The 144,179-nt window shown below is 38.4% G+C and overlaps 3 protein-coding genes across 9 annotated transcripts in view; 1 reads left to right on the top strand and 2 right to left on the bottom strand.

Annotated features, from left to right (window-relative positions):
- Positions 1-34,068, bottom strand: part of LIN54 (lin-54 DREAM MuvB core complex component) — a 72,996-nt gene extending 38,928 nt beyond the window's left edge. The window contains exons 1-4 of one of the 6 annotated variants that reach the window (XM_043572301.1): positions 33,852-34,068; positions 20,158-20,210; positions 15,103-15,226; positions 8,274-8,416 (exon numbers count right to left, since the gene is read on the bottom strand). In XM_043572301.1, coding sequence (XP_043428236.1) covers positions 8,274-8,416; positions 15,103-15,226; positions 20,158-20,178 — 288 coding nt within the window. In that variant the 5' untranslated portion in view covers positions 20,179-20,210; positions 33,852-34,068. Of the gene's footprint in view, positions 1-8,273; positions 8,417-15,102; positions 15,227-19,494; positions 20,211-31,531; positions 31,884-33,851 lie in introns of those variants that run through there. The other 5 variants (XM_043572297.1, XM_043572296.1, XM_043572300.1 and 2 more) reach the window with 5 other exon arrangements.
- A 13,301-nt stretch (positions 34,069-47,369) lies between these two features.
- COPS4 (COP9 signalosome subunit 4) lies at positions 47,370-90,092 on the top strand. Of its 2 annotated transcripts, XM_043572294.1 has the most exons (10): positions 47,370-47,706; positions 62,433-62,512; positions 64,351-64,502; positions 65,460-65,563; positions 69,940-70,093; positions 70,257-70,407; positions 74,287-74,457; positions 81,047-81,162; positions 83,015-83,099; positions 89,572-90,092. In XM_043572294.1, the coding sequence occupies exons 1-10, from the start codon at positions 47,633-47,635 to the stop codon at positions 89,703-89,705; spliced, it is 1,221 nt and encodes a 406-aa protein (XP_043428229.1). In that variant the 5' UTR covers positions 47,370-47,632; the 3' UTR covers positions 89,706-90,092. The 2 variants fall into 2 exon arrangements, with proteins under 2 accessions (XP_043428229.1, XP_043428230.1); XM_043572295.1 differs by lacking the exon at positions 83,015-83,099 and having other exon boundaries at positions 47,396-47,706; positions 89,572-89,628.
- A 5,218-nt stretch (positions 90,093-95,310) lies between these two features.
- Positions 95,311-121,164, bottom strand: LOC122478711 (placenta-specific gene 8 protein). The gene is made up of 5 exons (XM_043572293.1): positions 121,037-121,164; positions 109,458-109,599; positions 107,001-107,125; positions 100,165-100,282; positions 95,311-95,592 (listed from the first exon to the last, which is right to left on the bottom strand). Exons 2-4 carry the CDS (start codon positions 109,567-109,569, stop codon positions 100,178-100,180), a joined length of 342 nt encoding a protein of 113 aa, XP_043428228.1. The 5' UTR covers positions 109,570-109,599; positions 121,037-121,164; the 3' UTR covers positions 95,311-95,592; positions 100,165-100,177.
- Positions 121,165-144,179: the final 23,015 nt, after the last annotated feature.

Genomic DNA, 144,179 nt, shown 5'->3' with positions numbered 1-144,179 from the left:
TATTCGCAAATGACATATCGGACAAAGGGCTAGTATCCAAAATCTATAAAGAGCTCACCAAACTCCACACCCGAAAAACAAATAACCCAGTGAAGAAATGGGCAGAAAACATGAATAGACACTTCTCTAAAGAAGACATCCGGATGGCCAACAGGCACATGAAAAGATGTTCAGCGTCGCTCCTTATCAGGGAAATACAAATCAAAACCACACTCAGGTATCACCTCACGCCAGTCAGAGTGGCCAAAATGAACAACTCAGGAGACTATAGATGCTGGAGAGGATGTGGAGAAACGGGAACCCTCTTGCACTGTTGGTGGGAATGCAAATTGGTGCAGCCGCTCTGGAAAGCAGTGTGGAGGTTCCTCAGAAAATTAAAAATAGACCTACCCTATGACCCAGCAATAGCACTGCTAGGAATTTATCCAAGGGATACAGGAGTACTGATGCATAGGGGCACTTGTACCCCAATGTTCATAGCAGCACTCTCAACAATAGCCAAATTATGGAAAGAGCCTAAATGTCCATCAACTGATGAATGGATAAAGAAATTGTGGTGTATATACACAATGGAATACTACGTGGCAATGAGAAAAAATGAAATATGGCCATTTGTGGCAACGTGGATGGAACTGGAGAGTGTGATGCTAAGTGAAATAAGCCATACAGAGAAAGACAGATACCATATGGTTTCACTCTTATGTGGATCCTGAGAAACTTAACAGAAACCCATGGGGGAGGGGAAGGAAAAAAAAAAAAAGAGGTTAGAGTGGGAGAGAGCCAAAGCATAAGAGACTCTTAAAAACTGAGAACAAACTGAGGGTTGATGGGGGGTAGGAGGGAGGGGAGGGTGGGTGATGGGTATTGAGGAGGGCACCTGTTGGGATGAGCACTGGGTGTTGTATGGAAACCAATTTGACAATAAATTTCATATATTAAAAAAAAAAAAAAAAGAATTGAACACGTGTTGGAAGTGGATATCCTTGTTCAACACTGCACCATAACATGAAGTCTGATGTATTTCCCCCTTTTCAAATTATGAAAGTATCCTTCTATTTTTATTGTTTCAAGTATTTTTAACCAAAATGGAGGCTGGCTACCATCAGCATTTTTCCACATGTATTGAGATGTATTGTATATTCATAAAATTATTCTCTTTTCTTATTAATTGTTGTGAATTCAATGGATAGATTTTTGAATGTTAAACCACACTGCATTTTTAAAAATGTTTTTACTTCTTTTTGAGAGAGAGAGAGCAAACATGCATGCTAGCAGGGGACGGGGGCAGAAGGAGAGGGAGAGGCAAAGGGAGAGAGGGAAAGAGGAGAGAGGGAGAGGGAGAGGGAGAGGGAGAGGGAGAGAGAGAGAGAGAGAGAGAGAGAGGGAGAGGGGGAGAGAGAGAGAGAGAGGGAGAGGGGGAGAGAGAGAGAGAGAGAGAGAGAGGGAGAGAGAGAGAGAGAGAATATCCCAAGCAGGCTCCATACTGTCAGTGCAAAGCCTGATGTGGGGCTCAAACTCACAAACCATAAGATCATAACCTGAGCCGAAATCAAGAGACGGACACTCAACTGACTCAGCCACCTAGGCGCCCCATAAATCATACTGCATTTCTAAAATAAATCCAAATATTCCATGAAAAAAAATAGTACTTAAGGTAAGAATAAAATTACAGGACAAAACACACATTAAATGTCAGAAAGTAGAGAACAGCTTTGCTAAAATCTAAAGCAAGAAGAAAGTAAACCATGCAGAATCACGTTTGCATTGGTATAGTGCTTATTTACATGTCTAATAAATACTTTGTAGAGAACTGAGGATTACTTTACAAAATAAATATAATGGAAGAAATACGTCCGATAATAATAGACAACTATAGTATCAAGTAAATTGAGAAAATATTAAGACTTGCCTGACTTCCCATAACAAACCTGGTTACATTAGTGTCAAAGATGGAGAAGAAAGTGAGAACAGTTTTCAGATAGTAATGAGAGGAAGGAAGGAAAACATGTAGTCCGACCCCTCCACTGCAGGATCAGTGGCCTAATGGCTGAAGGAGGAAAAAATGGCCATCATTTAAGAGATCTGCTGGGGAAGCAGTCTTGTAGGGGAGAGCTGGGTATCTGTTAGAGCAAGATAAAAAGAACATTCAGCGAAGAGATTGAAGATTTAGGGGATTATTTTGATACGAACTCCAGAGAGGGCACAATGGAAGTAGTTCAAGAGTTGGGGATAAGTGAGAACAAGGACAGAAGATACTGACAACCTTAAGGAGATTAGATATGGGAGATAAAAGGTGATGTAGGAGTCTGGGCCTTTGGATGGTACCCAATGTAAATAGGGATAAATAATGAGAGAAGTCCTGGCTATTCAAGGCAGATGGTGGTAAGATTGTTGAGTGTTGGCAGGTAGGCAAAGGTGGATACTTGGGAGTTTCCTTTTGACCACTTTTGACCAATGGGGGCAAAGCTTTACTTTTCAGTCTTTTTCTTAATTGACTTTCTTGGTATTTAAAATTATAGCCCAAGAGCATTCTTGAAGTCATCTCTCTTTCCAGTATTTTTATTTTTTGTTTTTGTTTTTGTTTTTGTTTTTTTTGGTTTCTCCTACTACCTCTTATCATTCCTTCTCTTTCATTGACTCCTTTTCTTTTAATAACTCTTTATATTTCTGTGGTTCAGTCCTGCTTTCTTCTATCTGTACACATAACCTCATGCTCCCTGGTTGATTTCATCTATATGCATAGTTTTAGTCACTGCCTATATTCAGCTTCCTAAAGGACATTTTACTTAAGATATCAATGAGTACTTCAATAACAAACATCTGCAAGAACTAAACAACATCTCTTTGCCCAAACCAATTATTCTCTCTATATTTCCTTTCTAGTTTAAGAGGATAATGGAATTTTTTCTATTATCTCAAAATTTGGGTGAAGTGAGGTCAAGGCTAAGAACTACAAATGATAAATCCTCACACTCTAAAAAGGAAGACAAAGGCATCCATGGCAGACTTACTGAGAGATAGCATCACTATCATCCATCTCCTGCCTGTTGAAAATGAAACCAAACAGACTTCAAGCTGTATTATAAAGCTGTAATCAAGACAGTATGGTACCAGCACAAAAAGAGACACTCAGATCAATGGAACAGAACAGAGAACCCAGAAATGGACCCACAAACGTATGGCCAACTAATCCTTGACAGAGCAGGAAAGAATATCCAATGGAATAAAGACTGTCTCTTCAAATGGTGCTGAGAGAGCTGGACCTTTCAGCTGGACCAGCTATGGGAAAGCTGCATAGCGACATGCAGAAAAATGAACCTGGACCTCTTTCTTACACCATACACAAAAATAAACTCAAAATGGATGAAAGACCTAAAGGTAAGGCAGGAAGCCATCAAAATCCTCTAGGAGAAAGCAAGCAAATACCTCTTTGACCCTGGCCTCAGCTACTTCTTACTCAACACATCTCCAGAGGCAAGGGAAACAAAAGCAAAAATGAACCACTGGGACCTCATCAAAACAAAAAGCTTCTGCACAGTGAAGGAAATAATCAGCAAAACTAAAAGGCAACCGACAGAATGGGGAAGGTATTTGCAAATGACATATCAGATAAAGGGTTAGTATCCAAAATCTACAAAGAACTTACCACACTCAACACCCAAAAAACAATCCAGTGAAGAAATGGGCCAAAGACATGAACAGACACTTCTCCAAAGCAGACATCCAGATGGCCAACCGACACATGAAAAAATGCTCAACATTACTCATCATCAGAGAAATACAAACCAGGGGCGCCTGGGTGGCTCAGTCGGTTAAGCGTCCGACTTCAGCTTAGGTCATGATCTCAGGGTCTGTGAGTTCGAGCCCTGCGTCAGGCTCTGTGCTGACAGCTCGAAGCCTGAAGCCTGTTTCAGATTCTGTGTCTCTCTCTCTCTCTCTGACCCTTCCCCATTCATGATCTGTCTCTCTCTGTCTCAAAAATAAATAAACGTTAAAAAAAAAAATACAAATCAAAACCACAATGAGATACCACTTTACACCTGTCAGAATGGCTAACATTAACAACTCAGGCAACAACAGATGTTGGCGAGGATGCAGAGAAAGAGGATCTCTTTTGCACTGCTGGTGGGAATGCAAACTGGTGCAGCCACTCTGGAAAACAGTATGGAGGTTCCTCACAAACTAAAAAACAGAACTACCCTACAAGCTAGCAATTGCACTAGTAGGTATCCAAGGGATACAGGTATGCTGTTTCAAAGGGGCACATGCACCCCAATGTTTATAGCAACACTATCAACAATAGCTGAAGTATGGAAAGAACCCAAATGTCCATCGATGGATGAATGGATAAAAAAGATGCGGTATATATATATACAATGGAGTACTACTCAGCAATCAAAAAGAATAAAATCTTGCCGTTTGCAACTACATGGATGGAACTGGAGGGTATTATGCTAAGTGAAATTAGTCAGCGAAAGACAAATATCATATGACTTTGCTTATATCAGAACTTTAAGATACAAAACAGATGAACAGAAGGGAAGGGAAGCAAAAAGAATATAAAAACAGGGAGGGAGACAAAACAGAAGAGACTCTTAAATATGGAGAACAAAGAGAGGGTTACTGTGGGGGGGAGTGGGCTAAATGGGTAAGGGGCATTAAGGAATCTACTCTTGAAATCACTGTTGCACCTATACGCTAACTAACTTGGATGTAAATTTAAAAACAAATAAATAAATGAAATTGAAAAAACAAAAAGAAAAGAAGAAGAAATGAAACCAAACAGATTAGAAATAGAAGTAGGGGCACCTGGGTGGCTCAGATGGTTAAGCATCTGACTTCAACTCAGGTCATTATCTCACAGTTCATGAGTTCAAGCCCTGTGTCAAGCTCTGTGCTGACACTTGGAGCCTAGAGCCTGCTTCAAATTCTGTGTCTCCCTCTCTCTCTCTGCCCCTCAACTGTCTGCACTCAGTCTCTCTCTCTCTCTCAAAAATTAAAAAAAAAAAAAAGAAGTGAATTTATAAATGTAGAGAAGACTATACCTCCATAAGAACAAAGGCAGGGGTTCTCCAAGAAAACCTCTGGGATGGACTAAGTAATAACTAGAAGAAGGAAAAACCTGACATCTCAATTTTGGCTGGCAACACACTAAAATAAACTTTTTGGTAGTGATAAGAATGCTTATCTTGGTCTAGCCACCAGAAATGGATGCAGGAAGAGATTTCTGGAGAGAACCTGACACATACCTGCAGGAGTTTAGGACATATGTGAACACAGAAACTGGTCCCAGCCTAGAGAATTCTGAATGCAAGAGGCTAGATGGAACTGTCAAAATTGTAGAGCAAGGAAAAGGAGGACAGTAGTTAGTCAAGCTGTACTTCTACCAGTGGGTTCTTCAATAGGTTTCCCATTAGGCAAACAGATGCTGCAGAAGGGCTAAAGCGTCTTAATGGGCCAAAGACACGTGCCTCTGCTACACTGTGCTACACGTGCCTGGTACACTGCAGTACCAGGTCGTAGGGCAGACTACAGGAGGTAAGAGACAGCCAGGAGAAAACTGCCAAAGATAGCCTGAGTGTGTACCACACTCTCAACAAAGAAGTGGGCAATGGGGACATATCCATGGGGATCTTCAAAAACGTTCCTAAATGTACAACTGTAAATGTCCACACTTGGACACCTGCTACACTGGCAGCTACATTACAACAGTCCTGGTCACAGAAGTCTTTGTCCTTTCTCTTCTAATCTTCCTTCCAATCAGAAGCCAAAAGCAAAAACGGGCAGGAGGTAGAAAAGTGAAGGAAACAGAGCACACTCCCCTTCTTGACTATATGGTCCCTGAGTCATGATTGGGTCTGAGTTCAGGGGAGAAGCTTTCAAACTAGATTTAAGTCTTTGACTAGACTTTTCATACTTGTGAATTTAATCACCAAAATAAGGCTTGTTCTTATAGTTAAAAATAACCTCTTGTCAAGATGTAGGGAAGGAAGATCCAAGATGGCATAGCTAAAGTCAAGGATGAGAGAAAAATAAAGCTAGTTCCTATCTGTATGCAAATCAGATATAGCCCATATACCAGACTTACCAGTCCACAGTGCCACCATCTACTCTGTTAATCAAGTCAGGAACCTAGGAGTCATCCTAGATTCTCCACCTCCCTAAGACCCTGACATCCAATATTATGTCTTAAACTTCTTTTAACACATCTCTTCTTCCCAAGCCCCTTAGCTACTAGTCTAGCTCAAACCTAAAGTACTGGAATAATCTAACTTAGTGATTTTCTACCCTGGCCCATACTTATGAATCTTAAAATATTAAAACTAAATTCAAACTGATACCTCGGCTCCATTTATGGGGATCCTCATTTATGGAGTCAGGTAGGACCCAGCCATAAGTTTTTCAAGGGGGTCTCCAGGGTGTTTCAAAAGTTCATACATGGTTGAGAATCACTAACCTAACTGGTCTCTCTTCCAGACTGTCTTTCATAATGCCACAAGAATCATCTTTTTAAAAATGCAAATCTTAGAGCATCTGGCTGGTTCAGTTGGTTCAGTGTCTGACTCTTGATCATCTCAATCACAGGATTGAGCCCTGAGTCAGGCTCTGTGCTAAGCATGGAGCCTACTTGAGATTCTTTCTCTTTCTCTCCCTCTGCCCCTCTCCCTCACTTGTGTGCTGCTCTCTCTCTCCCTCTCTAAAAAAAATTAAAAAAAAAAAAAACATGCAAATCTCATATTAACCTTGAGTAGTGGTTTTCAATCTAGGGTACCCATTAGAATCACTTAGAGAGCTTTTAAAAATCCTGATACCAGGCCAAACTCTAGACCGATTAAAACAGTCTCTAGGAATACAAACCAGGTATTCCCAGGTGATCCCAATATACAGACAAGGAAACCACTGCTCTAGAAGCAATGGGAAGCCACAGAAAGTCTTTTAGAACAATAAAATGCAAACTCCCCTGCAGATAATAAAACCTTCTCTCTAACCTTCGTACCCTCACCACTCACACTACCAGAGCAATATAGTTCCCTCAAAGGGCCACACTTTTCCCCTTTTGTGTAAAGTATTACCTCAATCGAGAAGTTACCTCAAAGCAAGTATTACCTCCACTGCTCACCCACAGCTAAGACCCAAACCACCTTTAAGGTTAAGATCTTTCAAGAACAGCCTTTGTATACAGTGTCCCCAACACACAGCTGAGCTCATCAACCCACCTGTAACTGTCTTGATTCTGTAGGGCAATTCTTAATGTTTACGTCTAACTTCCCTGTTGAACTGCTTGAAGTGAAAAACGTGTCTTATTCATGCTTTTATCCCCAGTGCCTATCACTAGGCATAGCACATAGTAAGCACTCAAATATCTACTGCATTCATTCCATTTAAGTAAATAATTATTTTCTATTATCATGCAGGTAGAATCCCATTATTAATAAAGTGAAAGAGACATCATATTTATATATTATATTCAAGTCTCATTATAACAGAAACCAACAGCTATACTTCTAAAAAATGTGAAACAAATATTTAATGTTTGTTCTATTTATGAATAGTAGTAAATAATGAAAAAGGCCATAAAAAGGGCAGTAAGTTAGCTTTACACCTGAAATGTCCTTAAAATATACCTTTTCAAAATGTTATGCTGGTATAATGACATCTGCGTGTTTTAGGAAGTGAACTAAGAGTAAAATGACAAGTACTTAGCTACCTTAAAATAAAAACAGATCATGAAAAGCTTTCAAATGCTTTGAATGAACTACACTTAAATCTAAAAACTCTGACAATCTGGTGACCAGCATTTGATGGCAATTTCTAGTACTCTGGGTAATCTGTCACCCAGCAAAAACTCAGGTCTCCACAAAACCCAGGACAGTTTAAGCAGAAAACAGAGTATTTTATCAAAATAACAATAAAGTTACATTCAACATTTTATATTCATATAGTCACTACATATGTGACTTCCCAAAGGTAATAATTTTGCACAAATATTAACTTGAGAACTATACACATTATGTACCTCATTCAAAAGATTTTTGTTGTACCCGCATTGATATGGGCCATGGAAATTATCTTAGCATGCAAAAAGATTACTAAGTTACTATGTGTTTAGAATAAGTTCTTTTTTCTTGATTACTAAATTAATCTAGTATTCGATGAAAGCCTATTACTTGTTTGGGAATATGTTAAAATTGAAGTATCTAAAGTGACTAGTAAGAACATAAAGGCATTAACCACAACACTTGAGCATTTGTGGCTAATTTTTTTTTTTTTACCTTATTTGGCGATTTCAAAGGTGAGATGGCTATTTTATTTGGTGTCTGTGTTGTAGAATTTAAAGTTGATCCAATAACACCACTTTCAGATATTGTTATGGTCTTTGATGGAGTCCCGGGAGTAGACTGTGAAAGAACCCTACCTGCAAATGAGAGGCAGCACATCAGTTTGACTTTTTTCAATAATGATATAAAATGTATGTGATGATGATCTACACCCACAAAGACTGTAGTCTGTATGTTCACTATTTCATATGTATCCAGGTAGGAACTTAAACACTCAAGTGAGGCCCTAATGAACTAAGGTGAAACTAGTCAGAAGGAAACAAAACAATGCTTCTTAGTAACACCTAGTATCTTAATACCACTTTATGTAAAGTCCATGAAAACACTTCTCACTGTTCTCATCAATCCTGTTAAGTTATATTTATCAGAAAATAGGCTCAGGACAACTGTGCAACATGCCCTGTGTAACACAGTTCCTGAAAGTCAGGCCTTGAATCCAAGTCTCAAAACTTAATCTCTGTACTATACTACAGCTGTTTTACTCTGAACTTAAATCATTCAGGATACAATTTCAACACACATCTATAAAACAGACATTGGACCAACCTGAAGACTATCTGATTTAATACTATCTGATTTTAGACTGCCAAAAGGAAAACAAAAAGTTCTTCTCGGACAGATTCCAACAGGAGTACAGGAATACTGTGAACCCTTCTGGACACTACCCTTCAGGAAAAACACAGAAAACTATAGGGTGTCTGGATGGGTTAGGAAATTGGGAATCATCTCACAATGAATTGAAATACTAGGAATTTTTATCCTAGTCAAGAAAGGAATACAAAGACATGACACATCTCCAAATTCTTGAAAGACTGTGTGACAGTCATTAGTGCTAGTCACCAAGTATTCTGGTTCTCTCCCATTCTGGGCACATGGTAGAACTGTGTACTCCCTGCACCCCCCGCCCCCACCCCATTCCTGGTGATTAGGTTAGGGTCACATGACAAGTTCTAACCGATGAACTATGAGTAGAGGTATTGCATTTCTGGGCCAGAACATTTCTGCCAATGCAAGACCTTCCAAAGCTCTACTTTTCCTCTGCCACATCTGAGATGTCGGTTCCTCTGTCAGCTTGAGTCCTTGTGAGACTGTAAGAAGAGCCCCCTTTCTAATCCACAATGGATATGTGATCTTATCAAGTATGAATAAAAAGTGAAAAAATTTTTTTAAACTTCTGAGATTTAGAGATTTTTATTATGGCAGGAAAGCCAAGATTATCCCGACTCATCTCTAGGCTGTCAAGTTGAAGGATTAGAGCCACTCTCTATCACATCAGATGCATAGCACAAATGCACAGAAACAGAAGTTTCAGTTCAGCACTAGGAAAGAACTTCTAACAAAAATTTCCACTTGAAAAGACTGTTTCACCACAAGTGAGTTTTTAGTCACTGAAGGCATTCCAAGCAGACACTGTATAATCAAATTCACTGGCTGAAAAGGGAATTCAAGCACCCAAAGAAGAGAAAAGGTAGATAACTACATTATCTCTAAAATTCCTTCTTAGATGCTATGATTTAACTTATAAATATATCTGGAGATGAAAGAGAGAGGGAGAGAGGGGAGAAAAAGAGAAAAAAGAAAGGACTTTCTCTTTAGACAAAAATAAAAAACTAGCACTTAAGAGCTTCCGGATTATTTTTTTCTGACACAGTATAGAGTTTCTTTTTTAAAATCAAGTTGATCTGACATTTATGAATGTTTAAAATATTTTCAATTTATTTGTAGTACACACTTACATTTAATTTCATTGAAATAGTCATTAACAAATTTCAGTTGAGAGTTGATTTTTTTTTAACCTGAATAACATAACTAAGTCAATTCTATATAAACTAAATGAATCTGCATCAAATATTTTTAGACCACCCTAAAGTGCTAAACCTGCCTGAAGTAAAATGATTGCCTGTTCTAGTTTCTAAAACTAGTTATCTGTGGGATAAACCTGAAGCCCAAAAAATGATTATATTAAGAAAATAAATTATCGGAGCACCTAGGTGGCTCAGTCGGTCAAGCATCTGACTCGGTTTTGGCTCAGGTCATGATCTCGTGGTTCATGGGATGAATCCCCACATTCGGCTCTGCACTAACAGTGAAGAGCCTGCTTGAGATTCTCTATCTCTGCTCTTCCCCCAACCCCCCCCAAAATAAACAAACATTAAAAAAAAAGAAAAGAAATGACCAATAAAGACACAGTTTTATAAAATGCTCATCACTTACGGTTATTACTATAACTTCTTATTTGTTTGGCATTACATAAATTCAGAAAAAAGTGTCAGAAAAAGTTAATGCAGAAAATCCTCAATTCCTGAAAATAGCTGATCCAGAAAAGGCCACTTAAAGTGAATTCATTTAAGACAGGGACAAAAATTTCACTACAAATAAGAAAACTAAGAGTAAATCTTTCAGTTTTCTTTTCTTTTTCCTTTTTTTTTTTTTTGCTTATATTTAACAAAACTCGAGTTTATAATTAAAACTACAGTAACTCTTAGGATGAACTGTTAAGTCTAGGGGAAAGAGGATTCTTCTGAAAATTAGTGTGACAGCACAATGACAGATGCAGTTTGAATGGGCACAACTTGATCATACTGAAGGTCATCTCTGCCAGGCCAAAATATTTCAGGATTTCATCAATTTTCCCAAGAACCCTCTATACTTGTTAAAATTCAAGTTACTCTTAAAAAAATTGTTTTTTGAGAGAGAGCATGAGTGAGTGAGGGCAGACTGAGAGGGAGAGAGAGAATCCCACGAGGTGCAGACAGAGAGAGAGGGAGGGAGACACAGTGTGGAGCCTGGGGGGGGGGGGGGGTGTTGAGCTCACGAACCATGAGATCATGACCTGAGCCAAAGTCGGATGCTTAACTGACTGAGCCACCCAGGCACCCCTCAAGTTATTCTTTTTGAGGGGCTTGCTTGTTTTTCATCCAGATAGCATCCCTCCTGATTATCTAATCTCCAAATTCCTATTTATCCTTAGCTCCACAGACAGATTCAACAAGTATGCAAATTCTACAACCTCCCCTTGAAATCAATTTGCAAGGTATTTACACTCCACTGTCAGGTGTTCTCCAAGAATCAAGAAACATACTCCAAAAGATAGGGGATGGGGGACAGGCAGGGAGCTGGCTTATCTAAGCAAGGACTAATTCTTAAGAGATTAATTTATTAGTGAATATTTTCACATTGATAAAGCTTGCTCCACTGTAGAAACCTTGTACCTCGGGAGCTCTGATAACAAGGACCTCTGTATCTCATTAAACTGTCTCCAAAGCCTTCTGAAGTGTGTGGAATCAACATTTTATAGAAGAGGAATCGATAATTATTTACCCAAGATCACAGACAGAATCTATACAAGAGCTATGACTAAAACCCAAGTTTCCCAATAGCTCCTTCCACACCACCACATTGCTTCCATGATATACATATTCATTCAAAATACATATTCACTGAACCACATCTATGTGCCAGAAACTGTGCCAAGTCTGGAAAGAGAGATAAACAAGGTAAAAGAACTATCGTTAATGTGGCACATACACACAATGGAATATTATTCAGCCTAAAAAAAAATTCTTACATGCTACAACACAGATGAACTAGGAGGACATTGTGTGAGTGCAATAAGCCAATTACGAAAGGACACATACTGTGTGATTCCACTTATATGAGATATGTAGAGTAGTCAAATTGATAAGAGACAAAAAGTTTCTGTTAGGAGTTGGGACGGAGGGAAGAATGGGGAGTTATTGTTTAATAATGTAGAGATTCTGTTTTGCAAAATGAAAGAAGTTCTGAAGATGGATGGTGGTGACGCTGGTACAGCAGTGTAAATATACTTAATGCCACTGAATAGTCCACTTAAAAATGATTAAAATGTTATGTATGTTATGCCACAATTTATGTATTTTTATCAAAATTTTTAAAATATAAATTAATTTTTAAGAGAGTTTTGTTTTGTTGAGAGAGAAAGAGACAGAGAGAGGCTCAACCAACTGAGCCTCCCCAGTGCCCCAATATAAATTAATTTTTAAAAATTACATGACAAACAAAACAAAGCCAAAAAATTACCACTAAGAAAAATTATAAATGTAGTAGCGAAAACAGACAAGAAAACCAAGTATTATAATACAGTGTGACTAATGGAAATATTAAAAACCAGTATGAAATGTAATAGAAGTCTAATTAAAGTTAAGAATTTGGTAGGTATAATTAAGTTCTAAGGGAATACATAGGAGATGATCAGGGGAAGAGTATGGCAAACAAAGGCATCGTAAGTAAAAAGGAATGCCAAGATCCTAAATCCCGAGAGAACATGGTCTATTTGGTAATTTCTTAAAATAAGTTAAATTAGGTGAAAATGAAAAAGGTATGTATTCGATCATAAATGCCTTTAATGTTAAAAAAGCACTGGCATCTAAATTCAAATCTGACAGACTGAAGCCAAGAAACTGATAAGAAATGAATATGGCCAAGAAAATCTGAAGCAAGGGTGTGACAAGATCAGATCTGCATTTTTAAAAAAATCACTTACACACAAACTTAAGTTTATCTTGACTGTAAGACAGAAAAAGATTTCCATCTTCAATGAGAAGCCCAAAAGTCGTTAAAAAACAATCTAAATGTACTTTGAAAAGTCAATAGCTACAATATAAAGATGACAGAACCTCCTTGTGATAAGAGAATTCAACAGGAGAGGTACTTCAGTGTTTTAAAATTTAGTTCCTAAGAATTTAAAAGGCTATATAATGGAACTAGTTGACAGTGGAAATTCTCTCTCCAAACTGAACTTAATGCCAATGATTCTAATGAAATTTAATAGAAGTCTATCTATGCTTTTTGGTAGGGCCAAGAAGTCTGCCCGTAATTAAAAGGTGAAACTATGATTAATGTGCAAACACATTATATAAATGACCCAAAGACCCAGCAATGATATCATTATAGTCAAACGTCAAAGGTGAAATCTTGGCATTGACCAAATGTTCACTCAGGCACATGTACAAACACCACAATTGTTTAGCATATAATTTTCCCACACAATTAAAAAATGTAAGGGACTCTCTCAAGCTCAGAAATAGTAAAAACACTGCACTGAGAAATTCCTCTTGGTTAACCCCCTCCACCAAAAACTCCCAAAAACTTCCCAGGGGAATGTTGGGGTCCCTTTTTCATTGATACATCCAAAGCCTTCCTTACTTTCAGCCAACTGAAGCCCACTTCTGGAACCAGATCCAAATCCAAATGCTTTCCAATCTTCCCTCTGGGGCCATACTTGTCCCCATGACAGCCCTCAAGACAGCAGCCTCCTATAACATCACAAATCTCTGCTGAGGGCCAAAAGAGAAAAATACATTCACCCAACAATACTGCCCTCAAACTACAATCTTTCCATGCCTCCTCTCACTTGCTAAAACGAGAAGCCTCCCTAAACACAATGCAAAGCTTCAGGAAAATGACAGATCACTGCCACTGACTTCAGAGTTGCCTGTTGTTACACTGTCTATAAATTTATCAAAAATGGTGGACAGTGGTTTTCATATATATCCTCTCCCACCTACCCCTCACGGTTAGTTAACATTTAAAGTACCTGCCTCAAGAATACACATTCTAGGAATGGGTAATTAGCATTTGAAAGTATTTAGTCAAAGTTTACCATCCAGAGGTACTTCCATAAGCCCTTAAAACACAATGGAAATTAGAAATGAGCTCCTAAGTGGTGAAAACGTTCATGTTAGTACAGCTCTGAATTAAAGACCAGTCACCATGGCTGTATGTCTCTAGAAAGATCACACTGCTTGCCAGGCAGAGTAAGAAGAGTGCTGGACTTAAGCCATTATAGAAGGAGAAAGGGAAAGGAATATCAATGGTGTTGCAACGAAGTGATAATTATGGGTCTTGGACTCCATATTGACTAAGGAAGAATCTGAGGACAGGAAGTGAGTGATTCTTGAGAAAGAATGATTAACAGATCAGAGATCTCAAAGTCAAAGAACTGCCAGATTGGGAATACAATGGCAGATAAACTAATAAAGAAAACGAAATACTCAAAGTCAAGATTTGAGGTGTTACAGTAATTGGTGATGACAAATTATTAAAGTATATAATAAAGAGCATTCAGCCACACTGAAGAATTTGCTGGTAAATATAGCTAAAATTTTGTTATCACATAAGTAATTACTATCATTGTGACCATTTTCTGTTCATAGAAAACTGCATATAAAGCATTTTGAAACCAAAAACAAACAGAAACCATGAAATAGTATACTCTCACGTGTATTAATTTAAATCTATTAAACTTAGCTACGTGTGCTCTAGAGACAAACTGCCTGGGTTCAAATCCCAGTTCGGCCATTTACTGGCTGAGTGCCTCCATTTCTACACTGGTAAAATGGGGCTGTTATTAGTACCTACCTTCCAGGATTGCCCAAGGGCTATATAAGTGACTACATGTAAAGGGCTAAGAATAGTGCGAGGCATGTGGTAAACACTAGATGAATGTTAGCTAGTATTACTGAAGGTTAAGACTTTGCTACTTTCATGGTAAAATTCTACCAAAAACTAAGGAGACTAAAGTAATGGACTGATTTTGAGATAAGGCATTTGCTCAGAGCACACATTTAAATAAGTGTAAGAAATAACATTTCTTATTAACTAGTTTGGTTTATAATAATAACTCTACTTGTTGCACTAACACATTTCAAGATGGCAGAACAGCCTTTCTTAAACCTAAAAGGAAGGTAAATATATAGCTTAATAAACTATAAAGAAATATAACCTGCAATGACTGGTGGTGATACTTGAGTTGTCTGTCCTGTAACTGCTTTACTATTAATTGGTTTTGCAAAGATCAGCTTCGTGATTACTGGACCAGAGGTTGGTGTTCGAGGCTTCTTAGCAATCTGAAATATATAAATAACTATGAAGGCCATTTGTTTCTGTAAAACACCTATTCAGTCAAAATTAAACAGAAGATTGATATACAGAAGTACATATGAAACCGGCTCATTTAACAGAATATATCTAAATATTAATGTTAAAAACATCTAAAATGCAGCCATTCATCAAAATACTAATATGATCCCATCCTTAAGCCAATATATAGCAATACCTTTACATTTTATTATAAATCCTTACTTTAGTCTGTAGGATAATATGCATATGATGAAAACCAAAAGAGTATTTAAAAATAATTTTAATGCTTAATAATGCTTACTTAATAATAAACAATAATAAAACATGACAGCAATATTCTTTCTCAAAATAACAAATTATTCAGTAATAAAAAGATAGAGTCAGTTAAGAAAGCATAGTGCAAATGATGAAGCCACCTGCAAATGCAATTACATTGGCCCCTGGAAGCAAAATATGAATACACATTAAAGACAGGTTATGATTAGATCCTCAGCTTTAGATCTATATATTAGGGTAGATAAACAAACAACTGAGTAAGTTAATATCCTAGGATACAAAGAGACAAGTTTGGCAAAACAGACTATTCTGAAGACAAAGCCTCTAGAAATACCATTTGCTAAAATACTGTTTATTAGACTATCAATTCTTTGAAGGTAGGGTCTATATTTATTCATTCCTGATCTTAAATTATATTGGCATCCTGTTCACCTGAACTAAAATTCTCCACAAGTCAAAGAGGGTAGAGTTATCAATGTTTTAATATTGAAATTATCAATGTATGCAAAGACATAGCTTCTTCTAAAAGTTAAAAGCAGAAATTTAGTTGTGATAGGGGAGACATTAAATATTTTGTCAGATATGAAAACTAAGGCCCTGAAATTGCTATTATTGGAAATAAAGACTTAAAATGAATAAGCACAAGGGGCACCTGGGTGGCTCAGTCGGTTAAGCATCTGACTGCGGCTCAGGGCATGATCTCACGGTCCGTGAGTTCGAGCCCCGCGTCAGGCTCTGTGCTGACAGCTCAGAGCCTGGAGCCTGTTTCGGGTTCTGTGTCTCCCTCTCTCTGACCCTCCCCCGTTCATGCGCTGTCTCTCTCTGTCTCAAAAATAAATAAAAACATTACAAAAAAATTTTAAATGAATAAACACGACCAATTTGAATAACATAAGCATACCAGAAGCTGCAATGGATCACAGACCTAGAAAAATATCAGCGCTGTGCTCAAATTATAAACTAAATAATACATTACCTTATACTTAGAATATATTACTTTCTTACACTCAGAACATGTTACTGACAAAAAAATATATAAATGAAATACAAATCATTTTTTAAAAAAACAAAACAAGGAGATCCATTACTGTATAAAAAAATACCCGGCTTGGGGGCGCCTGGTGGCTCAATTGGTTAAGCATCTGACTTCGGCTCAGGTCATGATCTCACAGTTCATGAGTTCAAGCCCTGCATCGGGCTCTGTGCTGACAGCTCAGCTAGGAGCATGGAGCCTGCTTCGGATTGTGTGTGTGTCTCCCTCTGCCCCTCCCCTGCTCACGTTCTGTCTCTCTCTCTCTCAAAAATAAATAAACATTAAAAATTAAAAAAAAAAAAAAATCCAGCTTGCAAAACTGATATATCCAAATAAATGTATAACCATTGATGCAATTTGGGAGACATACAGGGGATATATTTCCCAAATGTATTTACAGGCCTAAATTCTAAAATAAGTCAGAATATGTCATCTATTGACTTATTAATAATCTCTAAAGATAAAAGTATTGATGTTCTTAGAAACCCATGTCTTATAATAAACATTCTTTTAGGAGCTTAGAGTATTTCTCCATTTTTAACTGATTTTCACAATCATATGACTATATGAATACTTACCAATCAGGAAAAAATGTAAACAATACAACCAAAGGCACATTAGTTATTCAAATGAATAATTCCAATTTGCCCCTGTGGCTACATTTCTTTAGTGGCTCATTGTTGAAAATAACAGTTTATAGTTCCTTCAAGGAACTATAATAATTTGTATTATAAATTCTAAACTACTCTAGAACAAAATTATTAAGTAAAACAAAACATAAAGTATCACTTTTAATAAATTTATCTAATCAACAAAGACAAAAATGAATCAAAAAAGGAAATTTACAAATATAGCCCAATATATAATCAAATAATACATGCAGGTAATAATTGGCATTGTATTATATAGACTCAGCAACTAATAAGGAGCTATATTGTTCCAAACTCTTAGTTACTAATTACTCTTACACACTACGCACAAGAAACATGGGAAAGTGTTTATATATCTGTAATTAAGTATAACTATACCTCTTTGTTACTGCCTCTGGCCTCAACTGTCACCTCTTTCCTTCATTTTTCAAGATGGGTCTCCTTCTTCCACCCTTACCTGCTGTCCATACCCTAACAGTTTCAATACTCTGATTAAACTTAAGACAACGCTGAGGATTGTCTAGGAAAAAAACCAGAGAATCATATACACCGTGTAATACTAAACCACATATTCTGGTGCCTAAAGAGGAAACATAGATGTGTAGCTTCTTGTTTTTTTTTTTTTCCTAGGCTTTAGAGCTTTGTAGCTTTTTACTTTTTAATTGGAAAGATCTGATTTGCCTAAAAATAACTGGACAAGTGGAACAATATTCTAATTGGGGTTTCTTCTGTTTTTGTTATTTTTTTAAAATAGAAGTTCTTTTTTTAATAAACAGAATCAGGTTTTATAAAATTAACAATAAATGCTTTCACTGTAAGTACTTAGGGGACTGTAGTAGAAACCTTGTAGATACAAGTAAACTGGTCATGAAACAGCATGCATACATTGCTCTAATAAATGAAAAAAAAATGACATTCTGATTTTCATTATCAGTTTATTGTGAATGTGGTTATGATCCACATCTCCAAAGCCAGATAAACTCTGGTAAACTAATAAAAACAAGTTTCAAAACTGATTTTAAAAAGACAACATACTTGACAACAAGATGCTTGATGGTATTAGTATATCTCATTCAAGAGATTCTCATCAAAAGAAGTAAAAGGAAGTAGAGATAAGTGACAGATGATAATGAACAAGAAAGAAAAGGGCACTAAATATTTAATAGTGGCAGGAGGAACATGGGCAAATTACAAGGTTTGAGAAATCATACAAAGTGCTTAAATAAAAAACCCAAGAAAAATAAGCTTCTAGTTATTTTGCCAACATAATAACCAAAACATTATTTCTAATATCAGCAGAGTGTGGATAGTTCCTCAAATCTTCCTACTGCTTTATATACCTGCGTGAGTTCTCTAACTCACACCTCCTTTTTTCTGGAAGATGAACCTTTCAAACAGGGAATGCATTTGTGTTTCCTGATATTAAGTGGATCATTTTATTTTAAGAGCAGTGGTGACCTCAAAAGGCCTATTTGAGCATAAAAAACTGGGAACCATTGAATGTATGCTCTGTTAACCTTCTATCTTAGGATCCTGTTCATACTAACAATAGGAACCATTCTGAAGGATCCTTGAAGTTTTGAGAACTACATCAGTACTATCTTTTACTATGTATTTCATCATGATCAAATAGCCATCTTCCAGCTAAAGCAAAAAACTCAGAGAAGTAACCGATCCAAAGTTCCACAGGTGATAGGGTAGCACAGAGGTCACTCAAATCCAGCTGGTCCAATTCTAAAGCCAATATGTTACCTTCCATCATGTGACACTGCCTCTTCCACACTGTAAACATGAGTGATGGCAATGGACAGTAAACTGCAAAGAGGCGGCACACGCTGGCTAGTATGTACCATTGCTGGCTCCAAGGGTTTCTCAGAGCAGCAAGTTTTCCTAGACTTTGGCCATCTGTTAACTGAAAAAAATTATGTCTGAATGATTTTTTGACAGCCTAGCAGCAACTCTGGTATCTTTATACCAGCAGAGCATACGTGCAATCAAACTACTACTGAGAATAAAATGCATTTAAAAATGAGGAAAAAGCTATAAATACACTAAATTAGAAATTTAACAAAAATTAAGTTTGCTCTAAGTCCTCTAGCAAACATTTTCAAAGCATTAGACATATCAAATTTTACAAAAAAAAACCCCACAAAATTACTAAAAGCAACATTCAAAAGAATTCAATAACAACTATGCAATTACCCTACAAACACAACTAAGAATCAATTTAATTTTTAACATGCAATTGAATTAATAAGCCCCCTTCTTTTTTTTTTTTTTTTTTTTTTTTTTTTACCTGTACTGTTTTTAACTGTTGGGTCTGTAACACAGAGGGCTGAGTTGTTGTATTAATCAGTTGACTTCCTGGGGTCAATGCTGAGACACCAATGACAGGTTTCACCTCTGGCCTCCCTCCAATGGTAACTACTTTAATTTGCTGCGGTGGTAACTTAGCATCTCCTGACTGGGCCTGAGTTGTAACTTTCTGAGCCTGGGGTAGTTGGCTATGGGGTAGTGCTAAAACAATTGGTGAACCAGACTTGCCCAAAGTTGTTAAAATTAACTTCTGTCCATCTGGTTTAAGGGTCTGATTGCCAAGTTTAAGATCTGATGTCTGTGATACTTTGTTTAAAATAATCTGATTGGCTGATATAGTCACAGGAGTCTGAGCACCAAGTTTTTGAAGGCCACTTGGAAAAGCTGGTTTCACTGTGGTATTAGAATCTGCTTTAGTAATTGTGGTATTCACTGCAACTTGGTTAGTGTGGTTACTGTACACTGTGATTGGTTCCGTGGAAATGGGCGTGGCTGTAGAGTCACCAGTAGAATTTATGTTGACAATTTCTTCCAGTTCTGTCTCCATGGGAATTGGGGATGAAACAATAACAGCCTCAATACTATCATCATCCACTAAAGTTATACCAGTGTCCATTATCTCCTCTGGAAGCAAACTATTCACCTCAGCTGGCACCACCTCCATGATCGTTCTCCAGCTAGAAAGTTGATCAGGCGCTGCAATAAAGTTGAAAATGAATAAATTACTAGTTTTCAAAACAGATTTAAGAAAAAAAATTATTTAAAAAATGCAAGTGACAAAATCATTATTTATTACTGATGTATAATTGAGCGACAAACTTGAAACTACTGACAAACTTGAAAACTGCCGATTCACACAAAGAAAGATTAAAATGTAAACAAATATTGGAAACTATCTTCAAATCTCTAGGGAGCTAGGTCCTAAAATGAGGGTAGTTTGCCATCTATAAAAATCCATTAAATACTCAAAATAATGTTAAAGGAGTTCCAGAGTAATCCATCTCAGCAAGTGCAGATTAAATGACTTATTTGGCTCAAGTCTGATCAATTAACTTCATACCAAAAACAACTTTATTTGGAAAAAAGATTCTCAAATCCTCCTTGGCCATTTAAAATGTCAAAAAAGAAAGCATTTAAAAGGCGTAAAAACCAGTCTCATTACAAAAAAAGTGGTAATAATAATAAAGCAGATTATGAACAAATCAGAACTATGATGCTTTTATTTATTACTTTTAATGTTTTTTAATGTTTATTTTTGAGAGACAGATGCGCGCAGAAGGGCAGAGAGAAAAGGGGACAGAGATCTAAAGCGGGCTCTGCGCTGACAGCAGTGAGCCTGTCAGCCCGATGTGGGGCTTGAACTCATGAACCATGAGATAATGACCTGAACTAAAGTCGGACACTCAACTGAGTCACCCAGGCACCCCGGTATTGTGATGCTTTTAGCCAAAGGTTATGTAGAACTTCCAATAAAGAAGTCAGTACCCTTATCTAAACATTACATCATGATCATGACTGACTAAATAGTAATGTTGCTTGCCCATATAACATTAAAGATCCACAGAAACCTAATCAGCATTCTTTCTCCCATTTTTTAAAATACAAAAATACAATACCCATTCTGAGATTAACAGACATGAGCAACAAATTATAATTAGCACTGACAGATACTAATAGGGCCAAAATTAATCATTATTGAGTGTTTGCCAATGATAGCACAATTTATCCTCACAACCATTCTGAGACAGTATCATTACCACTCCCATATTACAGATGAAGAAACTTAGATTATAAAATCCGTCCCAGGTCACATAACTAGTAAATGACAGAGACCAGACTCAAACTCAGGATATGTTTTATGATACCAAAGTCCATAATTTTAATCACAAAATTACATTGCCTTAAACTTTTACCACTGATATTTTTTAAATGAAGAAAAAAACAAGTCTACTCCTTTACAGTCAATCCCCTACCCCAAACATCCCATCCCACACAACCACTACTCTATAGATTAGTTTTGACTTTTGCCCATTCTAGGATTTCACATAAATGGAATCATACATTATGTACTTGTGACATAAAGGAACCATGCAATACGACTGAAATTTATCTTCATTCCTTCACTTACTACAAGTTCTGTTCCTTTTTATTGTTGAGTAATATTCTATCATATGAATCTACCACAATTTGTTTATCCATTCACCTGTGAATGGACATCTGTAGTGTTTCCAGTTTGGGATTCTTATAAATAACACTGCTAGTTTGTTATGGATATATATTTTCATATTTTTTGAATAAAGACAAAGAAGTAGACTTGCTGGGTCATAAGGTAAATTTATTTTTAACTTTCCATGAAACTGCCAAACTATTTCCCAACGTGGCTGTACCACTGTATACACCCACCAGCAATGTGCAAGAGTTCCAGCAGCTCCACATCCTCGCTAACAACTGGTATTATCAGTCTTTTTAATTTTAGTCATTCTAATGGGTGTGAAGTGATATCTCATTGTGGTTTTCACTTGCAATGTCCAAATGACTAATAACAATGAGCATCTTTTTATATATGCAGTGTATTGTGCATCTTCTTTCGTTTTTTTTTAAATTTTTTTTAACGTTTTTATTTATTTTTGAGACAGAGAGAGACAGAGCATGAATGGGGGAGGGGCAGAGAGAGAAGGAGACACAGAATCGGAAGCAGGCTCCAGGCTCTGAGCCATCAGCCCAGAGCCCGACGCGGGGCTCGAACCCACAGACCGTGAGATCGCGACCTGAGCTGAAGTCGGATGCTTAACTGACTGAGCCACCCAGGTGCCCTTTGTGCATCTTCTTTTGAAAAGTGCCTGTTAAAATCTTTTGCCTTTAAAAAAATATACTGGCTTTTTTTGTCTTCTTTTTTTTTTTTTTTAATTTTTTTTAACGTTTTATTTATTTTTGAGACAGGGAGAGACAGAGCATGAACAGGGTAGGGGCAGAGAGAGAGGGAGACACAGAATCTGAAACAGGCTCCAGGCTCTGAGCTGTCAGCACAGAGCCCCACGTGGGGCTCGAACTCACGGACCGCGAGGTCGTGACCTGAGCCGAGGTCGTGACCTGAGCCGAAGTCGGCCGCTCAACCGACTGAGCCACCCAGGCGCCCCGCTTTTTTTGTCTTCTTATTGAGTTGGATAAGCTCTTTATATATACTATAAAATCATCAGTCACAATAACTTGTAGCTCAAAGGAATGACTAGCATTTTGAGACTTCAAAGTACTAACATTTCTCTACATGCAACTCTTTCTGATCAGGAGAATCCCCTCAGATATTTATGGGAACTTAAAGTAGACATGTAAAAACATCAACACCAATTATGTCTTTAGCAATGGGAGTCACAATAGTACATAACAACAAAGGGCCCAACCCATCATGTCACATTAGCTTCCCTTACCTACTGCAAACGGTGCCCAAGCCCCATCAGTTGCATCTGCACACTCTATTCCCCACAGAATAAGGCAGGATGATGACTTGGGTGCCAGTATCCAACAGAGCCATAAAGTTTTGACTCCCTGCTCTGAATCTCCACCAGTATATTTAGACATGTGGGTATGGCCTTTGGTCCCCGCTTAAGGACAGGGAGATCTTTGCCCAATCTCTATTCATCCCTCTCCTTAAAGCACCTGAAAGTCAAGGTGTAGGAGGAGGGAGAAGTCACAGAAGGAGATATGGTTTGGCAATGAATTTACTTTCAGTTTCAAGTACCCACAGTTCCAACTCAACTAAACAAACTTCTAATTCACCCAAAATTCTATATCCTCTGACACCAATATCTCAGCTTTCGGGATCCTTAACTCAGTGACTACAGCCACACTGCCTTTCAGTTGGGGCTACGGAGTTGAGTGTACAACAATCAAAGCACCATTTGGGCTCTCCGTTCAGACCCTAACTATCCATTAAGAGACAGAACACTGGAATACTTCCCCTGCCCCTGCCACCCTTGGCCACCACTTGGGTGACAGCATTCACTACTAGATGCCAGAATCTTTTCATATCCCCTAACCTAGTCGACATGGCTCTCATCCTTCCTCTTTCATAAAGCTATGTCTCTGCCAACACTCCATTTTCATGGCCCAAACTGCCAAGACCTGTGAGCAATCTGAGATTTCAGACCCTCTTTGTAAGCTAAGTTTCCTGTTACCATTTCACAGATACTGGCAGACCACACAGTAGTCCTAGGTAGAGACACAGGACTTATTACAGTATAGTAGGAACATGAGAGAATCATGTTTGATTCTACAGTATAGTAGGAACATGAGAGAATCACAACTAAGAACCCTGAGCTCAGAGAATCTGATTCATTTGTAATGGGCTGAAGCACACCTGCCCTTTTGTCCACAAGAAGATATTATCTTTATTATACTGCACAATAAGCAAATCTGCCCTTGGCTACAGCACAAGTCACTATTTCTATCATTCAAGGCTGTTTGCTATACAAACATCCTAGAAATGATCATTTAAAAGGGCAGTTGCTGCCTCAGTTGCAGAGGTGCAGGAATGCAAAGAGCAATGGAAAACTGTCTCCCAACAGTATATCTCTCTACTTACTTATCTTAGTAATGTTTTATATTTCAAATGTACATGTCTTGCACATAAATTCATCCCTAAGCACTTCATGTTATTTGATGGATTGCAATTGGTTTTTCCATTTTCCAATTGTTGCTAGTATATACAACGATTTTTTTTTTTCATATTGTTCATGTAGCCTACAACCCAGGTAAACTCACTTATTAACTTTAGTTTTTTGATGTAGATTCTTTAGGATTTTCTACAAACACAATCCATGCTGTTTGAGAATAATGTCTGTATTTCTTCCTTTCCAGTCAGTGTGTCTTTTATTTCGTTTCCTTGCCTTACTACACTGAGTAGGACCGCCAGTAAAACGTTTAATAAAAGTGGTAAGAGCAGACATCTTTGCCTTATTACCAATCTCATTTGTTAGATGTGGGTTTTTCACAAATTCCCTTTATCAGGTTCAGGAAGCATATTTATATTCCAGTTTTTGGAGTTTGGTTGGTATCTTTTTCTTTCCCCAATCATAAATGGATATTTCTGTCATATGCTTTTTCTGCAAATATTGAGATAATCACACAGCTTTTCTCTTTTAGCCTTGAATTATATTGACTTTTTTATTAAGCCAATTTTGCATTCCCGAAATAAGCCCTATACTCAGTCATGATGTATTATACTTTGTATATATCCCTGAATTCTATTTCCTAATATTTTGTCTGCATTCATGAGGGACACTGGTGTGTAGTTCTTTTTCTTAGAGTGGCTGTCGGGGATAATGCTAGCCTAATAAAATGTGTTGGGGCATATTCTTTCCTCTTCAATTTTCAGGAAAAGTCAGCATAGAATTGTTACCATTTCTTCCTGAACTGTTTGTTAGAACTCAACAGTGAGTCCATCTAGACATAAATCTTTCTTGTTTTTTAAGTATAAATTCAATTTCTTTGGTAGATACAGGGTTATTCAGGTTACTCAGTGACCTTTGATATTTGGTAGTTTGTGTCCTTCAAGGAATTTATTTCTTCTAGGTTGTCAAATTTGTTAGCATTAAATTATACATAATATTCTTTCATCTTAATGTCTGTAGAAATGTCAACTCTTCATTCCTCATTTTGGTAATTTCTGTGTTTTTTTCTTTCTTTTTTTCCTTAATTAGTCTGGCTGAAGATGTATCAATTTTATTGATCTTTTCAAAGAACCATTTTGGCTTCACTGACTTTCTCAATTCTTTGTCCATTTATTATTTAATTGACTGTTACCTTTATCTCCTTCCTTCTACTTGCTTTATGTTTAATTTGTTCTTTTAGAAGCTTAAGATGGAAGCATAGATCAGGGTTCAGTAAAATATAGTCCACAGACCAAATCAGGCCCATAGTCTGTTTACTGCTCTCCAGCTAAGAATGGTTTTTATATTTTTAAATAGCTGGGGGGAAAAGTATATATAAATTATATAAAACAGATTTACATGGCCTCCAAAGCCTAAAATATTTCCTATCTGGCTCTTCCCAGAAAAAAGTATGTCTAAAATCCTTAGTTTCACGGATTAAACCTTTCTTCTTTCCTAAAATAAACACTTAATATTAAAAATTTGCCCCAAACCTCTAGCTGCATTCAGTATGTTTTTATTATTATTAGCTTCAAATATTTTCTAATATTCCTTGAGATTTTATCTTTGAACCATGGAAAAATAAAAACATGCTATTTAACTCCCAAATATTTGAGGATTTTCTATCTTATTGCTGATTTCTAATTTACTATTTATTGCCAAAGAATGTGATACTCTTTCCATTATTTCAAATTAGAGACTTATTTTATGGCTCAGTATGTGGTCTATCTTAGTGAACACTGCATGTGCACCTGAAAAGAACATGTATTCTACAGTTGCTGAGGGCAGTGTTCTACAAATGTCATTTATATCAAGTTGGCTGATAGTGTTGTTCATATCTTCTATTTTGTCACTTTTTCTTCTTCTATCAATTAGTGAGACTGTTAAAATCCCTAGATATGATTGTGGGTTTTTCTTTTTCTCCTTGTCTGTGCATCTTTGCTTCATATATTTTGAAGCTTGCTATTCAGATTGTCTTTTTATTTGTCCTGTTAAAAAAGACTAGGAATTACAGGATTAGAGTCTCCCTTGAACTAGGAGTAAAGTTCAAACTTCTAACAAGAAAAGGTCTGCTTGACTTGGCCAGTCTCTATGCAGTACAGGGCCTTGCAGAATTCTGGAGCCAGCACACCTCAAAGCCACTGAGCAGACTATGATAAATGCTTTATAGTTAGACATCTATATCTGTTTCAATCAGGGTCACATGCAAGGCATGGTGGCCTGTGCTAAAAGAAACTCTGAAAAGGAGCTGCGGGCATGGCAGGAAAGGGTTTGGCCATGTAGCTACATGAATCATCACTCTAATTTTATCCTTTAGGAATGGAAGATATGTACTAGCACATGCAACCTCATCACCACTGTGTTGAGGACCACTCCAAGAAAAGAGAGGGTTTTCACAAGCCAAGAGGACTGAGGGGCTTTACTTCACCTCATCTGTACAAAGGGTTACACGTCAAGGTAGAGTAGGAAAGAAGACAGAACATACAATGTATTCCTCATGCCTCCAATATTTTTTTTGCTCATAAAACAAAGTTCTAAAAGCAAGGTACAATTCTGGAAGCCATACATTGAGTTTTTCCTTCTCACAGTTGAACATGGTTGAATGGTTTAAGTCTAATGAGAGTTAAAAATTCACTGATTTCAGAAAACCTAATGATTTCTAATATGTCCAATTATATTACATTTTAAGTTCTACCTAAAAAAGCACCCTCACTCTCATCTCCACTGTCCTAGGCACTCTGTCACATTACCCTGGTATTTTGATCATAGCATTTACCACTAGAAAGTATCTGTTTATAGTCTGATTCTTCCTCCCCTACTTCTTTAGAATGCAAGCTTCATGAGGACTGGGACTTGTCTGTCGTCATCACTGGATCCCATATCTCCAATGCCTAGAAGAGAGCTGCCACATAATAACTTCTCAATACAAATTTGAAGAATAAATCATTTAATCATGGAGAAGAGGTATCATCTAAAATTCTAGCATTATTTACATTGGGGTCTGAAAGATAACTTTGGTTTGTCTATTTGAGTAAGACAGGTTTATATAATGCTCTAAGACTTCACAACACTTCAAATAAAATAACAAGTTCACAAGGCACAAACTGAGAAATTCCTTTTCAAATAAGTTTTTAAATACTCAGAATTAACTTTTAACTAATACCCTCTGCAATTATATTCATCTTAAAATTGATAAGGTTCTCTTAATTTTTAACCATTTTAAAATTTTTATCAGTCATTTAATTAACAAATACTTATTGCTTCCCAACTTTGTAAGGGCATTATGGATAATTAACCAAAGATCTTGCCCTGACAAAGCTTAGAAATCAATAGTATGGCATGATCACATCGCTTCTCGGCCTTTTGGCTAAGATCAAGTGTAGAATGGCATGATCACAGTTGTACTCTAGGAGGATTAACTTCATCTCAGTATTTTAGTGGACTGGAGGCAGAGAGACCAGTTAGAAGGCTATTACAGTAATTAGTTTGAGACAGAGATTTATGGAGGGTTTGACTTAGGATAGTGAATGATTACAATAAATAAATATAAAATAAAAAATAACGTAAGACAGAAATGGCAAATGCTCTATGCGTTTACATCTTTTAAGAGTTTCTCACGGAAGGGAACCTGGGTGGGTGGCTCAGTTGGTTGAGCATCTGACTCTTGATTTCAGCTCAGGTCATCATCCCAGGGTTTTGGAATTGAGCCCTGTGTCAAGCTCAGTGCTAAGCATGGAGCCTGCTTCGGATTCTCCCTCTCTCTCTCTCTCTTTCTGTCCCTCCCCTCCACTCATGCACTCAATAAAAAGTTTCTCATGGAATATTATCAGTGCTGAAACACTGTTACTTTCTTAATTATAGGTGAAGGACAACCTGGGTGAACAAATGTTTTCATCCTTGCATATAACATTATGAAGTGGTGAACTATCGTCATATTACAGGTGAATAATTTGTCAGATTAGACAAAAATATCTGAGTAATAAGAGCTGTACTTTTGTACCTAAATCTTACCACCAGCACTAACTGGTTAACTATAACATCTGGATTTTAGCCCGGATTTCTAAAATCAAACACTGACAGCTCAAAAAACGAAGTACATAACTACATTTCTCAAACTAAACTGGGAGGACTAGACTATTCCTGAGGAATATTTGAAAAGTCTGTATTTTCATTTTGATAATATGTGTTAAATAGTGTACTCTGGATCATCTGAATAACCACCTCATACTTACAATCAATGGTACTAGAATTAGGGTGGTCTAAAAAAAAAATGCACAGAAGGGTCTTACAAGGTAAATGATATATTTATGCTAAGTAAAAGCCAAACCATCTGTGATTTAAGGAGGAAAGCTTTACAGCATTCAAACAGAGAAAAGTGGTATATCACAGGATATACAGTATATAGAAAACTGCACACCTTGCCAAGGCGGGCAACAGTATATTCACTATGCAAAGAAAGAGTTTGTTTCAGCAAAACATCATCCAGGGGCACCTGGGTGGCTCAGTCAGTTAAGCGACTGACTTTGCCTCAGGTCATGATCTCATGGCTTGTGAGTTCGAGCCCTGCGTCAGGCTCTGTGCTGACAGCTCAGAGCCTGGAGCCTGCTTCAGATTCTGTGTCTCCTCCTCTCTCTGCACCTCCCCTGCTCGTGCGTGCTCTGTCTCTCAAAAAATAAATGTTAAAAAAAAAAAATCATCCATTACCCTAAATTTAATTTGTTTTACTGGCTTTGTAGTTTTGTTTCTATTTCATTTATAAATCTACTTGCATTTTACACTTACTAAAAGCAATAAACATAAAGAATTTATGCTTATATACATCTAAAAATTAAATATTTTAATAAAACTATTTAGGCCAATACTAAGGACCTATACACTTTCTTCCCTTTAAAGAAGAACTATATATATGTATATTATTCATGCTTAAGACTAACATGGTGGATAAAACATGGGGATTCAAATCAGAAAGATTCATTTCCGAATGCTGGCTCTCCTAGTTGTTTAACACGTAACCCCAAGCAGTAATCTCTCTAAGCCTCCATTTACTTGCAGGGTTACTATGATTTAGATGGAGCAAGAGGAAAAGAATTTTCATTTGAGTTAATAGTGTACCACATTTGATATTCTACCAAACAGTAAGGCTTAAGATCTTATCATCTTTGATGTCTCTTCATACAACTATTAATCTGTAATATACATGCATATTATACCTTTATTATGTCTCCTTCCCACTGCAACCAAGAATTGCTAAATCTTTGAAGTTTGGAACCTACTATGGTATCTTTACCTCCATCTCCTTTAACCTACAACACATTCTACAGAAAAGTTACAGAACGTATCTCTCTCAAGCGCATCTCTGAGGCTGTCACTCTCCTATTTAAAAATGTTCTGTAACTGTCAGCGTGCCTGGCTGGCTCATTTGGAGGAGCATATGACTCTTGATCTGAGGGTCATGAGTTCAAGCCCCACATGGGGTATAGAGATTACTTAAATAAAACTTTAAAAAAATTAAATTTTCTGTAACTCTCAAGGTCTTCTGCATTAAAGTTCTACCTAATCCATCCTTCCAACTTTATCTCCCATGGATTCCTAAACTGAAAGTTTCCTGAGACGATGATACTGAGGTATCCTCTATTCCTAGCACAGTATATGACATATAAAAGATATCCAATAGTAACACTTGAAATAAGCAATGAAAATCTATAATGCTCCTCTTCCCCCCCCAAAAAGACACTAGGCTATCTCCAGTAGCATAACTCTTCATCTCTTTCTAGCATACTTCTAACTAGTAATAGACAAATTGTTCTAACTGTAACAAGGTGAAAACTGGCCTTTAAAGACAATCACAAAGAATCAAAAAAGACAATGGTCCTCTGTGATTGAGAGAAAAGCCAATGAAAAAGCATTTTAATCTCCCTCTTTAATTACTTTTTAAATTCTGAGTTTTGCTACTAACTTAGCAGCTAACTGACATGTACCAAATAATTGCAACATAAAAGCTGTAAGAAAAAAACAGAACCAAATCCCGACTGGATAATACAAGAACATCAAATGATTAACAAAAAAATTCATTCACTAAAGCTTCTGAGTACCTCCACAGTTATTTCCTCTATAATTTTTTTGGTCCCTTATTCTTCTAATGAGTGAAAGCCAAATAATTGGCTAGACTACATACACACATGCACACGAAATATTTCTCCTCTGAACGAAACACATGATGTATGATATTGTATGTCATTCTATGACATCATCTCTTTGTAGGACACTTGGATAAGGAAAATTACTGCTAATCATAAACACTACCAGTGGGCATTTCTTAAATACTCACTTCTCTGTTCAGGCTCCTATATTCAACGTCACTGAACCCAACCTTCCACTACAAAAGCTGGGAAAACTAGAGGGCCCAAATTAATGTATAAAAATTTGATTCAAATATAACTTTTCAGTAACACTACTGGTATATGGAAGCAGAAACACTCCTGAGGGATCTGTAGCACAATCTAAAACATACCTGGATCTTTAGGTAACCAAACAAAATTAAACTTTGGCCATCATAAAGTCAATCACTCCAATGCTCCAGCCCTTTAAACAAAGAGCTAACAAGTCCAGTATTCAGAAAAAAGCAGAGGTCTCTATTCATCTCTACCAACTTAATGTCCTGCCATCACAACTTCCTTAACAACAAAGGTAAAACTTGTGAGTCAAAATAGAACTCCCACAACTGTATTTCCCTTGGATTATAAAATCTACATATTACAAAATATTCCATAACTTTAGTCTCCAAATTCATGAAATGGAGGGGGGGGGCAGGGAAAAACATGGATATAAAATATGACTGACAGTATCTCAATTGTTATTTGCCAAACGGCAGGGGCAAAGGGGTCACTCTATGGATGACAGAGCCATAAAAGAAAAAGACAACATTTTTAATTGTAACAAAACTGGTCCATATGTTTAAAAAATGTGAGCATCCACACCCCAACAAGTTACAGACTACGATCTAAGACACAGAGCTTAAATGCAGAATAAAATGCCTATGCTCTGCCTCCCTAAAGAAACATAGACCCCTATAAAACTGAACATCACCATACCAACACCCGTCACAGTGGATGTTTTAAATATTAAGTAAGGAAATCATGATAAGTGCTAGTGGTTCCTCTAGGCCTCAGCAGCAGCCTTAGGTATAAGAGCAAACTCGAGCCCTCTTAACACTCATAGAATAATGTTGATGTCATTACGAGGCTACTGATTCTTTGCACTCTGGACTAGTCATTCCTCGATCCACAACGCAATTCCTCCCTTACCCACCACCCCCCTAAATAATAGAGATCTCAGTGCAGAGAAGCCCTCGGATACCCCCTTCCCCTCTACCTCCAGCGGCTGCCGCTTTCTCCTCCCTCCGGCTCCGAGGTGGGGGCTCCAGAAGGTCCCGGGCAATTCCGAGCCCGGGCGGTGCTTGTTTTGCCTGTGCACGGTAGCTCCGGCCAGCCGCTTCCTTTCCCAGTCTGCCCGAACTCGAGCGCTACAGGGGACCCGGGGGCCGAGGAGGGAGCCCGGGTGGCGACGCCGCCGCCGCCGCCGCCTCTGGTATGTCAGGGGCCGGGATTGTATTTCGAAAGATCCGCCATTTTCACCTCGTCATCACCATCACAGCTCAGCAGCTTCCCCGACAGCCCGAGCCCGGGCCGCCGCCGCCGCCGCCGCCGCCAGTAACCTCCCCCTTCCTCCTCCTCCCCTCCTCAGCCCTCCCCTCCGGAGAGGCGCACACCCACATATCCGGGGAAACCTCCCGCCCGCCCCGCCAACCTTCAAATGCACAGGGAGATACAAGCGCTCACACAGCCCACGCCGAGACCTTTCACCCCACAGCGAAAAATGGTGCTTCTGCGGGCCCGGCAGCTACGCGAAAGGAAGTCGCTCTACCTGCTGAGTCCCAAGTCCGGCATATTTTCGTTTTGAAGAGCAAAAGCCACACGGAAGGTGGCATAAGGACAATAAAGAATCCAAACACTTTCATTTTCAGTAAAGCAACTTGAGACAGATGAAGCAATGCGTTTTATTCACTGTGCTCATTTCAGATACTAAAAACATGATTAAGACCTTTAATGTCATTCACCGACTGACGTTTTCCTCCACTTCAGCACTACTTTGACAGAGCGATCCATTTCCATATGCATGTCTTATCTCCCCGTCACATCTGTAAATTACAGGCACTGATCCTCCTGCTGATAATGTGGTCAAGACGACTAATTTTAAAAATAAAGTTTCAACTATTTCTCTCTTCACTTAATTTCATCTGATCATTTCTGTCCGTGAACATTGACTTCCAATTTGTCATTGGCTTAAGGCGTCAAAGCCCAAGTAGGTTTAAAATATATCGATCCTAATCATGAATGAACAATTTCTAAAATACAGGAAACACACCTCTAAACAAAAATTATTTGCCAAATATTAAGATCTAAGTCACTAAATTAAAAAAACAAATCTGCCGCAGATATATTTGTTCAATACAGAGAAAATAAACAGCTTACTTTAGAACAAGACCCCAGAGTTACCCATCTTTCCCACCAGCTACTCTCATTATGCGGATTAATAACTAAAAAAGAACGTAAGCAGTTTTTAATCATCCTAGAAATAACACAAAACCATAAGCTGCAAGGCTTGTGACAGAATTAAAAAGCAAAAACAAAAAACTAAATTGGTTACCTTTTTTATTTTCAGAAAGATTTGCTAATCGCCCATTCAAAAGCTGAATTCTAAACCCACTACTGAACTACAGTATATACTCTGAAAGATCTACCTGAAATGAGCAAACTGAATTTCAAGGTTGAGAACAGGGTCAGTCTACTGTCTTTTTTAAAAGTTAGTCTAAGTAAGGTGGAAGTTGAAAAAACCATTTCATTTCCTTACCTTTCTTGAATGACAACTCCATACAAAAGCCAGTAGATTCAGGCTTTAAACTAGTGCTATCTACCACCCAGCCCAATCGCTCTTTACCTATGCAGCCTGCTAGACTAGGATGAGAGTCTCAAGTGTTCCCAGTTTCTTCGTCTTTAAACTTTATTCCCACCCCCACCCCCCGCAAGCCCCGTCCATCCGCACTGTGCTTGGTGTTTACCGTTGCTTGGCCAAGCTAAGCCCCAGCCCGCTCCCTTTCCCCGTGCACCTCGGGGACATTATGACATTTAGATGGTGGGCTTCGCGAGGAAAACGGACACACACGAATAAGAGATCATACAAAGGGGCGCAGGAAGAACGGGGCGGCGGGCAGCAAGGAAAGGAGAGGCTGGTACAAAATGACACAGCAGCAAAACCGGTTCCCAGAAACCCAGGGCGGACACAGTCTGCTACTCTGGCCACGCAAGGTGCGTGTCAACAGCCGCCGGAACTCTTCCTCCAGACTGCCGGGAAGGGCGGGCGGCCGCCCCTGCGCCGGCCTTGCCGGGTGACAGCCGCCCTCCGGGGTGCAGGCGGGAAGAGGCCGAGCCGGGAGGGGTCTCCCGCCCCTTGAGGCCCGGGGATGAAGCGCGGCAGCCCCGGGCGCCAGGTTCCCGCTCTCCGCCCAGACCCACCAGCCCAGGCTCCCAGAAGGGGCGGTCCGGCGCCCTCCGCCCGCTCCACCACCCGCAGTGGGGGCCGGCGCCCCCTTCCCGCCCGCCCAGATGTCCCCACCCCCAGAGCTGACACTTACCAAAGCCGGCGGCGCCGCCGCCTGCTCCTCGCGCCGCGCTCCCTAGGCTCCCAGCAGCCGCGGCGGCGGCGGCGCCTCCGAGACACAGACCCGGGTTTGTTCAAAATCACGCGCCCAGCGCCATTCCACCGCCGCATCCCATAATACGCCGGGCCCTCCCCGCCCGCGCGCCCCTCTCTGCCCGCCCCTCTACTCTACCGGCCCCGCCTCCCCGGCTGGCTTCCTTCGCCCCGCCCCTTCCGCGGCGCCTTGCCCCTCCCCTTGGCAACGCGAGCCTCGCGTCATTCCGCAAGGCGCGGGAGTACGCGCCAGCTCCACGTGACTCCTAGCGGGCGTTCCGTCAAAGCTTTCGCAGGGAAAGTTCCATCTGGCAGAGCTGGGAGGGGGAAAGCCGGGTTGCGCCTGCAGTTGAGAGACTGCCGCATCTTCTAGCTTTCCTTGTTAGGAAGTCAGTGTTGTAGGTGTGATTTCCAGCAAACTGTCACTGTTTAATGTGCTTCGGTGATCAGTATTCATAAATGTCATCTCTCGTTTTTAGGCTTTAATTTTGCAGGGATCGCTAAAAAGTCCCTGGGAGACCACTCAGAGTTAAACTTATTTTGAAAGGGATTTTTGCAATGTGTAGCTAAGACTAACACAATCAAAATTATTGCATTTAGTCACCTTTTACTTCTTTTATTTTTCCCACTGTCCATTATTAAAAAATGAAAGACAGCCAAATGTGGAGCCAGATAAACAGTTAATAACTGTTGTGCGAGACAAGAACTACACAGATGAAACAAACAAACAATACAAAACAGGGTAATGTTAAATGGTATAGTACAGTCCATAATTGCTAATGGAGCACGGAAGACATACACAAATCAACGTGAGAGACTATGACCAGGAAACAAAATGAACGAGGTGAGATTTATGTTGTCCCAATTGCTTTGGAATTAAGCAGTCCTGGTTTTAAATTCTGGCACCTCATACGTTAGTGTATAGCAGTTTATCAAGTTCCTTTACCTAGCTACAAAATAAAAATAACAAAGCTTCCCAGGATTTTGAGGGTTAAGAAAGAGAGAGGTGTCAGGCAGCTACACAGTTCCCACCTCAAATGTTAGTTCAGTTCAGCAGAAATCAACACCACCCCTTATCTACCATGGCAAACTCAATGGTAAGGCAAGTGGCATGAAATTAGCAAAAGCTTGGAAGCCACAATGTCTGTGGCCTGTGCAAGGAAAGGGAGAAAATTAAATGGTAAACAGTCTTTGTTGGGGATCAGTAGGTGGTGAGTCCAGTTTATGAGGACCCTTGGGAGCTAGCCTGAGAAAACATTCTCAAACTTAAGTGACTGGTGGTACTATGTATGACAATTGTAGAAGGAAGAAGGAAGTTGAGACAGAGTACCCAAACCTGGCTGGATTCTGGGGAAATATTCCAAAAAAGAGAGAAAATTTCTCAGTTTATTTCACAAGGCTAGCATAACCCTAATATCAAAACCCAAAACAAACAGTACCCAAAGGGAGGAAGTTCTGTTCTCACCATGACTTTGTTGCAGACAGTTGAGTATTAAAGTATCAGAAACAGTGGTGTGATACTAAAAAGAATTCATTACATGACAAAATATGGTTTATTCTAAGAATGGTGGTTTAACACTAGAAAATCTACTCAGACAATTTATTAAAGGAGAAAAGCCAAATGGTATTCTTTAGGGATGCATTGTATAACATTCGACAGCCATTTCTGAATTTTAAAAATTCATAGTAAATTAGAAATAAAAGAACATTTCTTTAAGTGGATCGAGATAATCATCAGAAAATAGTAACATCATACCTTAGTGTGAAATGGGGGAAGCTTTCACCTTAAAGTCAGGGACCAGACAAGGATGCGGGGCTATAGCAGCTATTATGTAATGTTTTCTAGGGTGTCCTAGCTAAATGCAACTAAATGAGAAAAAAGAAAATAGACGTTTGAATACTGGAAAGAAGAGACTAAGTGGTCCTTATTAAAAACAATCACAGGGGGGCCTAGGTGGTTCAGTTGGTCAAGCATCAGACTCTTGATTTCATCTCAGGTCATGTTCTCATGGTTCGTGAGACCCAGCCCCTCATCAGGCTCTGTGCTGACAGTGCGCAGCCTGCTTGGGACGCTCTCTTCCTCTCTCAGCCCCTCCCCCACTCTCTCTCCCTCTCTCTCAAAATAAATACATAAACATTTTTTTTAAAAAATCACAAAGAGCTCAATGTTGGGGTTAATTGCTTAGCATCTGGAGCCAGACTGCCTGGGCCCAAATTCTGGCCCTGCTACTTAGTAGCTGCAAGATCTCAAGCAAGTTACTTTTCACACAGGTCTCAGTTTCCTTATCTGTAAATTGGAAATAATGTAGACATCCTATGGTTGTTGTAAAGAATACTGAGGAGTTATGCATGAAACACTTCCAACAGTGCCTGGAATGTAGTAAATACTCAATGACTGAAAACTATTAATAATCAAAGCTACAGTACAACCTAATATATAATCTAATATTTTTACTTTTTCAGAGAAAGCATTTTAGCTCCTGAGAGTGACTGCTATTCAAACATTTCTATTTCAAAAAAGAATCTTTGCTTTATATTTGCATGATGGCTTTTACAGATGAGCTAAAAAACATTTATTCAGCAAATATTTATTGATCATCTACTGGATCCCAAGCACCGTGAAAGGCACGGGGAACAAAGTGGCAAACAAGATGGAGCTCTGTCCAATAGAACTTTCCTCAATGGTGGAACTGTTCTATATCCACACTATCTAATACAGTACTCACTAGCTACATGTGGCTATCAGACCACTGAAGTGTGGCTCTACTGCAGCTAATTATTTATTTAATTATACTTAATTTAAATTTAAATGGCTATGTGTGGCTGATGACTATATATTGGACAGCACAGTTCTAGAGGAAATGACAGACAATAAACAGGTAGAAAAATTAGAGATTTTTAAATGAATAAGGGAGGGTTTTTTTCCCCTCAGATACCTTCTGAGGAAAATATCAATACAGGGAATGAAAAGAGTGATATAGGGGTGCCTGGCTGGCTCAATCAGTAGAGCATGTTACTCTTAATCTCAGAGTCATGAGTTCAAGCCCCATGTTGGGCTTGAAATATAACTCTTTTAAATCAGATCTGTAATCCCTTATCAACAGTTTCAAAATCCAAAACTTTTTAAATTGTTTAAATTTATTTATTTTTGAGAGAGGGAGAGAGAGAGAAGGAGCAGGAGAGAGTCAGATAGAGTGGGAGAGAGAGAGAGAATCCCAAGCAGGCTCCACACTGTCAACATGGAGCCCAGTGCAGGGCTCAAACTCATGAACTGTGAGATTATGACCTGAACTGAAACCAAGAATCAGACACTTAACTGACTGAACCACCCAGGTGCCCCTCAACATCCAAAATTTTTTAAAACTATTTTATAAAGCTTATGACAAACTCAGGAGAAAAACCTGCCCAATATGACATAAAGTATTAGTATTCTACACCATTTAGTGTAAGTATACATATATGCCAGTGCAGAAATATGAATGTGTTTGATTATGGGGTCTCATTATGGCCCAAGGGGTTGAAAGGAACTTTTCTGGAATGATGGGATGTTTTTGACCCTGGCTGTGGTGGTTGCATGAGGGTATACAACTGCCTAAACTCACTAAGTATTCTTAAAATGGATACAATTTATTGTATGTCAATTATACCCCTTAAAGTTGGTTTTAAAAGAAAAAGTTTTTAAAATTATGTATACATGTTCTTAAGTCCAAAATGTCCTCAGTTCCAAAATACGTTGATACTCAGTGATTTCTAATAAGGGAATATAGATCAGTATCACTTTGAACACACCCTAAGTTTTTTCACATATGATGCATGAAGTGATTGATAATGTCAAACCACCTAAAAGTTAAAAATGAACCAATAAAATCATCTGTTGGTGGTAGGCAGTATTCAATTATTTTTCTTCTGGCAACAAGATTGATTTGCCTCTATAATAGTTATTTTTTTATATAATTAAAAGGATAGAAGTAGAGGATTCTCTGTAACGCTGTGATCTTTAATATTGATAACAATGTCCCCCAAGTTATCTGTCGTTTCACATTCTGATTTTCAGTTACCTGAAGTCAACTTGGGTCCAGAAATAGACATCTTCCTTCTGACATGTCATCAGAAGGTCAGTAGCAGCCTAACCCTAATGCTAAATCACAATGCCTACATCACTCACCTCACTTTTATCTTATTATGTAGGCATTTTATCATCTCACATCATCACAAGTAGGTGAGTACAGTACAATACTTTGAGACTACATTCATATACATTTATATATGTATTACAGTATATTGCTATAATTTTTCTATTTTATTATTAGCTATTGTTAATCTCTTACTGTGACTATAAACTAAACTTTATATAGGTATGTATGTACAAGAAAAAGCATAGTATATGTAGGGTATAGTACTATCTGCAGTTTCAGGCATCTACCAGGAGGCTTAGAACATATCCCCTGCAGATATGCCAGCACTTGTCTTGCTAGGGGTGTAACCATCCCTAGTGTTACGAGTGGGCTTTACCCTTGAAGGAAGTATTTCCAGTGTTAGTCATCCTGAGAAAAGGCACATCTCAAGACAGGATATAGGAACTTGAAAGAAGGGCTCACACAGACAGCAAAGTGCTACCAGTCTCTTGGCCTTGCTCATTTGGATCTGGACCCAGAGTTTAATGTGTTTGAAGAAATGTGCTCATCTTCCACCTAATAGAGGAAGAAAAATTTTGCCATTAGAGAGACTAGAAACTTTTTCTTTTTTTAAATATTTATTTATTTTTGAAAGAGAGACAGAGAGAGACAGAGCGCGAGCAGGGGAGGGACCGAGAGAGAGGGAGACACAGAATCCGAAGCAGCTCTAGGCTCTGAGCTGTCAGCACAGAGCTTGACATGGGCTTGAAATCACAGACCACAAGATCATAACCTGAGCCAAAGTCAGACACTTAACCTACTGAGCCACCCAAGTGCTCCCAGATTTGTTTTTTAATTGGAGATGGGGCTTGGGAGACAAGAGATACCAAGTGTTGGTAAGGATGTGGAGAAAAAAGGAACCCTCATGCACTGTTGATGGGAATGCAAATTGGTACAGCCACTGTGGAAAACAGTACAGGGATTCCTCAAAAAATTAAAAATAGAATTACCATATGATCTAGTAATTCCACTACTGGGTATTTTCCAAAAGAAAACAAAAACACTAATTCAAAAAGATAAACGCACCTCTATGTTTATTGCAGCATTACTTACAATAGTCAACTAGTCAACATATGGAAGCCGCCCAGGTGTTCACTGATAGATGAGAGGATAAAGAAGATGTGGGAGATATATATATATAGATATATATAGATATATATAGATATATATATGCAATAGAATATATATATGCAATAGAATATTACTCAGCCATAAAAAAGAATGAGATCTTGCCATTTGCAACAACATGGATGGACCTAGAGGGTACAATGCTAAGTGAAAGAAGTCAGAGAAAAACAAATAGCATATCACTTCACTCTTATGTGGAATTTAAGAAAGAAAACAAATAAAGAAAATATAGATAAACAGAACAGACTCTTAAACACAGAGAACAACCTAGTGGTTGCTAGAGGGGAGAGGTGGGTGAGGGGGATGTGTGAAATAGATAATGGGGATTAAGAGCACACTCACTGTGATGAGTGCTGAGTAATATGTAGAACTGTGAATCACTGTATTATATACCTGAAAGTAATATAATGCCATGTTAATTATACTTCAATTAAAAATATAATAAAATGAGATAAATTTTCAAAAAAAAAAAAGGAAATAAAATGGACTTGCTGGGTCATTCTGACAAAGAGGAGCATTGAGGAAGCAGAATTGTTGCACTGAAACTTCTCTTCCTTTGAAGCTCATATAGCACTAGCTTTTGAAACTGCTGGAGAAGACCAAAGACATCTTAAACCATAAATAAATATATAAATACATAAATAAAAGCCCTCAAGAAGACTAAATTCAATACACACACAAGACTATTGAACAAAACCCATTTTATTCCCTTTTTAAATTGAGGTTCCACATTCAATAAAATGCATAGATCTTAAGTGTACAGTGTGATAAACTTTGATAAATCCATACCATACCACCCACATAACCCATACCTCTCTAAACATATAGAATATTTCCACCACCTCCTGCTACTTCCCCAGTAAATCACCATTTTTTTTTTATTTCCTCCTTCCTAGGTAATTTCTGAGTCTCTATCACCGCAGATTAGTTTTGTTTGACTTAGAACCTCAGGGGTGCCTCAGTGGCTCAGTCGGTTAAGTGTCTGACTTTGGCTCAGGTCATGATCTCATGGTTTGTGACTTCAAGCCCTGTGTTGGGCTCTTTGCTGACAGCTTGGAGCCTGGAGCCTGGTTTGGATTTAAAAAAAAAAAAAAAGAACTTCATGTAGAGGGACTCCTATTATATTCACTTTTTGAGGTTTGATTTCTTTCACTCGGTATAATGTTTTGAGATTCATTCATGTTCTTGCACATATCTGTAGTTTTTTCCTTTCTAATGCTGAGCGGTATTCCATTGAATGCATATGCCACAGTTTCTCCATCCACTTTCCTTGTGATGATCAATTGTGTTGTTTTCCCCTGAGGCTATTATAAATAAAGCAGCTATAACATTTTTACACAAGTAAACAAATGGAAATCATGATTTTAAAAACACAAAACTGATGATACACTGAAGAATGATTGAATCTTGCTAAGTGGCCTGAAAAGTGGAAAGGATATCTCAGAACACAGAGCAAAAAAATATAAAGAGAGAAATTATGATGTAAAAGGCACATTACTTTGAAGATACATCCTAAAGACCTGAAATATGACTGTTGGAATTGCAGAAGGAGAGAAAGGAACAGATAAAGAGAGGTAATAATTAAACAAATAATAATAGAAAATTTCCCTGACCTAAAGATACATGTGGGTCTGCAGATGAAAGGGGTCACTGAGTTCCAGGTAATGTCAATGAGATAAGACACATTTAGGCATATCTGAGGAAAATTCCTATAAAGAAAAGATCTTTTAAAACTTTTAGGTGGAAAGAACAAGTTACTTAGAACAAAGGAGACTGTGGGGCTGGGGGAGGAGGAGGAGGAGTGGGAAAAAAGAGAAAGAAGAGGAAGAAGAAGAGAAAAAAGAGGGAGAAGGAGAAGAAAGGTGCAGAAATAAAGCCAATTGAGAACAATCAAAGGCTATTAATTCAGAACTTCTATAGCAAGAGATTTGAGACACCATCACTTGTGTTTGACAGAGACTCAAAGGCAGGCAGAGGAATGGAAAGCTTTATAGTGGGAAAAGAGAATTCAGGTATGCCCTGATTGGAGGTTGTTGGCATGGGGGAGCTGTTGGAAGCTACCTAGAAGTGGGGTATCCTACATATTTGGTTAGGGGAGTGTATTTGGCTTTCCCTGGTTGGGGCAAAAATTAGGGAAGCTGTCAGTAATTAATCAAGTGGTGGCCATTGGGGGCTGATAACTACAGTTGTTTGGCTTCCTGGGATGGTGGCTGCAGATGGTGAGTTGCTTTCCTGGACTGGTTGCTGAAGACTACTTTGTCAGTTTTATTTATTTATTTATTTTTTAAAGTTTATTTATTTTATTTTGAGAGAGAGAGAGAGCGAACATAAGAGCATGAGCAGGAAAGGTGCAGGGAGAGAGGGAGAGAGAGAATCCCAAGCAGGCTCCACACTGTTAGCACAGAGCCTGATGTGGGGCTTGAATTCACAAACTGTGAGATCATGACCTGAGCCAAGATCAAGAGTCGGATGCTTAACCAATTGAACCACCCAGGCGCCCCAGGTCAGTTTTATTTTTACATATGGTCTTGTCATTGTCTGTTTGCATACTCAGTCTCTCAAAGAGAAGAAAGAGAATGAGAATGGAGAGAAGAGGGAGGGAGGAAGGAAGGAGGGAGAGGAAGAGAGGGAGAGAAATCACTAGCATTGGACTTCTCATGTGAAATCCTGGAAACTGAAAGACTGTGGAGTAACATTTCTAAGGTTGCTGAGGGAAAAGGACAGTAGCACAGCCCAAATCCCATTCAACCATCAAGATGATAGATATTTGTGAATATGCAAAGATTCACAAATATATTAACCATGCACAGCCTCTGAGGGATCAGTGAAGAGTGAGCACTACCAGGGGAACCTAGGTGTCTCAGTCAGTTAAGTGTCCGACTTCGGCTTACGTCATGATCTCATGGTTCGTGGGTTTGAGCCCAGCTCTGTGCTGACAGTTCAGAGCCTGGAGCCTGCTTTGGATTCTGTGTCTCCCTCTCTCTCTGCCCCTCCCCTGCTTGCATTCTGTCTCTCAAAAATGAAGAAACATAAAAAAACTTTAAAGAGGGAGCACTACCAAAAAACAGAACAATCAGAGCAGAAACCTCCTATCAAGACAGGGCAGATGAAGAGAAGGGGAATCTGTAATGATTAATTTAGTTTGAATTTATATAGTAATGTAAGAGAAAAATGACAATGAAACTGGGAATTAATAGCACAAGTGTTAAATTAGTGATTCCTAAAACAGGGGAGACATACTGCAAAGGAAAAGCAAGTACTTGCTGAAGTGGAACAAAGTGCCAACCTATCTCAGTGCAACTAAGGAATTCAGTAAGGGTGGAAGGGCCAGAAGTCAGTATATTCTCAAGGTCTCAACTAGAAGCAAAGGATGTGGAAATAAAAATATTCTATGCATCTCATTTACTGAGGTAAATGCCTTTACAGAGGCAATGGGGGACTAAAGCGTCCAGAAGCAAGGATAGGGCTAAAAACCTGTCCTCAGGGGCGCCTGGGTGGCGCAGTCAGTTAAGCGTCCGACTTCAGCCAGGTCACGATCTCGCGGTCCGTGAGTTCGAGCCCCGCGTCAGGCTCTGGGCTGATGGCTCGGAGCCTGGAGCCTGTTTCCGATTCTGTGTCTCCCTCTCTCTCTGCCCCAACCCCGTTCATGCTCTGTCTCTCTCTGTCCCAAAAATAAATAAACGTTAAAAAAAAAAAAAAAAAAAACCTGTCCTCATATATTGTTAAAGAAAAAGTGATAGTGATTGTCAGAAAAGGGAAGGTAATCACCAGTTAACTTGAAAAGAAGATGAGCTTTAATACACTTTTCACACTAGTTAAATTGAAAAGAAATGATGCAGGACATGACAGAACAGCATAATAAGAAATGGAACACCCAGAATGAGCGGCAGAACTCAGGTAAGAATTAGAAGTAAAAAACATCATTTTAGAAATGAAGACTCAATTCGTAGGAAACGAGGAGTAAATAGAAGTGACAGATAATGCTTTAAGAGAAATAGAATGAAAAGAAAAAATTAATCAAAAAATGTGAAAAAATAAATAAAAAGATTTTGATGAAAAGTGACTAACATTAAAAGAGGTAAAGATGATCTAACATAAAGACAATAGTAGTGCCCAAGAAAAGAAGCCAAAGGAATAGAACAAGTACAAAAAGTATAATTATAGATAATGTTATTGAAAAATTGAATACTGAAACTATCTACTGAAAGAGCACACTGTATACTGAAGAATATTGACCCAGAATGACTAACACCAAACCCTGGTCTCGTAAAATTACTTGATGTTAAAGGGGAAAAAATTGGAGGGCATCTAGGCAAAAATAGCAGGTGACTTACAAGGAAAAGAAAATTAAACTCTCATGAGATATTTTTCAGCAATGCTTTAGGTCATGAGAAAATGGAACACCACACTGCAGATTCTCAAGAAAAGTGAGTCAAGGATTATTATATCTAACAAAACTGATTTTTCAAACATGAAAGGCACAAGATGTTTCCAACATACAAGAACATTCAAAATTATGTTTTCCAGAAGCCCTTCCTGAGAAACCTATTAAAGAACTAGCTTCCATCAACTAAAACAACTAGAGAGGTTTCAATATAAGAGCCGACAGTGAGCATTACATGTGTATTACTTACAGAACTAAGACTAAATGAGGACTAAGAGGAAGAAAATATATTTTGTAATAGCTCTGGGGGCTCACAATATAGATATAGTCCAATTATGAAAAATGAGAGTAAATGGGAGAGAAATAGCAGGAAAATGCTGAATTCTTCAGCAATCATATTGGGGATAGTAATATTAGTATTGCTATGCCAAAGTTGTGTGTACAATCAGGAGGGAATGAAATGAATAATTTTGGAATATTCTGATTCTGTAATCTGTGTACTTGTGCACCAGGATTCTGGATGTGGAAGTAAGGAGATATAGATGTAATACAGAAGAGGTTAAGTAAAATCACCTAAATTGGAATTTAGTAAAATCACCTAAATTGGAAGTATCAGTATGAACTCCTGACTTATTTTATTCTTAAAATATGTATATATTTACTAGTTCTGTCCTATGAAAAGGTTCCAAATGTCCAAGACAGTAGCAATGAGCACCGTAGCACTCAGATTGTTATCTGTAAATATCATTCCTAAAAGGAACTAAAGGAACAAGGACTTCTTGGTGAAACAATTGATTCTGAGTCTAGACTAGGAAACACACAAGATGACTCTAGAATAATTTTGTCACACAGTGTTAGCAACATGTGGAATAAATGTAGAGTAAATATGGGTGCTCAGAAAACAGCAGAACATATGCAATCACCTATGCTTTTTTTTTTTTTTCTTCCTTCTATAGCAAGGCATATTTCAGCTGGGCACATGGGACAGAGTAGAAAAAGCACCAGGAATAGGATCCCAGGATGACTTCTTCTGCATATCTGTAGGGAAATTGTGAGGGGGTAGAGACCAACTAGTTGGTTATATAAAAATGGGAGTTTCCTGGCCAGGGAAATGGCTTTGATAGCCATTAATATGCAAGAGTTTAGTGAAAACAATTCATCTAGTGGTGTGGACATCTAAGCTAGAGCGCTGTTACCCAAACTTTCATGTGGAAGCATCACTAGATGATTTTGTTAATATTGACAGCTTTGATTCAGTAGGTGTTGGCTTGGACCTAAGGTTTTACATAGTGACATAAAACTAGGATTTGCTAATTCAGATGTGCCTAGCTAACTTCTTGCTAAGCAACTGAAAAGAGAGAATAAGTTTCCAGTGCCGTGCTTGTTTGTTTTTCCTCCCTGCTGTAAATAAAACCTAAAAACATGTAGATTCTCTTAGAGGTTGGGCAGTCTGGAAGGCAGACAACTTCCCTGCCTAGCTTGTAGCTCTAGGGGAGGTACATGGAAAGAACCAGTTTGTGTGTTTGGCTCCTTTTTGCTTTCAGCAAGGTATTACAAAGTTCGAAGTCAGGTTAAAAAGCAAATAGAACGTCTGGAAATTCTTGGGTTTCACTAAGTTGAAAAAGCCAACTGCTTAGGTACCCCTAAACACCAGAAGAGAAGACTTGGCTTAGAGATTTTCCATAGCCCATTAAGGCTTTTTCACAAACATAAATGAACAAGAAAACAACAGAAAACAAAGATAAACTGAAGCAAAAATCAAATTAATAGAGTTCTCTTTTCACTTAAGCCTGTTGCTTCAGATAATCTCAAGATTGTCATCATTAAAAAGATGTTAAGAATGGTTCGAGTGTAGAGGGAATACGCCACGTTTAACAACTGTTTCTAGAAACAACTGTGGGTGTGGTTCCTGGAACCTGAAACTGTCTGGAAGCAGTCAGAGTTTACTAAATATTCAATTTTAAATTACATTAAAAAAAGTAATACTGAAGGGGCGCCTGGGTGGCGCAGTCGGTTAAGCGTCCGACTTCAGCCAGGTCACGATCTCGCGGTCCGTGAGTTCGAGCCCCGCGTCGGGCTCTGGGCTGATGGCTCAGAGCCTGGAGCCTGTTTCCGATTCTGTGTCTCCCTCTCTCTCTGCCCCTCCCCCATTCATGCTCTGTCTCTCTCTGTCCCCCAAAAAATAAATAAACGTTGAAAAAAAAATTAAAAAAAAAAAAAAGTAATACTGAAAAGCCTGGCCTACAAAAGCTCTCGATCCAAGTCCAAAGGCATTCCCCCAAAGAGGGAATATTCTCCAACATCCAGTTAACTTGTATTCCTAGGGCAAAGCTGGGGCCCACAGAGTGTGATGGACAATGGAGCTCTTCTCAAAGAGCAGAACCAGGTTCTACCCAAGGAACTTACTCTACTACTAGGGTAATGAGTATTCATAATTCCTGCCGAAGATTCCACCATTGCTATGAACAAGTAACTGCTATGAGTTTCACATTCTTACTTTTTTTGAGTTTTAACTGTGGTTATCCTGTTCCTGTTCCACTGTTGTTTTGTATTATATGTATGGGGATGAGGCAGATAATTTGTTTTATAGTGCATATGGCTCTGGGCCATGAAAAGACATATCCCAATCTGATGGAGAGGGTTGTGCATCATCAGACATCCTGCTTTTTGGGTTGGTATTGAAACTGAATAGAGAATTGATCTCTCTTCTTCACAGGTAAGAGTGTTTTACTGTAAGAAAGATACACACAGATGTTTAGGTGATCAGAGAGACAGATTGTAGTAGAGGCCACTGATTGTCCCTTTAAACTCATCTTTTTCTTTTTCTTAGGCAAAAGGCTGCCCAACTGGAAATCAGATTTCCAGCCTCACTGTTGCCAAGCATGGTTATATGACTAAATTCTTGCCAACGGCCTGAGATCTCAATTGAGGTGGGCAATATCCACTTTCCTTAAATTTTTGCCAACAGCCTGAGATCTGAATTGAGGTGGGCAATATCTACTTTACTTTCTTAAAGGATTTCCATGTTCTGGTCTTCTTTTCTTTCCCATACTGAATAGAGGGAACATGCTATTTATCACATACCATGATGGCAAAAATTCAAAAGTTTGACATCCTTTGTAGGCAAGGCTGTAGAAAATTGCATTCCTACACATTGTTGGTAGGAAGTTACCACAGCACTGGCTGATTGATTAAAAACAACTTAAGTGTCTAGCTATAAAAATCAAACTATGACATCCCCTCATTATATGTAATACTCTCCGGTTCAAAAAAATAATGAGGAAGCTCTCTGGACATACATGGTAACATCTCCAAAAAAAGTGAAATAAATTAAGAGGAATAATGATAAACACATATTTATTTGCAGAAAGAAATTCTATAAGGATACATGGGTAATTAATACAATTACATATGAAGATAGGTGACCATATGATTTGACATCCAAATGGAACAGTTTCTACAGTGAAAGGGCGTGTTATTAATAATCACTCCAGGACAACAGATGAAAATGGCACCATCCTGGACAAACGGGGATGCATGATCAACCTATATAAAGGGTACAAAATAGGACAAGAAATATATACGTTTTTATTGTATTTTACAATAGTACCTCTCCGTGGTGAATTAGAAACAATTCGGTTTTTAGCACAAGTTTAGGACTGTCGCGAAGAACGAAAAACAGTAAACCACAAGTGAGACGCGGAACTCGATGACAACGCAGTAATTTTGGCTACCCGGCACTTACCGGAGTTGCACAGGCAACACACGCCTTTGAACTTCATCCGCCAATCCTAAGTGGGAGCGTGCGAGCCTGAGCCCGTGGGAGAATCCTGGGCGGGCCTCAGTCTTGAGTGGATCCTCGCGTCATTCAACTCTGGGGACGGATCTCGAGCCGGCTCTCATAGCGGACGCTCTGGCCCACACAGTCGCTACTCTGTGGCACCTCAGGTTCCCTCTAGCAGCACTCTGGAGGACTACGCTCGTTTTCTTTTTGGGGGTGAGAGGCCCGATAGCCTCTGCTGAGCTGGAAGAAAGATGGCGGCAGCCGTGCGGCAGGATTTGGCCCAGCTCATGAATTCGAGCGGCTCTCATAAAGATCTGGCGGGCAAGTGAGTATTTCCCAGGGGGCTGGGAGGTGGAGAGGGAACCCACAGACCTGTTCTCCTTGGGTTGATGGCGGCTTTGGGATGTGAGGCCAGGAGCCGGCCTGACGACCAAGGGGGCGGGCCTGAGGTCGTCTGCGGACGCAGATATTAGGAGCAGCAGAAAGCTGGTGCAGGGACCCCTTGGGGCAACAGACCTGGGGTGACTGTCAACATATTCTATCTTTGATAGCTTCCTTACCGGTTTCTTAAGAAGCACGGTATGAGAGACGACTGCTCTCACGGCCTTCTCAGCCTTCCTTGGTGCCTCTTTCCATTGCTGCTGGCCTATCACACCAAATTCTGGTCTCTCTTTAGAGCCCCCCCCCCCCTTTTTTTTCTTTTTTGATCGAGAGAAAATTATATTCTGGGATTTTGATGAAGAGTTTTCTAGGAGATGGCTTCTTGAGGCTGACAGGAGCTGAGGAGGTATGGCCGCTATCATGATCAGAACCACTTGGACCATCTTCTGTGAGTCCAAGGTTCTCTGCACCACCAACTCTGAACAGGGCCACATAGGAAAGTCCTCACTACGTCGGTCAGGATGTCTAGATTCATGATGTTTGCAGAAATCTGAATTACTTAGGAATTTCTTGGACTTTATGTTGAAGGTTTAGGTCCACTCCACGTTAAAATTTGTGACATGTGCCTGTCATGAAGCAGTTATTCAGTAGTGTTAATCTTAGGTAGGTAGGTAGATATTGCCCTTTTTCTCTTTAGATAGATAGATAGATAGATAGATAGATAGATAGATAGATAGGTATTGCCCCTTTTCTCTTTGTAGATTATGTAGCACCGTTCTTTTCTAATGAACTTGCATTCTGTTTAAAGTTTGAGTCTCAAGTTAATGGTAATATTTACATTCTGACAGCTGAGATCACATTGATCTATATTAACGGGATACACCTGCTCTAACCTGGCCGTTGAAACCTTGACTGTGCTTTATGTAGGCTCTGCTGTCTTTTCTCTGGTGGTATATGTAATCTAGTTTTATCAATGGGAAATTTAGCTATGTATCTTGGGTTTAACTACTGTGTACCGCAGTTTCCTCCTCATGAAAATGAGGATAATATGACTTATTCTTGTCTGAGGACAAAATGAGTGTGTATATGTATATACACTTATATCACACATACACTTAGAGCAGTATCTGATGCCTAGTGCCACAAGATTGTCATTGGTACTATTATTATTATAAAGCAGTTAGTCAATACATATATTGACTTATTCCATGAGTTGTAAATAAGTTGAATGTGTCTTCCTGGCTTAATCCTTTTCACTTGCAGTTTTCACAGATTTGAGTGAAAGTCAAATAAGCATGTATTTTTCACCATGCTCAGCTTATATTTCCCCCCATGCTTGCTTTCTTTTTTGTTATGTTGAAGAACACGAAGTACATTATTTATCGGAAGACATACTGTTTTTCAAGTATTCACAGGATTCTGAAACTTAACCTAAGAATCTACTTCCTCAGCTCTGAATTGGGGATAAACAGTAGTACCTATCTTATAGGGTACTTTAGTTGTTTATTACTATGTAACAAACCAAAAACTTAGTGGTGTGAAACAGTTCTTATTTTTCAGGATTCTTTGGGTTGACTGGATTGTTTTGCTGGTCCAGATCTAGGCTTACTCATGCAGGTGCAGAGTCAGCTGGCAGCTCAGTTGGGGCTGGTGGAATTAAAATATACTCATATATATCAGGCTGTTGGCTGACTGTTTCTCCGTGTGGTCTCTCATTCAGTGGTTCCTTACAGAGCCATGGGAGTGTTCCAAAAGGGTGAGAGTGGTAGTTGCTAGACTTCTTAAGGCGAGCCTTGGAAATCTCATAATGTCAGTTCTCTAAAACAGGTCAAAGTAAGTCACATGACCCTCCCAGATTCAAGGGAAAGAGAGATGGAGTCTACCTCTTTATGGGAGGAGTAGCCAAGTTACATTGCAAAGGGGCATGGGCAGATGGGAGTATGATTCATTATAGGCCATTACTCTAACCATCTACCAGATGAGGTTATTGTGAAGATAAAATAAATAATGTGCTTGATAACTCATAGCCAGTGCTTTCTGAGGAAAGTCTTGGCCTTGCCTGCAGGTATATCTGGTTCTTTATGGACAAGAACATGACAGGATAATTATTTTCATAACAAAACAGTTCTGCCAGCTACATGTCTATGAGGAAAACACTCTTGAAATCTGTCAGTAGTTTTAGGATTTATGTTAGGAATTGAATGACAGAGGAATACGTGTTAAGGAATGGCAGAGTACATTTGCTTCTAAAATACTGATACTGTGTATTTCCAGCAATTAGCAGAGTATCTGTAACAGAATAGTCCTTTAATAAGTATTGGGTTGAATCATTGAATAGCTAGAAAGGTGTAGAGCTTATATTTGAACCCAGGTTTGTCTACTCTAAAAAGCTTATTTTTAACCTACTTGCCTATACGTCTTTTCTTGTCCAATCTTCAGTAAGAAATGCCTTCTCAAGGGACGCCTGGGTGGCTCAGTCGGTTGAGCGTCCAGCTTCGGCTCAGGTCATGGTCTCATGGGTTCTGTGTCTCCCTCTGTCTCTGCCCCTCCTCCACTCATGCCTGTCTGTCTGTCTATCTGTCTGTCTCTCAGTCTCTCAAAAGTAAATAAACAACAACAACAAAAATGCTTTTTCATAACCATGAATTAACAGAACATTCTAAAGTCGATGCAAGAAATTGGCCGTACGAGATTTCATTTTTGCAGATTTTATAAACTGCTTCTCTACGTATTATACATTGTGTTCATTATCCTCATACAAAGCTTTAGAAGAGGAGAACCTTGAAGAGGGAGCATTTGAATAGGTAGCTGTTGTGATAGCCTGTCTTATTTACTTGGCTAAAACCTACTAGTTCTTTGAAACTCAGTTGCAATGTTATTTCTTCCAAAAAGCCTTCTCTAAACAGCCACCAACACACATTCATAACTACCCTCACAGAGTACCTGGTTAGTTTCTGTTAGCCCAGTGGCAGACAATTTTTACTTCTACCATAGCACTTGTTTGTTTACTTGTCTGCTTTTTCAGTTGGAATGTGATCTCTTTGAGGACAAGTATGGTCTTATAGATTGTAGGTCTTTGTTCAGTTAATTCTGTAGAATAGGGCCTTTTTTTTTCCTTCTTCTCAGAAGAGGATAGCAAGCCTTTGGAGTCTAAACATTTCATTTTACAAGAAGCTGTTAGCCTAGAGAAAAGAGAGTAACGGGAGACCTTTTAGCTTTCTTTGACTATTAGAAAGGCTATTTTGCAGAAAAGAAAATAGACTCCTCTATCTTATAGAGGTAGACTTTGGATTAGAACTTTCTAATAATAGAGTGGAATAGAAATGTCAAAAAATGGGGCACCTGGGTGGCTCAGTTAAGCATCTTAACTTCGGCTCAGGTCATGATCTCGCCTTTCATGAGTTCCAGCCCGCATCGGGCTCTCTGCTGACAGTGCAGAGCCCACGTCAGATCCTGTCTGTCCCCCTCTCTCTGCCCCTGTCCCTTTCGTCCTCTCACTCTCTCTCAAAAAATAAATAGACATTAAAAAAAAAATGGAGGACACACACACACATATTAGAGGATAGACTGTTTAATCTCCAGGGCCCCTTGTAACTCAGATTCTCTGGTTCTCTGTTATTCCCACATACAAGTTTTAGTGGTTCCCATCTCAAGAGTGAAGTTCCTTATCATATAGTGTTATGTTTGTTTACATCTTTGCTTACATATTTTAATCCTTAACAAGTAATATTTACATTACATATGAGAAAACTGAAGTACAGAGGTGAAGTATGCGTGAGGCCACATAGCTAGTGGCAAGGCCATGATATATCCTATCTGTTTGGCTCATAGCCCTAAACTCTAAACACATGTACCTTTTGGACTTATATTATTTTCCCCAAACTGGACTACATTTTAGGTAGTGATTTTTTTTGGGGGGGGGGGCTAGAATACCTGTCTGCCTCTACTCTTTCCCACTTGACACTATGTTGAAATATTTAGAATGCTTAAAGATCAACCTCATTTAGGAAATTATTCCTTCTAAGTATATTAGCACTTACCTGTTTTTGAGATTTTGTGTTTAATTTTCTGAAACATCTTTATGATATATCTGTGTGGATTTGTTTTATTTTTTATTTATTTAAGAAAATTTTTAATGTTTATTTTTGAGAGAGAGAGAGACAGAGCGCGAGCAGGGGAGGGGCAAAGAGAGAGGGAGACATAGAATCTGAAGCAGGCTCCAGGCTCTGAGCTGTCAGCACAGAGCCTGATGTGGGGCTCGAACTCACGAGCTGTGAGATCATGCATTACCTGAGCTGGAGTTGGCCACTCAACCGACTGAGCCACCCAGGCACCCCATGTGTGGATTTGTTTTAATATTTATCTGTCATTTGGCTTTTGCTGTGAAATAAACCACTCTAAAACTTAGTGGATTAAAACAACAGTCATTTACTTTCCTTATAATTAATTTGGTTGGCAGTTTGGGCTGGGCCCAGCTGGATGGTTCTCTGTTCCACATGGTCTGGGTTCCACATGAGCTCCTACATGTGTCTGTAGTCAGCTGCAGGGCAGGTAGGCAGTGCTGCTTTGGTCTGTTGGCTGGGGCAGTGGAGGTGACTGGGCTACATATTTCATTATCCAGTATGTTAGCCTGAGCTTGTTCATGTGGCCACAGCAGTGTTCCAAGAGAAAAGGATACATACAAGACCTCTTGAGGTTCAGAACAAGCACTTCACTTCTATCAAATTCTGTTAATCAAAACAAGCCAAGATCAAAGGGTGGGGAAAAAAACTCTACCTCTTGATGTGAAGAGCTACAAACTCACATTCCAAGAGGGCATAGATACAGGAAGTGAAAGGATTGTGTTTTGGGCTCCTGGGTGGCTCAGTTGGTTAAGCATCCTACCACCTCAGGTCATGATCTTGCCGTTTGTGAGTTCGAGCCCTGTGTCAGGTTCTGTGCTGACAGCTCAGCCCTCAGAGCCTGCTTCAGATTCTGTGTCTCCCTGTCTCTCTGCCCCTCCCCCGCTCACACTTTCTCTCGCTCTCTTTCAAAAATAAATAAAAATTAAAACATTTTTTAAAAAGAATTGTGGTGTTTTGTTTTGCTTTTGTTTGTAAATATTGCATTATCCTGGCTGTGCTTCATTGCAGTTGTTGAATCAGATAGATTAGATTCTTTCATGGTCCTGAGATGTTTCAGCTATATATCTTCAAATGTTGCCTGTGTCCCATTCTGTTTACTTCTCTAGGACTTCAGTGAAATCCCTATTAGTTAGGCCCTCTTACTAGGACCTTTACGTCTGTTACTCTGTCTTCTGTACTTACCATTTCAGTGCTTCATTCTGGGTAGATTTTTCTTTTATTTTTTTATTTTCTTTTATTTTTAAAATTTTTTTAAATGTTTTTTTTTTCAATATATGAAATTTATTGTCAAATTGGTGTCCATACAACACCCAGTGCTCAAAGGTGCCCTCCTCAATACCCATCATCCACCCCCCCTCCCTCCCACTCCCCATCCATGCTCAGTTTAAATGTTTATTTTTTGAAGGAGAGAGAGACAGAACATGTGGGTGGGGAAGAGACAGAGGGAGACACAGAATCTGAAGCAGGCTCTAGGCTCTGAGCTGTCAGCACAAAGCCCGACACGGGACTTGAACCCACAGACTGTGAGATCATGACCTGAGCCAAAGTTGGATGCTTAACCGACTGAGCCACCCAGGTGCTCCTAATTCTGGGTAGATTTTTCTGACCTGCTCCTAGTTTATCATTTCTTCAAAAGTGTCATCTGCTCTTCAGATCATCATTGAATATTTAAGCTTGGTTATAGTATTTTTTAATTCTATAGTTTTTGGTGGTTCCTTTTTCTTTTAAATATATTTTTAAAATTTTTAATGTTTATTTATTTATTTTTGAGAGAGAGAAAGAAAGAGTGCAAGTGGAGGGGTAGACAGAGAGAGGGAAATAGGATCTGAAGCCAGCCCTGCACTCACAGCAGAGAACCCAGTGCAGGGCTTGAACTCACAAACTGCAAGGTTGTGACCTGAGCCAAAGTCGGACACTTAACCGACCGAGCCACCCGGGCGTCCAGTTTTTAAAAGTTTTTGTTCTAAGTAGGCCCCACGCCCAACACAGGGCTTGAACTTACCACCCTGAGATTGAGAGTCTGAGCCAGCCAGGCATCCCAGTGGTTCTCTTTACAAATGACACTTTTTATGGTTTCCAGTTTCTTGCTGAAACTTTTTTTTTTTAATAGTTTATTGTCAAGTTAGCTAACATACAGTGTATACAATGTGTTCTTGGCTCAGGAATAGATTCCTGTGATTCATAACTTACAACCCCTGGCGCTCATCCCAACAAGTGCCCTTCTTAATGCCCATCACCCATTTTCCCCACCTCACCCACTCCCTATCAACCCTTAGTTTGTTCTATGTACTTAAGAGTCTCTTATGGTTGGCCTCCCTCTCTGTTTGTAATTATTTTTTTTCTTTCCCTTCCTCTATGGTCTTCTGTTGAGTTTCTCAACTTCCACACTTGCTGAAACTTTAAAGCTTGAGTTTATCTTTGTAAACATATAATTGTACTACAGTCTTTCTGATAGCTCCAGTACCTGGAGTCCCTGCTTGTTGCTATTGTCTATTGCTTTTGTTGATTCTACTTCATATTGTCATGTGCCTTGTAATCTTTGTTGGGCAAGTTATTTAAAAATATACTTTTAGAAACATTTGGAGGCTTAGAATGTAATCTTTCAGAGAGGATTTTCATTTTCTTCTGCCAGTCGCCTGAGGGTTACCTAGCTATGACAAAGGCTTCAGAATTTTTTGGTTTCCCTAGATGATCCTTAGTAATCTTATTAACAAAGTGCTAGTGTTTCCTCTTTTGACAAGCATGGGATTCTCTCTCTCCCTCTTCCTCTGCCCCTCTGCAACACACATACTCTCTTTCTCTCAAAATAAATAAAACTTAAAAAATATAAAAATAGGGGCGTCTGGGTGGCTCAGTCGGTTAAGCGTCTGACTTCGGCTCAGGTCATGATCTCACAGTTCGTGGGTTTAAGCTCCACATTGGGCTCTGCCTGCTTCGGATTCTGTGTCTCCCCCTCTCACTGCCCCTCCCCTGCTCACGCTTTGTCTCTCTCTCTCTCAAAAATAAATAAACGTTAGGGGCGCCTGGGTGGCTTGGTCGGTTATGCGTCCGACTTCAGCCCAGGCCATGATCTCACGGTCCATGAGTTCAAGCCCCGCGTCGGGCTCTGTGCTGACAGCTCAGAGCCTGGAGCCTGTTTCAGATTCTGTGTCTCCCTCTCTCTCTGCCCCTCCCCTGTTCATGCTCTGTCTCTCTCTGTCTCAAAAAATAAATAAACGTTAAAAAAAAATTTTTTTTTAAAATAAATAAACGTTAAAATTTTTTTAAATAAATAAATAAAAATATGTATGCGTGTATACAGATATGTATATATTTTAAAGTACATTGCATTAAGTACATTACTCTTAACAGTAGAGACCAATACGTTTTCTCACATACATACATATGTAACAACTTAATCCAGAACAAGCTGGGGAATATTTACAGCATGCCCAGTGGTTCCCTCATGTCCCTTCCCAGTCACTACCCAGTCACTAGGAATAGATGAGATTAGTTCTTCTATATCCCTACCAACACTCAGGTTTGTTAGTGTTGTTAAAATATTACTCATTCTAGTAGAAGTGTAACGGTATTTCCTGTGCTTATAATATGCATTAACATAATGAGTATTGAGGTTGAGTATCTTTTAGTATGCTTATTGGGCATTTGGATATTATCTCTAGTGAAGTGCCTATTTAAACATTTGGTCTGTTTTTTAATTGGGTTGTTTTTTACTGATTTACAGGCATTTTAAATATATTCTGGATAGGAGGGTTTTAGTTTTTTTGTTTTTTTGCCAAATAACACGGATTACAAATCCATGGATTACAAATATCTTTACTGGCTTTCATGTTTTACTTTTTTTTTTTTTTAAGAGTTCAGCTTTTTATTGAACAGATTACAGAAGAGGCATAGTGAAAGATACCAAAGCCCATCATTGGCTTCCACTTCCTTCACAGCAAGGGACTGCAGTAGTGGAAAAAGCGGGACCTCCTGTGGTGTAGCACTAGCTGCTGGGGCGGGTCCTCTAGCCCCTACCTTGCTGATGAGGCTCCTGATGCTGACATTGGCCAGGGCCTTTGCAAGCAAGCCGTGCCAGAAAGGTTCAACATTCACACGTGCTGCTTAACGAGGGCATTGATGTTTATCCATCACCATCACCTCATTGTTCTGCAGGATGAGAGTGGAGTTGCTCCTGGCCAGCTCCAAGACGGAGGCCATGGAGCGGGTAAGTGCTAAGCAAGTTCTGAGCGAAAGAGTCATGAGCCAGTGCTGAGCGCTGAGCACTGAGCGCTGAGCAAGCTGGTGCTGGGGCTCCCGGTGTGCTAGTGCTAGTCTCAGGATGAGATGAGGGCCTCACCCCAGCACGGCATTAGATTCCTCAGAAGGACTGAGCATCTTAGCAGGAACAGAGGAAACAATGCGTCACTTTTCTAATGGAATTTAATGGCTATTGATAGATATTCTTAATTTCAAAGAACCATCTGTTTTTTTATTCTTACAAAATTTTGTTTCTTGTGGTAAGAACTTTTAAGAATTACTCTTTTAACACCTTTCAAATATGCAATACACGGTATTATTATCACCAGGATGTACATTATATCCCCATGACTTATTTATATTGTAATTGGAAGTTTGTACATTTTGACCTCTTTCACCCATTTTGCCCATTCCCCTTTCCATGCCTCTGGCAACTACCAATCTGATCCCTGTATCTGTGAGCTTGGTTTTGTTTTGTTTTAGATTCCACTGTAAGAGAGGTCATTTGGTATTTGTCTTTCTCTGTCTAACTTATTTCCCTTAGCATAATGCCCTCACGATCCATTCATCTTGTTGCAAACAGCAAGATTTCCTTTTTTATGGCTGAATAATATTCCATTGTGTTTACATACCACATTTTCTTTATCCATGCATTCATTGATGGACACTTAAGTTGTTTCCATATCTAGGCTATTATAAATAATGCTGCAGTGAACATAGTAATTTACATGTCTTTTCAAACTAATATTTTCATTTTCTTTGGATCAATACCCAGAAGTAGAATTGCTGGATCACAGGGTGGACTTTTTATTTTTTATTTTTTTTATTTTTTAAGAGAGAGAGAGAGAGAAAAAGAGAACAAGTGGGAGAGGGGCAGAGGGAGAGAGAGAATCTCAAGCAGGCCTCACACTCAGAGAGGAGCCCGTCATGGGGCTGATCCCGTGATCCTGGGATCATGACCTGAGTTGAAATCAAGGAGTCATACACTTAACCAACTAAGGTACCCAGGGACACCTATTTTTTTTTTTTTTTTTTTTTAAGGAAACTTCATATTGTGGGTTTGTTTGTTTGTTTTTTTGAGAAACCTTCATACTGTTTTCTATAGTGGCTGTACTAATTTACATTCCCACCAACAGTGCATGAAAGTTCCCTTTTCTGCACCTCTTCACCAACACTTGTTAGTTCTTTTTGATAAAAGCCATTCTAACAGGTATGAGGTGATATGTTATTGTGGATTCGATTTGCACTTCTCTGATTATTAGTGATGTTGAACATTTTTTTTTCATGTGCCTTTTAGCCATCTGTATATCTTCTTTGGAAAAATGTCTATTCAGTCCCTCAGTCCCTCTGCCCATTTTTTAATCACATTTTTTTTTTTTGCTATTGATTTGTATGAGTTTTTAAAATATATTTTGAATACAAACCCCTTCTCAGATACATGATTTACAAGTATTTTTCTCCTATTCTGTAGGTTGCCTTTTTATTTTGTAGGTGGTTTCCTCCACTTGAAGCTTTTTAGTTTGATGTAACTCCATTTATTTATTTTTGCTTTTGTTGTCACTGCTTTTGGAGTCAGATCGAAAAAGATATTAATAAAACCAGTGTCAGGAGCTTACCACCTGTGTTTTATTGTAGGAGTTTTATGGTTTCAGGTCTTACATTGAAGTCTTTAATCCATTTTGAGTTTATTTTTGTGTATGGGGTAATATAGTGGTCCTGGTTCATTTTTTTGCATATGGTTGTCAAATTTTCCCAGCACCATTTATTGAAGATACTGTCCTTTCCCCATTGTATATTCTTGCTTCTTTTGTTGTAAATTAATTGACCATATGTGTGTGGGTTTATTTCTGGGCTCTCTATTCTGTTCCATTGATCTATATGTCTGTTTTTATGCTGATACCATACCATTTGATTAGTGTAGCTTTGTAATAACTTGAAATCAGGACTGTGATGCCTCCAACTTTGCTTTTTTTTCCTCAGGATTGCTTGGTTATTTGGGGTCTTTTATGGTTCCATACAGATCTTAGGACTATGTATTCTATTTCTGTGAAAAATGCCTTTGGAATTTTTTTTAATGTTTGTTTATTTTTGAGAGAGAGAACGCGTGAGCGCTCACGAGTGCACATGTGAGCTGGACAGGGGCAGACAGAGAGGAAGACAGACAATACTGAGCCGGCTGTCTCTGTGCTGTCAGGCACAAACCATGAGATCATGACCTAAGCTGAAACAAGAGTTGGGTACTTAACCAACTGAGCCACTTAGGCGCCCAGGAACTTTGATAAGGATTTCATTAAATCTGTAGATTGCTTTGGGTAATATGGGCATTTTAACAATAGTAATACTTTCAATCCGTGACCATGGAATATTTTTCCTTTTATTTATATCTTCAATCTCTTTAATCAGGGTCTTATAGTTTTCAGTGTACAAATCCTTCATCTTGATTAAATTTATTCCTAGTTATTTTATTCTTTTTGATGCAGTTGTAAAGAGGATGTTTTTTCTTTGTGATAATTTGTTATTAGCATATAGAAACACAGCAGATTTTTGAGTATTGATTTTGTACCCTGCAACTTTACTGAATTCATTTATTTTAACAGTTATATTTCTTATATTGTTTAGTTTTATTGCAACATTTGTTTTGTTTTATTATAATTTAATGTGTGATAATATTATTTGAATTGTAAATTTTTATTTGCCTAACTGTATTATAATATCTTCAAAGACTAAGGTTATTTAAAATTCCTTTAGTGTCATACACAGAATCTTGTATAGCATTTTAAAAACCCTAGGTGCTCAATTTTGGATGATTTTATATAGCAATATTAAATAATTATTTAAATCCTTGATTTAAATTAGGTTTGTTAGTCATTCCATATTATTGTGAAAAAGTAATTTCTTATTCTTAGATACTAGAATTTTAAAAAAGTTATTTTTAATGTTTATTTATTTTTGAGAGAGACAGAGTGCGAGCAGGGGAGGGGCAGAGAGAGAGGGAGACACAGAATCCGAAGCAGGCTCCAGGCTCCAAGCTGTCAGCCCAGAGCCTGATGCAGGGCTTGAACTCATGAACTACGTGATCATGACCTGAGCCAAAGTTGGATGCTCAACTGACTGAGCCACCCAGACGCCCCTTAGGTACTAGAATTTATATATTAGAGAAGGAGCAAGTTAACATCTAGCCTTAACTCTGCACCTCACTTTCTTAGTCCATAGAAGTTGAGAGTTTGAGTAGGCAGTTTGTAATTCTCTGGCAAGTTGTATGATGTGGTTAATATAAAACTTTTGTCACTTTTTAGGTTTTTTTTTGGGGGGGATGGTGTTTTTCTACATAGATGATAATTATGAAGTAATGATTTAAAACTTAGGTTAATCAGAAAATTTCTGTGAGGGGCGCCTGGGTGGCTCAGTCGGTTCTGTGTCCGACTTCAGCTCAGGTCACGATCTCGCAGTCCGTGAGTTCGAGCCCCACGTCGGGCTCTGGGCTGATGGCTCAGAGCCTGGAGCCTGCTTCCAATTCTGTGTCTCCCATTCTCTCTGCCCCTCCCCCGTTCATGCTCTCTTTCTGTCTCAAAAATAAATAAACGTTTAGAAAAAAATTTTTAAAAAAAGAAAATTTCTGTGAGACATTGTCATCTTTGAATGTAATGTTAGTATAAAATAATTTATGGGGATCTAAAATTAAGAGGGCTTAGCCATGACATGAATGTGAAGAATATGAATATGAAGAATAATCAAAAAAGAATAAACCATTGAATATATTAAATAAAAGCATACCCAGAGCAATAAAGTAGATATATAAATATAGATATGGGAAATCATATATGTGCACATCTCATGTTTATGTATAGAGAAAATGAGATATTCCGTAATGAATTTTCAGATGGCTGAATATTCTTCCTCAAATTTTAAAAACAATTTAAAAAATAATTTTTATTTTAAATCTTAATAATATTTCCTTGCTTTACTAGAGTAGTTTCTCTCTTCTTTTGGAGTTCACTGTCTTTTCTTTCTGTATATCTTTCTTACAAAGTCAGTTTGATTCATTGTGTTTTTGAGAAATCATATAACTAAGGTTGTGAGAATATTGTATGGGTTGAGAATCAGTAAATGTTGAATGGTAGCTTGAAGGTGTGCTTTAAAAATACAAATCAGGGGCGCCTGGGTGGCTTGGTCGGTTGAGCGTCGGACTTCGGCTCAGGTCATGATCTCACGGTCCGTGAGTTCAAGCCCCGCGTCGGGCTCCGTGCTGACAGCTCAGAGCCTGGAGCCTGTTTCAGATTCTGTGTCTCCCTCTCTCTCTGCCCCTCCCCTGTTCATGCTCTGTCTTTCTCTGTCTCAAAAATAAATAAACGTTAAAAAAAATTTTTTTTAAATACAAATCATAAATTTGAATGAGTTTGGACTCTTCATATACATATTTTTTCCTATTTGTATATTTTTTTCTTGAGTATATTCTGGGTGATTTTCTGAATAGTTGCAGTGCTATTAGGTTTGTAAAATGCATTAGCCAATGCTTTTAAAATTTTTTTTTTAACGTTTCTTTATTATTATTGAGAGACAGAGAGAGAGCATGAGCATGGGAGGGGCAGAGAGAGGAGGAGACACAGAATCCGAAGCAGGCTCCAGGCTCTGAGCTGTCAGCACAGAGCCCAAGGCGGGGTTCAAACTCACAAACCATGAGATCATGACCTGAGCCAAAGTCAGACGCTTAACTGACTGAGCCACCCAGGTGTCCTAGCCAATGCTTTTTAAAAAAATTTTAATGTTTATTTTTGAGAGAGAAGGAGAGCATGTACGAGTGCATGTGCAAGTGCACAAACGTGAGTGCATGTGTGAGTGGGGGGAGGGGCATAGAGGGAGGGAGACAGAATCCTAAACAGGCTCCGTGCTGTCAGCCCAAAGTCCAGCATGGGGCTAGAACCCATGAGCCGTGACATCATGACCTGGCCTGAAGTCAGATGATCAACCAACTGAGCCACTCAGGTGCCCCTAACTAATACTTTTAATAAATATTACCATAAAGACAAAAGGGATAAAATATAGTATAATACTTGTGTACCCACCACTCAGTTTAAGAAATAAAATACTGTTTTTTAAATTTACTAAAATGTTGAATATTTGAGTGCTTGTGATATGCTGCTCTAGGCATTGTGTATATAGCAGTCAACAAAACAAACAAAAATCCTTGTCCTCGTTGAGTTTACATTTTAGGAAGGAATTTGCCATTGCCTGATAATTGTCATTGTTCCTATTTTTAGCATTTCCCCCATCCTTTTTAGAGTGCTGATTTCTTTTTTTTTTTTTTTTTCCAACGCTTATTTATTTTTGGGACAGAGAGAGACAGAGCATGAACGGGGGAGGGGCAGAGAGAGAGGGAGACACAGAATCGGAAACAGGCTCCAGGCTCTGAGCCATCAGCCCAGAGCCTGACGCGGGGCTCGAACTCACGGACCGCGAGATCGTGACCTGGCTGAAGTCGGACGCTTAACCGACTGCGCCACCCAGGCGCCCCTAGAGTGCTGATTTCAATCTTATGTGCTCATGAATATTAGAATAGTTATTAGAAATGATTGCAAATAAAGAATATATAGGCACCATCTGACAACATAAAGGGTGTTCTGTCAGTACATTTGGCTTGGTGAAGTTTATTTGGTACATACGAAGACATTTAATCTCTAATATTTGGTTTCACTGCCTAATCAACACTATCCTATTGTTGGTGACCCTAGTTTCATTAGGTCCACAAGAGGAAAGCATTCTGGGTCACCTCATATAACATTCTTGTGTGTTTGTGTAATACACAGTTGAAGGAAGTATAGTTTATCTTTTAAGGCATTTGAAAGAAAGTTGACTTTTTAGTTTAAATTCCAAACTAAGACTTTTTCCAAAAAAAATGGCACCTTAGATCCAGTAACTGAGAGTTACAGATTCACTCTTTCTTGTGATGGGCTTGAAAACTTTTTTTTTTTTTTTTTTAAAGTAAGCTGTATCCCCAATGTGGGGCTTGAACTCACAATCCCTGAGGTCAGGAGTTGCATGCCTAACCAACTGAACTAGCCAGTACCCTGGGGTTTGAAAACTTTTAAAAAATTGTGGTATACTGTAGAGGAAATTAGAAGTGGCACCTTAGAATTTATAGACTGGGAACCTACAACAACAACAACAACAATCTGTGGTGTACTATAAATAAAAGCACAAACTAGGGCATTATGAAAGAAACCAGCAGAAATAGAAATGAATAAACATCAGATTAGCATTAGAATATATAGTGTCCTCTGAAGATTCTTTTTATTTGGTATTGTTTCAGGTATCGTCAGATCCTGGAAAAAGCCGTTCAGTTATCTGGGGCAGAACAACTAGAAGCTTTGAAAGCTTTTGTGGAAGCAAGTAAGTAGAACGAAAATTCCACGTCTGCCTTGTATTATTGAGTTAGGACTTCAAAGCTTGCTCAAGCTTGTTTTATATCAAATTATCAATATAATTTTCATTGAGATTAAATTAAATATGCATTGACATTGATTGATTTTAGAATTTAAACTATTTACAACTTGATTATTTTTCAGTAAGTTGTCTTCAGAGTTACATTACCAATTAAGGTTTTGTATAGTTATTCATACAGTCACTGATGGAAGGCAATATAGCATAATGATAAAGAGAATAGTCTAAATTCAACCTGGTCTGCTGCTTTATTGAGTAAGTTAGTTCCTTTGTGCCTCCTTTTCCTGGTCTCTAAAATGAGGGATTTGATAGCAACCCTGTAGAAGTGTTGGGAGTTTAAATGAGTTAATATACATATTAAAGTGCTTAGAATAGTACCTGGCATTTAATAAGTGCCATGTAATTGTTAACTGTTATTAACGTTAAGAACATTCCTTTTGAATGGGAACTAGAAATTTCCATTCTTCAAAACACTCTCTCCCACTTCCTGACTTTAAACATATCCAGTTATCTTGAAAATGACTCAAAATTCAGGCTTGAATTTATGCTCAGTTAACAGTGTTAATGATACTTGAGAGTGCTTTCATGCACATTATCATGAGAAGTGCTAGTGTGTGTGGTAATTTCTTTCTAACAGCTGAAAGTGCCTAATGGCACTTACAATGAAACTGTTTGCTCAGCTGCATTCAGTATTATCCAATAATGAATTCTAATTAATACATCATAAACTGATGACAAGCTTTGTTACAGGTTACTGTAAGTTACTGCCTCAAAAATTGTGGCCTGCTATGTGTGATGAACTGACAGTGCTGTTAGGAATGGTTTTATTGAGAACATTGCAATATGATAGCGAAAGAATAATGATTTTTATAAACTTTGATCTTTATATAAACTTTGAATCCACTGAACCACCAAGAAAAGCAGTCTACTGTTAAAATCCTTTATGTCGACTGAACAGTTTTTTCCCCAGTAACTGTTGTCTTGAGACTTAATTTATCTGAGTAGTGGTCACAAGCATGATGTATCTTTTAAACTATAATAATAATGATCATAATAGTGGACATTTGTTGAGTGCTTTGTGCCACATGTTGTTCATAGTGCTCTCTATATATTGCATTTGAGCTTCACAGCATCCTTATCCACATTTTACAGATGAGGAAACAGAAGCACAGAGAGGTCAAGTTTCTTGTGTGAGGGCATCTAATCATGCGTGGCCTCAGAGCTTTCTTCGTTAATCACATACAGTAATAAAATGTTTATAAATAGTGTCATTAAGTATGTCTGTACATCTGGTGCTCACCTCAGTTATTATTTGTTGTTTTTATTAGGAAAGTACAAGTGTCAGTAACTGTCACTACTTGCTTTATTTAAATTTCATGAAAATTATTTCACTGTTTCTTCTTTAACTCTTTTTTATAACGAGGTAGGATAAAAGTATAGGTGTTTCTGTACCTTCCCTTTGTAGAAGAATAAAGGAAGAGAAAGGAAGATATAAAATTCTTAAATGTAAAACGAAACTTTTCCCAGCCACTTGTTTCTTAGAAAACTTAAGGGACTTTTACTGCTGTAGTATTTAATGGTGTAGTCATTATATAATCAAATAATTCTGCATAAGGAAAACCGATTCTGTTATATAAGATGATATGGGTTTGGAAATCCCCGAATAATGCATTGAGGGTTGTACAAATATATATTGTTTTTAATAATAGATTTAGGTAAAAATTGATGGCTTAATGAAAATTTGTAAGTTATTCAATTTTTTTATCTCTCTCTCTCTTTTTGACAAGTGGTGAATGAGAATGTCAGTCTCGTGATCTCTCGACAGTTGCTGACTGATTTCTGTACACATCTCCCTAACCTGCCTGATAGCACAGCCAAAGAAATCTATCATTTCACCTTGGAAAAGATCCAGCCTAGAGTCATTTCATTTGAGGAGCAGGTAAAAATCTGTAACAGTGAGTTTTGAACATGAGATAGCAGTAATTATTTTGAGAGATATTATTACATTTTTAAAGGAGGTGATCATCCAATTTTATTTTTGACAAAACAGTGTGCCAAACAGCATGTTACAGTGTAAAAACTCCAGGATGTTGTAACTCCAGCTGACATTTGCTCAGATGTTACAATTTGATTTATGAATCAAATAGTATTCTTTAGACAATTTTTAAAAATCAGTAAAATTGCAGACTCTGAGTGGCAGAGCCAGGATTCAGTTCTAGGCCTTTGGTCTTTGGAACTTTAGGCTTAGTCACTAATTGCCTTCCAAGTTTAGAAATGAGCATATTAATTTCCACAGTGAGGAGACTAGCTTGCACAGCATGTAGGTTCTTTGTTTTTAAAGAGGAGGGATAGGGTGGTGAGTAGTCTGTAGTGTCCAGGCCAAGTCTGAACAGCTTAACTATATTCTTTGGTGAATAGGGTCTCAGGGCTCAATGGCCTTAAACAGATTAAAAACCCTGGGACCACAGTTCAAAGAAGAATAAGTTATTCTATCCTCATTTCTGTTGGGAATAAAAACAGATTGTAAAAGTAAAAACTAATAAAAGTTAAAAAAAGAAAAAGAGTCAGTAAAATTGTTAATAAGGCTGAAAACTTAGGAAAACACCGGTGTTATATATGCAGTTAACATAAACATGAAACTTAATATTTAAACTAAATTATTGCCATATTCCACATTGCAGAAATGTGTTAATTTCAGTTCAGTATTTTGATATTCCATGAATTCAGAATTCATTAAAAAAAATTTGGGGTGGTCTAGATAAATTTGCGCTGTTTACTTGCTATCTTAGAATGTTGAATGAAAACATTATCACAGTAGATAAACTTACCATCCATTTATTTTAATTAGTTACTAATGTCAGTTGAAATAATTTAAAATGTCTACCTACTATTTCAGGTTGCTTCCATAAGACAGCATCTTGCATCCATATATGAAAAAGAAGAAGATTGGAGAAATGCAGCCCAAGTGTTGGTGGGAATTCCTTTGGAAACAGGACAAAAGTATAGTAAATAGTGGATATTGGATGGAGATGTATATAGGATATGTATTGTTGTTCATTTGTGGGTTTTTGGTTTTTTTTTTTTTTTTTACATTCTAGTGCAAGAAACATCATAAACAAGTTAATAAGTAAATAAATTCTGTAGTATGTTAGGTGTTAAGTGCCAGGGAGAAGAGTAAAGGGAAAGTAGGGAGCAGGTTGTATCATTAAACAGGATGATTGGAGTAGTAGAGTGGTCCAGATATACCTTCTCAGACACTTGAAGGAAGTAGTCATGAGTTTAGGGAAGATTATAAGTAGATCCTCTTAGAGAGAAAGGCTAGTGTAAAGGCCCTAAGATGGGAGCATACCTGGAGTGTTTTCAGAAGATCAAGGAGACCAGTATGGGTGGAATGGAGTAAGCCAAGAGAAGGTGGGGGGCTGAGATCAGAGAGTACTGGGGACCAGATTATATAGGTTCTTGTAAGTCATTGTAAGGCCTTTGTCTTTTCTGTAAGTGAAATGAGGGGAAACCATTGGAGGATTTTGTGTGGAAGAGTGACATGATCTGACTTCTATTTTTAAAAATCATTCTGGGGGCACCTGGGTGGTTCAGTTGGTTAAGCGTCTGACTCTTGATCTCAGCTCAGTCTTAATCTCAAGGCTCAAGCCCCGCATTGGGCTCTGTGCTGGGCATGAAGCCTACTTAAAAAAAAATCATTCTGAGTACTTGGTTGAGAATAGCTGTAGGCAAGTAATGATAGAAGTAAGGACATGAGTGAAGAGGCGTATGTACTACTGCAGATAAGATGGAGATTGTGAGAAATGTTGGATCCTGGATATGTTTTTAAGGTAGAGCTAAGGATTTTCTGGTAGCTTACATATGGAGTATGAGAAAAGGAGCCATGATAAATCCTGGTTTTGGTCTGAACAACTAGAAAGATGGAGTTGTCGTCTCCTGCATAGTAAAGAATAGGTTTTGAGGGAAGAGCAGGAATTCCATTTTGGACATGTGATAACTAAGTGGAAATATCTAGTAGGGAGTTGAATATACTAAAAGAGAGATATGGGCTAGAGATACACATTTGGAAGTCACTGATATATAGAGAGAGATGGAATTTAAAGGCATTAGATTGGATGAGATCCCCAAGGGAGGGAATATAGATAGAGGAGAGGACTGAGTACTGAGGCCTGGAACACTCCAACACTAAGAGGTGAGGGGCAGGAAGAAGATAGATCAAATGAGGATTGAGAAGAAAACCAGAAGAATGTGGACTATGGCAGCCTAGAAGCCAAATGAGGAGAATGTATCAAGAAGGAGCAAGTGATCTGCTATGGTGTTGATAGGTCAATTAAGCTGAGGAGTGAAGGTTAACCATTGGAGTTAGTAAAGTGGAGGTCACTGGGGCCCTTGACAAAAGCTGTTTTGGTGAAATGGTAAGAATGAAGAAGCCTGACTGGAATGGTTTAAGAGAGAATGGGAAGAGAAGAGTTGGAAATGGTATGTATGGGCAGCTCTTTGCAGAAGTTTTCACAAAAAGAAAGAAATCTGGTAGAAGCAGCAGAGGTTAGGTTAAGAGATTATTTTTTCTTTAATGATTTTTCCTTTAATTTTTTGGAAAGCAAAAATATAATATGGGAGGGTAGAGAAGAGGATTCTTACAGGAGTGGACAGGAGGGGAAGGAATCTAGTGGAGAGATAGTTTTTAGACAGGGGCATGGATAGTTGATCTATGGCTGAGTTTCTCAGCCCAGGCACTGTTGGCATTTAGATGGAATAATTCTTTGTCATGGGTTGCAAGATGCTCAACAGCATCCCAGACCTGTACTCACTAGATGCCAGTAGCATCACCGCCCCTAGTTGTGATAGTCAAAATGTCTGTAGACATTGAGACATGTTCCCTGATGGGCAGAACAGTGCCCAGTGATCTACAGTAACAGCTAGGAATACAGAGTATGTGATATTGATATTAGCAATGTGGTGGTGGCATTTGTGCAGGTATTCTTTGATTGCTCTGGTATTCTTAAGGAAGTCAGAATCAGTCATCAGTGGGAAGTGTAGACCGGGTTGGGAGTGTTGAAGTTGAGGGAAGGCAGGAATATGAGAAAAAATTTTCTAGGAGAGTGAGACAGTGAATGGAGTAGGAATATATAATATACTTGGTAACATAAAGGGCTCATCTGAAGGTTGTAGTGATTGAAATGAGGTCATTAATATTGGTTAGGTGTTTTTCTCCATCAGAGTTCAGCTATATGGGTGCAGGAAAGGAGTAGGCAAACTTAGGTTTAACCAGAGTTAGGATTTTGGCCAAGTGTGACAGCAAAAGTGGGACAAGGGAGATGAATGCACATTCAAATCAATAATTACAATGATTCACCATAGGGCTTAAGCTAGTTAGGAGTTAAGTGAGGCCATCAAGGGGAAAAAGAGGTAACAATGTAATAAGATCAGTGGTTTGGAGGTCACAGTGAGTTCAGTGGGTTGTTGGGTTTGAGATGCTAGAAGAAGTGAGATGGAGAAACAATTAGAAAAAATTAAGATGATAGGTTGTAACTTTTATTCAGTTAATCTTAATTTTTTGTTAAGTATTTTTAAAAACATCTACAGTGCTTTATGAAACATTCCTCCCAAGTATATTGTACAAGGAAGAAGACAGATGTGAGATTCTTGGTTACACTTTTTAAACACACTTCCCCTCTCAGTACCAACTGTGAATGACTTAAAAATGTTTCATCTGTTTCTCTACTTCTTTACCAGGGAAATGAGGGATTCTTTTTTGGTCTTCATTAATATTTATGAAGGATGATAAGGCAGACACTACTTCAGGCATCTTGGCTTTTCTGCATTACTTATGAAATTATTAGGCAGTGATGCTCCTTGAAAAAGCAACCAGTTTATGAAAATGGTTTCGTTATGTAGATACTGAATTTTGCTTTCCAAGGCCTCTTGTTAATTTGGGTTTTTTTCTTTGATAGTTTGAAAAGGCTTGGCTTATTGGCTTTGGTCTTACTCTGTCTGGAGTATTTTCTTCCTAGTACAGGGCAATTGATTTATTTTCACTGGTAGTTGAAATAAATATAAAATTAGATACTGTTCTTTGCAGTGATGGGATTTATCATTTTGGTAGTCCTATAGCATTATCTTTGTGAGGATATCAGAGAACTGAAAATTTAGCCATTGTTTTTTTAATTTAGAAGTTTTCTAAACAAATTAAAAGTGATTAAAAGTAAAATCTGGATAAACGGTTGAGAACTCGTTTCTTTAAACTATGATTCATTCTGATAATTAAAGTAATACATTTAATAGATACACTTGGCATAAAATTGGAAAATTGAAAAAAGTATAGTGCTATGTATAGCAGTTTATGTAAATTTGAGTTGTGAAAGGAAACAGTGTAGTGCCAAATGTCGGTAATATATGACTTGTGGAAAAAATTCGAATTTGTATAAAAAAATTTAAAAAGTAAAGAATTAATTTCAGAGTTGGGCCATGTAAATTGTAAACTCAGTTCTTGCCACATGGTGGCATCACTTTGCTGGCAATAAAAAAGATTCATTTTTTCTCTAAGGCTTAATCGTGAATTATGTGAGTTTTGAATTAGGTGAGGTGTTCAGTTGTGCATTTCTTGCATAAAATGTGGCTACTGGGATAAAGAAGAAAATGAAAACCACCTGGAATCTCAGTGCCTAGAAATAATTGCTATTACCATCTTCATACATATGTATAGAAATACTTTCTAATGGTGTCTTCCATGCTGTCTTATCCTATTTTTTGACTTAGCAAAAACACACGATGACTATTTTCACATAGTAATGATTATAATAACTATATATTATTGTACCATCTTTATGTACCACAATTTAATTGATTATTAAAAATATCTTAATAGGTGATTTCTAATTTTTTTCTCTTACACGTATTTATGAGTAGCTTTACAAATGAATATTCCTTGTACATATGTGTGCACATCCCTTATTATTTTCTTGCGATTTGTTTTCTAGAAATAAAATATAGTAGATAAGGAATATATGCATTTTAAAAGATTCAAAGAATGATTGGAGAATATATTGCCAAATGGTTTTCCAGGATGGTTGTACTAATAGCCCCAGCACCAGTATATGGTATACCCCTAAACTGGGCATTTTTTCTTTTAAGTTCTTTGACTGTGAGATTATTTGAGGACTAAAGGAAAGTAAAATACAATGGAGCAATCATGATGATAAAATAAAAATTCAATAACATTTATTTTGGAAGTATTTTTTTAGATTGTTCTAATGCAGTAAAAATTTGATATGCTTATATTAACAGCATGTATGGAGGAAAAATACATTTTTTACCACTCCTAAAAATCTTCTTGATAAAATATTTAGTCATTGTATTTTTCTGTTATATCCTAGGCAGTACAATGTAGATTATAAGTTGGAGACTTACCTGAAGATTGCTAGGCTATATTTGGAGGATGATGACCCAGTCCAGGCAGAGGCTTACATAAATCGAGCATCATTGCTTCAGAATGAATCAACCAATGAACAGTTACAGATACATTATAAGGTAACAGATGAGTTGATTTGGAATTAAGTTTGTATTGGAGAGTCCTACTATACTGAGATATTCCAGATGTATGATAAATGGTGTTATGTATTAGAAATTCTCTTTTATTTTTTGCTTTGATTTTTAATTTTTCCCCCTAATTGAAACATTTTCCCCTCTGTAGGTATGCTATGCACGTGTTCTTGATTATAGAAGAAAATTCATTGAAGCTGCACAAAGGTACAATGAGCTCTCCTACAAGACAATAGTGCACGAAAGTGAAAGACTAGAGGCCTTAAAACATGCTTTGCACTGTACCATCTTAGCATCAGCAGGTAAACATGTAATTTGTGCTTTCATAAACAGTTATCTTTGCTTAATAATTTCAGGTTTGTTACTATTGGAGGATTTGGTAAGGAATTATTTATTCTTCAAGGGGAGGTCTTATTACTACCATTATGGTAAATTTAGTTTAAACACTTTAAACAGTTAAAAACAGCAATAAAATAGATTGTTAACTTCAAAATTTTTTAAATATGCATGTATCAGTCTATTACCTACATGTGTTAGGAGTAATTAAGAGAGATAATATGGAGTTTAGTTCGCCTAATAGATAACTTAAAAATGAATAACAAAATTATGTGAGAATTACATAAAGAGAAGTTAAAATCTAGAGATTGATGATAATTAACACACTGCTTTTGAGATCTTTTTTAACCTTCAAGCCTTAGTTTCAGATCTCACATTTATCCTTTTCGTTGGTAAATGTGAAAAATATTCTTTGTTCTCTTTTACTAAATTATAGCATGTACATCACTCAACTTATAAAGCAGAAAGGGCATTGAGGAGAAATGCTGGTAATTCTAAACTGGCTTTTCTAAATCATTTTTAGAATGTCTATTCTTGATCTGTGTTTGGTTGAGAGCCTAATGACATGTTCACACTACACATTTCATTCTTTATGAAGCAGTGATCTTATTTATTACATTTTTGTTACTGAAAAGGCAATACATAACATGGTACTGCTTCCAGTTCTAACGAGCTTTTACCAATTACTTGTATTTCCTTCAATGTAAAAGTGTCTGTGTCCCCCCGCCCACCTTTTTTTTATATAAACGGTAGCATGATATACACACTTTCGCCACCTGTTTTTTCCTGTACGTATATATCAGTGATTTTTATATGTCAATACATATCTCTCATTCTTTTTGATCTTCTATTGTTTGGCTTTATCATAATTTATTTAGTCAGTTACAAACAGTGCTATAGTGACTGTGCACATATATGAATATATATATAGGTTAAATTCTTGAGTCCCAGTGTATATACCCTTAAACTTTGGATAGAAATTATATACTGCCCTTTAGTGTTACCTTCCAGGCAACAGTGTCCATGCAGACCTAATTTCTCACACCTGTATTACCAAATGTTTTCATCTTTTATAATGGATGAAAAGGTAGTATTTCACTCCAGTTTTAATTTGCATTTCATTTACTAGGAATGCTCTTGAGCATCTTTTCATATGTTAAGAAAAATCATTATTGAAAAGCCTGTATTTTTTTGAATGAATTATCTGTTTATGTTTATTAGCCAGGCTTTGAGTTTTTATCTTGGTGACTTATGAAAGGGCCTCATGTATATAAGAAATTTAACAAATTTTTTCCCAATTTGTTTTCTCATTTTTGGTTTTGTCTATGAAATTTTTGCCATGCAGAAACTCTTTATTTTTATACGGTTAAATATATTAATCTCTTTTTTTTTTTTATGGACTTTGGGTTTTGTTTACTTGCTTAGAAAGGTCTTTCCTATTCTGAAATTAGGTATTTTAAATTCCCACATGTTTTCTTTCAGTACCTTAGTTTCCCACATCCTCAGATTCTGGTCTCAGAACCCCTTTACACTGAAAAATTGAGAACCCTTTTCTTTGCTTATGTAGGTTATATCTATTGATACTATATTAGCAATTGAGATAATAAATTTAAAAAATAATTCATTTAAAAGTAGCAATCACAAGTCCATTACATATAAATAAAAAGTGACATTTTTATCAAATAACTATATTTTCTAAAGTAAAAAAAGTTAAGAGAATGAAGTTGTTTTTACATCTTTTCAAATCCTATCAATGTCTATCTTAACAGACAAAAACTGAATTTTTTTTTAAGCTGAATTCTTAAAAGTACTTCTGTATTCAGCCTGCTTTGATATGTTGTTTTAAAGGAAGTATATGAAGAAAATCTAGCTCACAGTGTGTAATTGGAAAAAGGAGGCATGTTGATGACTTTTTCAGATAATTGTGATATTCTTTCATGCTACACTTAACTTGACCAGTGGTATAGTTTCTTATAGGTTAGTGGCAGTGTGGCATCTGAAACCGTATCAATGAACTTTTTGCACCTTGTTAATGTTAAAGTCTTGGTCTGTCTTGCGCTTGAATGGATCCTTTACTCCATTTTGTATCATTATGTTTGGTTGTTTGGATACTATTGGTTCACTGAGTTATGCAATCCAAATGTTGACATACTTTATTATACAACATATAAAAATTACATTTGAATATATTACACCTGATCTTATCAGAAGAACCTTTAACTATTGGAAAGCTGTCAAGCTCATGGTGGCAGATAGAAGTTCTCTAAAATTCTGATTGTTTCTTAAAAATTCTAATTTTATCAGCGACAACAAATACTGTTGGTTGGACTTGATAGGCTTGTTTTGTTGATTTTTTAAAAAATATCTACCAAATACCCAAGTCTGAAAACCCATCATTTTATCTGTTAGTCATTGTCTTACGTAAATGGTGTTCAGCTTGCAGGGTTTCCTTGGGACAACCATTGTTCTTCGGTTTGCAGCAGAAGTGCTTTACGTGCATTTCCCATTTTGTTGCACAGAATATTAAAAAGATGTGTTCTCATGTCGGTACTTAATAAAAATAACTCCATGGGGCGCCTGGGTGGCGCAGTCGGTTAAGCGTCCGACTTCAGCCAGGTCACGATCTCGCGGTCCGTGAGTTCGAGCCCCGCGTCAGGCTCTGGGCTGATGGCTCAGAGCCTGGAGCCTGTTTCCGATTCTGTGTCTCCCTCTCTCTCTGCCCCTCCCCCGTTCCTGCTCTGTCTCTCTCTGTCCCAAAAATAAATAAAAAACGTTGAAAAAAAAAATTAAAAAAAAATAAAAATAAAAATAAAAATAACTCCTTTCTGCTGCAAGCTGTCTTTTGTTTTGACTGTTGAGTGTGTGGCACAATACAGTTCGTTGCCAGTGCCACAGCCTTGATTTGTGCAGTGGTGCCAGCTGTTTTAGCCGCCATTGCTTTCGCACCAGCAGTGTAAGTGCCAACACAGTGAAAAACGTAAAGGATGTTTTTATACTATTATAAAATAGCATTGGCTCACCGCTGATCCCTTGAAGGGTCTTGGAGACCCCGTTTGAGAATTGCTGCTTTAGGCTTTCATATTTTACTTTGATGCTTCCTTCTAGGCACTATCTCCAACCGCCATCCCCCCACCCCCTGCCCCAGATTAATCACTAATTTAGATTAATGTTGCCTATTTCTCACTTCAATTTACCTGCAAGTCTTAATCCGTTTGGATTTATTTTGGTGTAGGGAATGAGATAGGGAATTACCCTTTTTTTTTTGTCTAAATGGCTATTTGACCTAGTATCTTTTATTAAGTAATCTTTTTTCCCCTATTGATTTAGCACATTACAGATTTCTAAATCTAGTATTCTGTTCCGTTAATTAACCTATTTATGGATGTACTAGTACTACGCTACTGGCATTATCATAGTATTATTGATTATTGTTTTATTATCTGGCAGGGCTATTCCCCCTTCATGACTTTTTTTTCCTAAATTTTCTTAGCTGTTTGTTATATTTGCTTTCTTTCGTTGTCAGCCATCGTGACACTCCCTCCTTATGTATCATCATGAACAATGATGAATTGACAATATATATTAAATAAAGTACCTTTAACAGAGTAACATAAAGCAAGGTTACATATTGATCAGTTGACAAAAACAGTGTGTCCAGAGGCTCATAGGAGCCTAATCCTGTATTTCCCCTAGAAGTAGGAATTGGCAACAACTTTGTAGAACATAACTGCCACAAATCCCGAGAATTGGCTGTATATTTTAGTAGGCAAGAATGAAGTCATAACATAGTTTTTTATTGGGGAAATAGTTTGTGAGAGTATTTGATGCTCATTTGTTTCCCTTAGGACAGCAGCGTTCTCGGATGCTAGCTACCCTTTTTAAGGATGAAAGATGCCAGCAACTTGCTGCTTATGGGATCCTAGAGAAAATGTACCTAGACAGAATCATCAGAGGAAATCAGCTTCAAGAATTTGCTGCCATGCTGATGCCTCACCAAAAAGCAACTACAGCTGATGGTAATGATCATGTCTTATAAATATGTGGGAGCAAATATTTAGGTACACTCTAGTGAAAAGTCTGTTAAATTTGAAGCATCTTGATATCTTTCTATAATATTTTTATCCAACATTTGATGACCAAAAAAGGAATATTACATTGACTGAAGATGAGTATAATATACAAATATGGGTTTGAATTATAAAAGTAGCCCTATTGGAAAACATATTGTAGAATAATGCATTTTTGGAAACTGTAAGGGCAGAATTATAGACCTGATTTTTTAAAAACTCAAACCCTTCGATAAGTACCTTAATTAATCTTAAGCATCAGTTTGTAACAGAGTATAATTATCCAGTCCTATTTTAGATAGAGCAAAATTTGGCACAGTAACTTGCCTAAGGTTAATCAGGGTGAACGTTTTGCCTGTAAGAATAGAACTTGGTGTCGTGTTTCCTAGTTCAAGGATGTATTTGCTTATGTCAGGCTACCTATTCCAGAAAAGAAGTTTTTAATAAGTTGTCTGCTTATAGCATCAGTTACTTTGTGTACATTTGTCTACAGAGGTTTTAAAGAAGCTTATAACAATAACATACATAATAATAAAAGTAAACACATAGACCATGAGAAACATGAAAAAGGTCAAGATAAACAAACATACAGATCTGTTAGACTCACTTCCTTGGATTCAGTGTCATCCTATACCAAAGAGAATTTATCTATAAAGAGTCATTTATGCAGGGGTTTGCTAAAAGGTATTCACTTCACTCAGTCTTACTGGCTGGAGTTAAACCAGACCGCTGAAGGGTTTATAGTGACTTCCTGTGGAATTTCTTTCATTTAATTTGTACTTTAAGAAGCAAACTAATTGAGGGGGGCCTGGGTGGCTCAGTTGGCTAAGCATCTGACTCTTAGTTTTGGCTCAGGTCGTGATCACACAGTTTGTGAGGTCGAGCCCCACATCAGGCTCTGTGTGACAGTGTGGAGCCTGCTTGGGATCCTCTGTCTCCCTCTCTCTGCCCCTTCCCCACTCACTCTTGTCCTTCTCTCTCTTAAAAGTAAATAAACATGAAAAAAATAAAAATAAAAAAATTAAGAAGCAAACTAGTTGATCTTCATCTTTCTTTCTAAAGGAGGTGTGTTTTTTTTTTTTTCTATAGGATATTTGTTATGCAGATCCTCAGGAAAAATTCCTTCACAATCTTAGAGTTAGTTGTGATTCTCCTGAACAGTTAGTTTTTATCTTATTAAACAAACTATAAACTGCTTTTTTTTTTATCTTGGCTGCTAGAAAACTTGTTAAATTTGTAACCCAACTGTAAATAGTGTGTGTGTATGTATGTTGATTGTTGCTACTTTTAAATTCTCTTATCTTCTGTATATTCTTCTGAGCAGCTTTAAATTCTTTTTGCAAGAAGGTGTCTGACAAACTAGATAAAAGATAGATAAAAAGAAAAAGTTTCCAGAATTGATATAGTCAAGCCTCAGATTTGACTTTGAGTTTCTGGCCATGAAAAAAAAAAATGTGAAAAGAATGCAATCACATAATTCTTTCCTAAAAAGAAAGAGACTCACTAGGACCTCTGAGGATGCAATTGATTCTCCGATTTCTCATGTGGGACTATATAGAGAGGACAGGTGTTTTGTTATCTTCTTGCATTTTAGACCTTATTGCTTTCCTTATTTTAGACCTTATTGCTTTCCTTATTTATTTCTTTTGGGCATTTTTGTTTAATATTTTTGTTTAATGTTTATTTTTGAGAGAGAGACAGTGTATGAGTGGGGGAGGGGCAGAGAGAGAGAGAGAGAGAGAGAGAGAGAGAGAGAGAGAGAGAGAGGGAGACACAGAATCTGAAGCAGGCTCCAGGCTCCAGGCTGTCGGCACAGAGCCTGATGTGGGGCTTGAACTCCCAAACTGTGAAATCATGACCTGAGCTGAAGTCAGACACTTAACTGACTGAACCACCCAAGCACCCATGGACATTTTTGTCTACTGGCATTACAACCATACATTAGCAATCTTGAGACGTATTTTTTTTTCATTACAATTAATTGTTTTTTGGCATATTCCTGGAGTTGTATAACATTACTACTAATCTCCTTTCTGCTCAATAGATTTGCCTGTGTTGGGCATTTTATGTAAATGGAATCACACAATATGTAGCCTTTTGTGATTGACTTTTCAGTTGGCAAAGTGTTTATCCATGTTGTAGCATTTATCAGTACTTTATTCCTTTTTATTGCCAAATAGTATTCTGTTATATGGATATACCACATTTTATTTCTTCATTAGTTGCTGGGAATTTAGGTTATTTTTACTTTGGGGCTATTAATAATGGTGCTATGAACATTCATGTATAAGTTTTTGTATGGACACAGGTTTTTAATTCTTCTGGTTATACACCTAGGAGTGGAATGACTGGGTTGTATGATAACTCTGTGTTTAGTCTTTTGAAAAGTTGCCAGACTGCTTTCAAAATAGCTGTTCCTTTTTATATTCCTGCCAGCTGTGTGTGAGGGTTCTAATTTCTCCTTATTTTGGCCCACATTTATTATCTGTCTTTTTGATTTAGGCATCCTAGTGTGTATGAAGTGGTATCTTGTCATTTTGATTTGCATTTCCCTTAGGTTTAATGATGTTGAAGAGTTTTTTTTGTGTACTTATTGGCTATTTTTATATCTTTAGAGAAAAGTCTACTCAGATCCTTTTCAGTTTTTAAATTGAGTTATTTGTCCTTTTATTACTAAATTGTAGGAATCTTTATATATTCTAGACCTGATCATTATCAGATGATTTGCCAATATTTTCTTCCATTCTGTGTGTTGTTTCTTCACTTTTTTGATGGTGTCCTTTGAAACATTAAAGTTTTTAATTTTTTTTTTTTAATTTTTTTTTCCAACGTTTATTTATTTTTGGGACAGAGAGAGACAGAGCATGAACGGGGGAGGGGCAGAGAGAGAGGGAGACACAGAATCGGAAACAGGCTCCAGGCTCTGAACCATCAGCCCAGAGCCTGACGCGGGGCTCGAACTCACGGACCGCGAGATCGTGACCTGGCTGAAGTCGGACGCTTAACCGACTGCACCACCCAGGCGCCCCAAAAGTTTTTAATTTTGATGAAGTCCAGTTTATCTGGGTTTTTTTTTTGTTGTTTTTGCTGTGCTTTCAGTATCCTATCTAGAAAACCATTGCCTTATCCAAGGTCGTGAAGATTTGCCGTGTTTTTTTCTGTAAGTTTTATAGTTGTAGCTCTTACATTCATTTGAGTTCATTTTTACATATGGTGTAAGATAGGGGTCTAATTTTTACTCTTTCCATGTAGGTATCCAGTTGTCCCAGCACCATTTGTTGAAAAGACTAGAAGTTTCCCATTGAATTATTTTGGCATCCTTGTTGGCAATCAGTTGACCATAAATGTGAGAGTTTATTTTTGGAATTTCAGTTCTTTTCCTTTATTCTGTATGCCTATCTTTATGCCAGTACCACACTATCTTGGTTGCTCTTTTTTTTTTTTTTTTAATTATTCATTTATTTTCAGAGAGGAAGAGAGAGCACGAGTGGGGGAAAGGCAAAGAAAGGGAGAGAGAGAATCCCAAGCTGACTCTGTACCATCAGCACAGAGCCTGACACAGGGCTCAAAGCCACGAACCATCAGATCATGCATGACCTGAGCCAGAATCAAGAGTCAGATGCTCAATCAACTGAGCCACCCATGTGCCCTTTGGTTGCTCTGTAGTAAGTTTTAAAATCAGGATGTGCAAGGGGCGCCTGGGTGGCGCAGTCGGTTAAGCGTCCGACTTCAGCCAGGTCACGATCTCGCGGTCCGTGAGTTCGAGCCCCGCGTCAGGCTCTGGGCTGATGGCTCGGAGCCTGGAGCCTGTTTCCGATTCTGAGTCTCCCTCTCTCTCTGCCCCTCCCCCGTTCATGCTCTGCCTCTCTCTGTCCCAAAATAAATAAACGTTGAAAAAAAAAAATCAGGATGTGCAAGTTTTTTTGTTTTTTTTTGTTTTTTGGTTTCTTTTTTTCCAATATTGTTTTGGCTTCTCTTTGAATTCTAAAATCAGTTGTCAGGACACCTGGGTGGCTCAGTCGGTTAAGTGCCTGACTCTTGATCTCAGCTCAGGTCTTGATCTCAAGGTCTTGAGTTCAAGCCCCATGCTGAGCATGGAGCCTACTTAACAAAATTGGCAGGGGAAGGGGGGGGGGGGGGGCGCCTGGTTGGCCTAGTTGGTTCAGCGTCTAACTCTTGATTTTGGTTCAGGTCATGAGCTCATAAACTGTGATGATCTCACAAACTGATCTCACAAGCCCCACATCAGCACAGAGCCTGCTTGGGATTGTCTTTCTCCGTCTCTCTCTGTCCCTCCCCGACTCTCAAAATAAATAAATAAACTTAAAAAAAAGTTTTTTTTAATTAAAATCAGTTTGTCAGTTTCTGCAAAGAAGCCAGCTGGAATTTTGATAGGGATTCCACTGACTCCGTAGACAAACCTGGGGACTGTTGCCATCTTAACAGTATTAGGTCTTTCTATTTTCCCATTTATTTAGGTCTTTATATTTGAAAGTTGCTAAGAGAGTAGATCTTAAAAGTTCTCACCACAAGAAAAAAATTGTTTGAGGTGATGGATGCTATATGAACTTATGGTGATAATCATTTCACAATGTGTACATATATCAAATCATTATGTTGTATACCTTAAACTAATACAGGTCACATCTGATAAAGGGTTAGTATCCAAAATATATAAAGAACTTAACAAAATTCAATACCCAAAAAACAAATAATTCAGTAAAAAAATGGGCAGGAGACATGAAGAGACATTTTTCCAAAGAAGACATACAGAAAACTAATAGGCACATGAAAAGATGCTCAACATTACTCATCATCAGGGGAATACAAATTAAAACCACAATAAGATATCACCTCATATCTGTCAGAATGACTAAAATTAACAACACAAGAACAACAGATGTTGATGAGAATGCGGAGGAAGGGGAACCCTCTTGCACTGCTGGTAAGAATGCAAACTGGTGCAGCTGCTCAGGAAAACAGTATGGAAGTTCCTCAGAAAGTTAAAAATAGCACTACCCTACAACCCAGCAATTGCACTACTCGGTATTTACCCAAAGAATATAAAAACTACTGGGGTGCCTGGGTGGCTCAGTCGGTTAAGCATCCGACTTCAGCTCAGGTCATGATTTTGCGGTCCGTGAATTCAAGCCCTGTGTCGGGCTCTGTGCTGACAGCTCAGAGCCTGGAGCCTGTTTCGGATTCTGTGTCTCCCTCTCTCTCTGACCCTCCCCCGTTCATGCTGTCTCTCCCTGTCTCAAAAATAAGTAAACGTTTAAAAAAATTAAAAAAAAAAAAAGAATATAAAACTACTGATTCAAAAGGAATACGTGTCCACTGATGTTTATGGCAGCACTGTCAACAATAGCCAAAGTATGGAAAGAGCCCAAATGTTCATCGACTGACGAATGGATACAGATGGTGTGTGTGTGTGTGTGTGTGTGTGTGTGTGTGTGTGTGTGTGTATTACTCATCCACCGGAGTGAAATCTTGCCATTTGCCATGACGTGGATGGAGTTAGAGAATATTATCCTAAGTAAAATAAGTCAGAGAAAGACAAATGCCATATGACTTAATTCATTTGGAATTTGAGAAACAAAACAGATGAACATGGGGTGAGGATGGGGGGAGAGAGGCAAACTAGAAAAACAGACTCTTAACTATAGAGAACAAACTGAGGGTTACTGCAGGGGAAGTGGGCGGGGTGGGGGATTGGTTAAATGGTGGTGGGGATTAAGGAGTGCACTTGTGATGCACACAGGGTGGTGTATGGAAATGAGGAATCCCTGGATTCTACACCTGAAACTAATGTTACGCTGTATGTTAACTAACTGGAATTTTTTTAAAAATTTGAAAAAAATCCTTGTAATTAAAAAAAACAACAATATTATATGTCAATTATATCTCCATAAAACTGGAAAGAAAAAAAGAATTGGGTGAGCCTAGCAAGTCAGGCACCTTCAGAATGGGGCCTTGTGTCCAGTACTTCATCAGGCCTTATATTACTTCACTTAAGGGAGGATGCTATGGCTGATTTCTCATGGTTAGCTGGCCCTACCTTCCAGACATTTCTCATCTTTGCATCATGGTAAGGTACTTACGGAGTGCCCAAAAGAAAACAGGTATTTCTACTGAGCTGTACATGCACTGACTTTATCAAGCTTGTAGAACAGGTTGCATGGGGGTTTTGCCCTTCTTGCTAACAAAAGTTTGTGCTCCTACCAAGAAAAATAAAGTTAATCAATCTGACAGCTACCATAAGGAAGTAAAACTTCAAACCTTAAGGGTTAAATCCATTCAGCCGGTTAGTAACTATTTGCTAGTCACTCATTTTCTAAATATGTTATTTGTATTTAATCGTATACTATTTAAACTCTACTAAATAAGGCATTTTCCTTACTTTTAAAATTTGGTAAGAGGAATAAAGACAATGATTATGGGTTGTTATGTGCCTAGAAGTTTTTAGAAAAAAAGGATGAGTATTTTAAAAGCGTAAGACAAGTCTCACTTAAAACTGTCTAATTTATATTTATTTAAGGTTCTAGCATCTTGGACAGAGCTGTTATTGAACACAATTTGTTGTCTGCAAGCAAATTATATAATAATATTACCTTTGAAGAACTTGGAGCTCTTTTAGAGATTCCTGCAGCTAAGGTATTTTCTTGTTTCTAATATATAAAAAAGAAGTTAAGAGACTAAACTATTGCTGTAGTAAGAAAATATGTAATTGATAAGTATTGGCAACTGCAATAAAAATACACATAAAAACCTCAGAAAAATGGAAATAAATTATTTGAATGTTACAATAGTACTGTAATGGAATTGTCTTTGTTTTTTGCTTCTTTTAAATTGTATTTTATGATAAAGTGAACCAGAATGAAAATCTTAAAGGGGTTTTGGGTTGTGATACCCATTTCGAGTGGTGTCTGTTTAAATCCAGTTCATTGTAGTTTCTGATTTCTGACAAACTTAAGATTTTGATACATGCCTTACTTTTTTCTGCTCTGGATTGACTCACAGGTTAAATATTTCATCTCTTTGAAAGAATGACTGTGGTAATTCTCCAGGCTATTCTCTTGTAACTTTTCTGCTTGATTTATCTTAATTTGACTGAGTTACTAGGAAATTAATTTCATTTTTAGTCACAATAAGAGTGTGATTGGCTGTGTACAAATACCAACGAAGTACCAATAGTACGTAGAGGGTATTTCAGGTATCATTTACAAAACATTCTCTTAATTTTAAATAAGAGTAAAAACAAGCAATCAACCTTACATTTACCTAACTTGCATACCTTACAGTCATGTAGTAATGATTACATCCCCTTTTATCTGTTGAGAAATTTTAATTTAGAATTCCTAACATGGTTCCTTTACTTGTGCATATTTAATACACAGTACAAGAAGTGGAACAATTTGGGAACCAAAGCTTAAGTTACCATTAAAAGATACTTTTTCTTAGGCTGACACTTAGGGAAGTGAATATATATTTAACAATAAATGCTAGTCACAGTCTGTTTAGGATTAATCATGAAGATGGTCAGAATTACTAAAATGACTAAGTCATAAGCCAGTTTTCTTACATATAATAAACATGAAACGTGTCTTTAGGAACTAGGTAGAAGACCTTTTGGTTCCCTTTAATTGTCTTTTAAATCCTCTTTTAATTCCTATTTATTTATAATTTTTTAATGAATGATTGCTTTTATTTTTTTAAGTAACCACTCTACACCCAATGTGGGGCTTGAACTCTTAACTGCAAGATCAAGAGTCGCATGGTCTACCTACTGAGCCAGCCGGACGCCCCTTAATCTCAAATCTCAAATTTGAAGATCATTCCTCCTTACAATTTTTTCTTCAAAAATATTACTTTCTTAAAGAATTTATTATTATTATTTTTTAAATGTTTGTTTATTTTTGAGAGAGAGACAGAGTGTGAGTGGGGGAGTGGCAGAGACAGAGCGAGACCCATAATCCGAAGCAAGCTCCAGACTCTGAGGTGTCAGCACAGAGCCCGATGCGGGGCTTGAACTCACAAACTGAGATCATGACCTGAGCCGAAGTTGGACACTTAACCGACTGAGTCACCCAGGCACCCCACTTTCTTAAAGAATTTTTTAGGTGATAAACACTGTGAAAATTTAGATGAAGTAAAAGGAAAAACTACTTTGGGTGTTCCTGTGTATGCATGTCAGTAAGAAGAAAAATTGTTAGTTTGATTTTAAGCAGAGGAAAAAGTTGTTAAGATCACTAGATTCTCATCCAAAATCTGACAACAAGAAAAACATCCCAGTTAACTTAAAATAATCGATTATACCCAGGGAGAATTGGGGAATAAAATAGGCAGCTTTACTAGATTCACTGTTGTAATGGACAGCAGATGAACGCATATGAAAAGCATGTGGGTAGCTAAACCAAGAGATTTCAGTTCTTTTATATGTGAGTAACTAACTGTTGGATATGATAATTAAAGTTTGTGAGAATTTTTTTTGGATTTTCTTTTACAGGCAGAAAAGATAGCATCACAAATGATAACAGAAGGACGTATGAATGGATTTATTGATCAGATTGATGGAATAGTTCATTTTGAAAGTAAGTTTTGCTTATTTCTGTCATAATGAAATGGCAGTAAACTGTTGTACATTTGTGATTAAGACACGTTGAACAATTTCCTTTAACCCAGCATATTATTACTAGAATGAGCTCATTTTCCAAAGAAATAATTTAGAATAATTTTTATGAGCTTATATTTAAGAATCTATTTAATACAGCATTTTTTTTTAATTTTTTTTTTCAACGTTTATTTATTTTTGGGACAGAGAGAGAGAGACAGAGCATGAACGGGGGAGGGGCAGAGAGAGAGGGAGACACAGAATCGGAAACAGGCTCCAGGCTCCGAGCCATCAGCCCAGAGCCTGACGCGGGGCTCGAACTCACGGACCGCGAGATCGTGACCTGGCTGAAGTCGGACGCTTAACCGACTGCGCCACCCAGGCGCTCCTAATACAGCATTTTTTATGCTGAAGAAAAATTGGAAGATGGAATCGTCTTACCAGTTTTTTCATTTACCCATCAAACATAGATTAACCACATACCATGTATCAGGCATGTGGGAATGCCAGTTGATTTCCTCTTCAGCAGCTCATTAAACTAGTAGAGGCAGACAGATAAGTTGATCTCTTGACTCATTGTGTATTACCTCCTCAGCCCCTATTCCTACCTCTTTACACCCTGGACCTTCCTATACCTGGAACTGTCCTACCTGTAAAGTTTCAATTTGAAATGCCCCATTCTCACAACGTTTTTCCTGTCTTTCTAGCAGTCTGTGTCAGTTACTTCCACTTTAGCTCTTCCTTGACTACCTTCGAGCCTCCAGTCCATTAACTTTTACTTTTTTCCAGTCAGCTCAGCCCTTTTTTGTCTTTACTACTCTTTCCTATCCATGGATTCCATGATTCATTATTCCAGTTACTGTTTCACAAATGCCCTAGATCACTTGCCTGTTAACTTTTTGTTCTGGCTGTCCAGCAAAACTTCAGCTGTGATGAACCCATTCTCCATCTTTTTCATTCCAGTACGTGAGTAGCTAACTAACATTGCTGGAGATTGGTACCACTGTAAAGTCAAGGTCTTGGGTTCTCAGCAGTACCTGGGATTCTTGATACATTTCTCTAGGCTACTCTTCTTTTCTACTCTGCAAGGGGTATTTCAGATTTCATTTTTCTTTTTTTAAAAAAAATTTTTTTTTTTTAACATTTATTCATTTTTGAGACAGAGAGAGACAGAGCATGAATGGGGGAAGGTCAGAGAGAGAGGGAGACACAGAATCCGAAACAGGCTCCAGGCTCTGAGCTGTCAGCACAGAGCCCGACGCGGGGCTCGAACTCACGGACCGCGAGATCATGGCCTGAGCCGAAGTCAGACATCCAACCGACTGAGCCACCCAGGCGCCCCTCAGATTTCATTTTTCTTAAATCTCTGACTTTTCTCCTTCATTCTCAGCAGCAAACCTTGTTTCATATTTCACAGAAAAAAAAATCTGTCAGGGTGAAATTAAATTAACTTTTTTATCTGATTTATAAAACTTCCGAATTTTACAGGCACCTGGGTGGGTCAGTCGGTTAAGTGTCTGACTTCAGCTCAGGTCACGATCTTCGGGTGTGTGAGTTTGAGCACTGTGACAAGCTCCATGCTTACAGCTCAGAGCCTGGAGCCTGCTTCGGATTCTGTGTGTCCCTCTCTCTCTCTGCCCCTCCCCTGTTTACACTCTATCTCTCTCTCAAAAATAAGTAGACATCAAAAAAAAAAAAAAAAACCTTCTGAATTTTAAATATCATCTAGTTCTACTTTTTCCTCCTTTGTGTTTTGCTGGAAGTGTGTTCTGTCTTCCTTTCCAGTTCTTCTCCTTGTGCTTTGGCTCCCTTCTTTGACTGTTGCCCCTATCCCTCAAAAACAGGTTTTTAGGAACCTAAAATTAGCCATTGTTTTGTCAGTTTTCACCCTTGCTTGCTCTGTTGGCTTCTTTCCATCAGTATTTAAACATACTTGGCTGTGCACCTGGTAGCTCAGTCAGTTCTAAGTATCCGACTCTGATCGCAGCTCAGGTCATGATCTTGCAGTTCATTAGTTCAAGCCCCACGTTGGGCTCTGCGCTGGTGATGCAGAAGCTGCTTGGGATTCTGTCTCTCCTCTCTGCCTCGCCCCTGCGTGTCTCTCTCTCTCTCTCTCTCTCTCAAAACATAAATAACTTAAAAAAAATTTTTTTTAATACTTAAACTTACTTGGGTCTCTCCCATTTTAACAAAAAGACTTTTATCTTTCAGACCTCATTTTAATTTTTTAGCATTATCAAATAGCATTGATCCTTTACTCCTTTTTGAACTGTCCCCACCACCCTGTGCCATCATGGCTTTTGTCGTCTCCTTCACCCCCTTCTCCTGCTTTCCCTCCTCCTCCAGGTATTCTTCCAGTCCTCTTCGTAGATTCTGTAGTGCCTTTAAGTGTAAATATTGGAGTTGCTTAGGGCTTATTCCCAAGGCCTTTTCCTCCTCACTCTACTAAATTTCCTTGGTAATCTCATCTGTTCCCATTGATTCAGTTGCTATCTTTGTGCAGACAATGCTCAGATTTGCCTTTCTAGTGTAAATTTCTCTTCTGAGTCCTAGACCTAGTGGTGCTGATTGCGTGCTAGGTATTTTCCACCTGACTGATTGTTGGACATCTCAGAATGGACATATCCAAAACTGAATTCACCATGTCTCCTTCCTGCCTCCATCCCACAACCTGCCAGCCAACCAACCAGCCAGCCAAAAGCAACATTATTCACTCTCTCCAGCATTTCTTATCCTTGACCCCTCTTCTTCACTGCCCAGAATCCTTTCAGTTTTACCTCCTGCGTGTATCTGGAATCCACATACTTGTCTTCATTTCTTACTGTCACTAGCCTATTGTGAAGCCTGTCCCACCTTCTGGGCTTTTTCCCTCACATCTACAATTGCTCCTTTCTAGTCCAGTTGCTGTAGTATAGCCAGAATGATTGTGATCTTTATTTTTTTTAAATGTAAACAAACAAAACAAATATAAAAAACAAATTGTTAGGTCATGTTACTCTCTTCTTTGACACTGTAATGAATGGCTTCTCCATGGCTTATAGAACAAAGTTCTGTGAAGTCAACAGGTGCTGCCTGATCTTTATAACTTTCTCTTTCTAATCCAACCACATAGGTCTTTTTGTTTCTTTCTAGCACTGTAAATTCCTTCCCACATCAGACATTCTGGAATACCCACTTCTCTCCACCAGCATCCTCTCAGCTATTTTTGTTCCCGTGTCTTAGTTTGAGCAACGTTAATTGGTAATGATTTTCCTGACTCTCCAGGTTAGGTATGGCTTATAGTTCTATATTCTTTGGTCACTCTGAATTTCTTCCTAGCATTAATCAGTTATTTTTATTTCTGTAACCATCTGTCTAAATGTCTGTTTTTGCTTCCCAGCTAAGCTTCCTGCTGGTAGATATTAAGTCTCTTTTGTTCTCACCACATATGGAACATGTGTTCCAGTGCCCCACACATTCTTAGTGGGAAGTAAATAAGTATTGGAAAAACAAACAGTACACAATGAATAGTTTAGCAGACGTGTCACCAAGTGAAAGGACAGCTTGATAGAGTAATATTCTTTCCAGTTTTCTTAGATTTAAAGAATTGCCATGAAAAATATGTTCATAATAACAAGTATTGCAACTATAAACAAAGATAAGAGTTCATCATATCTTTCCTCCCCCTTGCATAACTAGTACTAATCTAAAGCTTCTATATGCTTATATAGATATGTGAAAAACATAGTTTTTTTTAACTTAAAAATAATTTTAAGCACACAGTGTTCTACAGACTTTTTGAAATAGTCATGCACATATTTTCAAGTCAGTAGACATAAATCTAATTTATTTGTTTTAATAGCTATGTAGAATTTCATGGAGTTCAACTGTTTACCTATTGATGAACATTCAAGTGGTTTCCTTGTGCATATCTTTATATATGGTACACTTACTTCTATAGAGCAAGGTCTCAAAAGTGTAACATTCCATCAAAGGACATATGTATTTTGATCCTTAATGGATACTGCCAGTTTGCTTTCCAGAAAAGTGTAGCCATTTGCACTTTCACCAATATGAGGAAATGAATGTTCAACAGCTATATATTGTTCCTCTTTTTATCTTTTGCTAATTGTGGGGGGAAATACTACATTATTGTTTTAATGTGCATTTCCTTGGTACTGAGGAAGTTTAATATCTTTCCATGTATTACTGGCCATTAGCATTTCCTCTTCTGTGGAGTTGATGTTAGTTCTGGTCTGTTTCTTTCCTGGCCCCACACCTCTCCTTCAGATCTCTCAGCATCAATTTGCTATAGCTTTTGGCTTAATGATAATTTAAACTCTTTTTTGTTAATGTATACAAATATTTTTTACCATTCTGTCAGTCGTGTTTTTGAAGTAAGGCAATGCATACCATAAACACAGTTTAAAATTCTTATGCAGCCAGGGGCGCCTGGGTGGCTCAGTCGGTTAGGCGTCTGACTTCAGCTCAGGTCATGATCTCACAGCCCGTGGGTTCAAGCCCCGCGTCGGGCTCTGTGCTGACAGCTCAGAGCCTGGAGTCTGCTTCGGATTCTGTGTCTCCCTCTCTCTCTGCCCCTCCCCTGCTCATGCTCTGTCTCTCTCTGTCTCAAAAATAAATAAAAACATTAAAAAAAATTTTTTTAATAAAAAAAATAAAATTCTTATGTAGCCAAATATGTCACTTTTTAATTTTATGGCTTTTTAGTTTCCTGTATTAATTTAAAAGGTCTCGCTTACCTTGGGGTAAAACTAATATTTTTCTAAAATTTCTTCTAATATTTTTATTTACTGTTTTATATTTAGAAATTTAATCTGTCTATAGTTCATTTTTGTATATAATTTTAAGGTATGGGCTAGTTTGTCTTTTTTTAAAGATGTATGGTTAATTTGCAAGTGCTATTTATTAGGTAAAACTTACTTTCTGATCTTTGACATATATTAGCTTCCACATTGTATGTTTGGGTCTCTTTCTGTTATCAGTTTCTTTCCACTGATCTGTAACAATATGGTAATAAACAAATTTAGACTAAATCTTACTGTTGGAAAAGCATCTCCTACCCCTCTACTAATGTATTTTTGTTGAATTGAAGTTCATATAACATTAACCATTTTAAAGTGAACAATTCATTGGCACTTAGTATGTTCACAGTGTTTTGCAACCACCCACTCTACCTAGTTCCAAAACATTTTCATCTTCCCAAAAGGAAATCTTGTGCCCAGTAAGCAGTTACTCCTCATTTCTCCTCCCAGCCCCTGGCAGCCACAAGTCTGAATTTTATCTCTATGGATTTACCTATTCTGGATACTTCGTGTAAATGCAGTCATACACTAAGTGAGCTTTTGACTTCTCTCACTTAACATACTGCTTTTTTCCTTTTTAAGGCTGAATAACATTCCACGGTAGAGATATCCTACAATGTTGCCACTGTTCTTGATTTGCAAAATTCTCTTGACTGTTCTCAAACATCATTTCTTCTGTAGTTAATAACTTTATCCTGTGTAGAAAGCAAAACAGAGATCAGGGTGATTATCTTTGTAAGTTTTTAAAATGTATATATTGATAGGGAAGGACTGTTATTTTTATGATACTGCATCTTTCCATCTGGGACCATGGTTTGTATCTAAAGTTATTTTATGTCCTTTATTAAAATTTTTTTATTTTAGTTTTTTTCATTAATTCTGTGCCTATTTTTGTAAATTTGGGTGCTATTTTGAATTGATGTTCCCCAAGTCTATCATTTCTTTCTTTCTTTGTTTATTTATTTTTTGAGAGAGAGACAGAGTACGAGCAGGGAAGGGGCACAGAGAGAGGGACAGAATCTGAAGCAGGCTCCTGGTTCTGTCAGCGCAGAGCCTCACGCGGGGCTGGAACTCACGAACCGTGAGATCGTGACCTGAGCTGAAGTCGGATGCTTAACCAACTGAGCTACCCAGGCACCCCTGAGTTCATCATTTCTAACTGTATATTGCTGGTATAGAGAAAAACCTTGTGTTTTCATGATGAATTTTTTTGGTTTTTGTTTAATCAGTAAAATAGGTGTCCTTCAGAGTCAAGTAGAGACAGTTTTGACTATATAAATAGATTTGCTTTCTCCAGTAGGTGGCAGTGTCTTGTGAATCAAGAAAAACTGGTGATGAGGTGGCTCAGTGAGGCTTTTATTGTGGTGGTTTTTGTGACTGAGGTGCTTTGATTGGTTGGTTTTATTTTGTTTTCCTGAATAATAATATGTATCTACGTGTATGTGTTTTGGTTTTGTTTTATACCATGTGCCAGTAATTTGGGTACTTTCCTTAATTATTGCTTAATTAGCTTTAACTTTATTAGCCAAGATTTTCAGAAGAAACTTTTAAAATTAATACTGCTATAAATTATCTTTTAACTCACATTCCATATGAATATGTGGAGTAATGTATGGAGTAAACTCTGTACGTTTTTCTTTTTTTGTTTAGCACGAGAAGCCCTGCCAACGTGGGACAAACAGATCCAGTCACTTTGTTTCCAAGTGAATAACCTTTTGGAGAAAATTAGCCAGACAGCACCAGAATGGACAGCACAAGCCATGGAAGCCCAGATGGCTCAGTGAATCCTTACAAAACTTCTGTGCACACTACATCTTTTTCAATGTTGTACAGATTAATTTCACTGTCTCTCCAAAGCATTTGCATCATGACCTTACATATTTCAATCCCTTTTATGCTGGATTCCATTTAAAGAAGACATTAGAACAGAAAGTGCAAGCATTTAAAAATATGTAGTTACCATATATTCAGGGTCTCTATGTATCAAGCTAACTCAAATGTTTTGAAAGCTTTTTCTTTAAACAGAGTAAGTGAAATACCTGTGGCTAAAAAGTTTGGGATTTGTGATAACTTTGTAGTCATGTAAAACTCAAGTGCTTTGCGCCTCTCCAAATGTGGTAATTCTAATAAATGGAGAAGTGAGCCAAATAAAAGTAGTACTTTGTTTCTAATTAGTGAATGGTGTTTTGTTCATTTTTCCTTTCAATTCAACAGACATCGATTTATACCACATGCTAGAAATGCAAAGACAGACCGTAATGCCTGTTCTCCAGGCGTTCAGAGTCACAGAGCCGATAAATGATGGTATGCGTAACACTTGGAGTTGCACCAAGTACTGGATCACATGGGGAGGAGCTTTTTGGGTAGCAGAGAGATCAGGGAAGGCCTCTCAGGATTATTGCAGGCTAGCTTTGTAGGGAAAATGGGGAAAGGACTTCTTAAAAAAATTTGTGGGCAGGTTACAGTTTCAGCTCCAACATGTGAAGAGCTTGGAGGGCCTGACTCCGTTTTCACAGCAAGAAAAAGGCTGAACGGGCTGAAAATCAATGGCTTCTCTTATTTCCACCCGAGAATTGAGGTCACGGGACAGACCACCACAAAATGGAAAGACAGGCAGGTAGAATCGCAGTTGAGAGAACTTCTTGGGAGCAGAAGCTTCTGGAGCAGTAACTGATATGAACCGTGAAACGGTAACTGACAAGTTACTGGAGGCTGAGTGTAAACTAGCTGGAAGGTTAAAGCCCCCTGAGGGCCCACTCTTAGGAGAACCCCTACACTTTCTGGGATTCATCCCCAGGAACCCCATCAGAGTCTCAGGAGTATGATTGGGATCCCCTTGTTTTTCAGGCAGGGCAGGGGAGGGGAGGGGAAAGTAACTATTTTGAAATACACCTGGATGGTTTTCCATGACAAAGACCTGCCCTCTAAGGAAAAATACCATTACCAGAGCCTTGTCTGACATGGGGCAAGTGCAGTTATACAGTTCTAGCCCTCTTGAGTCTTCTTGTGTCATGTAAGAGAAGGTGGCGGGAGGTCTCTGAAGGTCACAGCCCAGGGACTCAGTTAGTAAAAAACAGAGCTAGAATCAAAGATTATAGATTGCTTCCGAAATCTGTTCCATCAAACGGGGCTCCAGTGTAATAATAGTGGAATTCATGAGCTGCAGGACACTCTTTAAGAAAGAAGTCTTAGGTAAACAATACAACAGGGAAGAATACAAACGAAAATAGAGGAAACAGAAGTCTCTGACACAGGTATAGCAAACATTAAATGCAACCCAGCTCCTACTCAGATTAATATAAAACCTTATACTAAAAGGCTAATTGCCTCAGTTCCTATTACCTGATACATTATGTCTGCCTTTCAACCAAAAAACTGCAAGGAGCATAATGAAAAAGCAAACAAACAAAAACAAAACACAATTTGAAGACACAAGTCCAGCATCAGAATCAGACAGGTGTGGCAGGGATGTTTTAATTAATTAGACCAAGAATTTAAAATAGCTATGATTAATTTGCTAAGGGTTTTTAATGGGAAAAGTAGGCAACGGGCAATGTAAGTAGAGAGATGGGTGATGTAAGTAGAGGGGTGAAAACTGTAAAAATTAAAAGGAAATGTTAGAAATAAAAAACAGAAATGGAGATGCCTTTGATGGACTAATCATCAGACTGAACACACCCTGAAGAAAGATCAGTGAGCTTAAAGATATGTAGGTAAAAACTTGCCAAACTGAAATGCAAATAGGAAAAAAAGAAAAAGAAAAAGAAACAATATCCAACAACTATGGGACAATTATATAAATGGTAACATAGTTATAATGGGGATACCAGGGAGAAAGGAACAGAAGAAATATTTGAAACAATACTGGCTAACAATTTTCCAAAATTAATGATGGGAACACCAAACCACGGACCCAGGAAGCTTAGAGAACAGCAAGCATGATAAATACCAAAAAAATCTACACCTAAGCATATCATATTTAAACTGCAAAAAAACAAAGACAAGAAAATCTTGAAAGATGCTGGGGGGGAAAAAACCTTTTTTGTAAAGGAACATGAATAAGAACTATACTGGATTTCTTGTCAGAAACCATGCAAGCAAGAAACTAGGTATTTAAGATGGTGAAAGAAAAAACTTACCAATGTAGGATATTAATCCAGCATAATTATCCTTTAAAAGTGAAAGAAAAATAAAGACTCTCTGAGGAAAAACTAAAGAAATTTGTTGCCAGGACACCTGCCTTACAAGAAACGCTAAAAGTTCTTCAGAGCAAAGGAAATGATACTTGGATAAAGGAAGAGCATCAGGGGACAAATAGATGAAGGTAAAATAAAATCTTTAAAAAAAATTTTTACTTGGTCTAATAGATAACTTTGTTCAAACTAACAATGGTAACCATTTTTGGATGTTTATACTATATGGTAAGTAAAATAATTGACAACAATGATGGGAGGCAGGAATTGGGAATATCCTAAGATTCCTGCACTACCCATGAAACAGTACAGCGTTATTTAAACATGAACTTAGATTACTTGAAATGTATATTGCAAGCTGGAAGGCAACTACTGTCAAATTTTTAAATATATATATATATATATATATTTGATATTCTAAAAGAATCTACAAGCTAAAGAAAAATCATATGATTGTATCAACAGGCACAGAAAAAAAAACAAGCATCTGACAAAATCCAACACCTATTCATGATAAAAACTCTCAGGCAACTAGGGATAGAGAGCTTCCTCAACTTGATAACATTTACAGAAAAACCTATTACTGACATCATATTAATGATGAGAAACTGTGGGCACCTGGGTGGCTCAGTAGGTTAAGCATCTGACTCTCAGTTTTGGCTCAGGTGCTCAGGTCATGATCTCACAGTTTGAGCCCCAGGTCGGACTCTGAGCTGACAGCTCAGATCCTAGAGCCTGCTTCGAATTCTGTATCTCCCTCTGTCTGCCCCTCTCCCACTCATGCTCTGTGTCTGTCTCTCTGTCTCTCTCTCAAAAATAAACATTTTTTAGTATATGTGCTGCCGAAGTGAGCACAAATAAGCATTTTTTAAAATGGTGAGAAAATAGATTGCTAGATTATTTATTCCTAAGATTGAGAATCTACAAAAAAATCCTGTGGCTAACATCATATTTAATAGAAAATAGATTACCAGTATCTTTCCCCCTAAGATCAGGAATAAGGCAAGGATGTCTACTCTCATCATTCCTACTCAACATCATACTGAAAGTCCTAAGAATGCAATAAGACCAAAAAAAGAAATTAAACTTACACAGATTGGGAAGGAGGAAAAAAACGGTCTTTGTTCACAGTTGACATGATTGTTTACACAGAAAATCCCAAGGAATCAGAAAAAAAAAAAATTCCTGGAACTAAAAAACAATTATAGTAAAGTTGTAGAATACAAAGTTAATATACAAAAGTCCATGGCTTTCCTATATATGTCAATGAACAGTGGAATTTGAAATTTGGAAATGTATGTGTGTTGAACGTAGCGAAAATAGGGAATTATATGAGTGAAGAAGTGGCAGGAGGATAGGCTAAAGAGGTAAACTGAGGCCATATTATGAAGGACCAGGGAAAATCTGGGGTCTTTTTTCAGAATGTTCATAGTTTAACTTGTGGCAGGCAGTTTATATGATGGAGTGGAAAGATGGTAATGGGAGCGGCAGTTACTAGAGGCAGGTAGACTAGTTCAGGAGCTATGTGCCTGATTTTCCAAAGAGATAATTAGGGTTTGAACTACATTCATGGCAGTGAAGATAAAGAGAAGAGGTCAGATTGATTCATTCAATAAATGATTTGAGTGGGTATCTAGCAGGTGTCAGGCATTGTTCTAGGCACTAGGGATATAGCAACAAACAAAATAGGTCATCCATTGGGGGTGTCAAGTGGAATTTAAGGGACAGAAGCCAGTGTCTGATTAGATGTGAGGATAAGGGAGAAGGGTGTGATCAGACAACTCAGGAATCATCGATGTTTGGATCTTGAACATTTGAGTAAGTGGTGGTATCGTTTGACATGCTGGGTAGAGAGAAGGCCTAGGGGACATCCAGATGGACTTGGTTAGTAGGCAGCTGAAGAGTCATTCAGAACACCAATAGTAAGGTGGGGATATTGGACATACAGTCCTCCTTGACTTATAGGAGGCAGTTGAAGCCTTCGGAGTAGATGACACTAGGAAGAACGTGAGCTATAAAAGGAGCGGATCCCTGATACAACCTTGCAAAGCGCCACAATCTATGAGGTGAATAAAAGAAGGGGCAGAGCACTCCAGTTTGCTGAGCTTAAGGTCCAGGTGCCTTTACATTTTTTTAATTTTTAAAAAATATTTATTTATTTTTGAGAGAGAGAGAGAGAGAGAGAGAGCATGAGCAGGGCTGGGGCAGAAAGAGAGAAGGGGGCAGAGGATCTGAAGCAGGCTCTGTGCTGACAGCCCAATGCAGGGCTCGAACTCACAAACCATGAGATCATGACCTGAGCCAAAGTTGGACGCTTAACCGACTGAGCCACACAGGTGCCCTGTAGGTGCCTTTACATTTTATCTCTCTGAAATTTCACAATAAACCTGTACGGTAGTTTTGCCTCCCCTTCCCCTACCCCAACAAATGAAATGGATTCAAGGTTAGGAGGAAAACAGGGAAAGTGAGATTTTCATCAGGGCAAAATGTTGCATGTGGAACATAGAGAGTAATAAATGTGAAAAAAATTCTTGCTTCACACATTTATCATCAATATTTAATCAAAATAGTCATACTGAATTTGGTCACTGAATTTTTGTTACTTGTCCTGATACTTCATTTTCAAAAGAGAAAGAAAATCAACACAACGAACCCATCAGGTGTATGCAGCTGGGAAGCAGGACATAGAGTGTTGTTACTTTGTCAGCATTAATAATACTTATTGGGTAACATGATAAGGAGAAAAAGTATTAGTTAAATGTATTGTAAGTGTCTTATAATAGCTACCCATGGTCTTTCATTCTATCTCAAAGTTCTTAGATGAAAGAGAACCGAGTTACTGTGGACCAAACTCTCCTGTGAAGACACCAAACTACCAGAACAAAAGATGATATGGACCCTTGGGGCGCCTGGGTGGCGCAGTCGGTTAAGCGTCCGACTTCAGCCAGGTCACGATCTCGCGGTCCGTGGGTTCGAGCCCCGCGTCAGGCTCTGGGCTGATGGCTCAGAGCCTGGAGACTGTTTCCGATTCTGTGTCTCCCTCTCTCTCTGCCCCTCCCCCGTTCATGCTCTGTCTCTCTCTGTCCCAAAAATAAATAAACGTTGAAAAAAAAAAAAATTAAAAAAAAAAAAAGATGATATGGACCCTTAAAATGAACTAATGACCTAAAGACATTGACAGCAAGGAAGCATATAGTATCTTGTTAGTAAAATCTTTTATTTTGTTCATATATGAAATGTAACACAAAATTCATAAGCCAGAAAATTTAATAATATGAAAGCAAGGAGAAGCTAAGCTGAACCATTTAGCAAAACTAAGCAAAAACACTCATTTAAAATAAATCAAAATTCCATTCTTTTATCCCATTGATTGTGATTAGGCATATCTGTCATATTTCATTTGCAAAAGGCAGAGAAGGATTCAAACTGAAGAGGTGTATGCCTGCTGGTTTTAGTTGCTTCAGTGAGAGCTTTTCACCTATAAGGGATACACAAAGAATAGGTTTGAGCTTCCTCAATCTACTTTTTAATTTTCAATAAACTTTAAATTTTAGAATTAATTTTTTTTAACGTTTATTTACTTGAGAGACAGAGCATGAACGGGGGAGGGTCAGAGAGAGAGGGAGACACAGAATCGGAAGCAGGCTCCAGGCTCTGAGCCATCAGCCCAGAGCCGGACACGGGACTTGAACTCACGGACCGCGAGATCGTGACCCGAGCTGAAGTCGGACGCCCAACCGACTGAGCCACCCAGGCGCCCTAGAATTATTTTAGATTTACAGAAAAGTTGCAAAGATAGTACAGGGGGCTCTTACATCCCCTGCCCCTGTTTCCCTACCAGTTAACATCTTACTATGGTAGATTTGTTACAACTAATGAACCAATGTTGATACATAATATTATTAATAAAAGTATATACCTTAGCTAGATTTCTCAATTTCTACCTAATGTCTTTTTTCTGTTCCAGGATCCCATCTAGGACAGCACGTTACATTCAGTTGTCATGTTTCCACAGGCTTCTCTAAACTGTGATTGTTTCTCGACTTTCTTTGTTTGCGATGGCCTTGACAGTTTAGACGAGATCTGGTCAGGTATTTTGCAGAATACCCATGCATCAGTTTGGATTTGGCCCATGTGTTTCTCCTGGTTAGACTGGAGTTACGGGGTTTTGAGAGAAGACCTCGAAGGTAGAGTGCCATTCTCATCACATCATTTCAAGGGGACATGCTATCAACATGACTTATCACTGATGAGGTTCACTGTGGTCACTTGGCTGAAGTAGTTCTGTCAGGTTTCTCCACTATAAGGCTCCTCTTTTTTCATCCTTTTCATATATAGTCTTTGAAAGGAAGTTACTGTGCAAACCCATTTTTACGAGGTAGGAGTTACACTCCATTGCCTTGAGGGAGGAACACATACTTACATTGTTTGGAATTCTTCCGTACTTCTGGAAAATTCGTCTGCTCCCCCCCATTTATTTGTTTGTGTAATCATGTATTTATACAAGTATGACTCATAGATATTTTATTTTGGCTATAATCTTTCCATTTATAATCTAATGCCACTTTACTTTGTTGCCTCAGTTGTTCCAGTGTTCACAATTGGGAGCTTTTTCAGTTGTTTTTATGTCCCCTTGGTTTACCTACTTTTTTAAGTGTTTCTTTATTTATTTTGAGGGTGGGAGGGGCAGAGAGAGAATCCCAAGCAGGCTCCGCGTTGTCAGTGCAGAGCCCCACCTGGGGCTCGATCTCATGAATCGTGAGATCATGACCTGAGCCAAAATCAAGAGTCAGCAGGACGCTTAATCAACTGAGCCACCCATGTACCCCTTTTCAACCTATTCTTAACATAAATCATGTTCTTCTTTGATCTTTGTCTCTTGATTCTCCCATTTCAGGTGTTTGTATATCTAAAGTTTCACTGTTGATGAATAATGTAGGGTCAAAGGTGATGCACCAGAGTCAAAACCACCAAGGCATTTTACCTCAAACCCACTGATTCAGTAAGATAATTTCTCTGGGGTTAAAAGAAATAGGTCAGATGTTAGGATTCATTATGTATGTGTGGGTATATATTTCATCCAACCTGTCTCATGTGTTTACTTAAATAAACAGTGTTAAACTGGTCTAATTCCACATGTTTGCTTCTGACCTCATCCTGTCCAGTTTGTGCTATATACCATTATCAGATTAATTCTTCTAAAGTATAGCTCTATTGATGTTACCCCCTTACATAAAGCCTACAGTAACTCCCCACTGCTTACCAAATCAAAGGCCAAATCATCAGCCCAGTTTTCAGTACATTAAATGCCATGGCCCAACTCACTTATAAGTCTTTCATTTCTCATTATTTTCCTACTTATATGTTCCTACCAAGTTGAGTGGACCTACACTCACAAAGATGTTTTCCCTTTTTTGCTTCTACAGTTTCCCGAATGCTGCTGCTGATTAGAAGCAACATCCAGGGGTACCTGGGTGACTCAGTGGGTTAAGCATCTGACTCTTGATTTCAGCTCAGGTCATGATCTCACAGTTCATGAGTTTGAGCCCCATGTGGGGCTCTGTGCTGTCAGCTTGGAGCCTGCTTGGGATTCTCTCTCTCTGACCCCCCCCCCTTCTCAAAATAAATAAATTAAAAAAAAATGCAACTGAGTGAAAATGCTGAAGAAAAAACAGAAAGAAGCCACATCCATTTTTATTAATTAAAGCCACATCTTGTGTCAGAAATTTTAATGTTTGTCCCATCTGATCCATTTTCATCCTTGTCTTCCCTGCTCTATGTTCTGGGAGGCTGACCTGTATATTGCAGCACCACTTTCCTGCCCTCTGCCTTCCTGTGGGTTCAGCCAGTGGGAAGCCTAGACTGGACATCAGAAAGTGAGATCAGGGTATTTTTTCTCTTGACTACTTCCTTCCTATGAGGTTGCCCCAGGCTACTCCTGTCTTTCTAGTGAGAGGTTACTGTTCCTCTCAGGGCTGCCTTCTCCTTCTCACAGCTCACTCCTTTGGGTTTCAAGTAACTTCTCCTTCCTTGCCTCCTCTGAGGACAGTTTAAAATTCTTTAATGTTTTTATTTATTTTTGAGAGAGAGACAGAGCACAAGCTGGGGAAGGGCAGAGAGAGAAGACATAGAATCCAAAGCAGGCTCTGAGCTGTCAGCAAAGAGCCTGAGGCGGGCCTCAAACCAGGGAACCACATGACCTGAGCTGAAGTTGGATGCTTAACCAACTGAGCCATCCAGGTGCCCCTAAGGGGTGATATAGTTTAACTGTTTCTAGCCTAGGTTCCAACACCATCCCTGGTCATTTCCCTCTACCTCCCTCCCACACCTTTATTGTAAGTAGTTTTCATTAAATCCTTGTACTATTACAATTTCAGTGCCATCTCTTTCCTATTGTGACCTTGATATTCACTTTCACTTTAGAATAAAAAACCACTTCTTTCAAGAAACTTGCTCGCTCTTTCTTTTCTTTCTTTCTTTCTTTCTTTCTTTCTTTCTTTCTTTCTCTTGCTTTCTTTCTTTCGAGAGAGAGGAAGAGAGAATCCCAAACAGGCCCCATTCTGTCAGCATGGAGCCCAACGCAGGGGCTCGAACTGATGAACATAACATCATCACCTGAGCTGAAACCAAGAGTCAGCTGCTCAACTGAGACATCCAGATACCCCCAAGAAACTTTCATTTACACATGTCAGTAGAATATGATCTTTCCCTCCTCTGAACTTAAAATAGCACTTGGTCTAAAGTCATTAGTCAAACCTGTCATTTTATTTAAAGGCTATCTAATCCTTTCTTTTAGAGTATAAAGTCTTTAAAGACAAGGAGACCAGCTTATTTATTTTTGTTCCCCATAGGACCTAACAGTGTCCTGCATTGTACTAGGTACTTGATACATTATCTGCTAAATAAATGATATTTTAAAATATATTCTCCATGAGTTATATTTGTTAACCTATACAGAGTTCGCATTCCCTTGAAAAAGAAAGTGACGTATTACTAAGAGTGGGAAAATTAACGTTTTTTTCCCCATACTCAAAATACATTCTGTAGAGGACTGACAAAATCATGTTTATTTCTACTTTACTACATCTTCAATAGCTAATTCTGAGCATCCTGGAAAAATTAGTTGGAAATGAGTTGATTGATTGTCAGAAGTTCAGATTCTATATAGCATTTTCAAATATTCTATATTCTATAACCACCACTTTCAGGGTTCACTTTTCCCAATAGGATTTTCCAGCTTAAACTCACCTCATTATTGATAGATGCTTTATGCTGCAATCAATTCAAATATTACAAAGCATGTAATTTTCATTTGTTCTACTACTTTGTAGTTATTTACCAAGTTGTTTTGTCAATTTGTCTAAGTAGGGGGCTTATTTTCTACTTTTTTTGTATCTCACCACACTCTGTTATTTTACAAGTGGTAAGTTCTTCATTAATGGATCAAGAGAATTCTGAGAAGTCTAGAAAAGTCACCATCCCTTTATTTACTAAAATATGATTTCAAAACATAAAGCTATTGCTATAGACTGAATGTTTGTGCCCCCAGCAAAACTCATTTGTTGAAACCCTAACCCCCAGTGTGATGGTATTAGGAGGCAGACCCTCTGGGAGATAATTAGATTTAAAGAAGGTCATGAAGGTGAAGCCCCCACAATGGGATTACTGTCTTCATAAGAAAAGAGACCAGAGCTTGATCTCTTTCCACCATTTGAAAATACAGTGAGAATGTGGCCACCTGTAAGCTAGGAAGAGAGCCCCCACAGGAACTGAATTGGCCCACACCTTGATCTTGGACTTCCCAGCCTTCAGGACTGTGAGAAATAAATTCTTGTGTAAACCACCCACTCTATGCTATATTGTTATGGTGGCCCAAGTAACCTAATACAGCTATTTTCTTCATAAGAGGAAACCAAGATCAATCTTTATGTGAAGATAACATTTGAAAGGTATAAAGAATTGTTATTATTGAATCATTACTCAAAATAATGCTAATTTACAAAGCCCTTCAGTATATATATTTTTAAAAAACACAGTTTCTGGAACCTACCATTAGGTTTTTTTTAGAAAGTATGCATGGCTCTCCTTCTATTGATGTCTCTCTTGATTTGGCAAAGAGAACACTGAGGACAGCAATGGGTCACCAGATAGTCATCACAAATGGATCCCTGGTTGAAAAGATAAAAGAAATAGAAATTAAAATCCACCTATTAGGAAGTTAGAACTTGTGGATTTTCAAGACACTTTGAAGAGAAGCAGAAGGAACCGATCCTTGGAATTCAGAGTTTGGATGGATACGTTTAGGAAAATGTTAATTGATTTTTCCGTATAACTCCTCTTTTTATGACATCGAATGTTTCCTATACTTTGTAATATTGAAAATAGAAGATATCAATCAACCAAACTGTAAGAGGAAAAAACAAAGAGTTTCAGAAAGTAAAATCTCAAAATTCTTGCTTCCCACACCCCACCCCTGTCTCAGGAAGCTATGTGAGGATACCTCCATCACAATGAGGGAGGAGACCTAGAAAGAGGAACACGTGGGATATATGAAACAGGAGCCTAACCCAAGAAAGAAGCTAATGAAATCTCCAGGCTCATGGTGAAGGAGAACCCAGGGTGAGATCTAAGCATCAGAAATGAAGGGCAACTAGTTCAAAGGGTAATTTAAGTCAGGGAGTGATTTCATCAAGAAGATAAAAATGATAGAATGTCCAATGTGTTGAATGTGTTGAAAAGAAATTTATAAAACTGGGAAAGAGTAGTTTTGGAGGTAAAGTCAGTGGAAAACTACTCGTGGCTAAATGGAGAATTACTAATGAAAATGCCAAGAATTATTAAGACCAGGAAAACAAAGTTTAATAGGAAAGGCAATCTTGTTCACTACATGACGCAACTCTGAAGAGCTAACAGAAGTCTCATAATGTAAGTACCAAATATGGATTTAGCCCAAACTACATATAACAATATTGGAAGGACTGGGGTAGGGAGAGGGTGGAGAAGGAGAAGAAAGGGAAATAAATTCTCATCTTTCAGAGTGGGAGGTCTATAGACAATGCCCCAAACTTAAAACTCAAAAAGTAGCAATACAGTCTATGATTTGGAGATACGGAGGGAAACACAGAGTTCTGGGACTGAGGCAGTAGGGGAGAGAAGTTTGTGGACTACTGTTTTTCTTAACAAAAAGTAGATAATCTGGGGCAGCTGCTTGGCTCCATCGTTAAACGTCCGATCTTGATTTCAGCTCACGTCATGATCCTGTTCGTGAAATTGAGCCCTGAGTTGGGCTCTGCACTGATGGCATGGAGCCTGTTTGGGATTCTCTCTCCCTCTCTCTCTACCCCTCCCCCTCAAAATAAATAAATAAACTTAAAACAAAATTAGATAATCTAAAAAAACTATGTGCTTGCAGAGCTTTGGTAAGTAAATTAAAGCCAAACTAGAAAACAGGAGTGGGGTTATTTAGTGGGCCAGAAATTTTGAGTACTTTTTTGGAAATAGGAAGCAGATAGGATTACACTGATGGAGAAAGTAAAACAGAGGTAGGGAACCTGAAACCTAACAGGGTCACAGGCAGGGAATTTGCTAAATAGTGAACTCAAAAACCTGGAAACTCAGGAGGAAGAACAGGGAGCAGAAGACGTGAAGTTAACTGAAGCCTGCCTGCGCACTGGGGCCAGTCCAGAGCCACCTGTTGTGGCTTTGCCCCAGGAGACAGCATGCAGATAACCTTAACAGAGGACTCTGATGTGGGCTTTGGGCCCTAGGAGAGGAGAGGGGGAAGTACTGGAGCCGTTCTTCACTTATCTTCCAAGAGATCAGATTCCCTAAGACACACTTAAACAAAGGGTAAACAAAAGGTAAAGATATGTTAGCACAGCAGAAAAATCTAAATTTCTCTCACTCATGGGATAGCCAATTGTTTTATGTTTGGTATTCACTGAATGTCTTTTTTCTTTTTTTTAGTTCTTTTCTTCCTTTTGCTGCAGAGGTCTTTCCTGATTCCTTTCGTTCCCTTTAGACGTCCCACTAATTTTTATCTGATTAGTGATTTCCTTTCATTTTTTACCCCCAACTTAAAATTATATTTATCTTGAGATTCATCCAGGTTTTTGTGTGTATCAACAATTCCTTTTTATTGCTGAGTAGTATTCCATTATATGGATATATCACACTTTGTTTATCCATTCACCTGCAGGGGGATATTTGGATTGTTTTTAGTTTGGGGCTGTTACAAGCAAAACTGCTCTGAACATTTGATAGAAGTCTTGGTATGGATATAAATTTCCTTGGGTAAATATCCAGGAGTAAAATGGCTGGCTCAAATGGTAGGTGTGTTTAACTTTTTAAGAAAATGCCTTTGCATTCCTACCAGCAGTGCATGTGAGTTTCAGTTCCTCCATATTTGGCAATGCTGTGGTTTGGTCTGATTAATTTTAGTCATTCCCTTAGTTGTGTAGTGGTATCTCATTGTGCTTTTCATTTATGTTTCTCTAATGACTAATGATATTGAGCATCTTTTTATGTGCTTATTTCCCATCCAAATATTTTCTTTTTCCACTAATTTTATTTTCATTGTGTTAAGAACACTTACCATGAGATCTATCCTCTTAACAAATTTTAAGAGTACATAACACAACTTGGATGGATCTCAAATAACCATACTGAGTAAAAGAAGCTAGATAAAAGAGTATAGACTGTATAGTTGTATTATATAAAGCTGCAGAAAATGCAAACTATAGTGACAGAAAACATTGGCAGTTAGTTGGGGAAGAGAAGAGGGGAAAGAGGAAAGAATTACAAATGGGTATGAGTAAACTTTCGGAGGTGATGAATATGTTCACTGCCTTGATTGTGAGGATGGTTTCATGGGCCTGTATCGTGGGTATATAAACGTATCAAATCACACACTTTACATATATGCAGCTTATTATAAGTCAATTATACATCAATAAAGTTGCTTTTTTAAAAATGGAAAATAAGGGGCGCCTGGGTGGCGCAGTCGGTTAAGCGTCCGACTTCAGCCAGGTCACGATCTCGCGGTCCGGGAGTTCGAGCCCCGCGTCGGGCTCTGGGTTGACGGCTCAGAGCCTGGAGCCTGTTTCCGATTCTGTGTCTCCCTCTCTCTCTGCCCCTCCCCCGTTCATGCTCTGTCTCTCTCTGTCCCAAAAATAAATAAACGTTGAAAAAAAAAATTAAAAAAAAATAAAAAATAAAAAATAAAAAAAAAAGGAAAATAATTATGCATAGCTATCAATGTCATACAAAATAAAGTCTTTAGAATGCCTTATTCTTCCTCTTTCTTCCAATCTTCCAAATTTTTGTTAAAACCAAATAACTTTTACTTTCAGACTGTTATTTTTTTAAATGTTTATTTGTTTTTGAGAGAGAGAGAGAGACAGAGTGTGAGCAGGCAAGGGGTAGAGAGAGGGAGACACAGCATCTGAAGCAGGCTCCAAGCTCTGAGCTGTCAGCACAGAGCCCGACATGGGGGTCAAATTCACGAATCGTGAGATCATGACCTGAGCTCAAGTTGGACGCTTAACTGACTGAGCCACCCAGGCACCTCACTTTCAGACTGTTATTAATTTTTCAGACTCCTAAAGAGCATTAAGAAAATTTGATTATGCAAACTTAATACCCAAAAAACAAATAAATTAATGAAGAAATGGGCAAAACACATGGATAGACGTTTTTCCAAAGAAGACATCCAGATGGCTAACAGACACATGAAAAAATGGTCAACATCACTCATCATCAAATCAAATATTTATCTAGTTTATCTAGAGAAATACAAATCAAAACCACAATGAGATACCACCTCACACCAGTCAGAATGACTAAAATTAACAACTCAGGCACTGACAGATGTTGGAGAGGATGTGGAAAAAGAGGAACCCTTTTGCACTGAGGGTGGGAATGCAAACTGGTGCAGCCACTCTGGAAAACAGTATGGAGCTTTCTCAAAAAATTAAAAATAGAACTACCCTATGACCCAGCAATTGCACTACTAGGTATTTATCCAAGGGATACAGGTGTGCTGTTTCAAAGGGGCACATGCACCCCAATGTTTATAGCAGAACTATCAACAATAGTCGAAGTATAGAAAGAACTCAAATGTCCATCGACAGATGAATGGATAAAGAAGATGTGGTATATATATACAATGGAGTATCACTCAGCAATCAAAAAGCGTGAACTCCCGCCATTTACAACAATGTGGATAGAGTTAGAGTGTATTATGCTAAGCGAGATTAGTCAAAGAAAGACAAATATCACATGACTTCACTCATATGTGGAATTTAAGATATAAAACAGATGAACATAGGGGAAGGGAAGCAAAAATAATATTAAAAAAAGGAGGGGGAGGGGTGCCTGGGTGGTTCTGTCGGTTGAACGTCCGACTTCGGCTCAGGTCATGTTCTTGCGGTTTGTGAGTTCAAGCCCCGCGTCGGGCTCTGTGCTGACAGCTCAGAGCCTGGAGCCTGCTTCGGACCTTGTGTCTCCTTCTCTCTCTACCCCTCCCCTGATCTCACTCTGTCTCTCTCTCTCTCTCTCTCTCAAAAATAAATAAACATTAAAAAATTAAAAACAAAAAGGAGGGGGACAAAACATAAGAGACTCTTGAATATGGAGAACAAACGGAGGGTTGGTGAAAGGGGTGTGGGTGGGGGGATGGCTAAAAGGGCAAGGGGCATTGACGAAGACACTTGTTGGAATGAGCACTGGGTGTTATATGTAGGGGATGAATCATTAGAGTCTACTCCTGAAATCATTCTTGCACTATATGCTAACTAACTTGGATGCAAACTAAAAAAAAAGAGAAAAAAAGAAAGTTTGATTATGGACTAAACCTTTAAATTTTTTTAATGTTTGTTTATTTTTGATAGAGACAGAGTGAGAGCAGGAGAGGGGCAGAGAGAGAGAGGGAGATGCAGAATCCGAAGCAAGCTCCAGGCTTTGAGCTGTCAGCACAGAGCCGGACGTGGGGCTCGAACTCACGGAACACGAGATCATGACCTGAGTCAAGTCAGACACTGAGCCATCCAGGAACTGCTGATTATGGACTAAGCCTTTAAAAAACTAGATAAACTTCATGTTAAACAATATAGCATAATTAAATAAAGCAATGCACAAAGGATATGTACACATAATTTATAGAAGAAATGCAAAAAGACGAAGAAGTTTAAAAAATTTGCTTGATCTTAACTAATAAAACTTAAACAACAATGAAATATCATTTTGCCTCTCTGATGGGAAAAAGGGAAAAAAATCCAGTATTGGGCACACATATAATGTTAATGGATTATAAACTGATATAATATTTTTGGAGGGGTATTTGACAGTTTCACATTTTGAATGTACAGATACTGAGGTCTATCAATCTAATCTCAGACACTATTCCACAAAAATACCAGTGCCTATACAGAAGCATACGTATTAACAACTATTTAATCTGTAATATTACTTAACTCTTCATCAGTAGGGAAGTGATTAAATAAATTATCTATATGGTGGAATACTATTAACACATTAAAAAGGCTCTGTATTACAGACATAAAGGGGGTCTACCAAATATTAAGTGGGAAAAAAAACAAGCTACAGTATGATATGACACCATTTTAAAAGATAAAAACAAATTAGAATAAAAGAGTCCCTCACCCCCCAAACTCCATATGTCCACATCCATAGCTAGAGCTACATCTAATCTATATTTGTATGCCTTACAGGCATAGGAAAAAAACCTAAAAGAGAGTGCACACCAAATTATTAATAGGGTTTATCACTGAGTGGTGGAATTGTGTGTAAAGGGGTTAGATTTTCACGTTTTACTTCACACAGTTCAGTGTTTGAATTTGTCATAAAATTATGTATATAGCATATGTTATTTTTGTGATAAAAAACTAACAAATATTTTTAAATGAACAAATAAAATAATTTCAATGGAATAAAATAAGTTACTAAAGTATTCTATTCATTTGTTCTTTGTGATGTTAATTTAATGTAACAACTTGGCTAGGTCATGGTGCCCATATATTCTAGATGTTTCTGTGAAGATTTTTTAGACAAGAGTCACATTTAAATCAGTAGATTTTGAGTAAAGCACATTATCCTCTGTAATGTGGATAGGCATTATCCAATCAGTTGAAGGCCTTAATAGAAAAAGATTGACCGCCCCAGAGCAAGAAGAAATTCTGCCAGCAAGTTGCCTTCAGACTTGAACTGCAACTCTTCCCAGCCTGCCAGCTTCCTCTGCTTTTTGGACTTGCCAACGCTCAGAATTCTATGAATCAATTCCTTAAAATCTCTCTCTTTATTTTCATCTAGATTTCTCTACGTCTGTATCATCTATATCTCCTTTTGGTTGTGTTTCTCTGGAAAGCCCTGACCAACACATTCTCCTATTACATAAAGTGTAGCTTGTGGTAGAGTGGAATGTGTATGCGTGGCAAGTTACAGTTGAATATTGACAACTTCTGCTGCTGGTGCGTATCTTTGGGCAAGTTACTCCACCTCTTAAAACTTGAAAGCCCTCATCTATAAAATGTGGACCTACTCACTTTACAGGGGTGGTGTAAGCATTCAGTGAGGTAACTATATGTAACGTGCCTGGGGCTTGGTAAGCTCTGAATAATCCCCTTCCATTGTATGGTATCCATACAAATGAGAGCTGCCTATGTTCTAGGGTCTTTAACAGAAACCTAGAAGGAGGTCACATACCCAAAGGATCTGTTGCCACAGCAACTGAATACGAGGTTGCACATGATGGGAAACACCTACCAATCAAATTCAGGTGATGGACACCATCAAATGGCTTCCAGGTTTAGAGCGATTATTTTGAGGGTGGGAGCATATGTGAATGACACAGTGTTGTAAGAGACTCACAGAGATGCCGTATCGGGTCCGGTAGAGAGTCCTCATTGCGACACTTGTTCCACACAGACAGCATTCATTCATGTCAGCTGCAACTTGACAAGCAAGGCACATGAAACAAAATGTGCCACAGAGACCTGGACACATGGAACCAGAGGCACAAGTTACTACACTCTGTTCCCACCGCGTTTGAAATTAGTTTGCTTTGACGAATGGCAGCCCCAATCGTGGCTGGTGTTCATTCAGTATGGCTGGATGGGATGGGGATAAAGCTGGAGGACGAGGCAGGTTGGGGACTGGATGATGAAACGAGAGTGCTCGGAGTTGGTTATGAAAGTCATGAGGGGCCACTGAAATATTTTAAGAAGGAAGAATGATGTGGTCAGGGTTGTAATTAAGAAATCCTGCCATGAAGCAATTAAGCTTATATTTAGAACTTGTAATTCATTTATTTGAGTCACAATACTAGGGGCTGGAAGATTTAAATATTCATCTCTAGAGTGTTTTAGGAATGTAGTCTTACTATTACTATGATTTGCAGATGTTGAACTAAAGTCTCAAGATGTGTAAGTCATCACCCCAGGTCATTCAGTAAGACAATGCGCAAGACCACTGTTCCATTTTCTAGGTAAGTTTTTCTGTCTGTGCTTTTTTTTTTTTTTAAGGTTTATTCATTTTTCAGAGACAGAGCATGAGTGGGGGAGGGGCAGAGAGAGAGGGAGACATAGAATCTGAAACAGGCTCCAGGCTCTGAGCTGTCAGCACAGAGCCCAACGTGGGTCCCAAACTCACAGAGGGCGAGATCATGACCTGAGCTGAAGTTGGATGCCTAACCAACTGAGCCACCCAGGTGCCCCTCTCTCTGCGCTTTTTAATGTACAGTCGACCCTTGGACAATGCAGGGGGTTGGGGCCCCAACCCCCTGCACAATCAAAAATCTGCATGTAACTTAAAAACATTTTTTTAACGTTTACTTATTTTTGAGAGGGAGAGAGACACAGACAGAGCATGAGAACAGGAGGGAGGGGCAGAGAAGGAGGGAGACACAGAATCCAAAACAGGCTGCAGGCTCTGAGCTGTCAGCCCAGAGCCTGACATGGGGCTTGAACTCAGGAACGGTGAGATCAGGACCTGAGCCAAAGTCAGACACTTAACCAACTGAGCCACCCAAGCACCCCTGTGTGTAGCTTTTGAATTCCCCCAAACTTAATTACTAATAGCCTACTATTGCCTTACTTATAACAAACAGTTGATTAATACATAATTTATATGTTATATGTATTATATACTATATTCTTACAATAAAGTAAGCTAGAGAAAAGAAAATGTTAAGAAAAGCATAGGAAGAGAAAACACTGTTATAGTACTATCCGGTAAAAAAACCTGCATGTACGTGAACCACACAGTTCAAACCTAGGTTGTTCAGGAGTCAACTTGATTCCAAATTTCAATTTCACTGGTAAGTTAAAGGTTAATGTATTTTCTTTCCTTGTCTCAGAACACTATGTAGACTTGAGGCAGGCAAATAAACCCCAGAGAAAAATTTTTTTTGTAGGCAGGTTTGTTTGTTTCTTTGTTGGTGTTGAGAACTAAGGTCTTTGACCTCTAACATCCCCCACCCCCGCCAAACCTACTTTCCCCCAACTTTACTTAGAGAGATCTCACAAAAAGAAAACAAAGCAGAGTCAGAGATTCTTTCTAAAGGCAGAAGCTGGCTGCCTTTAGAATGCTCTATTCTCAGGTATATAAAAAACCTAAATACAGAAATTAAAATAATTCTTTTCTGAGCTCATGTTGAAATCATGGATGAGTAATACCCCTTGTGTACTGGGCACAATGTAGCTATAAAGTAACGAGTTTATATATAACAAAAACAGTCCTTTTTCTTTTCTTTTCTTTTTTAAATCAAGTTAAACTGGAAGTGTGTCTTTTAAATTAATGTCTGGTCCATTTATAATCATTTGACCATGTCCACTCATTGTGAGAATCATCAGCTTTGTTACTGTTATCTTAACCCCAGAACTTATTTTGGAAGTAAGACTGGGGCGCCTGGGTGGCTCAGTAGTTTGGGCGTCTGACTTCGGCTCAGGTCGTGATCTCACGGTTTGTGAGTTCGAGCCCTGAGTCAGGCTCTGTGCTGACAGCTCAGAGCCTGGAGCCTGCTTCGGATTCTGTGTCTCCCTCTCGCTCTGCCTCTCCCCACTTGTGCTCTGTCTCTCTTTCTCTCAAAAATAAATAAAATGTAAAAAACAAATAAGAAGTAAGACTATTGTTTCATGTGCTGGAGAAAAATTAACTTATAATCGGCACAAGCCTTTTTTCTTAACTTACCATTCATTGCCTGACATGCCAGGTGCTCTGTAATAAGCCAAGAACCTTTACTATACAGTAAGGGAGGGATGAGGGAAGTCTTTGGCCTTTGATCATTCACCCCCATGGCAATTACAGGGGGAATTTCTTAGCACTTACAGACTCCACAGTCGCTGAAGCAATCACACAGGCCTGTCTGCCAGTTGGAGTTCTGGAGTACAGGACCATATCCAGGCTGAGTCACAATGACCATTGGTGACTGAGCTTGCATTTTCGATGCAGGGTCTGAAATAGCAGTGGTCTGAAAAGGAAAAAGTTGGTGTAAGTAGTCAAGTTCGCTCATGGAAACCTGTTTTGGTGCATTCTACTTCAAAGGCGGGCGTGACAATTTAGATTAAGTTGCTTGCTGACATTTTTGATTGATTGAGAGGTTTTTTTTTTTAATGTTTTATTTTTACTTGAGAGAAAGAGAGAGAGAGAGAGAGAGAGAGAGAGGGAGACAGGATCTGAAGGCGGCTCTGTGCTGACAGCAGAGAGCCTGATGTGAGGCTTGAACTCATGAACTGTGAGACCATGCCCTGAGCTGAAGTCGGACGCTTAACCAACTCAGCCACCCAGGCACATAATAAAGTTTTTATTTAAATTCTCTTTAGTGAACATACATGGTAATACTGGTTTCAGGTATAGAATTTAATGATTTATTGCTTACATATAACACCCAGTGCTCATCACAACAAACCCATCACCCATCACCCACTTAATGCATCCCCTGCCCACCTCCCTCCATCCTGGCTGATCTTTGAAGAAGATAATTTCTATCTCTGCCCCCCAGAGGATGGAGGCCCCTGGGGGAAGGAATTGCCTGAACTGGACAAATGAACAATTGCTTCTCTTGGAGTAAGGGAGCAAAACAGGGTTATTGGTACTGTTTTTAGATAGGTACCTTGTATCTACCCAAGACGGGAACAAATGACCAACTTATAATCATTGTCAGAAGTAGTGAATTGCAGAACACAGTAGGCTTCTCTAAAATTGCACCACAAGCCTAAGCTTTTGTGTGCACACACATCCTTCCCCTCTTGTTTCTTTTATATGTTCCCTTTTGTTTTGAATTTATTTCTGATTAGCAGCTGTAAAGGAAAACCTCCCCTGTTTTCTGTCTACCCACAGAATAGTCCACTTCTACTCACCAAACGTGTGGTATTTTTTCCCCACACCAAGCAATTCTGCAATACCAGCTCAAATGTCCTACAGTTCAACTCAATTCTGACATCGTTTACAGGAGATAGCCTCAGATCCCACAGGGTAAGGGCTCATTTAACAAGTCACTTACTAAAAAAAAAAAAAAAAAAAAAAAAAAAAAAGAATGAAGATAATCTCTATAAATTCATAGAGAATGATTTCCGGGATATACTGTTAAATGAAAAAAGCAATGTACAAAAGAGTATCTGTCGTTTGACATCCTTTATGTAAGAAATAAAGGAATATATTGGGGCGCCTGGGTGGCTCAGTCAGTTAAGCATCCGACTTCGGCTCAGGTCATGATCTTGCAGTTTGTGGGTTCGAGCCCCGTGTCAGGCTCTGTGCTGACAGCTGGGAGCCTGGAGCCTGCTTCAGATTCTGTGTCTCCCTCTCTCTTTGCCCCTCCCATGCTCATGCTCTCTCTCTCTCTGTTTTTCAATAATAAATAAACATTAAAATTAAAAAAATTGAAATAAAGGAATATATAGAAAACATACATATACAATAAGAATTACAGAAGGAATAAACCAGAAATGAATAGATGTGTTATGCTCAGAGTAAATGAGGTGAAAAGAATGGGAGAATGGAAATGGAATGGTAGGGATGGGGTGACATCAATCATCATGAGGAAGTCACCAGCTAACTAAGTTGAGCCTACTGGAAGACAAAGGGGAGTCAAAACAGGAGAGGTAGGGGGCGCCTGGGTGGCTCAGTTGGTTGAGCGTCGGACTTCGGCTCCGGTCATGATCTCACAGTCTGTGAGTTCGAGCCTGATATCGAGCTCTGTGGTGATGGCTCAGAGCCTGGAGCCCGCTTCCGATTCTGTGTCTCCCTCTCTCTCTGCCCCTTCCCTGCTCATGCTCTGTCTCTCTCTGTCTCAAAAATAAATAAAAACATTAAGAAAAAAATATTAAAAAAAAAAACAGGAGAGGTAGGGCTAGAGTCCACCACCATGGGAAGAGTCCATTCTGTTTTTTTTTTAATGTTTATTTATTTATTTTTGAGATAGAGAGAGAGAGAGAGAGAGAGAGGAAGACAGAGAATGCCAAGCAAGCCTCTGTGCTGTCAGCACAGAGCTTGACATGGAGCTTGAACTCAAGAATCATGAGACTGTGACCTGAGCCCAAGCCAGATGCTTAATTGACTGAGCCACCCAGATGCCCCTGTATTATAATGTTAGAACCACATTGAAAGGAGTGGGGAAGAAAAAGGTAACCATAACATCTTCAGAAATCAGTGTTTTGACTATGTAATGTAAGACTAAAGGTAAAAAGAACAAATATTTATACCCTAGTTAGTAAAGTTGTTTTTCATAAGAGTATGGGTTAGCAATTCTGAAATTTCTTTATATATATATATCCATGATGGGCTTGAATAAATAAATATATTTGTGGATAATGAGGTTGAGGTTTTTTACTATCAGAGAAAGAAATTATAAATAAGGAAAGGAGGAGGGCTATTATGAATCCTGTGTGGTTGGATAGGAACCAGGGGTACAAACTCATGATTATTTACACACACACACACACACACACACACACACACACACACACACACAGATATAGATACCTAATATCACTTATTATATCTCTCACGCCCAAATCTTCGTTTCAAAATGCCATTTTCCAACAAAAACGAGCCAGAGTTCATTGGAGAAATGGCTGATTCCAGGGCTAGGGCAGGGAAAGTACAACAGAAAACTGGAACATCTTGTTGCAGGACCAAAAGGCAAAAAAGGGTTCAAGAATGGATTAGAGACAGGACCTCAGAGCCCATCTGATGGCTCTTGCAGTGGCCAAATCTGGGACAATTTCGGCAATGTTAATAAACCAAAATAACTATCCCATAATTCCACTCTGATATAAATAAAAGGATACATTTTAAAATGAGGGGGAAGGTATAGTGCTTTTTTATGGTAGAATTCCCATTAATGAATGTAGAAGGAATAATGGAGATACAAGATCACCATCTGGCAAACACCACAGTGATAATTGTTGAAGGCAAGACTCATAGGTGGATGCTAACACTAGTACGCATTGAAAGTATGATGAGAAATAAGATATTTACATGGTCTCAAAGTATATCCCCCAAAGCTACTTACTAATTATAAAGAAGAAAATAGCATCTTTATAGTGGAGAAATTTGGCAGACACACTACCTTAGCCAAGTAATCAAAATTAATATTATCAGTAATGGGACATAGTGACATCATGCATTTGTTTATTATCATGTACTGAAGGACACAGCATCATTTCTGTGTTATTTTACCAAAAATACATACTCAGAATCCACTCATGATGAAGTATCAAGACAAACACAGAGGGAGGGATATTCTACCATATATCTGGCCAGTCCTCTTTAAAAGTGTCAAGATCATGAAAAACAGGTGGAAGGGGACTAAGGAGACATGGGGACCAGATGCATTTTGGGACCCCGAAATGAATCCTGGAACAGAAAAGGACCGTCAATGCTCTCCAACCGGAGATCATGAAGAACACAACTCTAGTTGGACAAGTTGAGTTTATTCCTTATAGCAGGGGAGAAGGCACCCCACGGGGACTGTAGGGTGTCTGAGTAACAGGGCATTAGAAGACACTTCAGTTGGGTAGTTTTGGAAAAGGATCAAGGAAATGGAGGTGATCCAGAAAGTGTAATACAATTCTATGAGTGGGCATATTAATAAATCTTATCTACAGGGAGCATTGACTAGTGCAAGGCTACCCCCTGCAATTGGTAAAGCAGCAGCAATCATTCTTATTAGCCAGGAAAGGAAAACATTTGGTATGTTGAGGCTTGGATAATGTTTAAAGTTCAAATATGTGTTCAAATATGATTATGGAATGCTAGTGTTTTTATCTTGATCCATCACGATTACAGACTAGCCTTACCTGACATGAATACTCTGTGAAATTGTTGACGTGTGAGAGAAAAACATGAAGACCTAGTGTGAGTGACAGCAGGGATGGACCTTGAGGGTATTATGCTAAGTGAGATAAGTCAGACAGAGAAACACAAATATTGTATGATCTCCCTTATACGTGGAATCTAAAAATCAACCAACCAGGCGCACCTGGGTGGCTCACCATGGAGCCTGCTTGTGATTCTCTCTTTCTGCCCCTCCCACCATCTCTCTGTCTATTTCTCTTTCTCTCTCCCTCTCTCTCAAAAATAAATAAACATTTAACACCAACCAACCAAACCAACTTCACAGATGCACAGAACAGATTGGTGGTTGCAGAGGGGAGGAATGGGGAGTGGAAGAAATGGGGGAAGGTGGTAAAAATGTACAAACTTCAGTTGTAAAGTAAGTCCTGGGGATGCATTGTATAGCATGGTGATTACAGTTAATAATACCACATTGTATATTTGGAAGTTGTTAAGAGAATAAATCTTTAAAGTTATCATTAAAAAAGGGGGCACCTGGATGGCTCAGTTGGTTAAGTGTCCGATTTTGGCTCAGGTCATGATCTCATGGTTCATGAGTTTGAGCCCTGCGTGGGGCTCTGTGCTGACAGCTTGGAGCCTGGAGCCTGCTTCGGATTCTGTGTGTCCCTTTCTCTCTGCCCCTCCCCCATTCACGCTCTGTCTCTCTCTCTCTCTCTCTCTCTTTCTCTCTCTCTCAAAAACAAACATGAAAACAAATTTTTAAAGTTCTAATTAAAAAAGATTTGTAACTACGTGTGGTCATACGTTAACTAGACCTATTGTGGTGAACATTTCACAATATATACAAATATTGAATCATCATGTTGTAGACCGGAAACTAATATAGTGTGAAGGCCAGGCCAGCTTGCAGCAATAGCAAACCCTGGCTGGCAGCACCAGGCACCTGGGGCCACCTGGGTGACAAGGACTGCTTTTCTCTCCTCTGGGACATTAGTAGGATGACTAGTAAAATCAGGATAAGATCTGTAGATGAATTAGTTAATAGTTTATCAATATCAATTTTCTAGTTTCAATATTTATGCTAGGCTATGAAGAACCAGGAAAACTGGGTAAAGGGTATACAGGGGTTCAATATGCGTTTTACCAAAAAAAAAAACTTCATTGAGATATATTTTATGTACCATAAAATTCACTCATTTAAAATGTATAGTTCAGCAATTTTGGTATATCCATAGTTGCACAGCCATTACTATAATCTAATTTTAGAATATTTTTATCACACACCTCTTAAAATCTGCCCGTATCCATTAGCAGTTACCCCCCACTTCCCTTCACTTCACTCAGCTCCAAACAATCTCTAACCTGTCTCTATTGGTTTGCTTATTCTAGACGTTTCATGTAAATGGAACCATAGACTATAGTAGTCCTCCTTATCTGTGATTTTAGGTACCCATGGTCAACCAAAGTCTGGCAGCAGAGCATCCTCCTTCTGAACTATGGTCAAGTCAATGATAGTCAAATGCCTAAGTCATTCACCTCACTTTATCTCATCACATAAGTTTTTTTTTTATCATCTGAAGAAGAGTGAGTACAGTATAAGAACACTTTGAGAGACGATGTTCACATAACTTTTATTATAGTATATTGTCATAATTATTCGATTTCCTTATTATTGTTTTTAATGTGTTACTGTCCCTAATTTATAAGTTAAACTTTATCATAGGTATGTATGCATAAGAAAAAAACATAGCATATATAAGGTTTGGTACTATCTGCAATTTCAGGCATCCACTGGGGGTCTTAAAACATATCCCTGGGGATATAGAAGACTGTATGTCTTTTGTGACCAACTTCCTTTGATTAGCATAATGTTTTCAAGGTTCGTCTCGGTTCTAGTATGTATCAGTACTTCTTTATTGCTTAATAATATTCTATTATGTAGATATACCATTTTGTGTTTATCCATTCATTAGTTGATGGGCATTTAGATGTTTCTACTCTTTGATTATCAATGAATAATGCTGTTAGATTACTATTCGTGTATGGGTTTTTGTGTGGACATTTGTTTTGCATTTCTATTGGGTATATACTTAGAATTCGAACTTCTGGATCAAAATGGTAACTCCATATTTAGCATTTTGGAAGGCAGCTATGTTCACCACTGTGCTGCTGACCTAGGTATAGCATTTTGAAGACTTGCTTCAAACTGTTTTCCCAAATGGCTGTATTTTGTGCGAGGGTTACAATTATTGCACGTCCTGGTCAAAGTTTGTTATTGTCTGTCTTTCTGTGGGCTATTTTTGCAACATTTCTCACAAATCTAAAATTATCAAAATATAGCAAAACAAAACATAAAAAAGAATACGGGAAGAAGGGAGCCCCATAGGATTTACAGTGAAAATATAAAAACAATCTGTTACAAATGCTGTAAAAATATATTCCTAAATTCAAGTAATGCATAAAGTAAATACAGCCATTATAAAATTGTTGAATTTCCCTCCCTTATTCTTAGGAACTATTCTAAAGAATTTCCCTTTTTGGAGAAAATACCGTAAACTGCATCCAGAATAGTTGAAACTTGTTTTAAATTTCCCTTAATAAAGATACATTAAAGATACATTCAAGTGGTTTTGGTTTTGATTTTTGCTTTATAAAAAAAAAATACCATAATGGCCTTTTACTGCTGTTTGGCAATAAAGGAGAGGCTAACGATTGTGGATGTCAAAGAAAACAACGTGAAGGAATGTTGTAGTAAGTAAACACAAACCCCTGGGGGCTGATCATGGGGGGGGGGTTGTTATTTGCGGGTGTCCACGTGGGGAGGAGTCGTCTATCTTGAAGTGATGGAATTTAGTGAACCATCTGGCTGTGGTCGCCTCCCTTCAAGGGAGGAGGTCAAGGAGGCGGAGAGCAGGTCGGTGTCAGGCTGAACCAAGCTGTCAAACCCTCCCTGCCCGTCAGCAGCACCTGTTTTTTCTTTAGAGCAAACAGCCCACCTGGCCCCAGTTGCGATCCACGGGCTAGGTGGCCTCCCCGGATGCGGGGGCAGGCTGGCTTCAGCTCTGCCGTGCGGAGTGTGGGGTGGGCTTCTCATCTGGTCTGCCCTTCCGCCCCAACCCCGCCACCAAGGATGGTGAGTGCTAGCTGCAGTGTTCCTGCCAGAGAGGAAGGTGTTTTCCAACCCACATTCAGCCTTCTGCTATCTTTGGTTAGGTACCGGGCTGTCTCCCCTGCCTGTGCCTCCAAATTCTCCAGGGCAACCCGCCACCGTCCCACGGGCAGGGTTGGCCGTCGTGAGGGGCCGACCGCTCCAGGCATCTGCCCCTCGGGGCCGTGGGGAGGGTCCGCGAAGCTGGGACCCGCTGGTTTCTCCAAAGGGAGCGCGGCGGTCAGGAAGCGCCTGGAGGAGACAGCGGCTGGGCATTCGCGGAGCCGCAGAACCAGCGGTCCAGCACAAGGTGGGGGGAGGGGGGGGGGACTGGAACAGGTGCTCCAGCGGCCCCCTCCACCGGCAGCCAGCCGGCCGCCCCGCGTGCCGCAATCACCCAGTCTCACTAGGCATTTACATACATTTAGAAACGTTTTCATCAGCTGGTGTGGGTTGATCAGCTTCCTTCTGATCAGGAAGGAAGACAGAAAGAAAGTAACACGCCTCGCTGATTTTAATGCCTATTAGGTGGGCCCCAGATTCTACTACCGGTGCACTTGCCCAGTTTTTATCTTAATGGGCAGCAACCGCAGCTCTCTGAACAATTGCCTTCTGGCAATCTCATGAAAAAGCAAGTAATTTCAATTCTTTCCTTTCAGGTGCTCACCCTTTCACAATAATTAGCTTGACTTTGGGAAAGGTAAGCCTCCAGTGTGGAATGGAAGCTCTACAAGGGCAGGGAATTCTGTGGTCTGTTTTCGCTGATGTACTTCAAAAATTTAGTATGGGGCCTGGCACACAGTAGGTGCCCTCTAACATTCCCACTACCACGTTCTCTTAATCCCCATCTTGCTGAGGCAATGCGTGATGCCAGTTGGAGATGGTGGGCGTCAGACACTGGCTAATGCCCGCTGAAGCAATGGCCCTTCTTCGCAGGACCCTTTAGACTGCCAGAGTATGAGGACTCAGTTTTTATCTATATCCCAAACTCCAGTACTAAAATGATAGAAGCCAAATTTGGGCATGATAGCTTCCTACATTTGGGGAAGAAGAGGCATTGTGGGGAATATTTTAAAAAATGCATATGTGTATACAGATGATATAGATACAGATATAGATATAGCTATAGATATATGGTATTTCAGTAATCAAATATCAGAAAAATATAAGAGGCTATACCACGAAGTGTGTCTGGTTATCTCTGGGTACTTGACTGATAGATTTTTTTTTTTACTTTTATCTTTATAAATTCGTGTATTGCCTACATAATTACAATGAACACTTATTTCTATTTATTTCTATTCATTCATTCATTCATTCATTCAAAGAGAAGTCCTGGGGAACTTTTTAAAGAAATGTTTATTTATTTAGAGAGAGATTGAGATAGAGCGTGAGCAGGTGGCAGGGGACAGAGAGAGAGAAGGAGACAAGAGAATCCCAAGCAGGCTGCAGAGCCTGATGTGGGGCTCAAACCCACAAACCATGAAATCATGACCGAGTTGAAATCAAGAGTTGGAAGCTTAACTGACCGAGCCACCCAGGTGCCCCCATTTACTTCTTTTATAACTAACACAGGAAATACCCAGTTTGGAAACAAAAAACAAACACTGTGATTTAAAAAAATTGTAAAGGGGTCATGCCGATTATCCTAGAGCCGTTTGTATGTTTTTTTTCCTTAGCCCCCAGCCAATGCCTGGCACACAACTGGCATTCAAAAAATACCAGGTGAGTGAGTGAATGTTTCCACAATCTCTCTCAAAGGAAAAACATGTTCATGTAACCCGCTTATCTTTTAAGAAGTCTGCATTGTGATTTTAACATAGTAACAGTAATCTGAAAATTGCAGAGTAAAAATTTGTCTGCAATTATAGAATTGTCCTTCCCTTCACCTGTCTTCACTCAGTGTATACTATACGTGTTTATGAATTCCAATTGGCTGCTATTAGCCCTTTTAGCAGCATAAGATCTGAACATTCTCGGAGTACCTTTGAAGTCCAACCAGTGTATTCATTATGTAGCAAACAGCTTCATCCAAAATATCCCTATGCTGACTGCCTCTTAATTTGTGCCAAAATTTACTTTCTCAGTTTAGTGGCGGAAACAGTCTTCAGCACACCCAAGTTTTAGGTTTGTTTCTTTCACTACTTTTGACTTCCTCTTTTAAATATGGGAAATTGTGGGGAGCCAGGTGCTTCCGTGGACTTTAGCACTGATAACTGAGCCTCAAGAGATTTCTCCTGTTATTCAAAGAAGTTCGTTTCTGCTGAAGGTTACCTACAGGAGTGAGGAAGGCTGCTCTATCCAGCCCAGCCCAGAAGAATAGTGCTAGAAGGAACCAGTGTCCCAGACATTCGTCTGATCTATTTAGCTAACTTTCAAAAGGGTTTTGTAAACTCTCAGGTGAGATTTCTTACTCAAGGAAATACCCTCCTTGAAAGTTATAAAACTGAGAGGAGAAAGCAAACACACTCTTACACAGCTCTGTGGTTCAAAGATCATTTCAAAAGTCTAGAGAACTTTAAGTTGCAATAAAATGTAAAACGGTAACAAATGCAAAGCCTCCCCAGGGGCTACAAACCTCTTTGCTTCAGCCTTAAGTATCTAATAGTTTTTAACCCTAGCCATTCAAGATCAGAAATCAACAGTATTTGGGGTGGGGGAGGTGGTGGTGGTAACAAAAGACAACTTTCTTGAAATCTCTCTAGTGCCAGTAACCTTGCTAAGAATTTCTGGGACCTTATCTACAACAAGCCTGTCTCCCCAGTTCAGTGGTCCTCAATGCTTACTGGGCGTAAAAACCACTTGGAGAGCTTGATTACCAGGTAGAATGCTGGGCATTAGCCTCAAAAAATTGTTATTCGGGTAGGATGGGCTGGGATGGAGGAATCGTACTGAGCACCCTCAGGGCTGCTACCCCTGTGCCAAAAGGTGGCCCTTTTGGGTAGACACAGCTAGGTGAGAATTAGGAAAATAGTACCCATTTCTCCAGGCAGATACAGCCTATGCCAGGGCCTCCAGCTTGCCCGAGGCTCCCTCCTAGCCCCACTCCCTCCTCTGCTGTCTGCCTGTGCAGAACCCTGACATCGTGGGAGATTACAGTGCTAGTGGCTTTGCAGAGCACACTTTGCAACCCGTGGCCCCGGGCTTTTTCATTTCTCTTCTGTTACACATCCAGTCTAATTCGGCAAGCATTTATTGGGCACCCAATGTATGTAAAGCGTTGTGTTAGATTTGGTGGGGACCGAGGAGATGTCTGTAGTTCTTCTCCACGGCCAGCGGCTCTGCCCGTCACTGAGTAACCACATAGCTGTTTTGTTTTGTGCCATCTTTGATCCCACAGGATCAGAGAGGGAAGGAAAATGCCACTCAGGAAAAAGAAAAAATGGGGGCAGGAGGAATTGAAAAGGGAATCTTGGTGCACAAGTTTTGAAGAGACTACAAGTCCTTTCTTTAGAATGACCTCAATGCCAGGAAACCTTGCAGAGTTTGGCTCACATTTTAAACATCCTAATTTCACCAATTAGTCTTAGTTACAACTAACCATATACCTGTCTCCTCCGCCTTGGAACACCTCGCTCTTGAGAAGACAGCCTATCACCTTATTAAATATTAGCCAATAGCGTTAATATGTTACATTAATCCCATTAATATTAGTCAATCCAGGGACTAAGTACATTGCCTAGATTTTCCTCTTCTTCCTAGTGTTTACTGGTGTTAAATTTTGATTTTTTCACCTTTTTTTAAGCTTTTATTTTTAAGTAATCTCTACCCCTAACGTCAGGCTTACACTCACAACCCCGAGATCAAGAGTTGCATACTCCACCGACTGAGCCAGCCAGGCACCCCGATTTTTTTTTCACTTCAATTGAAACATTTTCATTTCATAATCTCTCACCTCATTAGCTGTCAAATGTAAGATGAGAAAGGTAACATTTCTAAACATATAAGTGAAGCACCAGAATTTAATTTTGAAGCATTCTAGTCTGTTTTCTTACTTTCATGCTAAAAATTCAAGGATTCTCATGATTCGTTAGCTAAATCCAAAAAATTCCGTTTCCGATTTCTAGTATTTTAAATGGACAGATCAAGTAAAATATTTGCAAAGCACAAAGAGATTAGACCAGCACAAGTAAACATGCATACGTATTAACACAAAGAATGAAATTAACGATCAGGTTAGTAAGCACAATATCCAGGATGTGTTTAATGTTGATGAAGATACAAGGCTAACTTAACACTACTCTGAAAAGCATGGCATGTAACACATGCTTGGCACATACTTGTTGAATTTGACTAAGTTTTAACCAAGTAGATAAGAAAACATTGGTCTTTCAGCTGAATCTCAAATTACAGCATGCTAGAAATAAAATACTTTTAAATCGAATACTTTTAAAAAACCTGCCCTACTCCCCCCAGTGCTAAGATAAACGTTTAAAGAATTGCTTAATTTTAGAGTACTTACAGTTAAGAAATAGGTTCTGAGCAGGAAGTGTCTTGTGGCTTGGGAGCGAATCTCACTAGAAGAGAAAGATATGTGGAGACAGAGAAGTAAGTGTGTTTCTATTGCAGCACATAGTACAACGAACTGATTCAGAGGTTTTTATTGGCCAGTGTAATTCTGGCAGCAAGGTGTATTCCTATTCACTTGAAAGTGAAAATACTTCTTGCCCCAAAAGGTGTGTTCCTTCTCCTGGGTTGTGTGAAGTACAATCACATATCTTTTTAGGGGGAAAAAGGATTTGATTCATTGTATAATTTGATTGGTTTTACATGCCTGGAAGAGCTTACCAATTTTTAAAATTTACTTTCTTCCTTTAACACAACAAGTAATATGCTATGTGGTCTAGCATATATCTATTGCCATATTTATATTGGGAAGCTTATTGGCACCATTTGGGAGAAAACAGGCTATCTGCAATTCCACACCTAATCAGACACTTCTTTCTCTTTTTTCTCTGCGTTCTTTTTTTTTGTTTTGTTTTCTGGACTTCTTTTTTTTGTTTTCTCTAATGTTGATGAAATGCTTACTATGTGTTAGGCACTGTCCTAAATGCTTTGCATGTTTTAATTTATTGAATTCTGCTCACCATTCTGTAAGGTAGGAATGGCTACCTCCATTTAACTGACAGGGCAACTGAGTCACAGCGATGTTAAATGGCTAGTAGATGGCAGCTAGGATTTGGCTGAAATGGACTTTAATCTGTGTACTCTGGTGTTTTCACAACAAACTCTCTCACATTCTCACCATATAGTCTGACATTAGCCCTGTTCTTGTGGGAAATATTTGCCATTTCAAACACCTCACAGTGGGTGAGAAGGAGGCTGATCTCTCTCAGTTCTGAAAGGCTTCAGTTACGAATCAGAAACCAAAGACTGTGAACAAGTATTTCTGAAGGAAGAAGCACATGTGTACAAAAATGACATAAAGAACTTGAACTTGATGTAGTAAGAAGAGCCATAGTTTGTAGCTGAGCTGACATGGGATAAAATCCTAGTCATGCCATTTGTTAGCTATGTGGCCTCTGAAAGTCACCTCACAAACATGAGCTTTGGTTTCCTTAGCTCTAAAATTAGAGAAGTCAGGCGTACCTACCAGTCATTAGAGAGTCATTGATAATGTGTGGCCTATTTTAGTGTTCAATACATTTAAGCTGATACCACTGAAAGATGCTTGAGGTACCAACTACAATCTGACACAGTGCTTTTTTTCCTCACAGTGATGACATGTAGTCTTGACAAAGTCCTGCAAAATGGATAGACTTGGTTGATTTTGGTGGCATTATAAATTGGTACTCTCCTTTTTGGAAAATAGTCTTGGCTATACAGTATATATACTATATATATTAATATATATTATATATTGGAATTAGAAGATACCCTTTAGCCCTGCAATTTCACTAAGAATGAGTGTCTTCTTTTGTTTATTTACATTTATTTTTATTTATTTTTGAGATAGACAGTGCAAGTGGGGGACGAGGGCAGAGAGAGAGAAGGAGAGAGAGAATCCCAAGCAGGCTCCATGCTGTCAGCTCAGGGCCTGACGTGGGGCTCAATCTCATGACCGTGAGATCATGACCTGAGCTGAAATCAAGAGCTGGATGCTTAACTGACTGAGGCATCCAGGTGCCCCAAGAGCATCTTAAATTTTGCACCCATGCGCCCTTTGTTTGCTTCAACCTGATCCCAGCCCTGAATATTTATTCATGAATAAATATTCATACATGAAGGAAAGGGTCAAGTCATGTCAAGCCTGTGTTGAGAATTAAGAGTGGGGAATAAGAGTTTAACCACCCAGCCCAGCTCTTTGAGGTATGCTGGTGGTAACTGGAGAAGAATGTGATATGACATATTTGCAGACAGAAAAAATGTGGGCAGAATACTATGTAATAGGGATTAACTATTGGTGAGGTTCACTGTGGGTTGGGAAAGTAAATTAATTCTATGGAAAGTAAATCTTGAAGGATAGGACTTGAATTGGTGCCGATGCAGAGGCCGATGCAGAGGTGGAATAGAGCCAAGAAAAAGAGAAAGGAACTATGAAGAAAGCTGAGTGACTACTTTTCTGACCCAAAAGCTTTGACTTAAATGGGGACAATGGGATGCATTTGAAATAGGGTTGCTGCCAGAAAAACTGTTCACTCTACATGTCTCTTGAATGTCTGATAGGCATCTCAAGCTTAACATGACTTGCCTGAAACTTCGGATTCCCATCATCAAAAGATGCTTCTATCAGCATATGGAACCACAAAAGGCCCCGAATAGCCAAAGGAATTTTGAAGAAGACCAAAGCAGGAGGCATCACAATCCCAGACTTTAGCCTCTACTACAAAGCTGTCATCATCAAGACAGCATGGTATTGGCACCAAAACAGACACATAGACCAATGGAATAGAATAGAAACCCCAGAACTAGACCCACAAACGTATGGCCAACTCATCTTTGACAAAGCAGGAAAGAACATCCAATGGAAAAAAGACAGCCTCTTTAACAAATGGTGCTGGGAGAACTGGACAGCAACATGCAGAAGGTTGAAACTAGACCACTTTCTCACACCATTCACAAAAATAAACTCAAAATGGATAAAGGACCTAAATGTGAGACAGGAAACCATCAAAACCTTAGAGGAGAAAGCAGGAAAAGACCTCTCTGACCTCAGCCGTAGCAATCTCTTACTCGACACATCCCCAAAGGCAAGGGAATTAAAAGCAAAAGTGAATTACTGGGACCTTATGAAGATAAAAAGCTTCTGCACAGCCAAGGAAACAACCAACAAAACTAAAAGGCAACCAACGGAATGGGAAAAGATATTCGCAAATGACATATCGGACAAAGGGCTAGTATCCAAAATCTATAAAGAGCTCACCAAACTCCACACCCAAAAAACAAATAACCCAGTGAAGAAATGGGCAGAAAACATGAATAGACACTTCTCTAAAGAAGACATCCGGATGGCCAACAGGCACATGAAAAGATGTTCAGCATCGCTCCTTATCAGGGAAATACAAACCAAACCACACTCAGGTATCACCTCACGCCAGTCAGAGTGGCCAAAATGAACAAATCAGGAGACTATAGATGCTGGAGAGGATGTGGAGAAACGGGAACCCTCTTGCACTGTTGGTGGGAATGCAAATTGGTGCAGCCGCTCTGGAAAGCAGTGTGGAGGTTCCTCAGAAAATTAAAAATAGACCTACCCTATGACCCAGCAATAGCACTGCTAGGAATTTATCCAAGGGATACAGGAGCACTGATGCATAGGGCCACTTGTACCCCAATGTTCATAGCAGCACTCTCAACAATAGCCAAATTATGGGAAGAGCCTAAATGTCCATCCACTGATGAATGGATAAAGAAATTGTGGTGTATATACACAATGGAATATTACGTGGCAATGAGAAAAAATGAAATATGGCCTTTTGTAGCAACGTGGATGGAACTGGAGAGTGTGATGCTAAGTGAAATAAGCCATACAGAGAAAGACAGATACCATATGGTTTCACTCTTATGTGGATCCTGAGAAACTTCACAGGAACCCATGGGGGAGGGGAAGGAAAAAAAAAAAAGAGGTTAGAATGGGAGAGAGCCAAAGCATAAGAGACTGTTAAAAACTGAGAACAAACTGAGGGTTGATGGGGGGTGGGAGGGAGGAGAGGGTGGGTGATGGGTATTGAGGAGGGCACCTTTTGGGATGAGCACTGGGTGTTGTATGGAAACCAATTTGTCAATAAATTTCAGAAAAAAAAAGAAAAGAAAAGAAAAGAATGCTGATAGGAAAATAAAGAAACAACATTCTTATAAACAAAAAAAAAAAAAAAAAAAAGATGCTTCTATCAGGGGCACCTGCGTGGCTCAGTTGGTTAAGCGACCCACTCTTAATTTCAGCTCAGGTTATGATTTCATAGTTCATGAGGTCAAGCCCTGCATTAGGCTCTGTCCTGGCAGTGTGGAGCTTGCTTGGGATTCTCTCTCTTCCTCTCTCTCTGCCCCTCCCCTGCTCGTGCTCTCTCTCTCTCTTTCTCTCTCTCTCCTCTCTCAAAATAAATAAATAAACGTCTTAAAAAAAAGACGTGCTTCTATCACTCAGGAAATTACCATAGTTTTAGAAGCTCTGTACCAGGAGCTGGGGACAAAGACAAAATATGCATATATATGTTATTATGTCACAGTGCCCCAGCCTGGGAAGACTGTGGACATTGGATGGCCACCCTACTGAACTCTGTCTGTGGTTCATAGACTGTGATGGAGGGAAAGTTTCATATGGTTCTGCTTGGCTTTTGCAAATTGTTAAAATCACTGTATTTATTTAAGCCAAAATAAGTTGAGATTATTGTATGGACCCATCATCCATCTTCAATAATAATCCACTCATGACCAACATTGTTTTATTTATATCCATATCCAATTACAACTTCTTTCTTCCTCTGGATAATTTTGAAGCAAATTCCAGACATCATATCATTTCCTCAGTAAGAATTTTAGTATGTATCTCTAAAAGAAAAAGATCAGTAAATATTCTAGTATTATCTCTAAAAGAAACTCTTAAAAAAATTATAAACTGAAAAAGTTACACCTCACTCTCCCCCAATTTCTTAATATCATCAAATATTCAATCCATGTTCAAGTTTTCTGATTATCTCATAAATTTGCTTCTCCTAAAGTTAGTTTGTATCAAGATCCAAATAAGGTATACACAGCGCCATTGGTTGATACATCTTTTAAGTTGTTTTAAATCTGTAGATGTCCTTTCTTGTCTCTATTCCCTAGTCTCCTTGCCCTCCTCCCCACATATGCTTTTGTAGGAAATAAACCTGGTTGTTTGTCTGGAGTGTTTCCTATAATCAGTATTTGGTAGGTTATATCCCCATGATGTCATTTAACATATTTCTCTGTCCCCTGTATTTCCTGTAAAGTGGTTGTAGATCTAGAAGCTTGATCAGATTCACGTCAAACTTTTTTGGTAAAATTTTTTTGCTGTATACTTTCTTAACAAGGCTCATAATGTTTAGTCGTCTTTCTTTGTCTGGTGTTGGTTGATGATCATTGCCTAGGTCTATTCTTCCATTAGAAGGTGCAAAATGATGACATTCTAACTTTATGGTTTTGTGGCAGTCTCGGGAATATGCCTAGGAGACTTTCTGTGTCTGCACGGAGCATATTTAACTGGTGTCCAACCACTGCACTTTGAAATCTAGTGCTGTCTTGGCACTGAGGCCCTGCCTCCACAAGCAGCTCCTCCAGTGACTGAGTGCAGTGGGGATATTAAGGCAGACATGGACTCCTTTGCAGTTGACTCTGGCCAACCTTCCTTAGACTGCATGACCATTTAGAATGCTTTCAACCAGCTTTCTCTCCCTCTCCTTGACGCCCAGGGGGATTTGCATCACAGTCCAGATGCAGCCGATTTCCCAGCCCTTTCCTGCTCCTTCTCTACTTCCTTTCATACAATCATTTCACCCAAGAAACCCCTTGCCCTTCTCATTCAGTCTTGGCATCTGCTTCACAGGGGGCTTACACACATCCCTTCCTTATTTATTACCTGTAATGCTTCTAAATAGAGAAAATTCTCCTCATCAACTATTTGTTTACCTTCCGGTATAATTCCTATAAAATGGCCAATAAATTATTTGCTCCGTTTATTTACCAGTTTTCACTGTTTTTAAGTTTATTTATTTATTTTGAGAGAGAGAGCAACTGGGGGAGGGGCAGAGAGAGAGGAAGAGAGAGAGAATCCTAAGCAGGCTCCACACTGTGAGCATGGAGCTCTATGTGGGGCTTGATCCCACAAACCATGAGATCATGACCTGAGCCGAAATCAAGAGTTGGATGCTTAACTGGCTGAGATACCCAGGTGCCCCTATTTACCAGTTTTCAAAATGATGAGTTGTTCCCTAGAATTTTTACAAGTGTCCAATGAGTTAAAAAATGTTGAATCTGGCACAAAAACAGACACATAGAACCAATGGAATAGAATAGAAACCCCAGAACTAGACCCACAAACGTATGGCCAACTCATCTTTGACAAAGCAGGAAAGAACATCCAATGGAAAAAAGACAGCCTCTTTAACAAATGGTGCTGGGAGAACTGGACAGCAACATGCAGAAGGTTGAAACTAGACCACTTTCTCACACCATTCACAAAAATAAACTCAAAATGGATAAAGGACCTAAATGTGAGATAGGAAACCGTCAAAACCTTAGAGGAGAAAGCAGGAAAAGACCTCTCTGACCTCAGCCGTAGCAATCTCTTACTCGACACATCCCCAAAGGCAAGGGAATTAAAAGCAAAAGTGAATTACTGGGACCTTATGAAGATAAAAAGCTTCTGCACAGCCAAGGAAACAACCAACAAAACTAAAAGGCAACCAACGGAATGGGAAAAGATATTCGCAAATGACATATCGGACAAAGGGCTAGTATCCAAAATCTATAAAGAGCTCACCAAACTCCACACCCAAAAAACAAATAACCCAGTGAAGAAATGGGCAGAAAACATGAATAGACACTTCTCTAAAGAAGACATCCGGATGGCCAACAGGCACATGAAAAGATGTTCAGCATCGCTCCTTATCAGGGAAATACAAACCAAACCACACTCAGGTATCACCTCACGCCAGTCAGAGTGGCCAAAATGAACAAATCAGGAGACTATAGATGCTGGAGAGGATGTGGAGAAACGGGAACCCTCTTGCACTGTTGGTGGGAATGCAAATTGGTGCAGCCGCTCTGGAAAGCAGTGTGGAGGTTCCTCAGAAAATTAAAAATAGACCTACCCTATGACCCAGCAATAGCACTGCTAGGAATTTATCCAAGGGATACAGGAGCACTGATGCATAGGGCCACTTGTACCCCAATGTTCATAGCAGCACTCTCAACAATAGCCAAATTATGGGAAGAGCCTAAATGTCCATCCACTGATGAATGGATAAAGAAATTGTGGTGTATATACACAATGGAATATTACGTGGCAATGAGAAAAAATGAAATATGGCCTTTTGTAGCAACGTGGATGGAACTGGAGAGTGTGATGCTAAGTGAAATAAGCCATACAGAGAAAGACAGATACCATATGGTTTCACTCTTATGTGGATCCTGAGAAACTTCACAGGAACCCATGGGGGAGGGGAAGGAAAAAAAAAAAAGAGGTTAGAATGGGAGAGAGCCAAAGCATAAGAGACTGTTAAAAACTGAGAACAAACTGAGGGTTGATGGGGGGTGGGAGGGAGGAGAGGGTGGGTGATGGGTATTGAGGAGGGCACCTTTTGGGATGAGCACTGGGTGTTGTATGGAAACCAATTTGTCAATAAATTTCATAAAAAAAAATGTTGAATCATTGTGAACTCATGCATTTAAACATATTTGGTGTGTTTCAATCCATTGCAAATATTTTATTTTTTTTTAAAAAAGATTTTACTTTTAAGTAATCTCTACACCCAACGTGGGGCTCAAACTCACAACCCCGAGATCAAGAGTTGCATGATCCACTCACTGAGCCAACTAAGTGCCCCTGTTGCAGATATTATTCGTATTGTTGCTAAAATTGGTTTTTGATAGATTCCTTGCGTTCTTTATGGCAAGAAGTTCCCAGATTATTTTACATATTTTCTCAGAGATACGTATCTCAGGCCTGAAACTAATTATTTGTCCAAGGAGTCCTGACTTGTGAAGGTTTATTGGTGGGATAACATCTGTGACAAGAAAAGAGGAAGAAGAATTGGGCAGAGGAACCATCAAGCCACCATGAGACAAAATCTATGTATCAGCTAACCACATTCTTCACAGCTGGGAAGCCAATACTTTCTTGAAGGGAACCTAGGTGGGACATTGCAATGCCAGCAACTGCAAGTGACCCAGATTTGGCCAATCAAAGAACTCTATACTTTGGAAACAATTGCACAAAAGACTGAGTACATGACATAAATAGAACCAATTAAGATTCTCTCTGAAGATTGCTATAAGGAAGCTAGAAAGAAAAACTCTGCCTTTTCTGCTGGAATTGTTCAACTAGAATGAGAGCCTGGCATTGCCAGTGGCCATCTTCCTTGGCTACCTGAAGGAAGTCTGGCAGGAAAGAATGATTCTAGTGTGCAGGCTCAGATGACAGAGGATGGGAGAGAGTTGGGGGAGCACTGAGGTTCCATTCCTCACTGTAGGCCCTGATTTCTGGTAGCACTCCCTTAGATTAATTCCACCCCAATTAATTCTACCCCAATACATCTCCCAACCAGTGAGCCAACAAATACCCATCTTTCCCCTTTTTAATTTGCTTAAAGAAGCTTAAGTTGAATTTAATTTCTGTCACTTTACAGCTAAAAAAACTCTTGAGTAATAATTTATTTAAAATTATACTGTCTTAGCAGTGGACAATTACTTTTTGAGAAATCAACAAAGAATGGTTCTTGTCTAGTTTGCACTCCCATGTAAACAACAACACCATCTTTGAGGAAAGATTGTTTTTGGCATTCTACTTTGAAGGTTTTAGAAGGTTAGAAGCCAGTGGTTACTAGCTACTAACTAAGTATGTTGGAGAAATAAGAATTTTTGTTCCTCTAAATCCCTAATTATTTTTTAAGTTTTGAAATACTTTCTTAAAATTCCAATCCTAGTATAGTTAACGTACAGTATTATATTAGTTCAGGTGTACAATATCATGATTCAGCAATTCTGTACATTACTCGGTGCCCATCAGGGTAAGTGTACTCTTTAATCCCATTTACTATTTCCCCCATACCCCCATTCAACTCCCCTTTGGCAACCACTAGTTTGTTCTCTATAGTTAAGAGACTGTTTCTTCATTTGTCTCTTGCTTTTTAATATACTCATTGTTTTGTTTCTTAAATTCCGTATATGTGTGAAATCATATGGTATTTGTTTTTCTGTCTTATTTCATTTAGCATTATACTCTCTAGATCTATGCATATTGTTGCAAATGGCAAGATTTCATTCTTTTTTATAGCAGAGTAATATTCCATTGACTATATATACCACAGTTTCTTTATCCATTCTTCTATTGATGGACATTTGGGCTGCTTCCATAATTTGGCTATTGTAAATAATGCTTCAATAAACATAGGGGTGCATATATATTTTCAAATTAGTATTTTTGTGGTTTTTTTTGTGTAAATATCCTAAAGTGAAATTACTGGATCATATGGTAGCTCTGTTTTTAATTTTTTGAGAAATTTCCATTCTGTTTTTCACAATGGCTGTACCAGTTTGCATTCCCACCAACAGTGCAAGGGGGTTCTTTTTTTCTCCACATCCTTGCTGACACTTGTTGTTTCTTGGAGTTTTTATTTTAGCCATTTTAACAAGTGTGAGGTGATATCTCATTGTTATTTTGATTTGCATTTCCCTGATGGTGAGTGATGTTGAGCATTTCTTCATGTGTCTGTTGGCTATCTGGATGTCTTTGTGGAAATGTATGTTCATGTCTTCTGTCCATTTTTTTAAATGTTTATTTATTTTTGAGAGAGAGAGAGAGAGAGACAGTGTGATGGGGGAGGGGGGGGAGAGAGAGAGAGAGAGAGGGAGACACAGAGTCCGAAGCAAGCTCCAGGCTCTGAGATATCAGCACAGAGCCTGACATGGGGCTCAAACTCATGAACCATGAGATCATGACCTGAGCTGAAGTCAGCGCTTAACCGACTGAGCCACCCAGGTGCCCCTCTTCTGTCCCTTTATTAATTGGGTTATTTTGGGGGTTTTTGGTGTTGAGTTATAGACATTCTTTATATATTTTGGACACTAATCTTATATCGTCATTTGCAAATATCTTCTCCCATTTAGTATTGTTGATTGTTTCCTTTGCCATACAGAAGATTTTTATTTTGATGTAGTCCCAATAGTTTCTTATTTTTGGTTCTCTTTCCCTTGCCTCAGGCGACATATTTAGGAAAACATTGCTATGACCAATGTCAGAGAAATTACTGCCTGTGCGTTTTTCAAGGATTTTTTATAGTTTCAAGTCTCATATTTAGGTCTTTAATCCATTTTGAGTTTATCTTTGTGTATGGTGTAAGAAAGTGGCCCAGTTTCATTCTTTTGCATGTAGTTGCATAGTTTTCCCAATACCATTTGTTGAAGAGACTTTTTCCCATTGTATATTCTTTCCTCCTTTGACATAGATTAAGTGATCATATAAGTGTGGGTTCATTTCTGGGTTTTCTATTCTGTTCCGTTGATCTTTATATCTATTTTTATGCCAGTACCATATTGTTTTGATTACTACATCTTTGTTATATACCTTGAAGTCTGGAGTTGTGATACCTCCAGTTTTGTTTTTCTTTTTCAAGGTTGCTTTTTCAAGGTTCAAAAAATGCTGTTGGTATTTTGATAGGGATTGCATTAAGTCTGTGGATTGCTTTAGGTAGTATGGATATTTTAACAGTTTTTTTTCAATCCATGAGTACGGAATATCTTTCCATTTCTTTGTGTCATCTTCAATTTCTTTCATCAATGTTTTATAGTTTTCAGAGTACAGGTCTTTCAGCTCCTTGGTTAAGCTTAATTCCTAGGTGTTTTATTATTTTTGGTGCAATTGTAAATGGGACTGTTTTCTTAATTTCTCTTTCACACTTCATTATTAGTGCACAGAAACAGATTTCTCTGTATGTAACCTGTGGCCTTACTGAATTCATCTATCAGTTTGAGTCATTTTTTGGGGGAGTGTTTAGGGTTCTCTCTCTATAGTATTGTATTATCTGCAAATAGTTTAAGTTTGACTCCTGCCTTACCAATTTGAATGCCTTTTATTTCTTTTTCTTGTGTAATTGCTGTGGCTAGAACTTCTAGTACTATGTTGAATAAAAGTGGTGAGAGTAGACATCCTTATCATGTTCTGGATCTTAGGGGAAAGCTCTTAGGTTTTCACCATTGAGTAAGATGTTAGCTGTAGGCTTTTCACATAGGGCCTTTATTATGTTGAAGTATATTTCCTCTAAACCTACTTTGATGAGTTTTTTTTTTTAAATCATGAATGGATGCTGTTCTTTGTCAAATGCTTTTTCTGCATCTATTGAAATGGTTATATGGTTTTTTTCCTTTCTTTTGTGGATATGATGTATCATGTTGATTGATTTCTGAATATTGAGCCACCTTGCAATTCAGGAATAAATCTCACTTGACTATGGTGAGTTATTTTTTAAGATGTTTTGTATTCAGTTTGCTAATATTTTGTTGAGGTTTTGGCTCAACAGAGTGGTTCCCTCTCACTCTCTTTTTTGTAGTGTCTTTATTTGGTTTTGGTATCAGAGTAATATTGACTTCATAAAATAAATTTGGAAGTTTTCCTTCCTGTTCTATTTTTTGGAATTGTTTGAGAATAATAGGTATTAACTCTTTCTTAAATATCTGGTAGAATTCACCTGTGAAGCCATCTGGTCCTGAATATTTGTTTGTTGGGAATTTTTTGATTACTGATTCAATTTCATTATTGGTAATTGGTCTGTTCAAATTTTCTATTTTTTCTTGATTTTGTTTTTGAAGGTTATATGTTTCTAGGAATTTATCCATTTCCTCTAGGTTGTCCAATATTTTGTCATATGATTTTTCATAATATTCTCTTATAGTTCTGTGTATTTCTGTGGTGTCAGTTGTTATTTCTCCTCTTTCATTTCTGATTTTGTTTGAGTCCTCTCTCCTTTTTAAAAAATTTTTATGAGTCTGTATAAAGGTTTGTCATTTTTTTTACATTTATTTATTTTTGAGAGACAGAATGAGACAGAGCACAAGCAGGGAAGGGGCAGAGAGAGGAGACACAGAATCTGAAGCAGGCTCCAGGCTCTGAGCAAGCGTTCAGCACAGAGCCTGATGCAGGGCTTGAACCCATGAACTGTAAGATCATGACCTGAGCCAAAGTCAGATGCCCAACCGACTGAGCCACCCAGGCGCCCCTTGGTTTATTGCTTTTGTTGATCTTTGTAAAGAACCAGCTTCTGAGCTTCTGGCTTTTGGCTACTTTCTTTGATCTGTCCTTCTTCTTCTTTTTATTATTTATTTATTTATTTAATTATTTTTTTTCTATTTCGTTATTTTTTCTCTAATCTTTATTATTTACTTGCTTCTACTGGTTTTGGGTTTTGTTTGTTCATCTTTTTATAGCTCCTTCAGGTATAAAGTTTATTTGAGATTTTTCTTGCTTTTTGAGGTAAGCCTGTATTGCTGTAAATTAAATTTGAAATAATTTTTTACTTCACAGAAGAGTTTCAAAAATAAGGTAGGATTCTCATATGCCCTTCACTTAGCTTTCCCTGAAATTAACATCTTATATAACCATAGTAAGATGATCAAAACCAGCATCATCTTCTCTGGTCCCCTAATCCCTCTCCCCACCACACCCCTCATAGTCTTTTCCTGCCCATCCCCTATAGGTAGCCTACTCTGGGTGTGATGCCAGAGTATGGTGGTTAGATGCCTTCTATATTTCTATGTTCTTTTCTATTGTACTGTTTTCTATTTTATTTTATGTATTTATTTTTTAAATGACAGCGACAAACTCTTCTTTTTTTTTAAAGTTTATAGGGGCACCTGGGTGGCGCAGTCGGTTAAGCGTCCAACTTCAGCCAGGTCACGATCTCGCGGTCTGTGAGTTCGAGCCCCGCGTCGGGCTCTGGGCTGATGGCTCAGAGCCTGGAGCCTGTTTCTGATTCTGTGTCTCCCTCTCTCTCTGCCCTTCCCCCGTTCATGCTCTGTCTCTCTCTGTCCCAAAAATAAATAAACGTTGAAAAAAAAATTTAAAAAAAAAAAGTTTATTTATTTATTTTGAGAAAGAGAGAGAGAGAGAGCATGAGCAGAAGTGGGACAGAGAGAGAGAGAGAGAGGAGATTGAGTCCCAAACAGGCTCCACACTGTCAGCATGGAGTCCAATGTGGGGCTCGATCTCACAGAGCTCATGACCTAAGCTGAAATCGAGAGTCCAACACTTAACCAGCTGAGCCACCCAGACACCCCACTATTTTCTATTGTATTTTAATTTTTTGTCTTTCTTCCTCCAATGTGTATCTTCATATGTGCCCCTACATCTAGCATGCCCTTATGATGATAAAAGGGGTTTAATAAATTATTGTTAAATGTTGAATGAATAAGTGAGTAAACATTATGCATGGATGCTGGGTTTTTCAGTTTTTTAGCAATTTATTTAATCTCTTGGTTTATAATTAATCCCACTACACACACACACACACACACACACACACACACACACACACACAAATATGTAATGCTTAATTTGGTAGTTTATGTAGATCAGGAAAAAATTCAAAACAAAAAAGCTTTAAATTGAAACAGAAAGTAGATTAGTGGCTGGCAGAGGCTGAGGAGAGGGAAGATGGGAAGTGACTGCTAATGAGTACAGATTTCTAAAGAAGAAAGCATTCTGGAATTAGATAGTGGTGATGGTTGCATAACTTTGTGAATATACCAAAAACCACTTTACTGTACTTTAAAGGGGGGAATTTTATGGTATGTGAAATTTATGTCAACTTTTAAAAATCTGTGACTTGGAAATCGTTTTCTTTCCATATTTAAATTTATGTATTTATTTATATTTATTTTTAAATGTAATTTAATTAATTTATTATTGTTATTTAGTTTTATTTTTTAATTTACCTCCAAATTAGTTAACATATATTGCAGTAGTAATTTCAGGAGTAGAATTCAGGGATTCATCTCCTACATGTAACACCCAGTGCTCATCACAAGTGTCTTCCTCAATGTCCCTTGCCCATTTAGCCTATCCTCCCACCCACACCTCCTCCACCAGCCCTCAGTTTGTTCTCTATATTCAAGAGTCTCTTGTGTTTTGCCTCCCTCCCTGTATTTATATTATTTTTGCTTCCCTTCATCTATGTTCATCTGTTTTGTATCATACATTCCACATATGAGTGATGTCATATGATATCTGTCTTTCTCTGACTGGCTAATTTTGCTTAGCATAATACACTGTAGTTCCATCCACATTGTTGCAAATGGCAAGATTTCATTCTTTTTGATTGCTGAGTAATACACCATTGTATATATATACCACATCTGTATCCATTCATCTGTCAATGGGCATTTGGGCTTTTTCCATATTTTGGCTATTGTTGATAACACTGGTATAAACATTGGAGTGCATGTGCCCCTTTGAAACAGCACACCTGTATCCTTTGCATAAATACCTGATAGTGCAATTCCTGGGTCGTAGTATAGTTCTACTTTTAATATTTTGAGGAACCTCCATATTGTTTTCCAAAGTGGCTGCACCAGTTTGTATTCCCACCAGCAGTGCAAAAGGGTTCCTCTTTCTCCACATCCTTGCCAATATCTGTCATTGCCCGAGTTGTCAATTTTAGCCATTCTGACTGGTTGTGAGGTGGTATCTCATTGTGGTTTTGAGATATGATTATGAGTGATGTTGGGCATTTTTTCATGTATTGGTTGGCCATTTGGATGTCTTCTTTGGAAAAGTGTCTATTCATGTCTTTTGCCCATTTCTTCACTGGATTATTTATTTTTTTGGTGTTGAGTTTGATAAGTTCTCTATAGATTTTGGATACTAGCCCTTTATTTGATATGTCATTTGCAAATAACTTTTCCCATTCTGTTAGTTGCCTTTTAGTTTTGCTGATAATATCCTTTGCTGTGTGGAAGATTTTTATCTAGATGAGATCCCAATAGTTCATTTTTGCTTTTGTTTCCCTTGCCTCTGGAGATGTGTTGAGTAAGAAGTTGTTGCAGAGGAGGTCAAAGAGGTTTTTGCCTGCTTTCTCCTCTAGGATTTTGATGGCTTCTTGTCTTATGTTTAGGTCTTTTATACATTTTGAGTTTATTTTTGTGTGTGGTGTAAGAAAGTGGTCAAGGTTCATTTTTCTGCATGTCGCTGTCCAGTTTTACCAGAACCATTTGCTGAAGAGACTGTCTTTACTCCATTGGATATTCTTTCCTGCTCTGTCAAAGATTAGTTGGCCATACGTTTGTGGGTCCATTTCTGGGTTCTCTATTCTGTTCCATTGATCTGAGTTTCTGTTTTTGTGCCAGTACCATATTGTCTTGATGATTACAGCTTTGTAATACACCTTAAAATCCAGGATTGTGATGACTCCAGCTTTGGTTTTCGTTTTCGGTATGGCTTTGGCTAATCAGGGTATTTTCTAGTTCTATACAAGTTATAATATTGTTTATTCTAGCTCTGTGAAGAATGCTGTTGTTATGTTGCTAGGGATTGCATTAAATATGTAGATTGCTTTGGGTAGTATCGACATTTTAATAATATTTGTTCTTCCAATCCATGAGCATGGGCTATTTTTCCATTTTTTTTGGTGCCTTCCTCAATTTCTTTCATAAGATTTCTATAGTTTTCAGTGTATAGATTTTTCACCTCTTTGGTTAGTGTATTCCTAAGTATTTTATGGTTCTTGGTGCAATTGTAAATGGAATCTATTCCTTTATTTCTCTTTCTGTAGCTTCATTATTGGTGTATAAAAATGCAACTTATTTTTGTTCATTGATTTTCTATTCTGTGACTGCTGAATTCCTGGATCAGTTCTAGCAGTTTTTTTTTGGTGAATCTTTTTGGTTTACCATATAGAGTGTCATTGTCAGTCTGTGGAAGAGTGAAAGTTTGACTTCCTCGCCGATTTGGATGCCATTTATTCCTTTGTGTTGTCTGATTGCTGAGGCTAGGACTTCCAATACTATGCTGAATAACAGTGGCAAGAGTGGACATCCTTGTTGTGTTCCTGACCTTAGGGGGAATGCTGTCAGTTTTTCCCCTTTAAGGATGACATTAGTGGTGGGTCTCTCATATATTGCTTTTATGATCTTGAGGTATGATCCTTCTATCCTTACTTTCTTGAGGGTTTTTATCAAGAAAGGATGTTATATTTTGTCAAATGCTCTCTCTACATCTATTGAGAGGACCATGTCATTCTTGTCTTTTTTTTTAAATTATTAATGTGATGTATCATATTGATTGATTTGCGGATATTGAACCAGCCTTGTATCCCAAGTATAAATACCACTTGATCATGGTGAATAATTCTTTTAATGTATTGTTGGATCCAATTGGCTAGTATCTTGTTGAGAATTTTTGGATCCATGTTCATGAGGGAAATTGGTCTGTAGTTCTCCTTTTTAGTGGGGTCTTTGTCTGGTTTTGGAATCAAGGTAATGCTGGCCTCATTGGGGGAAATGCTTCCCCAATGAGTTTGGAAGTTTTCTTTCAATTTCTATTTTTTGGAACAGCTTCAAAAGAATAGGTGTTAACTCTTCTTTAAATGTTTGGTAGAATTCCCCTCGAAAGCCATCTAGCCCTGGACTCTTCTGTTTGGGGAGATTTTTGATTACTAATTAGATTTCTTTACTGATTATGGGTCTGCTCAAATTTTCTATTTCTTCCTGTTTCAGTTTTGGTAGTTTATATGTTTCTGGGAATTTGTCCATTTCTTCCAGATTGCCCAACTTATTGGCATATAATTGCTCACAATATTCTCTTATTATTGTTTATATTTGTGCAGTGTTGGCTGTGCTCTCTCCTCTTTCATTCTTGGTTTTATTTATTTGGGTCCGTTCCTTTTTCTTCTTGGTCAAACTGGCTAGGAGTTTATCAATTTTGTTCATTATTTCAAAGAACCAGCTCCTGGTGTCATTGATCTGTTCTACTGTTTTTGTTTGTTTGTTTCTGATTTCGATAGCATTGGTTTCTGCTTTAACCTTTATTATTTTCCATATTCTGTTGGTTTTGGGTTTTATTTGCTGTTCTTTTTCTAGCTCTTTAAGATGTAAGGTTAGGTTGTGATCTGAGACATTTCTTCCTTCTTGAGGAAGGCTTGGATTGCCATTTACTTCCCTCTTATGACCACCTTTGCTACATCCCAGAGGTTTTGGGCTGTGGTGTTATCATTTTCATTGACTTCCATGTACTTTTTAATTTCCTCTTTAACTTCTTGGTTAACTCATTCTTTCTTTAGTAAGATGTTCTTTAGTCTCCAAGTGTTTGTTGTCTTTCCAAATTTTTTCTTGTAGTTGATTTCGAGTTTCATAGCATTGTGGTCTGAAACTATGCACAGTATGATTTCGATCTTTTTGTACTTGTTGAGGGCTGATTTGTGTTCCAGTATGTGATTTATTCTGGAGAATGTTCCATGTGCCCTCGAGAAGAATATGTATTCCACTGCTTTAGGATGAAATGTTCTGAATATATCTGTTAAGTCCATCTGCTCCAGGTGGTCATTTAATGACACTGTTTCCATGTTGATTTTATGCTTAGATGATCTGTCCATTGCTGTAAGGGGAGTGTTGAAGTCCCCTACTATTATAGTATTATTGTCAATGAGTTTCTTTATGTTTGTGATTAATTGATTAATATATTTGAGTTCTTTCATGTTGGGGGCATAAATGTTTACAATTGTTAGATCTTCTTGGTGGATAGACCCCTTAATTATGATATAATGCCCTTCTTCATCTCTTGTTACAGTCTTTATTTTAAAATCTAGGTTGTCTGATATAAGTATGGCTACTCTAGTCTTCTTTTGGCATTCATTACCATGATAGATGGTCCTCCATCCCCTTACTTTCAATCTGAAGGTGTCTTTATGTCTAAAATGGGTCTCTTGTTTTTAATTAAAAAAAATTTTTTTTGAGGAAAGTCCACACTGTTTTCCAGAGCAGCTGCACCAGTTTGTATTCCCATTAACAGTGCAAGAGGGTCCCCGTTTCTCCACATCCTCACCAGCATCTATAGTTTCCTGATTTAGCCACTCTGACCGATGTGAGGTGAATAGCACTGCTAGGAATTTACCTAAGGGATACAGGAGTGCTGATGCATAGGGGCACATGCACCCCAATGTTTATAGCAGCACTTTCAACAATAGCCAAAGTATGGAAAGAGCCTAAATTTGCATCAACTGGTGAATGGATGAAGAAGATGTGGCTTACATATACAATGGAATACTACTTGGCAATGAGAAAGAATGAAATCTGGCAATTTGCAGCAATGAGGATGGAACTGGAGGATATTATGCTGACTGAAATAAGTCAGTCAAAGAAGGACAGATGTCATATGTTTTCACTCATATATGGATCTTGAGAAACTTAACACAAGTCCATGTGGGGAGAGAAGGGGAAAAATAGTTACAGAGAGGGAGGGAGGCAAACCACAAGAGACTCTTAAATACAGAGAACAAACTGAGGGTGGATGGGGGGTGGGGGAGAGGGGGAAATGGGTGATGGGCATGAGGAGGGCACTTGTTGGGATGAGCACTGGGTGTTATATGTAAGTCAACTTGACAATAAATTGTATTAAGAAAATAAAATAAAATGGGTTTCTTGTAAACAGCACATAGTTGGATCTTGTTTTCTTACCCATTTGTTACCTTATGTCTTTTGATTGGAACATTTAGTCCATTGACATTTAGAGTGAGCACTGAAAGATATGAATTTAATGCCATTGTGTTGTTTGTAGGGTTGGAGTTTCTGGTGGTATTCTCTGGTCCTTTCTAGTCTTTGTCACTTTTGGTCTTTTTTGTTTTGTTTTGTCTTTTCTCCCCTCAGAGGGTCCCCCTTAAAATTTCTTGCAGGGCTGATTTAGTGGTTACAAACTCCTTTAGTTTTTGTTTGTTTGGGAAACTCTTTATCTCTCCTTCTATTTTGAATGATAACCTTGCTGGATAAAGAATTCTTGGCTGCCTATTTTTCCAATTCAGTATATTGAATATATCCTACCACTCCTTTCTGGCCTGCCAAGTTTCTGTGGATAGGTCTGCTGTGAACTCTCCCATATAGTTAAGGATGTTTTTTTCCCCTTGCTGCTTTCATAATTCTTTCTTTGTCTGTGTATTTTGTGAATTTGACTATGATATGCCTTGCTGATGGTTGGGTTTTGTTGAATCTAATGTGAGTTCTCTGTGCTTCCTGGATTTTGATGTCTGTGTCTTTCCCCAGGTTAGGAAAGTTCTCCACTATGATTTGCTCACATAAACTTTCTACCCCCTTTTCTCTCTCTTCATCTTCTGGGACCCCTATGATTCTGATGTTATTCCTTTGTAATGAGTCACTGAGTTCCCTAATTCTTATATTGTGCTCTTTTACCTTCGTTTCCCTATTTTTTTCTGCTTCATTATTCTCCATACAGTTGTCTTCTATATCACTGATTCACTGCTCTACTTCATCCATCCTTGCCACCATGGCATTCCTTCGAGATTGCATCCCAGTTATTGCATTTTTAATTTCATCCTGACTAGATTTTACTTCTTTCATCTCTGCAGAAAGGGATTTTATGCTTTTTTCAACCCCTCTAGTATTCTTATTATCGTGACGCTAAATTCTGGTTCTGACATCTTGCTTATATCTGTGTTGATTAAATCTCTCACTATCATTTCTTCCTGTCCTTTCTTTTGGGGTGAATTCCTTTGTTTTGTCATTTTGGAGAAAGAAAAAAATTAATAAAAAATTTAAATAAAAAATTTAAAACAACATAAAAAAATCAAATAAAGGAAACTAGATTCTAGGTATGTTTTGATCTGGTTTCTGAAAGAAGCTTGATAGACTAGAGAAGAAAGGGAAAGAAAATAAGATTAAAAAAAAAGAAAAAGGTAAGAAAATGTTTAAAATTTTAAAAAATGTGTACAATAAAATAGTAAAATGAAATGATGAAAGTAAAATAGACTGAAAAAAAATTACAAAAAACCAAAAAAATAATAAAAAATATAGTGGAAAAAAATAAAAATAATTTTTTTTATAAAAACGGAAAATAAAAATAAATTCTTTCTCTTTCTCTATCCAAGAAAAGAAAAAAAAACCCGTATGAATGGACCATTAAACAGAATTAAATCTGAACGAAATTACATCCAGTTTCCCCTAGAAATCAAACTATGAAGCATTTTATAGACCGTACACTAAGCTGGTGGAGAACATTGTGGCTTTCCTCTAGGGCTTGGATGGCACAGTTGGATGGGGCTTGGTGTAACAGCTCCATTCTCCACGAAGAGGCATTGCTTAGCTTACTGGGGTGGGTTGGTGTGGCACGTGTATGTGTGCATGAACATGCGCGGGAGAGGTGAAAATGGCGGCATCCAGATTCCCAGTCTCTAGTATCAGAACTCTGGGGTTTTTTTTTTTTTATGAAATTTATTGACAAATTGGTTTCCATACAACACCCAGTGCTCATCCCAAAAGGTGCCCTCCTCAATACCCATCACCCACCCTCTCCTCCCTCCCACCCCCCATCAACTCTCAGTTTATTCTCAGTTTTTAACAGTCTCTTATGCTTTGGCTCTCTCCCACTCTAACCTCTTTTTTTTTTTTTCCTTCCCCTCCCCCATGGGTTCCTGTTAAGTTTCTCAGGATCCGCATAAGAGTGAAACCATATGGTATCTGTCTTTCTCTGTATGGCTTATTTCACTTAGCATCACACTCTCCAGTTCCATCCACGTTGCTACAAAAGGCCATATTTCATTTTTTCTCATTGCCACGTAGTATTCCATTGTGTATATAAACCACAATTTCTTTATCCATTCATCAGTTGATGGACATTTAGGCTCTTTCCATAATTTGGCTATTGTTGAGAGTGCTGCTATGAACATTGGGGTACAAGTGGCCCTGTGCATCAGTACTCCTGTATCCCTTGGATAAATTCCTAGCAGTGCTATTGCTGGGTCATAGGGTAGGTCTATTTTTAATTTTCTGAGGAACCTCCACACTGCTTTCCAGAGCGGCTGCACCAATTTGCATTCCCACCAACAGTGCAAGAGGGTTCCCGTTTCTCCACATCCTCTCCAGCATCTAGAGTCTCCTGATTTGTTCATTTTGGCCACTCTGACTGGCGTGAGGTGATACCTGAGTGTGGTTTTGATTTGTATTTCCCCGATAAGGAGCGATGCTGAACATCTTTTCATGTGCCTGTTGGCCATCCGGATGTCTTCTTTAGAGAAGTGTCTATTCATGTTTTCTGCCCATTTCTTCACTGGGTTATTTGTTTTTCGGGTGTGGAGTTTGGTGAGCTCTTTATAGATTTTGGATACTAGCCCTTTGTCCGATATGTCATTTGCAAATATCTTTTCCCATTCCGTTGGTTGCCTTTTAGTTTTGTTGGTTGTTTCCTTTGCTGTGCAGAAGCTTTTCATCTTCATAAGGTCCCAGTAATTCACTTTTGCTTTTAATTCCCTTGCCTTTGGGGATGTGTCGAGTAAGAGATTGCTACGGCTGAGGTCAGAGAGGTCTTTTCCTGCTTTCTCCTCTAAGGTTTTGATGGTTTCCTGTCTCACATTTAGGTCCTTTATCCATTTTGAGTTTATTTTTGTGAATGGTGTGAGAAAGTGGTCTAGTTTCAACCTTCTGCATGTTGCTGTCCAGTTCTCCCAGCACCATTTGTTAAAGAGACTGTCTTTTTTCCATTGGATGTTCTTTCCTGCTTTGTCAAAGATGAGTTGGCCATACGTTTGTGGGTCTAGTTCTGGGGTTTCTATTCTATTCCATTGGTCTATGTGTCTGTTTTTGTGCCAATACCATGCTGTCTTGATGATGACAGCTTTGTAGTAGAGGCTAAAGTCTGGGATTGTGATGCCTCCTGCTTTGGTCTTCTTCTTCAAAATTCCTTTGGCTATTCGGGGCCTTTTGTGGTTCCATATGAATTTTAGGATTGCTTGTTCTAGTTTCGAGAAGAATGCTGGTGCAATTTTGATTGGGATTGCATTGAATGTGTAGATAGCTTTGGGTAGTATTGACATTTTGACAATATTTATTCTTCCAATCCATGAGCAGGGAATGTCTTTCCATTTCTTTATATCTTCTTCAGTTACCTTCATAAGCTTTCTATAGTTTTCAGCATACAGATATTTTACATCTTTGGTTAGATTTATTCCTAGGTATTTTATGCTTCTTGGTGCAATTGTGAATGGGATCAGTTTCTTTATTTGTCTTTCTGTTGCTTCATTGTTAGTGTATAAGAATGCAACTGATTTCTGTACATTGATTTTGTATCCTGCAACTTTGCTGAATTCATGTATCAGTTCTAGCAGACTTTTGGTGGAGTCTATCGGATTTTCCATGTGTAATATCATGTCATCTGCAAAAAGCGAAAGCTTGACTTCATCTTTGCCAATTTTGATGCCTTTGATTTCCTTTTGTTGTCTGATTGCTGATGCTAGAACTTCCAGCACTATGTTAAACAGCAGCGGTGAGAGTGGGCATCCTTGTCGTGTTCCTGATCTCAGGGAAAAAGCTCTCAGTTTTTCCCCGTTGAGGATGATGTTAGCTGTGGGCTTTTCATAAATGGCTTTTATGATCTTTAAGTATGTTCCTTCTATCCCGACTTTCTCAAGGGTTTTTATTAAGAAAGGGTGCTGGATTTTATCGAAGGCCTTTTCTGCATCGATTGACAGGATCATATGGTTCTTCTCTTTTTTTTTGTTAATGTGATGTATCACGTTGGTTGATTTGCGAATGTTGAACCAGCCCTGCATCCCAGGAATGAATCCCACTTGATCATGGTGAATAATTCTTTTTATATGCCGTTGAATTCGATTTGCTAGTATCTTATTGAGAATTTTTGCATCCATATTCATCAGGGATATTGGCCTGTAGTTCTCTTTTTTTACTGGGTCTCTGTCTGGTTTAGGAATCAAAGTAATACTGGCTTCATAGAATGAGTCTGGAAGTTTTCCTTCCCTTTCTATTTCTTGGAATAGCTTGAGAAGGATAGGTATTATCTCTGCTTTAAACGTCTGGTAGAACTCCCCTGGGAAGCCATCTGGTCCTGGACTCTTATTTGTTGGGAGATTTTTGATAACCGATTCAATTTCTTCGCTGGTTATGGGTCTGTTCAAGCTTTCTATTTCCTCCTGATTGAGTTTTGGAAGAGTGTGGGTGTTCAGGAATTTGTCCATTTCTTCCAGGTTGTCCAATTTGTTGGCATATAATTTTTCATAGTATTCCCTGATAATTGTTTGTATCTCTGAGGGATTGGTTGTAATAATTCCATTTTCATTCATGATTTTATCTATTTGGGTCATCTCCCTTTTCTTTTTGAGAAGCCTGGCTAGAGGTTTGTCAATTTTGTTTATTTTTTCAAAAAACCAACTCTTGGTTTCGTTGATCTGCTCTACAGTTTTTTTAGATTCTATATTGTTTAT

This window comes from Prionailurus bengalensis, chromosome B1 (assembly GCF_016509475.1).
Source record: "Prionailurus bengalensis isolate Pbe53 chromosome B1, Fcat_Pben_1.1_paternal_pri, whole genome shotgun sequence".
Taxonomy (NCBI): domain Eukaryota; kingdom Metazoa; phylum Chordata; class Mammalia; order Carnivora; family Felidae; genus Prionailurus; species Prionailurus bengalensis.
The sequence above is the reverse complement of the archived record's forward strand: the minus strand, read 5'-3'. Positions and strand labels throughout refer to the sequence as shown.

What these genes read in the sequence shown, in the direction of transcription:
- COPS4 (XM_043572294.1), top strand. Translation starts at nt 47,633, where the DNA reads ATGGCGGCAGCCGTGCGGCAGGATTTGGCCCAGCTCATGAATTCGAGC. An exon ending in AAAAGCAACTACAGCTGATG is followed by an intron (nt 74,458 to 81,046) that starts GTAATGATCATG and finishes TATTTATTTAAG; the next exon opens with GTTCTAGCATCTTGGACAGA. An exon ending in TGGAATAGTTCATTTTGAAA is followed by an intron (nt 83,100 to 89,571) that starts GTAAGTTTTGCT and finishes TTTTTTGTTTAG; the next exon opens with CACGAGAAGCCCTGCCAACG.
- LOC122478711 (XM_043572293.1), bottom strand. Translation starts at nt 109,569, where the DNA reads ATGCAAGCTCAGTCACCAATGGTCATTGTGACTCAGCCTGGATATGGT. An exon ending in CTTCAGCGACTGTGGAGTCT is followed by an intron (nt 107,126 to 109,457) that starts GTAAGTGCTAAG and finishes CCATGTGTCCAG; the next exon opens with GTCTCTGTGGCACATTTTGT. An exon ending in GGACCCGATACGGCATCTCT is followed by an intron (nt 100,283 to 107,000) that starts GTGAGTCTCTTA and finishes CTTTTCAACCAG; the next exon opens with GGATCCATTTGTGATGACTA.